The sequence below is a fragment of the Strongylocentrotus purpuratus genome, unplaced genomic scaffold, assembly GCF_000002235.5.
Source record: "Strongylocentrotus purpuratus isolate Spur 01 unplaced genomic scaffold, Spur_5.0 spur5_scaffold_16, whole genome shotgun sequence".
NCBI classification, from domain to species: domain Eukaryota; kingdom Metazoa; phylum Echinodermata; class Echinoidea; order Camarodonta; family Strongylocentrotidae; genus Strongylocentrotus; species Strongylocentrotus purpuratus.
Window position 1 is genome coordinate 27,547,730 of NW_022145601.1, and position 135,961 is coordinate 27,683,690.

Sequence of the window (135,961 nt, forward strand, 5' to 3'; positions counted from 1 at the left end):
TTAAGGGCTAAATTTTCTAGTGCTTATAATACATCCACAAGGGCATCCAAATAATTTAAAATTGTAGACAATCACTATCCACCCAATTTTCAAAATTTCCTAAAACTTTGTATTACCTTTAATCTATCTGGTTGAACCAATAGATTATTTGACAGGGTAAAAAACTCAGTCACGTCATCTAACTAGAGACTGACTCAAAACAGATAATAATAATATTTAATTTTTATATAGCACTTCATACAAATGTTTCTAAGCGCTTTACAAATATACTGTTACCCCGGTCAATGGATTCAGTGCTTGCCCACACACACTGTATGCACAATCTCCACTCCCTGGGGAGCATTCCAGCCAGGCGTTACTTGACGCTAAAAAACTGTTTGACTCTTGGCCTTTTTGGGTATTGTCAATTTTCAGTTGGTCAGTTTTTTTATTTTTGTGAAAAGTGTTGCAGGAATATGCTGCTTATTGTAAAATCACATTGGGATAATGAAGTATTCTTAGTCTAGCTTGTATCAAGCAAAGTGCTATGCTAAATGAATTTACCTCTTGTTTAAAACTTCTTGATATTTGCTATTTTAATCATTGCTGATATCAGTTTTACTTGAAGGTTATCCTCAATTTTTCCTGAATCCATGTATTGTAAATTCTTAGTTTTGCCAAGTGCCAACACATGATAGTAAAGGTACATGTATGGATATGGTTAAGTTTGAAATTGGCATTTTAGAAGCTGACTAAGCTTGTTTAGGGCAAGCTTTATATTTAGATCTGATATTATACAACTACAAAGAACTGGGTATTGTAAAATATATTGGATTAAAGTTAGGTGACTCCAACTCGAGTTGTGGCAAAATCTTTTAATATTTTGCGTGTTTATTACTGTGTAAAATATCATATTCTCAATGTTTACTCCTGGAAAAGAGAACCACAAAAGTGCAAATATGTAGCTAGGATTTATGTAAAAGAAGGAAGGATAGAGACAGTACATGTATGTGCAATTGAAGTACCGGTAGTTACTTTTTTGAAATATTAAGTGGTTGTGAAATATTTTTTTTGAAAGAGCAGGTTACCAATTTGTTTTATATTTTATATTTTATGAAAGTTGCTAAATATTAATGTGTAGAGCAGGTCTCATCATGTCACAATTTTTACAAATCTTAATTTATTTTTGAGTTGTTTTCATCTCTTTATTCATCTAATATGTTGTAATTGTATGGGGGAAAAATAATGGAAAATATTAAAAAAATCTATTATGAATGTTCTTTTATCTCCCAACCTCGCTTGAATGGATGTTGGTACTTTTGAACATGTAATATAGACATTTTATTTTATTTTATTTTATTTTATTATCTCATAGTTTTTTCAATTATACATGTACAAGGTAAAAACAGAAGTTTGTTTTGGGGCTGAACTAGTATTATTTGTGACATATTTTGTATTTTTGTTGGGGGGAGGGAGGGGTGGGGGTGTATAAAAAATATAAGTTATAATTTTTCTCTCATTTCAACATGTGTATTTTTTTTTAATAGTACCAGGTCAATTATGTAGGTAATTATATGATGCAGCAGCAATATCTTGTCAAGTCTGGAATTCTCGAGACATGAAATTACTCATAGAAAGCTATCAATTTATTTGTCTTTCTTTTTAACTTTTTAGCCTAGTCAGTGATTGTAAAACTGTTTTCCTTTAGGGCCCTTCTCACAAAACACATGTAGAATAATACATGCACGAAGAAATGATAAAATACACAAATCCAAGTATATTACAAATCTAGTAGCAATGTCCTGTCCAAATATGAGTTCGTTTAACACATTGGATATAATTTCATTTAAAGTGTACCAATCAGCTAAAAATACAATGTGTGTACCTGGCATTCCATAGGTAAATAGTCCAGGAGTTATGAAGAATACTAGATGCCTCCGTCATATAGCGATAACAGAAGCAATTTTTCAAATTCAAGTTTGATTGTAATCCATTAACAGGTTATCAGAACATTGTGATTATACAAACTATTTTTCATATACATGTATGACCCTTTGATCATTGACCTCATGACCCTAAAATGTAATCAGTTCATTGGCTTTGCAAGGTACATACATGTCCGAAGTTTGATGGTAATCCGTTTTAATGATAATGCGATCACAAGCTATGTTTGCATACATAATGAGCCCCATGAACAAAATCTAATCAGTTCATTGGCTCTGCAAGATACATACATGACTTAAGTATGGCAGGAATCCATCAATGAGATAAAGCGATCAAGAGAACGGGACGTACGGACGGATGCACAACCCGAAAACATTATCAAGAATAACATGAATGAAAACCCCAAACATACATGTAGGACCCAAGTCTGGCCTTGGTGCCATGCATACTCTATTGTATATATCGTGACTTATGCGTGTTTTGAATGGGCTGAATTGCGTGCAACGTGAATTTAAGAAGCCGCGAATATGTTATGGGGTCGCTCAGCTCGAAAAATTAATCACGCGAAAATAACACTGTTTACAGTAGTTGAAGCTCATATTTTGAATGCAGTATAGTGTCAATTTGAGCAAAATATGTCAAGAACACATTTTATTTGTATACAATGTAACTAAGGAGGAGCACTTTAAGTGCTAGTCAGGCCTGGTGATAACACTATATGCATGTTGTCCTCAACCGTTTTAATATTTACCAGTAGATGTTTTCCTACAAGTTTATTAGCTAAGTTTGCTTGTCCTTTGCCTCATTTTATGAGAGCAGGAAATAAAATATCTTCAAATGTTTTTTTTAAAAATCTTAGAGCATGTAGGTAGTTACGAAGGAACCTTGATCCAAATTAGTGCAATCTTTTTTTACTTATTATTTTCTACAGAGATGCCAGTTTTCAGGCCCTATCTATTTTCAGACCATAGTTTAGGCTTTTTTGTGTACAAAATAGCTCTTTCCAGGTGATTTTCAGGCCCTCTGATCAATTCTAACTGGCATCCGTTTCTGTTGACCTTGGGGCTTTTTTACGAGTTCCTTTGAGAACACACTCGTCCTAACTTTTGAATGTACATGAATCTGGTTGCAATTAAGATCTCACAAAAATAATATGGATAGACTGGCAGAGTACCAGGTATACAAAAATGTACATAATTTAAATTCAAGCAACTCTTTGTAAATTACCGGTACTGAAATGTTGAATAAGGAAATATTGTTTACCATTGGGATGTATTCAGGATTCTGTATGTATGCGAAAAAAATTGTTAACTGTGTGATTGTTGTGATCTTTTCATTGTTATATTTATAAATCATTTAATTAGTCTCTACATATTATACTCTATTTGATATAAATCTGCAGTCATTTGCTTTACATGTATGAAGCTTTTTTGTGACCCGCAGAACAATTTACATGAAAATCTGGCTAAGTATGAATATTGCTGAATATTAGTCTATTTTGTATATTTTACAATTCTTGCTGCAAGTTTTAAGTATTCTGGTGTTACAAAAAGCCACCTGAAATAACCAAAGTATATTTGTAAAGTACCTGTCTTTACAGGGTGCAAATAAAGACAACTTATCAAAGATGTCTATGGTGCATTTAGAATTTTATATCCATAATTGGCTTCCGTTTCATGTAGTCTTGGCAAGGGTTTTTTAATTAGAGAGAAATCTACATATTAGGATTTCCAGTGGTTTTCAAATACTTTGAACATCAGAAAGTTGTTATCAGATCTTCAGCCAACGGGGAATCTGTAGATGGATGTTCCCACATTTTACTCCTTCTGTCTGTAAGTTCATCTGGATAGATAATGTAGCAACTCATTGTAATAAAGGGCAGTTACGAATATCTAAATATTAGCTTGTCTGAGCTTCAACCTGACATGTACTGTTCTGATTAATGGATAGGTATATTGTGCCGGATAATATAATATATACAATGATTATGCTGACCTATTTGTGAAGGTTACCATATTTAAAATATGAAGAAATGTGGGCTTCAGAGTGTCATTTTCTATAATGTATCATATTTCATTTTATGAAATATTGAAACTTTCTTTTAAATGCAGTTTCAAGTTGTAAGATTGTTTCAAATCTTCATGATCATCTTTTTGTCTGTGCTTCCATGTTTATGCAATGGTGGCTATTATTTTAATTATCTTTTTTTTTTGGGGGGGGGGGGTGGTAATTTTCAAACAGATAACTCTGCAAAACTCAGTCAGTCGCACAAGTTTAATTTTCTTTAAGTGGAATAAATTTTGTGCCCCAAACTATGCAAAACACACGTTAAATTTCGCATAATTTTTGGGTGAAATAAATGGGAAAGGCTTTAGATTGGCCAATTGTTCTTTCCGGTTACACAACCATTGGTCATTGGTTATATCATGTGATTTTCATTTTTGGATGAAATAAATGGATAATGAATATGTAAGGCTGAAAAATATCAAAATATTTTGTTTTTTTCTGTCTTTATTGAATTGCGTCCATTTTCCTTTCATGGATTAAAGGGGAAGTCTACCCGATATTATGTTAGTTTTAATATAAGCAGAAAAATGAGAGGAACAGGTAAGTGAACGTTAAAGAAAATTATCGCAATCAAACACAAATTGAAAATACTATGCCGTTTCTTGCAAGCTCCTCTCCAAATTGCTTGGTACATTTCATTTTCTTCGTTATTGATGACAGATTTTTAAATCATATATACCGGTACAGTGGTTGAACTGAAACATGTTTGCCAATTGCTCAAACTTTCATTAACCTGTTTCTCTCATTTTTCTGTTACTATTAAAACATAATATCAGTCTCAAAAATAACAAGTCGACGCAAAGCGTAGCATCCCCTCGCAGGGTACAAATGGCCTATATACATCAGAACAAGTTACACATATATAATTAGGTGTTTTAGCATATTTAATGAGCTATGACCTTTCACCTTTGACCTACATACTCAGAAATCAAACTTAGGCTGTATATGTATTTTGATACCATGTACCTTCATATCAAATTTCATTAAAATTGGTCAAATATTACTCAAGTTATCGAATGGAAACCAGATTCGCATATTTAATGAGCTATGACCTTTGACCTACATACTCCAAAATCGAACTTAGGCTGTGTTTCGCATATTTAATGAGCTATGACCGTTGACCTTTGATCTACTTACTCCACAATCGAACTTAGCCTGTAATTTGATATCATGTACCTTCATATCAAATTTCATTAAAATCCGTCAATCATTACTGAAGTTATCAATCGGAAACCAAATTTGTTACGGACGCACGCACTGACAGAAAGACGGACTGCAGCGTTTCTATATCCCCTCAGACTTCGTCGGCGAGGGGATAATAAAATGGCAAATGCATGCAACAAATGTCTCACATGAATTCACTTGTTTTGTGTAATATAAGTGAAGTGAAGTGAAGTGAAAAGGGATCCGGTAACTTTGTCTCAGATTCTGAAACAAAATCCTGGATTTAGCTAATGCTGCAATGATAATTATAAACCTTTAGGTCAGTCAGGATCCCCATGGCTTTTACAAGCCAATCACCAGTCTGCTTATCAAGATATTTACGATTGGAAATCGAAACCAAAATTTGCGTTCCTATTCTATTGGGGAAAAGGAGTATGGTAAGACTGGTCACTCAAAGATTTTTACTTTTTGAAGCACGTCTTGATCTATTTGAAGCACAATTTTTAGGGCTTCGATATTTATATTATATTGACTGGGCTTGAGGGGTATATCAGAAATATTGACCAAGCTAAGATCATATTGCCCCCGAGTCAAGGACGAGGGCAATATGGTCTTAGTGCGGTCAATATTTCTAATGTACCCCGAAAGAAGCCCTGTCAATATAATTATTATTACCTAAACGAGGCATTTTTTAACAAACTATTAATATACAACTTTGGTAGCCTGATTTTTACTCCCGTCTGTTTGCCGGTCCATCTGATTATTCAGGCAGGTATGTAATTGTGACGTAACAATGATTGTTACTGTGTGTAATTGTGACGTAACAATGATTGTTACTGTGTGTAATTGTGACGTAACAATGATTGTTACTGTGTGTAATTGTGACGTAACAATGATTGTTACTGTGTGTAATTGTGACGTAACAATGATTGTTACTGTGTGTAATTGTGACGTAACAATGATTGTTACTGTGTGTAATTGTGACGTAACAATGATTGTTACTGTGTGTAATTGTGACGTAACAATGATTGTTACTGTGTGTAATTGTGACGTAACAATGATTGTTACTGTGTGTAATTGTAATGTAACAATGATTGTTACCGCGCGTACACTTTAATGCCTACACAATACTGCGCGTAAAGTGCACTGAAAGACAGAGTGGAATATGGCTCAATATTGCCCTCTGATTTAGTATAGTGGTCTACGGGGCAAACCCGGAAGAGGGCAATATAGCAAATATTCACCTCTCCGGTTTCATATTCGGAGCAGTGTGCAAAATACGACTTTTTATTTAGCAGCTAAAATGCCTTGTATAGGTAATAATACACCATATCATCACAGACACTGATAACAAGTAAGGCGGTGCATCTCAGATTTAACATTGTTAACGATGCCTTTACCTTACAGTTTCACATTAAACGTAGCACACAAATTTAGTAATCAACATTTGGATCATTGCAATTGAAATGGGATGTTTTATTGAGAGAAATAGAGGGAAACTGTTACCATCTCTCTCGATCTACTACAAGCAACAACATAAAAATAAAAATAAAAATGTATGAGCACTGATTTAATATACCATGCACTTACAAAGCTACATAACAAGTTTTCATCTTTATATTTGGGGATTGTAGTGATGCTTTGTGTTATAAATAAAGGGCAAGTACCCGTCTTGAAAAATCAGTTTGTGATCAATTAGAATATTTAGTACCACAATTTATCTAATATAGTTATTATAATCCATCTAGGGATGAATTTTTCTGAGCTTTAACAGAAAAAGAGAATTCCTAAAAAAAAAAAAACATTGTAATAATAAGAATAATATTAATATTTTATTTTTATATAGCGCTTAATACAAATGTCTCTAAGCGCTTTACAAATATCTTGCTAGAAGAAAAACAGAAATTGAATTAAAATTGGTCCCAATATAAATGTTTGAAGTATAAAGATTTTAGCTGATTCTGATTTGCAATGAAAATACATTTTCTTTGGTTCTTTAACCAACATTGTAATGCCATCAATAAGACGACAATATCTAAAAAGGATTATAACCCCCTGAAATTTCCTCTTTCTCTAAAGTTAAAATAAATTGATGAATTAAGCATGGTAGTTAAAGGGATAGACCAGTTCTGGTCATGCGATTGCATTGTGAAAGAAACGTTGTGGAATCGATCAGGAAAGGGATCATCTAGCATATAAGTATTGGTGTGTACTGCAAGGTTCTGGAATCATCATAACGATAACAAATTTGGCCCAGTCTTGGTAAAGTTACAAGCACTCTGTACACAGAAAGATGTATATGGGACTAGCGATATCTATCCAGGCCAGATTTTGATAATTTACCAAATATATCAATTAGTAGCCAGTTTCCACGTTTTCGTCAAAACATAATCTTTCACATGATTGGTAATAAAGAGCTTCTATTTCAATTTTTGAGAAGGGGGGCGTTTCCAAAACTGGTCTATACCTTTAAAGAAGAAAAATTATGATATGGAGCACACTTCATATCATAATTTTTATGTATGTACCGTTGAAGAGATTAATAAATAACAAGTAAAAGTTGTAAAGAAATGCTACTAAAGTAATAACTGGTAGGGGATATGAGGTTCTCGTTATGATCGCTCGTTAGTTTATAACCATTCTTATTCTTAGTCACTTTAAAATTAAAGTACATGTAATTGGGTGCACTTGCTAACAATGGCATTAGCATCACAGGTTTTACTGCACCAACTCACAAGCTTTTTTCAATGCAATGCTCAGACATGACTGATATGCCTTTGACCAGTCATAAATGTATTAAGCCTTTGAATACCATTATTTATTTTTCGTAGAACACACTCTTTCCATAGACCCCAGTCTGAGATATCTTAGGCAAGATATAGTAAATGGGTTGAGAAAGTTTGTGAGGTGGTACAGTTAAAAAAAAAACTTTGGTGCCATTCTTCGCAGGTACATCTTGTGAGCCTCAAACTTGGCATTTGTGTTAATCTGCTCAGTCTTGACTCCTTTTGTATCATGGGCTGCAAGATTGGAGTGAAAATGTATTGACGCTTAATACGAGTATGTATTTTCTTTCTGGAACAGAAAAAGGTACCCTCATGACTTTTGTGCATACCCACCTTAATGAAACAAGAATTAAAAGTCATTCATGATAACCGTTCAAAACCTCGGTAATGACTATAGCATACCTGCCAACATTTGAAAATAAGAATTAGGAATTTCTAGCAGGGTTCGCATGGCCTTACCATGGCCATGTATGCAGCGGCAGTGTAACTGGCAATAGGCGCTAAATCTGTACAAAAAAGCGAGAAACAAATTCGCTGCTCGATCCTGCAGCCCTTCAACGCACGCAATTAGCAAACTCTCATCAAATCGCGGCACATAAAAAAAAAAGCTAAATTTGGCTTTTTAAAAAAAAAATTGGTCTTCCAGAATTTTGAAAAATCAGAATATTCAGAATTTTTAGGTCCTAAAAATCCTGAAAATCTTAATATTTGGATGATTCGGAAGGGTTGGCAGGTATGCTCTAGTCATGCTGTTAGGAATGTGATGATACATGTAAGACGAATCTTGAATGAAACCTAGTTTTTGGATGCCATATTTTGATCTGAGCTAATGTGATGGTCATGAGAGCAAATATGGAAGTTCTTTTCCAACAAATTCAGGACACACATGCTTTCAGATATTATGACAATTGGTACTTTCTCAGTGAGAAACCTCAATATTCACACTAATGCATACTGCACACTGATTAAGTAGGCAGAGTGGCTAAGCCCTCCAAAACAATGTGACAATATTTGAAAAGCTTTATCAAGGAAACGGCCTACATAATGGCACGAATAAAGGCAAACATTAAGATAGAATGGTTGTTGTGGTTACATCAAGGTTACATCAAAATATATAGTTATTCCTCTTCTTCTTCATTCTGTGAACCTCCGCTTCCATCGCACACTTCAGAAATTTCCTCCTCATTGATCATTTCGAAATCATCGCCGTTGTCATCGTCGTCGTCGTCATCATCCTCCTCATCGTTGTCATCATCTTCATTTGCATCACCACTCTCTACACTTCTCTCTTCAGTAACGTCAGAGTTTTCAGGGGGAGTTACTGCTTGATCCGAACACCTTTCTTCTGTATCACCAATATTTTCTGGAATATTTTCAACAGGACCCAAATCTTGAGATATTTCTTGCTTAGGTTGGTCTTCCACTTCCGCTGCCTCGCTGCCTCGCTCATCATTTGAATCTTCCTTGGATTTTTCAGTCTTATCGTCTTCCTTTTTAGTCATATAATCAACTTCATAAAAGGGCATAAATGATTCTTTGATTCCAACATCCGCCAAGAGGTTCGGGAAAAGCCAGAAGTGAATTTTGCCAAAAGTTGAGCCCCACGTGAGGACGAATATGATGAGTCGTACTGCAAGAAGAAAAACAGACAGATAATAAATATGAGATTAAGAATTATTATATGTCTCACTTGCATGCTTTTACATGAAAAGAAATGACAAAAAGTGCATCCCAGAAAAAAAAAATAGAAATTAAAAAACCCACTAACGGCAATTGTGAGAAAACTATGAGCTTTATGATAATAATTTCTTGCTTTGCATAAAGTAGACGTCATACTCTTTCAAATGATACCATAATTGCATCAGTCCATACATGCTTCGCCGAACAACATTGTTTTAAAAATGGCATGTCAAAATCCACTTGGGCCAGATTTCGGTAACACAGTAAAAACTTTAGTATCAAATACGAACATGACTGTAACCTTTAAATTAACTGATAATTATGCAGGATTTTTATTGTCTGATGATGCACATTTACATAAGCGATTACTAAAAATAGGGGCAAATATCCATTTTCGGGACAACAACCTCAGATTTTCCCAAAATCAATGAATACCCCTGTAGCAATGAAAAAGTGCCCCTTCAATGATTTAAAATAGTGCTTATCCTAAGGGGAAACATAAAATAAAACTTTGTTTTATTATTTACTTTATACATCTATGTATCCACCCATCAGTTGTTAGTTTCCCTAAACTATGCAGCCATCGAGAACTAAAAACGTCACATTCACGCATGCCCAACCCCAGTATCTCGGCCGAGATGTGCAAACTTGGAGGGGCACACACACAAAATAATGAAATTACTTACTGATAGCCAGGGCAAAGATAGCACCTACAAATCCAGCTCCACAAAGACAGAGATAGTATGTGCCTGATCGCATCCATGGGGGCCACAGGGGAAACAGACAGACTGCGATAGCACCGATTACTGGCAAGATAGTTAAACCAAAGTCAAACATTACATTTTGGATTATCCTCACATATGGAGATAGATAACAGTTTAATAATAAAATATGATAATTTAATATAAAACCTAAGATTTATCAAGATGGTATCCACAAAGAAAAAAGGTCATGTACTGGGATATAGATATATAGTGACAAAATATGTGGGCTAAAAGACAAAATGTGTTTTAATTGGAAACCTGATGCAACAATTTTGTAACGTCTTGGAAAGATGACATAAAATTGGTGATTTAAAAATTGGAAATACTCTTTGTTTTGTGTGCATTAAAAAGAAGGTTCATTGATTATAAAAACTAACTTTATTGTCATTATTACAAAGGTGAAACTTTGATTGGACAAGGTTATCAAAATTTGATGCTTGGAAAAGTTCGAAGTAATGATTATTATCAACTACAAAACGCTCAAATACAGCTCCGGCATAGCACCTGAAGAGCTCTCCGAATGATGCTGAGATGTGTGACATCACATGTTGAACATGATTTGCACAAGCAGATGATGTCCCATGACACCTCACACATTTTCAGTGCCTGTTCTGTCATCTTCTCTTCAGTTATTTCTTTTACTTCACTACCGTCAGACTAAATGTTTAATCTATTGCCTCACTCTGAACCCTGCGCATGGTAATATTTTGATGAAAAATGCAGCAATAAAAATATTAAGGAATCTGTGCTTGGCGTTTTAAGAGGGAACAAGTGCCGTCCATGGTATCATTCCGAGGGTTTTTCAATTTTAAAGTGTGTTTTCTTTGGCTGTTGAATAATGTTTATTAACCCCTATCCTGTGTATTTACAAACAGAAGAATTTAGTTATCGGTATCGGTTTCATATCCCTTTGTGAATGGTGTAAAATGCCATCACATTTATATACACTAAACTCATTATAATCTGAGAGATTATAGCATTGCAATTATGTTCATTCTTGGGCAGGATTGGAGCATATTGTGACGTCATTAAAACATCGTTATTTTTCTGACGAATTTCTCGTATATCATAGATGTTGTGGGGGTGGTTTTATTTGTATTTTTTATAAATCACCCGATATGTAGTTGACCTAAAACTTGTCCGATGGCCATCTGCTAGCTTACTAATGTCTAGTGACAAGTTATTTGGCATATTTGTGATTTTCCTTGAACGGGCACTTTAAAATGAAAAGGCAATTCCCTAAAACTTTTCACAATTACTATGATTGCTCATTGCTCACCTAGTCCAAGTCCGTAAACATAGTTCATTGGGCGGATAGGGTCATATACCCAGACAAAGGCCTGAAACATCAACAACAAAATGAATAAATAATTATACATATAATATCACTGTTCTTGAACATGAAACAAAGAAATAGCTGAAAAAGTTGATAGATGTAGAAATCATTTTTCTGGTGCTGCAACATTTTTTCTGGCAACGAATCTCCCAGCTGTATTTGTGATAGGTTAGGGTGAGGTTTAGTTTTGGGCTAAGGTGAGGAATAGAGTACCAAAGCTGTGACGTCATAAAAATCTATTTTTAGAATTTCTCAATTTTTTCTTCATTTTCCGAAGGAGCATCAAAAATAATGTCCAAATGTCTAAAGTGAATTGAATATGTTAAGTATTGGCTGAGATATGACCATCCGAATGAATATATTTCCCATAGGAACTCAGTGTTATATGCTCTGGCTCCTAATGGTTAGGAGCCAGAACATATAACACTGAGTTCCCATAGGCAATCTTTTTATTCAGATCTATAGTGTCTGGTCCAAGGTTGCAGTCATGGATATGGTCAGATATGGTCAGATCTTGACCACAGAGCAATTATTACTGGAGCATGTGTCACACAACCATTTTTTCCAGCAAATACAGTATTGGTATTGCAGACATACGACTATGATAGAGAATGTATATTATACACATATGTGTATGTATGCAATCACATATAAACACATCAGAAAGCTTACATCATTTCCATCCACAAACTTCTGGTCATCGGTCAGTTCGAGTTTGATCTTCTTCTTTCCTTCCTTCTTCTTTGGAGGCGTTTCTTCCTTCCCGGCATCTTTTGTATCTTTAGCTCCATCTCCTTTGGTTTCTTCCTTCTCCTTGTCATCACCCTAGAAAGAAAGAAAAAATCTTTTATAGCATAGTGTAGTCATATTTACATAGCATACAAGTATTAAAGAGCAATGAATGGCACAATTTTGAACAGCGAAGCTATATAAATCCAGTAGGGGCTGTAAAAGTTTAAGCTCTTTCAATTTTCTGCTCTGCTTGACCTTGAGGTGAGTGCCAAACAAACCTTCTAACTGCCACAGGAAAGCAATGTCCCATTCAGTATCATTGAAGGTTCTTCAAATTCTAAATTACTGATAAGTGCTATGGATATTGTCTGCAAACACTCTACCTTGTTATGATTTAACAATATGGTCAATACTGAGTACAAGTAAGGACTACAAATCCTGCAACATTATGTATTCTATGTCATTCCACAATGAGAAGAAATCTTTTTTTTAAATCATTTATACAACCAAAGAGGACTTGTGAATTTCCTACAAATTTCGAAAGAAATATACATAACTAACTAACCTTAGTTTGTTAGGTGCATTGTATAACACACAATAATTCCTGATTATTTTTACCTTCTCTGTAGGTTCAGCCTCTGTTTTCTTCTTTTCCTTCTTGGACTTCTTCTCTTTCTTACTTTCTTCCTTCTCTTTCTTACTTTCTTCCTTTTCTTTCTTGCCTTTCTTCACGATCTTTAGGGCCCGGTAGAAAAGCCCCTTCCACAGCAAGCTAAAATCAATCAAAGTTCAATAACTTTCATACCTGTATCTTCAAATCGCCATCACTTTTGAGTGGTGAATCTTTTACAATTAAGGTACTATCACGCATTGCCTTTTTACATCTCCTTTTTCTAGTGTAAGTCAATACAGATAACTTTGCGTAAATCAATCTTGATGAGACTGAGAGAAATACTTCCGCTAAGGCAATCTTTGACTTGTGTGTAAGTCTTAGAAATTTGACTTACACATGTGTATTACATATGCAAAAGAAAGCCTAACTGCTTTTATTAAACCAACTTATTATCAGCATAGACTTCCCCTTTAATGAACAGGCAATTTTTAAGGAATTGGGGGTATCTGTATGTGTGTGTTGTGTGTACATCTCCAGAAATAGCGCATTTAGCAGTGATTATGCTAAAGCAAGAGTCCCAAGATATAAACGATGGAAATTTTGCAGCACGAGAACCAAGAAAAGGAGAGACGAGGGAGCTACAAGCTATATGTAAATAAAATGGGAAGGGTGCTTAATTGAACACGATCCTATGAAAGTTCTTTTTAATGAATAATAATAATAGGCATTTCTATAGCGACATCTATCTAGAAATTATATTCCGAGGGGCATTTATTATTACCCCGGCTTTAGCCTAGCTGCCATTACAGCGCTCCAGCATTTCAAGGAATTAATTCCTGCCAGGTACCCATTTACATCACCTGGGTCGTGTGAGGCAAATGTAGATCAATGTCTTGCCAAACAAAACCATGTCAACTCAAAACTGATGGACTTGCTTACCATAAGTAAATCTTTCAAAATAATCATGAAAAGGAAAGTTGAATAAGTCAATAGATAATAAATAACAAATCACCTAGAAAGAAGAATGAACCCAAAATAAAAAGGAACCCAAAATAAAAAGGAGCACAAAATAATTCCATTTTAAAGTCCATGATCGTCCAAAAAATAATCACTGTAAGATCGAGGAAATACTGAAAGAAATACGGTAGGTCAAACTGAACTACCGTATCTGCCGGCGATAAGGCCGCAGCGCCGCATAGGCCCCACCCCCGATTTTGACATTTAAAAAAAAAAAAAAAAAAAAACTTTTGTCGAGGACAGGATTTGAACTCTTGCGTACAATTGTTGATGTAACTAAAGTCACCACCTTAGACCGCTCGGCCATCCCGCACTGATGCTATCCCTTGCAGTTTTTTCTGATGTATACATTGCGCCTTTTTTTTTTTTTTACTCTTTCACTACAAAGGCCGCACCCTGACTTTTTGATATTTTCTCTTCCAAAAATACCGCGGCCTTTACGCTGGCAAATACGGTATGCCAATCCTGATCCACTTTTGATTGCAAAAGTTAACTTTGCAGCATTGACCAGAAGTCTGCATTGAAGAGAGATTATTGGGGGGGGGGGGGCAGAGCAAGAGGGAGAGAGACAGGGGCGGGTTAGAGAGAAAGAGAGAGGGAGACAGGCGAATCCAAGAGAAAACTAGAAATATCGTAATTTGTATTGCCGCGCAATGCGAATGTATCCCCCGGCAGTGGCAGTGATTTTGTGTCATCCTTATGTTCGAAGGAGGGACAAAGATCTCCTCTCCCCTCCCTGAAACAAAAGGATGACATAGAGATCGCCACTAGTGGCTCGGACTATTGTCAAGACTAGGATAGGAGCAGCATCACCAAACCAATATGTGTGTAGATTAGAGTATAATGCATCTCTGTAGAAAATTTGAAAGAAATCCGTCAAGAAATGCGGCAGTTAGAGCGCATAAAAGACATATGACCTTTGACCATATACAAGATGGAACAATGAGGGCAATATCGCCCAAAAGTGTAGATGTGTAGATTGTACCAACATACATCTCCTTTCAAAATTTGAAAGAAATCCGTCATGAAATATGACCTGCAGAGCGCACACTAGACACCCACCAAAATATGACTTTTGACCCTGTAAGACATGGGACACTCGTGGAAGCTTCCCCAAAAAGTACAGGTGCGTAGATGTTATCATCATACACTTCCATACTAAATTTGAAAGAAATCTGTTAAGAAATGTCATCCTATTTATCAAAATATGACCTTTGACCCTATAAAAGACGGAACACTGGAGGCAGTATCAGCAAAATCTATAGGCTTGTAGATCGTACCAAGATAAACCTTCGTTCAAAATTATAACAAAATCTCTTGAGAAATGTGGCCTATAGAGCGCACACAAACCATCCACAAAAATATGGGCTTTTACCTTATAGAAGACGTAACAATGGGGGCAGCATCACCAAAAGTTATAGGTGTGCAGATTATACCAAGATACACCTCCATACAAAATTTGAAAGAAATCCGTCAAGGAATGTGGCAGTTAGAGCGCACACAAGAATATGATGCGGCGGACGGGCCGGCGGCATAACGCTGCTAAATCCCAAGTACCCCATCGGCATACTTGCCGGGGGATACAATGAGAACGGAGGAGCGTGTGCCAGCAAGTCTAGAATACAGGGCCACAGAGAGCGTATTTATGGAAACAAAATCAGTGCGTGATGCATGCTTTGAAAGTGATTGATTTCGTTCGACTTTGGCGATGTAAATTTAGTGGTTTTCGATTGGAACGGTCCTGGAAATTTGATCAACTAGGGCACTTAACTGACTGACAAAATTAGAATAATACACTACAGAAATTTAACACAAGTTAATTTTCGTCGACTTAGGCAGTTATTCAACATATATACGAGGTTGACTGTATAATATTAATGGGCAAATTTGATGACAACTGATCTTACAACAGTTCTCCATGGGCAATTTATTAGACTATTTTTAATTCCCAAATTCAAGTCTGGACATATCAATATACCGGTACCTAAACCTTAAAGCGTATCTGCCATAGTTTACAGGAGGGATTAGACTGCCCTGCAAGGTCACTGGACAGGTGGTTATCTCATCAACTCAGCTCTCAGTTAACATAAGAAAAAGAGGATCATGGGGGACCAATGGTCACCGATTAGGCATGGTTTGTTATATAGAGGGCGCAAGTAGCTACAAGTAGTGTAGTGGGCCTTTAACCACTACTACCCAAAGCCCAATTTTAGATACACTTGCAATCCTGACCATATATTTTGAAAAAAATCAAGACTAAAGCAAATGTCACCCAAGCACATATCCCATCAATGCCTGACATAGCAATAAATAATGTATGCAATGTGCATTACAAATATTGACATATGAATTATTATAGCTGCTAGCATGGAGAAGAAGTGTTCATAAATTTAAGTAGAGTCAAAGCTGTCGATTCATTCAAGGGAAACAGAGAAAGTGGCCAGATACACATATTTCACTCTTGAGGGAGACAAAATGCATGGCCACTATAAAAAGGTGGCCACTAAGACAGGTGGCCACTATAGAAAGGTGGCCACTAAGACAGGTTCCACTCAATCTTTTGTACATTAATCAATTATCTACTGGTATTTTCTTACCCATCTAGGTAATTTGCAACAGATTCCCTGTCAGTGAAGATCACCTCTTTTTTCCCTTTTCCTGTCGCCCACTTAGAGTCCAGAAGGAAGTCTACAGCCTTGGATCCTATCAGACAGAAAAGAAAACACGTTTATCATTGTGAAAGCTGCTGAAACATCAAATCGTCTATTTGGAGCCAGAAGGGCATTAAATCACATCATTTGACACAGAGTTAATGCCCTTCTGACTTCAAACAGACAAACAGATGAGCAAATGTACTTTTAGTGTTCTAACTTAACGAAAACAAATTTATGTACCCATAGAAGACAAATCCCTGGATTAATTGTTTTATATTTGTGGTTGCAATCATTCTTTTACACTGCCTTGCCAATATGATACCTCCCTGAACCAGATGAAGAACAAACAAACAATATGTAGGCCTACCTGTGAAGTACTCTACTTTGTGCCCATCTATGGAGGTATTTTTGATTGGTAGATTGAAACGCAGATGTCTGGCTACAGCAGTCTCCTCCTTAGTAGGTTTCTCCAACTCAGCATTCTACATCAGGAGATGAAAAAAATTGAAATCTATTCTACCAATGAGTAATGACGCGTGCCTTAGCATATTGAACTCATTGCCATTATGATGAGTATTATCAGCAAGTATCGTTTCGTGTCAATTTTCTTATCTTTTTCAGAGTATTTTTCCTAAAAAGGAAGACTTATAATATGCACTTTCTCACGGGATTCACGGCAAACTGCAGCACAATTACGTACAGATGGTGGGGTGCGGGTGCACGCATGTGTTCAGTTATGGACGTAAACTAAGATTACATTTGCTAACCTTACACACTCGCCCGCCCGCACTCCGTTGTTATGGTATGAAATTGTATTGTGCTGCAGTTTGCCGTGAATCCCATGAGAAAGTGAATATTATAAGTCTTCCTTTTTAGGAAAAATACTCTGAAAAAGATTTTAAAAATAACACGAAACAGGTAACAACTAACAAACATATCGACTTTTAAATCATGACCTTTATTTGGACATTTGATGAATATTTACTTCATTTTGGGTATGTTTTAGTAGGATATTTACACGCCTGAGTTACAGGTCAAATTTTGGATACGTTTCTGAACAAGCGCCGACCCTACATTCATGTTGGAAGAAAGACTAGGGTAGCGCGCCCAGAATTCGGTCCATTCCTAGTATTCGGTCAGACAGCCGTGTCAACAGCTGTAACTATTTTTTTTTTAAATTATGAGCCACGAAACTTGCACAAATCAGGCAGCTGAACAACTTTTCTTAACTCTCAAAATTAAATCAGATATAGGGCCCCGGAAAGATCTCCAACTTAGCTCGAAATTGGTCAGTGTCGCACAACTTTCTGCACTTCCGCGTTCTGTTAACACATGCATAGCCATATGTAGAAGTTTATTGCGAAACAACTACGTGTGCTGTTGCAAGTATGTGTGTGAAGAGGAGCTCTTCCGTGTTCGCTCTATCGCAGCAAATTTGCAAATGACGCACTTGCAGATGTGCAAGAGGTATTTATACGATACCCTTGCCATGCGGTATCACTCGGCCAGTATTTGGTCAACGCATTGACATTCAGTGCTTTGTCGCGCGATTGTGTGAAAATCGTGCGCAAATACGCTCTGCTCCTTGGCAAGGGAGATACCACGCACAAATAGGCCTGTAACAGATGATCGGATCGGAGGCCGATCTTGAACCGATTAGGGGTGGTCGGATAATAATTTCTGATCGATCAATAGAAATGATCAGAAAAAAATCAGCAGATTTTTTTTCAAAAGTGTTTTTCAAGTGTTTGGCTATCAAATGCTTTAAAAAAATTCCTAGCTGGGATTATTTCGTCATGTGGAGTTGTTTTAGACCATGTTTGTTGATATTTAGTGCCTTTACATGACTTTGAAATTAATAATATTGGTCTAAGAGAAGAGGCAAAACATGCGGGCCGCCAAACATGGTCTACAACAACTTCAAATGACAAAATAATCACAGCCATGAATTTTTTTTTTAGCATTTGATAGCCAAAACTTGAAAATTTTCAGCATTAAAAAAATATTTAAAAAAAAAAATCAGCTGATTTTTTGGTCGATCTTCCGATCCGATACTGATCAAAGGTGCGAGGGTGTCGCTCCGATCTTCCGATCCGATCAGAGCCCCAACTTACATGGTTACGCACAAATCTTGTGACCAAATTCTGTTCGGAAAAATTTTGCTTATCATCATTCTTTATTTTAAGTGACTATAAAATCCTGTTAAGAGGAATAATTTTCTTTTCTTTTGATGGGTAGATTGCCAAATAAAAGAGGTAAGAATCCAAAATATTAGCAATCTTCCCTTAAAGTGACTTGGTAACATTGTTGAAGGTTGATGAAAAAAATTGCTTAATTTTTGTATATAATGTTACTTACTATATTCCTTCTACTGTACTAACCCTCTGACATGCAAATAATCCTGAAAAAATTCTCAAACCACAAAGATATCTATGGTTTTCTTTGAAGGCGTTGATGTACGACACCCTCTAACAGTGATTAACAGTAAATTCTCCCAACCATTTTTCCATGAAAAAAAGACATAAAACAGGCTATAAAAAATCTGTCAACACTTAAATGTCTGGAATGAAATGTAGAGCCATTTCATTGCTTTGTGACGATTTCCATTCACCTAAAATGTAATTAAATTGTAATAATATAGAGTAAGACCGCCAAACTTTGGACACTTAAGACAAAACGGGGGAAAACATTAAATTCTTTTTTAATTATTGAAAGACCAAATATACTATTATGGTGCAAATACTGTTTATACAGTATATGTCATGTAAAAGAAAATTAGTAAAGGAAATGGAGAACTAGAATTATTAACTTACCCGCCGAACCTTTTTTCATTCCAAGCTTCAGACGCACTTGCCAAGCTTCGGACGTTCATGTGTAGCGCACGTATAGCGCATAGTGCGCGTGCTAAAGTGAGGAAAATACGCATTCATAGGAGGTTTGGAAACCGGATCAAAAATCGTAAGACTGGGGTAAGTTTGACTGCATTGATTTCATGAAAAAAAAGGTTATGTTATATTTGTCCCACATTTTACAACATTTAAGTATGTCAATTTAATGTTAGTATAGAAAGAATTTTTTTAAACTCACTTATAAAGCACTTTTTTTTCCTTTTTTTACAGAGACGGCTGCATGATTCCATTCCTCGATTGCGATGACATCAAAACTGCGCATGTTGCACACACCATACAATTCTACATCCGACAACTCGCCACAAAGACAACTCGCCCCCGGACAACTCGACTTAACACCCTGGACAACTCGACCGTAGCAGGTTGTCCAGGGTATTGTGGCGAGACATCCAGGGCACTGCGTCGAGCTGTCCAGGGGCGAGCCCTCTTTATGGCGAGTTGTCTGGAATTTGGTGAAACCATACGTGACGCGATCTAAAGCTCTTGCGCAATATCTGACCGGTAGTTGTCTTATCTCGCAGACGTTTTTATTTATTGCTTTATTGCAGGTTTAAAGCACCTAGGCCTCTTATTACGTACAAATTTCTAATTAGACTATAGAAATGCCTATTATTAGTATCATTATTATTATTATTAAGACCCCACAATTGCTTAATTGAATATTATACTTTGGAATTATATAGTAATGCTCCGCCACCCCTGTCGGCTTAGTTGGGCTGAAATGTATATGTATTTAATACCAAACTTAAAAACCCTCGTACACAATAGCCTACTGCTGAGCTGTGTACACAACTGATCGCGTCCATATCAACAAATTTCAATTCTGGCGTAGAGGTCGAGACCGGTCTTTGAAAAAAATATCATTAAATTCGAAAATGGCTGCATTAGCTGAAGACGATTGGGCTGTAAGCAAACAAGTAGAGGTCTAGGCCAGATGTCTGGAAATCAAGGAAATTTCCACCAACGAAACTTGTAAGTTCCATTCTTTATGTATTTGTGATGGGTTATATCCCATGTAAATTATTAGTAGGTCTTTTAAAAGTTATTATCTTTCAGAAATTTAAAAACATCTTGGTCAAAACAGCCATTGAAATGTTGTTTGCATCCTAGCTCCAAAATTTGCCACTTTCCTGAGCCGCGCCCCCACGGCTTAAGTGGGGCTAGACCACACATAGCACGAAGGAGAATTACACACAAAACTCGCGCAATGCGCTCTTCTGTTCGCTCAAGCCCGACTGACGTCATTTTTCATTCATAAAAGTGCTAGCGTCACAATGCTTGCAGTTGATTGGGTGTTTACTCATTTCATTTGCATATTTTCCCACAATGTTAAACCTATCAGTGCGATGATTTCTGCCTGCGACTTCTCAATTACGTTGTTATCAAACTCGTCATATTTCCATCCTGACTTCGATTTTTGAACAATTTTTTTCGCCATCGGTGTCATCGATATTTCTAGGTACTTTCAGCAAAATCGTATGGTGGTTCTTTGTTCCGCAACATCGTTGAAACCATAAACACTGAAAGTGTCTTTGGTCGCCAATTTTTGCTTGGTGTTCAAGTTTAGTGCAGGGCCCCGCTCCCGCAACACGGCCGCTACAATACACGGTACAATACACCGCGCACAGTGTAGCGAATCGCCCATGCCTTGCAGCTAGCAGACAAGCGAGGGTCGCGCGATCAGCCAATCAGCGGGGCGTATTTCCGTTCACTGAGTTGGATAGAGGATTCTTCTACGTGCATAGGAGCATAGGAGCATCACTATCCTGGCTGTGTAGTAAAAGCTGTGCTTTTTTGATTCTCAACATTTAAAACACCACTGTACAAAACTAATTTCACTAAAAATCGGTACTTTAGTGACAATTGATGACACCTAAATAGCAGTAAAATACATTTTTTCAACTTAAATATGTTAAAAATGAATAATTTAAAAATTCAAATTCTATTTGTCTCCGCGATTTTGCCATCGACTATAACGTGTAATCACTTCCGGGTACTATTGTGCGAACGGCTAGCCATAGATCTACTAGTCAATGGCAAAATATATCGCTGAGACAACGTGGCTCAAGCTGCAAGTTGCGCATAACATGCGTTCGTTATGCATATGCATGCATATGCTTGCATATTGTGCGATACAGCTGTTTGGCTAAATTTAGCAAAACAACATAACTCTGCGTGTACGTCTTTTTGTCGATTCTGATCAACATGCTATCCTATGATAGAAACATCGGTGAGACTTGAAATTTGAAATGTATTATTCCGATTACATTTTTAATTCAAATATCAAACAAAAATGGTGAAAAACGATCCCAAATTGAAAATTGAAAAATCGTTCAGACACCCTAATACGGGCCTAGATCTAATAGGCCTAACAGTTAGACCTGATGCTCCTAAATATGTGTGCATGAAAGTTAATGTTGAACTTTGAACAACTGATGAAGATTTAGTTGATTTTTGGTTTTAGTAGGGTATCTCCACGTCAGAGTTACGGGTCACAGTATGGATATGATTCTGAATACATGTCAGTACAAAAACAATGAACAGCTGTCAGTCACTGTAGACTAAATGAACTTCTTTCAACTTGCCCCTCTGCCTCCCTTGCATATAATGAGAATTTTTATTAAAGAGTATGAGTACAAGAAGATAGACCAAGAAGATAGACCTGGAAGCTCGACTGCTGTCTCAGCATTCTTCCAGTATTTGCGGTAAAGGTAAAGGTAAAGGTAAACTTTCCAGTGCAGTGCATTTCGCAATGTACACATTTGTATTCATTGCCATTGCATTGCACTGCATCGGCATTGGATGCATCGTTATCTGAATGAAATAGTGGAACACACATAGGTCTAGGTCTACACTCCATAATTCCAGCATTACAATCTTTTCAATACAATACAAAAAACTGATTACACTTTAATTGTATTTCAGTAAGTTTGGCTATGTGATTACCTCTTTCTTCTTTCGACGTCGAGATGAACGTTCCGCCATCTTGACAAGTTTTATAAATTATGCTCCCGTACCGTGACGTCGTGCGTACGTACGTACGTCCACGTATGTAGTGCGCGCGCGATTAATCACACGTCTCCTCCAGTCGAGTCGTTATCTGAACTTTATAAACATGTAAACGTAAATACAGAAAAGGGGGAAAGTACGGAAGCCCATTAGTGCCACCTACGAAATAAATTTAAGAGAAATTATCTGGCGGCCGCCAGATAATTAACTGGCGGCCAATTATCTGGCGGCCGCCAGATAATTTCTCTTAAATTTATTTCGTAGGTGGCACTAATGGGCTTCCGTAACAAGCCCTACTTTAAGCAGAACGGTTATATTACACCCTCTGGAAAATAGTGCTGGAAAAATTGGGCAGCTCTTCAGAAGTAATACACTTGGCACAAGTTATATTTGCCACGTCTGATAAGAAATATGGAAGTGAGAGATTAGTGGACCAATGACAGCTAAAAACGTAACCATTTGAAGAGCTACGTCTATCCGACTCTTAGTCGATCGAGGTCCACTCTCCGCCGGAAGAAATAGAAATGGTAATAGACCTGGTTTATCAACATCTCACTATCTTATTAGACTATTGCATAACATTTTTGACTTGTGAGAGACCAAAATCTATATCAACTATTATTTGTATCGATTTTTGACAGATTGGATTACAATATTTTGATTAGGAATTATTGATTGATCTCAATGTCAGACCATTTATTATAAATTGGGTAATAAGTTTTTTAGAACAACGTTTTCAGTGTGTAAAATGTAAAAATGTTTGTTCTAAATATGTCCATGCCGGGGTTCAGGCGCGCCGGAAGCAGTTTGGGATTGGGGGGGGGGGGGGGGGGCCGGGGGAACATTCCAGGGGCCTCACCTTCCAAGGGCAGTGACATAATGAGAAAAAAACGTTCGGAAGGGGGGGGGGGGAGACGAAAAATCTGCATCATCACCACCAGTCTTACACGTTACATGCAGGTCCCGCGGAACGTTTTTCAAAGTGGAGTATTTACGATCAGGTAGAGCGTAAATTGGCGTGGGGTCCAGGGCATATGAGCCTCGGCAGGGGGTCAAGGGGCAGGGCCCCCGGAAGCTCAGGATTTTAGGTATTTAATTACGGTCAGATGAGCATCCAGGGGCCCGCCTTAGGGCCCTTGGTGGGGTCCAGGGGGCAGAGCCCCCGGAAGCTCAGGATTTTAGGTATTTAACTACGGTCAGATGAGCATCCGGGGCCCCCCTTAGAGCCCTTGGTGGGGTCCAGGGGGCAGAGCCCCTGAAAGCTCAGGGGTTTTAGGTATTTAATTATGGTCAGATGAGCATCCGGGGCCCCCCTTAGAGCCCTTGGTGGGGTCCAGGGGGCAGAGCCCCCGGAAGCTCAGGATTTTAGGTATTTAACTACGGTCAGATGAGCATCCGGGGGCCCCCCTTAGAGCCCTTGGTGGGGTCCAGGGGGCAGAGCCCCCGGAAGCTCAGGGGTTTTAGGTATTTAATTACGGTCAGATGAGCATTTTTTATACCTTATTTGTGACATTGGCAGGTCACTTATTTTTTCTCTCCACCTTTCTTTCTTTTTCTCTTTAAATTACTTTTTTCAAAAAGTGAGGGGGGGGGGGGGGCTCGAGCCCAGCCACTTTGCAGACCATGACATAAAGGCTTCTAAATAAGCGTATTTTTCGCCCGACTGTAATTTGGGAATTCCTTATTTTCCAACAAACGCATAAAAATGGTTTACAAAAAAATGGAGAAAAAATACCGGAAAATCATGTCATAACAGCAACATTTGTAAATCACTGGTATCGTATAGATATACCCCCCCCCCCCCCATCAGTACGCCAGCGTTCAGGGGCTCATGTCTTCTCACCCCTATAACAAAACAAAAAAACAGACACGCTTTCCCATTCTCGCACAATTATGTCCACGATATGCGCATGTCGCTATTATAAACCGTATATGTAGCATGCGTTTGAATGGAATGGTATATGTGATTTAATTCAGGTTTTTACTATTGTTATGCTCTTTTGGGTTAAAAATACAAACCATGTTTATTCCTTTACTGCTTTTTTTTTTTTTTTTTTTTGGAGGGGAGTGGGGCCCCCCTCGTGTTAAACAAAATGCAATACCATATTGTATTGATCTTCTTAATAATCGCTGATTGTTTTAAGTTTTTCTTTACAAACCCGATCATAAAAGCATTAACATATATTCAAATATCCCCTACCATCCCTAATGTAACTAAATGCGACCCCACCCTTATCACACATCCTGCTAACAATTGATTTAATTAGTTATAACATATGCTACATATTATCTAATTTAGTCTGTTATTACACTGATTATGTTTACGGCAAAAGCCAATGGGATTGCGAAATTTAAATATAAAAATGATAAAAATATTTTTGAACATGTTTGTTACACAAATTTAGCGTGCCTAACTGACGGTAATTCATTGTAAAACATGGATCCACGATACAAAAATGTAACGTTTCGGAAGCATTAAATTTTCATTATATCTTAGTATGACAATTTTCCTTAAATACAAATTTATCAGTCATATATTTAGGTGCTAGCTCATGAAACAGTAACAAATAAATATGTCTCCTACACCAAGATGTTAGGGTTTCCCCAACTCAAGGTATCGTGAATCTGATGTTCACAAGGTTTAACCTGAAGAATAATTCTTCCTGCCCGATTCTGAAGCTTTTGAAGTTGATCAAAACGATTATTATTTGCAATTTGCCGAACAGTATCCGCATAGTCAAAGTGAGGCATGATTACAGATGCTTAGTTCAAAGCAAAACAAATAACGTTATATTCCGGCTTTAACCACCCCCGTACAGCTCATTTTATGTATGTTATTACCAAAGAAAAACAGATATCAGCCAGTCACTCAATAGTGTCTGACAATGAAGTCTAGAAAGTTAAGGGGTTTCCTTGGATAAGTTGAATACTAAGTCACTGCTAAATCCAGAGGCCGCGCTCCCGTGGGGGGGGGGGGGGCAGGGGGCACAGTGCCCCTCCACTTTTTCAAGTACCCCATAATTGCCCATTTTTCCATAGGAATAGTGCCCCTTTTACTTTGACTAGTGCCCCCAGGGGCGTACGCAGGGGGGGGGTTTGGGGGTTAAAACCCCCCCCCTTTGGTATTTTTATGTGTGTAAACCCCCTAAAAAAAACTAAACCCCCCCCCCTTTTTTTTTTTTTTTTTTTTTTAATTAAAAAAAAAAAAAAATATGCCCACGACTAACGTAAAGTGACCTTACCCCTTTTTATCTGTGATAAGTGCCCCGTTTAGTTTATCATGTGCCTCTTTTTCATTTTAACAAGAGCCACTTCCCCCTTCTCATAAAAGCCCCCTTTTTTCACCTACGATAAATGCCCCTATTCAAATCTTATCGGTGCCTTTTTCTTTCAACAAATGCACATTTCCCTTTATCATTAGTGCCCCTTTTTCATTCTCATAAGTGTCTCTTTTCGTGTATGGTCAGTGCCCCTTTTCAGATACGATAAGTGCCCCTTTTCACATCTGATAATTACCCTTTTAGCAATGATATGTGCCCCATTTTCCTTTTTGATAAGGAACCTATCCCTCATTCATAAATGCCCCTTTTCACTTCTTATAAATGTCTAAAATCTAATGGGTGCCTCTTTTCCGTCGACAAATGCCCATTTCCCATTCTCAAAAAATCCCTTTTCATCCCTGTTGCGCGCCTCTTTTTTAGGTGTAAAAGGTGCCCCATTTTCACCTCTGATAATTAGCCGTTGCTCCTTTTCTTTTCTAATAAGTGTCTTAACCCTTTCGATAAGTGACACCTATTCCTCTCATCATTAAACGTGCCCCTAATTTCAAGCAACTAAGAGAAATTGCCCCCAAAGCTCGTTTGCTCGTAGTTACAGATGTTATAATTATGTAACTTATCAAAGATCTTTTTAGTCTTCCGTTATGAGAATGTGCTTATAACCCCATCAGGATTGGGGTTTTTCTCTTTAAAAGATGTAATTTTTCGCACTGCGACCTCACAGATCTTTAAAAATTTCCTCGCTCGCTTTGCTCTCTCACAAATATATATTTCAGACCATCACACCCAACTGCAAGGTATGATGCTTAAGCAATATATTATATGATGTATAAAGAGAAACAAAATATTGAAATCACCCGTGATAAAGTAATCACAATATAGGGGTATATACCAATGTCTAAAAAAAATAATTATATTTTCACTTTGAGATTTCCCTTTGAAGGTGTCCTTTTTTTCTCCATAAAGTGCCCTTTTTTGTTGGTGCCCTCCCACTTTGGAAGACGCTCCGCCGCCTCTGCTGCTAATGTTTAAATTTCACAGATAGGACATACGTGACATGTTCATAATTCCTACAAAGTTCTACAAAATTCGATGTTGGCTGCAAAAGTTACATAGTATCTTTGAAAGAAATATGTATTTGGGCTATCATCATGATAAGGAAACCTAACCCTTTTTTCGGTTTAATAAAATTTGGAGTGGACTATTATTATTATTATTATTATTTATTATACTATTTTGAAGCAGTTGTTTCTTCTGGTGTCTGTTTGGTAAAGGCGAGGCTGGAGGCGACATTTCACCTTTCACGGTGATATTCCGTGATCTGCTACCAGGATTACGATGGGTTCAAGCCCTTACAATGGATTAACGATGCATCACAAGTTAGCGTTAGTGAAATCCTACCCAGGAGTAAAGTGAAATCCAAAAGCAGCTCATCGCCAATGGACGATGGATGAAACTTAGCAATCGATCGATCCAGGCGCAGGGGGGGGGGGGGGGGGGTGTTTTGGGGGTTAAACCCCCTCCATTTTGTTTTGGGGGTGAGCCCCCCCCCTCCACCCCCACTAAGCTAAATATCGGTCAGCGCGATTTTCTAATTTCGGGGGGCAAAAAAGGGGCAACAAATATTGCCCCTGCCTTAAAAGGACGTCACATTGCCTTAGAAGGATGTCACACGTGGCAGTCCACGTTCTCGTCGTGCAAATCTAAAAGTTCCTATTGCCTACTACAAGACGTCAATGCCATTACCCGCAATCGCATTGGTAGTCATCTCATCGAAGTCTGGGGGTGTTTCACAAAGATCCTAAGTCAAACTTAACTCTAAGTTGGACTTAACAAATATGGAGAGCCATTTGTGGCCTTAAAATAAAATATATTCACAAGCAAAAAATCAAGTATTTTAGACTTTTTATAAATTCAACATCAAAAACATGAAATCTCCTTGATATTAGAAAATATAAATGATTTGAATCAACATTTTATGCAAAATATTTTTATAGATGCTAACGGCTTTCCATAATTGTTAAGTCCAACTTAGAGATAAGTTCAACTTAGGATCTTTGTGAAACACCCCCAGGTCTGGCAAAATATTAAAAAGTAAACCAAATGCATGATGAAACATAATTACTTATTCAAGATAGGAAACTGTAAGGATTCTAAGAAATGGAGAACAGTCACTGTTGAAATGTGTCTATTTAAAAAAAAATTGTACACAAAATGTGATTCATTCCATAATTAATGAAATCAGGCGTTTACTAGCTTTTGTTGTGCAACTGATACAAAATTAGGGCAGAACAAACAAACACTGCCTTTTTTATAACAAACTTTAGTAGGACATTTGTGTTTCTGGTGTGACTGGTATACTGTGATTTTATGTTAGTTTTAGATATGGATATATCTTTTCCCTTATAAATGGATGAAGTCTTGGTAAGTGCTTATAAAAAATTATTTCAGAATTTTCAACCAATTAGGAATTTACATTGGCTCTGTAAATGTAGTAAACACAGTCATGTTTAATGTTTAGTAAAATGCAATGAAACCAACATATTTATGATTTACTTGCAGACTTGAAAAAAAAAGTTGATTGAGCATGGACATTGCATCATTGGTAGCCTCGTGATGTTTTCTTTAAACATCCTACAAATATACAGTATAATTCTTTTTAGTCGTTTAACCTTGATTGCAATTCTGAACATATAACACCCCATTCACAGTGGCCTCAAACACCGCGACAGCAGCGGGACTGTCCCGCTGCTGTCGCGGTGTTGTCTTCAGTGTGAAGGCTCGGACCCGTTATAAACTATCGCGGGATAACACCGCCTCGCGATAACGCCGCGACAAACTATCGCTAGGCTCGCCTAGCTACAGCAGCGGGACAGTCCCGCTGCTGTCGCGGTGTTTACTCAGTGTGAAGGCTCTCCGCTATAACACCGCGACAAACACGTGTGATTTGTTTACTTACCTATCACTGACCTCTTTTCTCCAGCAATGGGGAACATAAAGTGAAATAGAAATAAAGTAACCAGTGGATTCAAATTGATTTTATTATTATGTAGATTTATAATTATCCAAATAAAAATATTTCACACTTCAAAAAATTAAAATATTCTGACTGGAAGCAATAAAAATGCTAGTTTTTTAAAAAGTAATATGATCGAGGATACAAAAAGCAACTTGACGGCCCGAATTCACAAAGCAAGGTTTGAGCTCAGACCAAGGTTTGAGCTCAAACCTCCTTTTGTATCGCCAAACCTCCCTTTGTTATTTACAAACCAGGTTTGTAAATAACAAAAGGAGGTTTGGCGAAACAAAAGGAGGTTTGAGGTCAAACCTTGGTCTGAGCTCAAACCTTGCTTTGTGAATTCGAGCCACTATGTTTACCCTAAAACCCCGCGCTGAAGTATTTCCGGTCATATCGGGGTCACTCGCGGGTCATGAGCCATGCATACACGTGTTTGTTACGGAGGTAATAAAAATCACCCGCTGCAGCGTGAATGGGTACATGATATTTATCCCGCTGCTGCAGCGGGATAACTTTTCTACTGTGAATGCATTTGTAGCGGTGTAATGGCGGTGTCGCCGCTCCGCTACAACGCCGCTACAAATTTCAAAACCACTGTGAATGGGGTATAAGACTTGTTGAATTAAAAAAAAAGATTGTTATTGATATTTATATTTGTCCTTGTCGTGAACACTGAGTGAAAATTCCGTTTGATGCCATGAAAATTCTTATTTCGTTATGATAAAAGATAGGAATTTCATTTACCTCTGAAATATGCACCTGACATGTAACAAAGACTGCAAACAACAATAATATTCTTCGTTATAAAAAAAAACAACTTTCTTATGGAATAGGAGTGTAGAGATCCACTCCGTTTGAAATGGAAATCTACTCTCGAAAGAGTTCTTTAACTACTACTTTGGAGTGGATTCCACTATAAATTGAATTTAATTCAACTTCGAAGGAAGTGATTCCTACTATGACTGAAAAAGGTGGATATTCACTCTTGTGCGCTGATATAGTATTCTTCTTTCTCCATTTTGATTACATACCTCTTTACAGAGTATTTGTCGTATCTAACTAAAAGGAATGACGATTTAATTCTAAGATTCACCGGTAAAAAACCGCACGTGACGACAGCTGACCGATTAAGAAATTCTCACCCCAACTCAGCCAATCACAGCTAAGTGTGCTTTCCAGATGCATACCAAAGAAATATCTTGAAGGTTTTCAGGATGAAGAACAGACATGAATGGTTACAGATATCTTGTAGCAACTTGGTGATTCTAATACCGCCGCCATTTTGTTTCAACTTAAAAGCACATATGATAGCATTCGAAACCAGGGAGTTCATCTCGGACCTACATAATGTAAGTTTTGCTTTCATATACTGATAATTAATATATCTATCATGTACACGAATGTGTTTTTGTATTGTAATTATGTTCAAGTTTGTGGTTATATTGACGGAGGCAAATTATTCAGGCGCATTTCCCCGGCTATGACAGTGATAACAGTATGCTTGTGGCCGGGTCCATCTGTAGTGACGCAATATTAGCAGATATCAACAGACCTTCTTTTTATTAGCGCTGAATTAACCATTTTCGGGCACTTTTTATGTGTTCGTATTATGCATTCAGTAAGTAATGATCTCTAAAGTGCGTCCCAGAAAAAACGAAACCGAGAATTATCGATGTTTTATCATAACTTAATCAGAATTTAAATTAATAAATGACACATATTTGTAAAGCTTAGAATGATCCTCCTCTTTCATTAAAATGCAACTCATTTGATGCATATTTCACGCATGAGTGATTAAAAACAATTTGAAGAGAGGAATCTAAAAAGTCATTTGGCGGGCGGTATCTGAATTTCAAAGAGGAAATCACATTTCTAGAAAATTCATTCTCTGCCCTTTCATATGACACCTCAATCAGGAAAATGAGCCAGGAATAACAAAGTTCTGTTTGTTTAAAGTAATGGTTTCATTTTCATAATTTGATTAAACGATTTCGATTTCACTTGCTGCCTGCCGTAGCAACAAAAAGAGTTGACAGAAGACTTAACTCCATTTCGTCTTCTTTGTGCATGGCTGATCTCAACGAAACAGAGTTTTTTGTCAACTCCGTTTGTTGCTACGGCAGGCAGCAAGTGAAAACGAATTCGTTTAATCAAATTATGGAAATGCAAGCATTACTTTAAACAAACAGAACTTTGTTATTCCTGGGTCATTTTTCCTGATGAGGTGTCATTATGAAAGGGCAGAAAATAAACTTTCTAGAAATGTGATTTTCTCTTTGAAATTCAGATACCGCCCTAAAAATTACCTTTTGGTACCCTCTCTTCAAATTGGTTTTAATCACCCATGCGTGAAATATGCATGATATGAGTTCCATCGACTCAAAGAAGAGGATCTTATTAGCTTTACAAATATGTGTCATTAATTAATTATAATTGTGATTAAGTTATGATAAAACATCGATAATTCTCGGCTTCGTTTTTTCTGGGACGCACTGTATAATCGCAAATGAGTTTTGATGCCCAAATATTTTCTCAAATTTTTTTTTTGCAAAGTCGATCTTTTAATCAAAATAGTTTCTTCCCTAAAATCGTATACCTAATTGGAACGATATCTTGTTATCCGATATTTAATACACGTTTGGAAAGTCTAGAGTGAAAGAAAAAAAAATCTTAATTTTGAATGTTGCATTTGAAAGTTTGTAAGCAATACTATTTGACAAGATGTGAGATCTCTCTTTCTCTCTCCCTCTCCAAAGCATATTTCATAAGGGATTTGTCAAGTTTAAGAGACGTCTTAGTCGAGTGGTTTAATCCCTTAAATGGTAATGCAAAGGTCGCGGGTTCGATCTCTGGCACGGCACTTATGTCAATAGGCAAGGCATTACATCTACATTGCTCCTCTCCACCCAGGTTTATATTGGTACCCGGTTAGATGTGAACGTCAGTGTGATTGGATCAGCTTGTCCGCACCCGTCAAAGGGGCGACTGGCTGGAATGCTCCCAAGGGAGTGGAGAGTGTGCGCTGCAGGATCATAACTGAATATAATGACCGGGGAAATTATACTGTATAAGCGCTTTGATCAGTTACGCTGTAACTGGTAAATCGCTTTATAGGAAACCATTATCAATATTGTTTTTAAAGCAGCGCTTCATTTTCTCATTTTTTAAAGCATATCTGCACTAGTTTGGCCAGCAGGGAGTTGACCTCCCTGCAAGTCACCGACAGGTGGTTCTCTCATCGAACCAGCTCTCAATTAACGTAAGAAAAAGAGGACCATGACTTACAACGGCTACCGCTTAGGCATTGTTTGCTATATAGAGGGCGCAAGTATAGCTACAAGTGCAGTCCCGCTTTAATACTTGGCAGTATTGTTCGGTGCATATTTTGGGTAATTAAATACCTGTTCAAAAACATTTAGTCAATTTTGACTTCTAATCTAATTGTAATATAGCGAAAGACTGTGATTCTCCCTTCATTATTTTGCGTTCATTATTGAACCTACGTAGTGTTAAGAAAGCAGTGCCTATTCGGGTATATCCATTTGAGTTTCATTGGTATCTCAAATTATTGTAAATCTTGTCGAGGCAAGTTATTCAAAACATTCAAAAACACATTCAGTAGAAGTTGCTCAACTAGAATACGTGTATCACATTTTGACAAAACAGTCATTATGTTTTATAACGTTTATGAATGTTGTAATAATCATCCAAAGATTTCAAATTTGGCCAGTGTTCATACCTAAAGCACATTTTACCGTATGCCTTCCACTTGGATCGACTAAGAACACACCCCAGTATAGTACGATATTACTCTGTAAAGAGGTCTGTACTCAAAAGGAAGAAGAAGAAGAAGAAAATAAATATTACATAATTATTAAAAACTGTATACAGAAGAATATTTCAGCATCATAGAAAAATTGTTTATCATGTTTATTGAAAGTAGAGTTCTCTTTTTTTCGTTGCTATAACAACCGTCGTCAAATATAATGTTGTAAGGGTTCAGCGCAGGCTTGCTTTTCAGATGACGTAGAATTAGAAAGAGTGGATGAAGTAGAAAACTGTTTAATCAAACGAGATTAAAAGAAGCCATGTAGTGTAGATGTATTCCTAAATTTCCACAGGCAGATATGTGTAAATATTATGTGGAACGTGTTGGTGCTTTGCGCTGGCTGTGACAAGGGGTTAATTTTAGGCGATGACCGGTACACATTTTGATTAATGCTAATAGGGACTTTTAGATTTACACTACATGAACATGGACTGCTATGTGTGACATCATTTTAAGGCACTTTTAAGGCAATGTGACGTCCTTTTAAGGCACTTTAGGGCACTTTAAGTGCCTTAAAAGGACGTCACGTTGCCTTAAAAAGATGTCACACGTAGTAGTCCACGTTCTCGTCGTTCAAATCTAAAAGTCCCTAATAAGCTTCTTTTAACGTCATGAGCATAATGAAAGTAATATAGATACAAGGGGCCTGGAATGCAAATAATGCGTGAAGCACAGAAAAAAAATAGGTATATATCAAAGTGAAAATTATTCAAATAATTAGAAGCGATGAAAATAACAAAAATATCATTTCTTTATAATTCTGTAAAATAAAAAAAGTCAACATTTCTATGCTACAATTACTTTGGATGTAAATAAATCATCAACTTAAGGATATACATGTTCCTCATAAATGTCTTAAAATGTAATACAAAATTTTGGTATGGGGTCATGAATTTGACTTAAATGAACATATTGGAATCATATGCGACCCTACAATATTCAATGATCTTTGTCGTGGTTAAAATCGTATCTAAAGTGATGAAATTGTGACTAATAAACTCTTAATGTTGTATAGCTCCCTCTCAAGATTGATATTACTTTAGTTTCAAAACAATGTTTGACTAAAATCGACCGATTTTCTTTTCCCGTTTGGAAATTATACATCAGAACTGCATTTTCCGAGATTTTCACGGTCATAGCTAACATTGTATGACCGTAGGCGCTACTTGAAATTTGTCGGGAGCACCGATAAATCTGATATTTTAAATTCTCGAAATCCCTAGCGTTAAGAGCCCATTTTTTCAAAGTTGCTTATTCTAACACTAGGTTTAACAATGGTAATGCAAATTTTAAATTTCATATTCCAATCCTGTTGAAATATTTATCAAAGCTTTGTATTACCTTTAAGTAGAAACGTATAATCATGCAGTCTCCACCCCATAATTTCTTATCGTTATCCTCCCCCCCCCCTTTGTTTTAAATAAATTTTGTTGCAGCTCTCGTTGAGACGGTGAAGGTGCTCTTGTCTGGTTTCTGCTGAAGCTAATTGGTTAGTGCTTTTGGAGAATGGAGGATTCAGAAGCCAGGAGGCTGGCAGGAGAGAGGGTGGCGAGCATCGCTTCCAGTCTCGGATCCATGAGTCAGGTTCGTCCAACAGTCTTACGACACTTTTAGAATTCGAAATATATGGCTGAATTTCATTCAGTCGTATTATGTATGACCGACATAATATACTATTTTAATGGTTAAATAAACTGTAAACATGCAGTAATTTTTCAACATTTTTCTCTTTTTTTTCTCGATAGAAAGTTGAACAGTTACAGCCCTTGGGCTGCATGTTTTTATGACAGTAAACAAATTCAATCAACCGATAATGGTATCGGTGACAGAGGCGTATTAATGAGCAAAAGCTTTTGGGGTGTCAGAACGAAATCCGCATCACCACCAAGTAGCATAATACAGGGGCGGCGGAGCGTCTTCCAAAATAGAGGGGGGGGGGGGGGGCAACAACAAAAAGGACACTTTCTGGGGGAAAAGGGGCACCTACAGAGGGAAACATTAAAAAAAAAAACATACACCATTTTTAGACATCGGTATGTACCCCTACACCGTCATGATTGTGATAACAATACCAGGGATGATATCAATATTTGTTTGTTTCTTTCTTGACGTGTTACAAGATACTGTTTAATTAAGCAACATACTCTGCAAGTAGGTGTGAGGGTCTGAATATTAATTTTCGAGCGAGCGAAGCGAGCGAGCAACAAATTTAAGATCTGTGAGGTCCCAGTGCAAAAATTACTTATTATAAAACTCGGAAGACAAAAACCAAACCCTGATGAGTATAAAGCACAATCTAATGAAAACAGACTGAAATTTTCTTTTATAAATAACATAATTAAAACATCTATAAAATAATGCGAGCGATCGAGCTATAGGGAAAATTAAAGAAATAAGGGCTCTAAGTTGCCTTGAATTAGGGGTGCATGATATGGAGATAGGAAAAGTAAGCACTTATCAAAAAAGGAAAAGGACAGTTATTAGAAAAGAAAAGGGGCACTTGTCCTATGTAAAAGGGGCTTTTTTGGGGGTACCTGAAAAGTGGGGGCACAGTGCCCCCCCCCCCCACCGCCTCTGGCATAATGGGCAAAAGTGAGAGAAAAAACCCGGAAAATCATGTAATTTCAGCAACATTTGTAAATCACTGGTATCGAATTAGAAATAAACCACGTTTGAATTATATTTGGGGTTCATTACCCTGTTTCAGTTGCCAAATCACATAATACGGACTGTTTATATGTTCGTCTTATATTGAAAATGGAAAAAACAAATACGTCAAGTCAAATTTATTTGTGCATTATTCACATGTCAATAATATAAAACGTTTCTATCTCGATATATTCGATATAATCGGCACCTCCATCGTTTTTCATTAACTTTTGAAATAAACTTCGATTTTCGACTAACGCAGGTTGAGACATCGGTACGGGAGGTGATTCAAGACTCGAACAAGATGCTTTGCTCGGCCACACCCTTGACACCAAACGGTAAGAGACGTCAGATGATAAAGATGTTAACCCTGACGCTGATGCCTATCATTGTCCTGACAGCCCTCGCCATCTCCGATCTCATCGCTACCCTCAATAAGAGTGTAGATGCCAGCGAGATCCGGAGGAACGTTCGCTTCAGTCGACAGGTAAGTGGAGATGTTATGTATTTTTATAAAGACCATCGTGTATCCAGCATAGTATGAAGCTGGCGTGCGTTACCCCCACCCATCCCGGTGGCACAGAAATATATCATTCTTGTTTATACTGTAGATACAAATTTGTAGTGGGTCTCCGGCTACGGTTATATACCATTACCATACCCATCGCTGTCTGCTTACGATTGTGCCTCCTGTCAATCTTTTGCTTATCCAGAAGAAATAATTTCTTCTGGATATAAAGCCATTTACTGTGTATACAGGACAATTGTCTGAATCCCCGGGTTTGTGATTACGCTAGCAGGAAAACCCATTACATTTTCTTCCTTTTAGTTCATTATAGTTATCACACTAAGGTATTATAAGAATTACACAATGCACCAAGACATTGTTTTTCACACTTAATTCCTCCATCGTGCCCTTGCTTTAGAATGTTAATGCAATGACAGCTCCGGGCGTCCAGCAGCCAATGAAATAATTATATCAAGACCTTATATGGGCTAAACCAATATCGAGGGTTTCATTGTGGATAAGATGCCTTGTCTAAGAACACACGAACCGTAAAAAGGTTCGAACCATCATGCCACTTTCTAAGTCACGTCAAATTGTGTTGTCCAATTACAGGTTGGTACCCTGGTTCACAGTCTACAGATGGAGAGGGACATGACTGCGCTCTACATCAGCTCTTTGATGCAACAGAAGACCGCAGCCACCGGACCAGAAAGGAAGATCTTCCTGATCAATACCTACCCGCTTACCGACGAAGTAAGATATCTAACAGTCAACATGCGAGTGGGTATGTGTGGGGTGTGTATGTGTGTGTGTGTGTGAGTGGACGTGGGTAGAATGAATCCTTCTGATCAAAAGGGTGTCCCTAAAATGTCTTGGGTCGGGAGAGGATGACATTTTATCAGGGTAACATTTAAAACATGGTCTGGTATCCCATTAATCATTAATTTTTTTGCTGGCAAGATAATTATTAAAAAAAAGTACCACATCCGGACAACAACCGCTCGAATGATTCCCCTGGGACAAGTATCTGGACAACTACATCGAAAACAATTACTGGAGGACAAATATTTACAAACGTCTAGGATGAAGATATTGGTAATAATAACAACATAATGAGTTGGTGTGCCGACGACAACTGAAGTGGACACGGTGGAGTTAATGGTTTGGGCTATGACTAAGGTGGTATGACTAGGTCAAAGGATGGGGGAATGAAAAAAGATTATTTTAGTAGTGTCGATTCTTCCCCCACAGGTCTTGGAGAGTTTGGACGATTGGCCCGTCAAGGGAACCATGGCTTACCAACAGTTCCAAAACAAAGAGGCCCTGTTGTCGTACCTCTTCCAGTACCGTCTAACCCTCGACATCCACAACACAACCATCTACGAAGTCATCCATTTCTACACCGACGCCATCCAGCTCTTTATCGACTGGCTCTACGAGAGTGTAGGCAAGTCCGGCGGTCAGGGTCTCTGGGAGACACTGGTAGCTTACCAGCTATTGATCGTGGGAATGGAACAGACTGGTATTGAGCGCACGTTGGGGGCGGTGTTCTATACGCAGGGTGGCTTCAATCGGTTGACGGATTACCGCTGGTATATGGAGAAGATGCAGGTAGGGACTGTTATCCGGGCAACTACCCCGCGAATAATGTCTGTAGACCATTTATTAGACAGTGTAGGAAGATAACCCCAGAAAATTGCTATCAGGAATTACGTCATATTCATACATGAACACACACAATGTAATGTTTGGCAGCAGATATTAAAGGCACACTGTCCTACTTGTAGCTACTTGCTCCCTCTATATAGAAAACTTTCCCAATCGGTGCCTGTTAGTCCCCCATGATCCTCTTTTTCTTATGTTAAATGAGAGCTGAGTTAATGAGATAGCCACCTGTCACAGTGACCTCGCTGGCTCGCTGGGCGGTCTAATCCCTTCTTGCTGAAGAAGTAAAGCCTACATTTTAGACAGAAATATCATCGATATGATAAAAAAGGACTTTGAAGAAGAAGTTAAACTTGAGTTATCTTAGTCTGCAGTTACTTGTTCAATTTCGAATTTCAGTTCATTCTTGTTTTCACTAAGATAAGTGCAAACAAAACAATCAGTATGGCTCTATTCAAAGCTGTTCTTCAAGTCTGCCTTAAGAATTATCTATTTAGACTGGAGTGGCACACCTTCTGTTATAACAAGAACAAAATGTATCTCTAATTTGTAGGTCGGTCAGTCGAACATCTGGGCGTCGCAGAAGTACTCTCAGCTCGTCCGCATGATCCTCGAGGACTCGATCGAGAACTCCGACCACGACTTCCACTTCCAGAATACGATCACAGAGATGCGCTCCATCATTTCGTACAACAACGCCACCAGGGAACCGTCTTGGCAGGAGGGACAGTGGTGGTTCGACAACATGACCATCTATATTGATATCCTCAGGGATATCCAGAAGAACATGGCAGAGGTATGGAAAATGTCATACCTTGGATATCATACCTTGGAAGTAGGCATAAAGTTATACAAAACGTATTTACCCCTCGGTGTCCGTTAGTAGGTTATTGTTGAATTTGGCGTTGTGCAGTTACGGAAGAACATGGACAGTTGAATAGTTCATCGGTTTTTTGTTGTTTTTTGTTGTTGAAATAAATCTTTATTCAGATAAAATCACGGATAGCATCGTAATACATAAATATTCATAGCAAAGCACTTAATCACATGTTTAAATGAGATCAAATCAAATTATACATCTCTATTTACTTGATAGCTCATCATAGTTCATCAGGGTTAAACTTGTCCTTCTTCTGTGACCAGTACTTGTCAAGATTTGATTTGAAAAAATTGAGTGATGGACTTTCTGCTACATGATGGGAGACCATTCCATTCGCTTACTACTCTCTGTGAAAATTTAGATTTTATATGTTTCTTTTTGTAGTTTGAACTGGTGACCTCTTGTTACTGTGACAGTGGTACGATGAAAGAAATTAGTTGACTGGAGGTCGTCGATTCCATGCATTATCTTATAGACCTGTAGCATGTCGCTTCTATGACTTCTGCATGATAATGAAGGCAAATTTAGTTGCTCTAGCCGTATCTTGTACTGAAGACTTCTGAGAGGTTGAAGGAGTTTAGTTGCACGACGTTGAACTTTTTCCACTTTGAGAATATGTTTCTTCTTATAAGGGTGCCATACGAGAGAGCAGTTGCTCTATCCCTTATTGTTGAACGCCAAACAGTCTTTCCGTCGTCGATGTTAGCAATTGAAGAGTACAGCTTGGTATCATCTGCAAACAGCTTAACTTTACATTCATTAGACTGAATAAGGTCAGGCAGGTCGTTCACGTAGATTAGGAAGAGGGTGATGGGCCCTAACACACTCCCCTGCGGTACGCCACTCATAACGTTGGATTCCGTAGATGTCATTTTGGGAGTGGGTAGTCAGTTTCCATGTGCAGGAGGCCGTAATTCACTGACACCAGACTTGGTGGAAATACAGTGAAATAAAGTGGAGGTTCCATGAAATTCGCGTAGATCTAACTGCAATCTGCACAAACTAATTGCTGAATGGGAAACTTCCCAGGATGAAGTTCACGTATGTAGCTATATGTCTATATGTCTACACACAAAGTGACTGTTGAACGGGATCGGGAACCACTTCACATAGAACTGACAAGAAGCTAAGGCCCTATAACCTATAGGATATGCGAAGGCGAAGTCAGATCTTGGTTGAAATCGTTATGACGAAAAGTTGCGTTGAACAGGCGCGGATCCAGGATTTCTTAGGGGAGGGGGCCCAACTTTTTTTTTTTTTTTGCTCCCGAAAATTTGAAAATCGCGCCGGCCGAAAAGTCGCTCAGTGGGGGGGGGGGGGGGGGGGGGGGGGGGGGGGGGGGGGGGGGGGGGGGGGGGTACAGAGCAATTTTTTTTTTTTTTTTTTGCTCCCGAAAATTTGAAAAACGCGCCGGCCAAAAATTCGCTCAGTGGGGGGGGGGGGGGGGGGGGGGGTAGTGAGCATATATTTTTTTTGTGATCCTCAAAAAAATTTCAATTTGCACCCCCCCCCCCCTTGAGCGCCAGGGGGGGGGGGGGCCCAACCCCCAAAAAAGGTAAAAATTACGTGATTTTACATGATTTTTTTCTCAAGGGGGGGGGGGGGGGGGCCCGGGCCCCCCCCCCCCCCTGGATCCGCCACTGGCGTTGAAAACATGAAGATCAAATGTCCAACTGAATAAATCTCGTATCAGGCCCAAGCAAGAGTTGCTATGCACCTCACTGAAGTAGTAAACTGAAATTTGGGCACTGATAAGTTGAAAAAGTCATAAAAAGTAGTCAATTATGACCAAGAGCACAAAACATTAGGGCTCTCAACTATAGCTATAGGCGAGAGATGGACGGTGTCAAAAACATGCACAAAAACGCATTGAATCTAAAAACGTGGTTATTGTTTACATTCTATACGCACTATCAATACTAATTAGAAAATAAACAAGAACATTAATCAAATACTCAATAATACCTTAACATAGTATATTCTAATAAATGATGATTCAGAGTATAATTTTGGTGATAATACTCTGTATCAAAAATGTGTACTTGTAAACAGAAATATTATACTTAAACAAATATTAACACCTCTTAATCGAAACATGAATATTCATTAAAAATGACGTCAGTTAACGGCAGTGCTACACACTATTAAGCTCCTTGTACCAAGCTTCAGATACATCGAGTAGTTGTGTGACGCAAGATCTGCCTTTCCTAAAACCATATTGATTGTCTGTGTACAGTTCATGCCTATCCATATGGTCAACTATCACATCTCTGATGAAAGATTCCATCATCTTGCACAAAGTACTGGTTAAGCTCACAGGACGGTAATGACATGGTTTCCTCTTATCACCCTTTTTGTATATAGGTGTAACATAGGCTTCCTTCCAACGTGCTGGGACTTGACCTTTCGACATCGACAAATTGAACAATTCAGAGAGAGGTTTAGCAATATAATCCCCAAGTTCCATCAGAATACGGTTGTGTACATTGTCAGGTACTGGGGATTTGGTCTGGTTGCTTCTTGATTGCTACTCTGACAGCAGATTATGTAAATTCAACGTTGTCCAGGGTTGTAACATTTCTTCTCGTATCACATCTAGGAATATTGGCTAAATCTTCTCTCGTAAATACAGAGACAAAAAATTATTCAAGGTATTTTTCAGTGTCTGTTTCTGCATAGCCACCATCGGGTTTCTCCAGTGACCCGATTAAAGATTTTGTCTTTGTTTTACTTTTCACATAATTCCAAAAACATTTTGGATTCGTTTTCAGATCTGAAGTTAGTTTCTTTTCAAAAAAATTCTTTGCATCAGTAACTATTCTGGTGATCTCGTTCCTAATCTTCTTGAACTTATCTCTGTCTAGTTGGCTTCTTGTTTTCTGGAAACAATTCCAGGCTTTACGTTTGTCACAAATTACTTTTCTAACAGCAGCATTCATCCATAAGGGTCTATCCTTTGCTCTCGATTTGAATTTAGGCACAAAAGTATTTGTAACTTCATTGATCCGTTCAACAATAGCATTGTAAGTACCGTTTAGCACCTCATCTGTATGGGTCACATATATATCAAACACCTCATTTTCATAGACGAATTTCCTCATTCCTTCAAAATCTCCCTTGAAGAATGCGTAGTGTTCCAGGTTGGTGGTTTTACAAGACACGTTCGACACCACTACTTTGAATTCAAGTACTAGGTGGTCGCTCTTGCGGTAACCAATGATTCAATCATGTCTTCAGTAATAATAAGATCCAAAACATTTGATGTTTGTCCTTCTCTCATTCTAGTTGGTTCAGTTACTAGTTGTGACATGTATAAATCTCGCAGCTTATCTACAAACTCATAAGAAAAACATGTATCTGGCCCTGTTGCTGAAGGGATGTCGTGAGGGTGTTAGATTACATTGATGCCGAACAAATGGGCAACCAAAAATGTAATCATCAACACAAACTTTTTATGAATAGCAGATAAAAGACAGAAATGGAAGGCCATGACCGCCGATGTCTGTAACAGATCTGGTACTTGATGATGACCTAAAAGTTATAATAAACCAAGTCCTGGATTTAACTTCGGTCAATGGACTTTAACATGACTTAAAAGTGGCGTCTATGTTAACCTCCTGCTTACACTCTAAAAATATTGGGCAAAAAATTACCCAATTTTTACCCAAGATGAGGGCAATTATTTACCCAGTGTTGGATTTTAAAAAAATACCCAACTTTAAACCAACAACTAAAATTCCCAATCAGAAATTCACCCAATTCTCACCATAATGTGTAGCATAAACTAGTTGGGCAAATAAGTTGGATAAAATAGTATATATATTATATATAAAAGGACATTGGTGCCGCGGCGGGACACGAACCGCGGACCTTGTGACCCACAACCCTGTGACGTATCCACTCGACCACGACACCTCTCATACAATAGAGAATCCTATTGTTGCATATTTGTTGCCCGACTTACGTGTGCCCAGTAACATCTGCCCAACTAATTTTGAACATTTAATTGGGTAATTACATGTAGTAAATGGTTGGGAGAAAATAACCCCAATGTTGGACAAAAATGGCCCAACTTTAATTTGCCCAACATTACCCAATTATTTCATCGGTAAAACTACATGGCTGGTAGAAAATAACCCTATTATTGGACAACATCTGCCCAAATTCGATTTACCAAGTAACATCCGCCCAACCTTTTTTACATTTCATTTTATATGAATGAAGTCAAGTTGAGCTTTTTCCTAAAAATATTACGTTTCATCAACTACCTACCAGGTGATTCTCAACGAACTGAATTCCGCTGTGACCACCGACAACGCCGATCTCGCCGTCAGCATCAGCATCATGGTGTTAGTCGTTTTTCTTTGTGTCATCATAATCAAGGCCGTTGAATCACTCACTTCTAACATGCAGAACTACGTTCTTACGCTGGCTGACCAAACCAAGGCGCTTCATAAAGAGCGAAAGCGGACGGATACGCTGCTCTATCAGATGTTGCCTATTTCGGTTGCCGAGAACCTGAAACGCAACCAGGTCGTTCACGCCGAAAACTTTACAGCAGCCACGATTCTGTTTTCGGATATTGTCGGATTCACTCGGATCTGCTCCGAAAGTTCCCCACTGCAGGTACTTTTTTCGATAGCATAATAAACTATGAATCCCTAAGCATGTTCATCGTGTATTTAGATGAAAGATTTAAAAGCATTCATTCAGTTTTATTTGTTTATAGCTAGTGGAAATAAGCTCTCATTTTCGAGAGTGACCAAAACCTTTCACCACTAATGATAAACATTGCATGGTAGGCTCGCAGACGAGAACATATTGTTTTCTTGATTCATTTAGAACTTTCCCTTCGTGTTTATGGAGTTTACAAAAACATGAGTAATAAAAACGTTTTAATTTTTCTTCATTTCTTAACAGGTGGTCGACATGTTGAACAATGTGTACACAAACTTCGATAGCAGGATCGATACCTACAATGTGTACAAAGTAGAGACGATCGGAGACGCGTACATGGTTGTATCAGGTAAAAAATTGCTTAAATCTATGCGATGAGATGCTTAGTATCCACATGGACATAAGTAAAGGGGAGGGTGCCCCCCCCCCCCCCCCCCCCAAAAAAAAAAAAAAAAAAAAAATCCCATCGAATGGCAAACAAGTGCATCGTCTGTCCTATAACTTCATATCATTTTGTCTGTCATCCCTCTTGACTCCCGAAACAAATAAATAACACAATAATACAGTGGCGGATCCAGGGGGGCCGAAACGGCCGCGCCCCCCCCCCCCTATTGGCGGCGCAAAAAAAGAAGAAAAAAGGGAAAAAAAGAAGAGAAAAAAAGAATAGATTTATTTCCAATAACTTCAGTATTATTGACAATAATTTTTTGAACAAGTTTGATATTCATTTTTTGAGGACATAAAAATTTTAACAACTTCCACATTTCACCGGAATTTCCTCTATTCTTTAGAATATTTACAGTGATATATTTCTTTTTTTCCTTCCTTATAAGAGAAGTTACAAGATTTCGCAAATTTCTAAAGTCTTGCCAGTCCCTATCAGACTTCGACCTTTTAGCAATTCTTTTAAAGCGATCGCGTCTATGCATACTGTCAAGAATCAATCTATTCATCCACGGCGACCTTTTTTGACGCACTCTTTTCTTTTTTACAGGTGCGTGGCGATCTAGAATAGCACTAAATTTGGTTTCCCATGTATTGTAAGCCTTTTGCACAGCGTCATTACCTAAAACATCATCCCATGCGATATTTTGTAATTCTTGATTTAACTGGTCAAAATCAATTTTCTTCGTGTTACGAGAACGAGTATAACAATGATTATCATTAGAGGGGGGTTTAGTATTACCCCATGAAAGACCAACCATGTAATGGTCACTTAAAATAACACAAAAAATTTCACATTGCTTGATTTTAGATATATTTGAGGAAAATGCACAATCAATTAAAGTACTCGTAGACTGGGTAACACGCGTTGGTTTTTCAACGTGTTGGTGCAAATTATACTCACGAGCAATTTGTAACAATCGTTTAGTATGACAAGTGGGATTATTCTATAACAAGTCACAGTTTATGTCACTAATCAACAGATAGTCTAAGGATGTGGCTTCCAGAAATATAGCGGAAAGAACGTACATATTCGTCTAGAATGCATAATTTCAGCATTCAACATTGCAAAATCTCGCTTGGTCGCTACGCCCCGGCCCTCGCCCGATAACACAAAACTTGATATGACGCTCCCGGCCGTGATTTATCCATGGTTGGTGTAATAGATCTTTTTTTCCCTTTCATTTCTACTAACCTAATTGTGTGCTATCACAATCATGATTGTTTCATTTTCCCTTTAAAGCAGGCGCGTAGCCAGGAGCGGTAGGGGCAGTAAGAGGACATAAGACGAAAAAGGAGCAGACAAAAAGAGTCGAGAACGGTACAACGAATCGTCTTCTTTCTCTAATAATTTAATGAAATATCAAAGCTTCCGCGCTTCGCTCAGGAGGGGGGCAACTGAATTCAGACAAGGATTAAGAGACGAAAATGGTACAACGAATCGTCTTCTTCATCTAATAATTTATTGAAGCGTCACAGCTTATACGCGCTACGCGCGGGCGGGGAAAACTGAATTCAGACAAGGATTAAGAGTCGAGAATGGTACAAAGAATGGTCTTCTTTCCCTTATAATTTAATGAAACGTCAAAGCTTCCACGCTTCGCGTGGGAGGGGGGGGGGGAAGTCAATTCAGACAAGGATTAAGAGTCGAGAATGGAACAACGAATTATCTTCTTTCTCTAATAATTTAATGAAATATCAAAGCTTCTGCGCTTCGCTCGGGAGGGGGCAACTGAATTCAGACAAGGATTAAGAGACGAAAATGTTACAACGAATCGTCTTCTTCATCTAATAATTTAATGAAGCGTCATAGCTTATACGCGCTACGCGCGGGCGGGGAAAACTGAATTCAGACAAGGATTAAGAGTCGAGAATGGTACAAAGAATCGTCTTCTTTCCCCTATAATTTAATGAAACTTCAAAGCTTCCACGCTTCGCGTGGGAGGGGGGGGGGGGGGAATCAATTCTGACAAGGATTAAGAGTCGAGAATGGAACAACGAATCATCTTCTTTCTCTAATAATTTAATGAAATATCAAAGCTTCCGCGCTTCGCTCGGGAGGGGGGCAACTGAATTCAGACAAGGATTAAGAGACGAAAATGGTACAACGAATCGTCTTCTTCATCTAATAATTTAATGAAGCGTCATAGCTTATACGCGCTACGCGCGGGCGGGGAAAACTGAATTCAGACAAGGATTAAGAGTCGAGAATGGTGAAAAGAATCGTCTTCTTTCCCTTATAATTTAATGAAACGTCAAAGCTTCCACGCTTCGCGTGGGAGGGGGAGGGGAATCAATTCAGACAAGGATTAAGAGTCGAGAATGGAACAACGAATCATCTTCTTTCTCTAATAATTTAATGAAATATCAAAGCTTCCGCGCTTCGCTCGGGAGGGGGGCAACTGAATTCAGACAAGGATTAAAAGTCGAGAACGGTACAATGAATCGCATTCTTTCTCTAATAAGTTAATGAAACGTCAAAGCTTCCGCGCTTTGCGCGGGAAGAGGGGGGGGGGGAGGGAACTCAATTCAGACAAGGATACAGAGTCGAGAACGGTACAACGAATCATCTTCTTTCTCTAATAATTTATTAAATGTTAAGCTTCCGCGCAAAGCGCTTGAGGGAGAAAACTGAATTGAGAGAAGGATTAAAAGAAAATGGAACAACGAATCATCTTTCTCTAATAATTTCATTATACTATGAAAAGTTCAAAGCTTCCGCGCTTTGCGCGGGAGGGGGAAAAACTGAATTCAGACAACGAATACGAGTCGAGAATGGTACCACAAATTGTCTGCTTTCTCTAACAATTAAAGTAAGCTCAAAGCTTCCGCGCTTCGCGGGTAATGGGGGGGGAGAGAGATAGCGAGCTGCCCAAATATGAGTTTTTTTAATATCTTTTCTCGTTTATTTTGGTGATAAATAATTCTTTCACAAAATACATATTATGCTCAAATTTTTGCTCGCTCGCTTCGCTCACTAGCCGAATTGTGAAATCAGAAAATTACTTTATCGGACAAGAGGCTATAGCCCCCCCCCCCCGATGAAAATGTCAAAAATTGAACAGGTATGGTGCTTCTAATAAGACCTTGTCAGTATTGGTATGTTGAGTTGAAAATGGTCTGCGCAATTTTCAAATTTCCGGCCCACCCTATTGGAAAATCCTGGATCCGCGCCTGTAATACACTTCAATTTAATATAATATAATATTGTGGGATAACTTGACAACGACTACTGGGAGCCGGCGGTTTATTCAGTACGGATGTTTAACAAACATTTCTTCTCAGGTCCTTCAGGAACTGGACCGACCATGGTCCAGGATTAAAAAGCAGAGGTAAAACTCAACCAGAATAAAGACTCTGGAAAACCTTATGACCCATGTCGTAACAAAACATAGCACATCGCACTTTCATTGTAAATAAAAGTTGTCTCGTTGAAAGTTCATGCTAGAATATAATGAATATATTACACATGAATTGATGCCACGCCCTGGTATCCGTGGCGGAAGCTCGCGCACCTGTACGAGCTGCCTATGCAAATTACTTCCACCGGGCGACGGCCCCGAACCCAACATAAGTATGCATTCATTAACGAAACAAACAACATTTGCCTGCTATATACAATCGTACCGCAGACATATAATATTCATGACAGGGATATAAAATCCATTGTGATTATTTTTCAAAGAATAGTAGGAATTAAAGGACATGTGATCATGTTTTAACGGAACAAAATAATGAACAGTACATGAGCATTGGAAAATGAAAATACAACTGGTGTTATTAAATATATATAGTTAATAAATATGACAAAATGCCCCCTTAAAAGCCAATGAGACAAGGCAATCAAACGTCATGTTGATATACCGCTATGCTCACTTGCACTTTGACCATGTTCAGAACACAAAGTTTCAGAAGATCAAGAGTATTATCAATATTTGTTTGTCCACCAGGCGTTCCACAGCGTAATGGGAACAAACACGCCAGTGAGATCGCCTTGATGGCTCTGGACCTTCTCAACTGTATCAAAGGTTTGGTCATCCCCCATCGACCTGGTACTAAGATGACACTCAGGATTGGAATACATACTGGTGAGTAACGTTGAATTAACGCCCCCTTTTTAATCTACTCCCTTTAACAAAGTATACTGCATTGAGATGGTGACAACTGTCAGCTGTTAAGGACAATGAAGCCTTGTTTACTTAACAAAAAAATATTCATTAACATTCCCTGTAAACAAACAAAACAACACAACACAAACAAATCGTAGTTCTAAGGGAAAATGTGTATACAAATTACTAAATAACAGAAGGATACAGAGTTAATTCTAATCAAATTAAGGAATAACTCCATTATATACCCAGGATCAATAGTGTGATCCTAAACGTGTCATACGGGCTAGTACTATCGTAAACAAGTCTTCAGAGTATAATTATGGCACGGGTTCGAATCCCGACCGTGGGACTATCGTTCATTGCCAAGACATTGTAAAATTCTTTAAAAAAGGATTGGACTCCACTCACCACTGGTTTGAAGCTTTCTGAAGAATACTTGCAAAGATCATTGAAAATAAATATCAAAACTAGTGGAGAAGCGTAGGTCGTCACTATAAGAGTAAGAACATTCCAATGTCGACACTTCTACTGTCACGGTGTTACAGCGGAATTTTTCGAGAAGATGAAGTCCCCGATTAAATTTATACAGCTAGAAAATAATCAGTCTGAAAATATCGCAATCACCGAAATCCTTCCCTATCATTACGCAAGAAGCCTGGTTACTCATTCGCTAATAAATTGGGAGGTAAAAGACCCCGAGAGTTCCGGACGAAAAGGGTGCTAAAATCACTAAAAGACTGTCCCATTAATGCGTACCGCTCGAAGAGAGGACGAACATGAAAGTGAAGTTCTCCGAGAGAAATGTGGTTATAGAAGGCCGTGATTGATCAATCCAGAAAAACGAACCATGGTTACGAAATATATCAAGTCCAGGTGCGAAAGAATACAATATGCGTAATTAACACTGGAAGGATGTGCAAGGATTCTCGCATGTAAATTACCAGATGTGAAGTTAATTATGGCATAAAATGTTGTTGACATAAAAAGTACTGTGACTATTCAGTGATTAGATGAAAAAACTACAACACCAATCTACATAATTATGCCACTTCCGACTCCGGAGAAATAAATATGCATGTGTATGAGGCTACATAAAAGTGATAAAGGCTAAACAACGAACATTTGTAATTTCTCTATTTTTGACAATAATTATATGTTTTACATGAAGGTATCATATGCATTTTCTACCTGTAGGACCGGTGGTAGCTGGTATTGTTGGTTCCAAAATGCCAAGGTACTGTCTCTTTGGCGAGACTGTCAATATTGCATCTAAGATGGAGTCGAATGGATTACGTAAGTAACATCCCTCTATAGCTAAAATCTAAAACATCCCTTTGCGGTTAAATACGATGCGATTCATTTGAAAGGGCGCCATTTGATATTGGATGAGGAAGAACATGAGGGAGAGATGCAGGCGTATTATATCCAGCGTTAGTTAAGCAGGTAGGCCTACCATCCCCTCTGTGAATGCCCATATATCTGCCAAAGCACAGTTCGCACACCGGTACGTCTGGAGAGGACCTGTAAATTAAAGGACGGACTCTTCTCATTCTAAGAGAGTTTCTGTTCTTTACCGGTCTATACGCTGCAAATTTAATCTCTTAGCATAAGAAATGTCTTCTTTTTTTTGCTTCTTTTTTGTGTGCAGCAAATCGGATTCAGATCAGTGATGATTGCCATCGCATTCTTAAGATCACGGGTGGATACACTATGGTTCGCAGAGGCGAGGTGCTACTTACGGTAAGTTATGCGTTTCATCTTTTTCTTCGGGGTCATCCCAGCCCGCCCCCCCCCCCCCACTCAGTGCTTTTTAGGGTACGCATAGTGTTCCCAGCACCCCCCCCCCCCTCCATTCAGCATAAGTCCGGTGTGTAAAGTCAATACGGGTAGACCTTTTTCTTTTGCTATACGAGCCTTTTCAGCCCCCCTCCCTTTCAGCATAAGTCCGGTGTAGACCTTTTTCTTTTGTTACAAGCCGGAGATTAACACGCATGCGGTCCCTCCGTTCCCGGAGTGGGGGGGGGGGGGGGGGGGCATCCCAGTAGACCGACAAACCACGGCCGATAGTCCGCGAAAAAAAACACAGAAATATATTAGGAAATGTATAATAAAAGAAAGTCTTTAAAAAAAACAGAGCTTGTCTTGCAGGAGTCCTATTGTTTTTATCCTTTTCACCCATTTTCAGGACAAAGGTACGATGACGACCTATTGGTTGACTGGTAGGACCGCCGGGACTATTGGATCGGCTTACTCCAGCGAGCAGAACGATCAGAGCGACAGCGACTGTGATTTAACGCTGAACGTCCCCGATGATTCTCCACCATCCATGGACATAGGCATTCACGACTTCTAGTTGGTCGTCTTCCATGGAATGCGAACACAAAGACCATGTTAGGGAGCGATAGTGGCGAGGGGTAGATTATGGTCCAGAACGGTGATGGAGGAACATCAGCCTTTTCACACACAGCTAAAATTCTATAAACATGACTAGTATAAACGTGTTTCGAACGTGTTTAAACTAATCACGAGCCTTTCACACACAGAAATTTCAGTGCGATCGTTAATCGTTTCGTGATTAACTACTGCTCGTAAAATGCGCAGTAGTGCCATTGCGCATTGAAGGTCATGTCACATCAATCAAAGCGCACGCTCCATCCAGTTTAAACACGTTTAAACACGAATAACCTTTCACACACAAAATGTCAAGCTCACTAGATACGAACTTCGTATCTGCAGCCTGCTTTTAGGGGCGTATGGATCGCGACTTCGTATCTATCCCAACATCGTATAAACGATGTTCACACTGGGAAATTTTGTCTATAAACATGTTTAAAACTTTACGATGATTCTAATCATCTCTAGATACGATGAATTTTAGCTGTGTGTGAAAAGGCTGAATGACAGAGTTATTATGTATTTAGGAGGGAGGGGAGGAAAACGGGTGTAAAAACTAAATTGCGTATGACATTAAAATGGCGTCGCACCCTATTAGAAAACAGTTGGTAGAAATTATTGAACTTTTGGCATTTTTGTGTCCCATTAACATTCTCATACCCACCAAAGATTTTTTTTTTGGCCAATTGCTGTTCATATCAGGCAGATAATAGCGCGATACCGGACAATATATTTTCCGGTTGGACATACGATAGCCAATATGTTTGTTTGACATATTAGTGAACCAATGTTTGGCATTTTTCACCCAGTATTTGGGTTTTAAAAAGTTTAGATAGAAAGGATCGGCCACTCAGAGAGAGGTAGGGAGCGAAATTGAGATACACTGTAGATATAAATATAGAAAGAGAAGAGAAGGAGAGAGATAGAGAGAGAGAGAGAGAGAGAGAGAGCGAGAGAGACCGTGGACATGGTGGAGAGGTGGGATGATATAGAACCAAATCGAATTACATTTTATCAAAATTCATAGTTTAAATCCTTATCGACAACTTCGCTATTCAGATCAAACTTCATACCTCAGAGATACCAATCTATTTTATTAAACGTTTCGTCAATGATATTATCTGTGATGTTTTGAATGTACATTTATGTAGCTATGTTTTGTATTTCTTGCCATTGTATTCATAATGTAATTTTTTTCTATTCGGTTCCGCAACTGTAGTTATGATTTTGTACAGAGGAGTTCAAAATGGCGAAATGGTTCCCCCTTTGCCTTTTGTTCCCCATAAGGAAAAACAGGCATTGAACATAGTCCCTCAAATTTATAAATAGTTGACGCATTGTTTAAACTTTAATGGATGCACTTTGAGTACGATGCCAATTTATATAAGCATTCCAGGGAGAGATATGGGATGATTAACGAAATAGTATGTCTATACTGTACAGCAATATATCACTACAAGGTGACATTAGAATAAACAATTACATCATTCTGTACTTCACGACACAATATTAAAAAAACAAAATTTATGCATAACAAAATAATAATTTTACCTGTGCAGAGGGTCATATAGGTTTTTAATCAAAAATAAGATTTTTCCCCCCTCAAAAGTCTTCTGCTCATGCGCAAACTAACAACATGAATGTGCATGAGGTTCGTAACAAATAGCTTACTCATGCATTTAAATATGAACTCGTCACCCAAATGGTCAGATGAGATCACGTGACATATAATCATAATATATTGCACAGCACAGAGATAAAACACATGAACAGCTGAATTTAATTTTCATTTTATCATTTCAATTCATTTATTCATAGTCAAATTCAATCATTTCTTAGCATAATTACACAAGTCAACATATGTTCATTGCAAAATACAAACAATACTGTATTAAATACACCAATCCATAATATATAATTTATGCAAGTTATACACAACCGACTCTGCTCCTCTAAAAATACGTTTCCACATTAGGCAACAGATTTTGACTTCTACACCATTGCAAGATTTGTTCATTACGAACTCAAACTAAGGCGCGCGTTTTGAATTTTACAGTGCTGCACTGGGTGGAAATTCGCGCCATATGTGAATAGTATTACTGATTAGTTTGTGTCCACACAAAGGATCACGATTTCAAAAAATAATTCTAAAGAAAAGAATATCTCACGAGGAGAATGATAAATAATAATAATAATAATAATAATAATAATAATAGCCTAATAGTCTACTCCAAATTTTATTAAACCGAAACGGAAATTCTTTTTGCCCAATTTATCGTGAGCCCGGCAGCCACTGAGCAGCGCCAGATCGACGTTGCTCTATCCCTTACTGTTGAACGCCTAACAAGGTAGCAACAACTCCCATCTTTTAACGTCTTTTGGTATGACGCGGCCGGGGTTCGAACCCACGACCTCCCGGTTGTGAGGCGGATGCTCTACTGACTGAGCCAACACTCCGATAAATTCACTTAAACAAAAATACTGTATGTTCGTTCATATTTATTAACACACGTTAACACGTCGCACTAGTAAAAAAAAAAAAAAAAAATATCTATAGTGTGTAAATAATTGTAATCAATTTGAGATATATCATTTCGTACAAAAATAAAAAGGAACTCATCCTATGCTAACACGCTTAGGACTTTTAAATATCATATTTTTGCTCTAATATTTTGTACAGATATATCATTGAACGTAAATGCACTGTAAAACATTTAATTCTTAACCGCAGAGAACAAAATATTCTAGATTTCTCTAAATGTACTTTGTATTCATTTTTTTAGTTGTGTATCACGATGTTAATCTTACACTTTACTTTCTACACATAAAGCACAAGTATGATTAAAAATAGAAATCAAAGTTATAAATGTTGTCTATTTTATGTTTGCGAAATATTCACGAATACATCTTTTACTTTGGCATTTGTACAGAATAAATAAGACATCTATAAATCTCAACCAAGTCTTGTACCCATCGAAGAGGAATCAATAGAACTTGAATACAACCAAAAAATCATGATTGCGAATGCATTTTGTGACTCAATGTAAGGAAAACATGTTAGACAAAAATAAATAAAAAGAAAATCGCAACATTAAGGAACACGTATTGCCTTGATGCACTATTAAATACTGAAGTATTCGGTCTATAGGTATTGATTAATGTGTATCATAATACTACTAAGATTGTTTTTACATCGTTGATTATCAGTTAAACTCTTGAACACCTTCAAACAAACGCATATAGTATATAGTTGATTGTCAAGCATTTTCAGTCTGTATATTGTCTTCATGTTGTCAAGATGTGTATAAATGATGAGCAACGCACGTTTTCAAATAAGTTATATATATTTTCTCATCGTTCGAAATTATTTATATTTAGCACAATCTATTAAATATTAAAGGAGAAAAAGAAGGTAAGAATGTTGTTACGATTTTATTCGTATGAGTAAATAAAACGTGTTTAAGATACGAATAATTTTATCAGATAATATATAAAGTTATTGCTTTTTAATACAAAATATTACATAGGGAATGTGAGGATTATCTTTTTAATCATATGGCTATTGGTAATACTTTAGACTACTGTTTTATTGTCAAACTACATTCCAAATCTGTCATGTAGAGTATGTCATCTACTCATCTTATTATTTATTAATGTTTCTCGATCAGTTTTCTCAATTAGTTTACGACCTATCACACACGTTTAAGTTCAACATAGACAGAAACAAACCATAATAATATTTTTTTCTCCTAGATACATGACAGTTAGTGTTATATTATTAATATCATGTTCCATTCATTATGTTACGTTTACCTTGTGAACTTTTCAACATTAAAAGATAATTTAGTTTTAATCTGAATAAAATTTACTTCACCTCAAGACGATTTTGTATCAGCAATTTATTTCGGCTTCTACTCTATTTTTGCATTTTACAATATTAAAATACTTAGTTGACAAATGAGGGTGGTGGATCTTACAATAATGTAAAAATGAAATGAACACTGTGTCCTTAAAATCTTCATTCCCAATTTAACAAATTAAAAATTGTGAATATATTTGGCAAAAGTTTAACCTTGATCTAATTAACTAGTTTAATTATCCTGTTCAAGATATCCTTTACTTATTAATGAGATGAAGCAATGTTCGTCAAAAATGTTATTGAAATAATATCTGATGAAACATATACATTTTGTTGATTCCAATATTAGAGGTCAGAGTTGTATTTAATACTTTAGCAAAGATATTATTTTTAGATAAAAATCATATCTCACTTCATTCATTCCTATTAAGGTCCTCATAAGTAAACATGTCACTCTATCACGATGATCTGATTTTCATGAAAGCCTGCGACATGATGAGCTACCAATCAAAATCAACTGGATGCTTCCGTTCGTTGTGCGCACGTGTCGTTTTAACGTTCTTTTGGAAGCATCGTAAAGGTATTGATGTCATACAGTGATGCTTTGATTTTTTTTCTTTCATTTTTTCTGCATCAATTTGAAAGTTCAGTACCCAATCTCTGTCCCATGAGGCAAACACTATCATAAGTGTAGTTTTTTTTGTCAGTCGTCTCCACCTTTTCAATATCACGTGATCATTCAACTGCTGCATCCGGGTTACATTTGTCCGTTAAACTTGCAACAGCTGACCCCTTCCATTCCTCTGACATTGAGGATGTCGGCATCATCTTCACACCATCTTTGGTGATCTCACAATCAGGCGGTTAGGGACTCCAATCAATAGTCATCATCTTTTGAATGTCCCTTTCTGTTCTTCAACCCCTGCATCTCGGAAAGGTGTGGCACATCCACAACAAAATGATCTCAAAATGTCTCTTTTTGAAGGTGGATATGGGGCTATCTAAGGGTTCGTGGGTGAAAATGGGCGCTTCCCTATGACAGTTTTTCTTTCCTCCGTGATTTCTTCTCCGCAGAAATCTCTAATATTGTTGGTAATGTTGTGGGCACTGTTAACATGTCTTCTGCAAAGAAATAACGGTAAAAGATAAAATGTTAGCAACATTTAGCAAAATGTATACATTTTTTACGAGAAATAATGTATTCATGCTTATGAATGCTTTACCTTCCGAGCAGTGCATTTGTGTATTTTTCTATTTCTATTAACAAAAATGTATTTATTATTCAAATACGAATGGATTTTGTTTATCCATTTCATTTTATTTGCTTTTTCTTTCTTTCTTTTTTCCTTCCTTTTTTTTCTTTCTTTTTATAGAGTAATCCACACAAATCAAATCTCTGCCTTTTAGAGCATTTCTCGTTTTCTTTGAAATTCGACTTTATGATATGCTTATACATTCTGTATTCTAAATGTTTTGATTAATTGTCGACATTTAAATCGATTAATATCAAACAAGCTTCATTTTCTATGTTATATTTCAAATGTCATTTGATTTTCACTTTATGTAAGGATTTCTTTGCATGTTTTGTTTTAGTTATGAAATAGAATTATTTGAATTGAATTGAATTATTAATATCTATCAGAAGTAGCTGACAAAATATAAAGTGTACGAGCTTTGAAGATTCTCAATCTGAATACCACAGATAAAGAATGATTTCCATTACATTGCTCTTCATCTACTCATAAGCACGCCATAAGTCAAGTACATACAGTTCGTTATATAGCCCCCTCTCTCTCTCTTTTCCCCCTCTCTGTCTCTCTGTGTCTGCCTCTTTCTTTCTCTCTCTCCTTCTCTCTATCTCTATATTCCTGTTTTTTTTTTACCTTTTACTTCGCTTTACAAAACTTCTCTCTCTCTCTCTCTGTTTTCCTCTCTTTTACTTTGCTTCACACCACCTTGTTCGGTTCCACGCTATTTTCTTCATTAGGGACTTTTAGATTTGCGTGGACAGATACATGTGACGTCCATTCAAGGCAGTGCATTAAAAGGACGTCGATCGTAGCAATCCACATTGTCTTCGTGCAAATCTAAAAGTCCCTATTGATACGAGGATCACTGAACATAACACAGGCTGATCCCTCTTTTCTCTCTTTATCTCTTTATCTATCAAAATATCTGTATCTCTCCAATCTTTCAAACACACACACACACTTACCAGGTACATTGTCTCTTGTTCTCTCTATCTCTATCTTACTGTTCGTCTCTGTTTATTTCAGAGAGTTTTATTTCTTTATTTCTTTTACTCGTCACACTACAGTATGCCATTCTATTCCATGCAGATCTTTGCATTGGTACAAGGCTCAACCAAACAGTAGGACGCCAGTTCGTTATTATTTGGTCATGGCTGATTTAAACTCACTGCAATATCTTACCTTTACATCTTGGGCAGCATTCGCCTTTAGTTCTGATTGATTCTTTACAACTAAGCTGAGGACAGGTTCTTCCCTTGCATTTCGCCTGACCATTCTGTAAAAATAAGATATCAGTGTGATGAATAAATGTGATGATATCGTGTTTTTAAGTGTACAGTCCGGACAGGAAACGTGAGGAAATCAAATCAGGAAATACATTCAAGAGAACTCTAGGGCAATTTCAAAAATTGTTCCACAGACTTTTAACGGTTATCGTATTTACCCATTAAAAGTATTTAAACGGATATTGTCAAGTCTTACATAATTTGTTTGGATTAAGTTATCCTGTCATAACTTTGATATCTATGTGTAAAAAATAACATACTGTGGTCTTACAAACACCAAGAACATTCAACAAAAACAATCACTTCATATTATGTGACCACTAGGATACATATTACAATAACGCTGGAGTTGATAACTTCAATATTTCATGCAAATACTTAACATGACGTCACAGTTATTATATTGACACTTAAACTTTTTCTGGGTGAGACAAACATTTCCAGTAGAGCTTTGAGGAATGGTGGACATTTTCCATTAAGGTCAAAGGTTAAGCTTACCCGACATCTACATCTGACGCAGCTCATTGTACCAAATGGTGACACAAGAGGGTGCCATTCAGCGCCATTTCTATAAAATTCACCGAGGAAGGAACATCCTACAAAGAGAGGAGGAAAACGAGAAACATGCGACATGTAAGCACTGGGGGTACTGGGGAAACAAGTGAGCATCACACAAGGGACTTGGAGAATGTAATCGAAAGAATGGACAATAGTAAATAAAGACACGAAGAATCAGACCAAAGAAAGTATTGAGAAGAAAGAGTTTAAATTAGCGGTTAACAAAAATAGAGAAAGGGTGTTCAGATTTAGAAAGACAAAAGAACGAAGAACAAAGAATCGTGTGTTAAATTTATCAGTGTATATGAGGTAGATAGAGGAAGGAAAGGGATAAAGAGAAGAGGGGGTGACAGACATATACGAATCATGCCTTTTACACGTCATGAATGCACATATAGGATGTTTGGATTTAAAAATCACCTTTTCATATTCTTTCATGCAAATACGTAACATTGTAACAATGTAACTAATATACAACATCTTCGGGTTCACAATGTACGATAAACAACATTCAGCACTTGTCGATGAAATCCATTCCTTACATATAGTATACAACACGAAAATTGATAAGAGTGTAGGGAAACAAAGGGGGAGAGGGTGATCAAGAAGGAGTATGAGTATAAGAAGAAGAAACAGAAGAAGAAAAAGGAAAAGAAATGAGAAAAGAATACCAAAGAAGAAGTAGAAAAAGGAGGAAAAAACAAGAAGAAGTTGATCAAAGAAGGAATAAACAGGATGAAGAAGAAGAAAAAGAAGACGAAAAGCAGACTACATGACTTTATGAGTATGAATTGCGCAAAGAGACAAATAAGTACCAGAAAGTTATACAATCACATACTTTTATACACTTTCATTCGTAACATCTGCTTTATCTCGAATTACATATGTGTAAACATTCAAAGTCCTGGCAGGGTCCTGTTTAACATATTTAGTTCGATTTTAACATGCAGTTTGAAACAACTTACCTTTTTCTACTTCATCTGCCTGCAGTAATGTATCGTCCATTGGTGGTTGTGGGGTAGTTGGTTCTGGTTCTATAGCAAGTTTAAACAAAAAACAATGAGCTTAAAGAATACAGTACTGCCCCCTGTTTTCATGCTTGGTTTAGTTTGTATTTAAATGATATTTCAAACACTTCCAAAGATTCATCCATATCTTGCTTTTGCTATGTTATTTTTTGAAATACGCGACACTGTGATACAAGGTGCGTAATTGACGAATATATGACATCTGTAGATTAGTTTAAGCGAAAGCAAAACATTATTTCTCTACTGAACATAAAACATAAAAAATTATTACAACCTTTGTTAACGGTTAAACTTACACATACTCCACTACCATCAAACTATAATGACCACTACTATACATTGCACCGGGGAATGATTCTAGATAAAATCAGATTTACCAAATTGAATAATAATCATTACCTGGACAAACTTGACAGCAATCATTAGCGTTTAGTCGAATTGGTTTAGGACAATCCAATGACGGACAGGCGAGTCTTGAACAGTTTAGGTTGCCACCCGGCTGTAAGGCAAATGAGAAAATGAAGACAGGCACAGTAAGATTTTTGACCAATGGTAACATGTCAATAATCAATAGTGATAGTATTGGTTTTCGCGAATATGGTGAAATATATTCTTCTGTGACGATAGGAAGATGGATATATGCAAAAACATTCATTGCTTTATGAGAATTTGAATACCTTCATTTTAACATCTTGGAATCAAATTAGGCTGTAGTGTGATGAAATTCCACTGCAAGTCAAAATTACACGAGATACGGAGCATCATATTGAATTAAATTTGCGAGCGAAGGTATATATATATACATGATCGTATAAAATTGTCCCCCAAACAGTACATCAGAATCACGGCTCCTAATTTATGACTTAAATCAACCGACCAGGTTTGAAGCCGTAACATGAGAAGTATTGCTCTAATTCGTTTGTGCAACATTGCCCACATTTACATTTCTTGTCAGAAGCAAAATAAGCATGAACAGTCGACAATGGAACACATGTATTATAAAATCAAATATAATAACCAACATCACGTCATATTCCAGCAAATGAAACAAAAATAATAATGAAAAGATAATAATTTCAAGATGTAAATGAAATGCAGTGAAAAGACATGATACTGTCAGTGAAAAAAGGCAGTTTTTGTTTAATGTTTTCTTCTTTTTCTCTCTTTTTAAAAGAGATGATAATTATGATCACATGTCCATAACAATGTAAAATGGTCGTCATAATCATGACAACAACAACAACAACAACAACAATAAAGTATAAATAAATCAAACAGACCTTTATCACAAAAGATAACTAAAAATCTTTTCACAAATATCACGCTAGATTTCCATTTTTATTTTCGTGTTTGCAGCAATGAAACGAAAGCATAGACCATGTAACTCATGACGTTTGTCGTGAATGTTTATAAAATGTTATTGAAGCTGATGGAAGACACATTCTTTTCCCAACACTTCATAAATAATTGAATAAACAGGAAGTGTATCTCTTAAAGCTAGTTGAAAAGCACATTGTTTTTTCCTCAAGTATTTGTTGTAGGCATGGAAGGACTAAATCATGTGTACACTGCCCACATTCTCTCCAAAATATTCATCATAACAATTTTAAGGCATAGGCTTGAAATTTGTCTTTTCCGTTAATGTGAAAGGAGTAAGTTCAGTTTAAAAGAATTCTGCTTCTCCAAATATCGTCACAATAAATCATCACCAAAAAAGTATTTTCGCAAGAATTCCTTTGAATATGTCTTTCATCGCTCCCTGCTGATCTGAAATGCATCACACACGCAAACAATTGAAAATTGAGAACTCATAGAAAATGGAAGAAAAGAATATCAAGTCGTTTGAAATGAAAGGCTTAATCCAAACTAACCATGCAAGTACATAGCACGCATCTAGTGTATCCGAATGGGGGAATGTACGGGTGCCATTGGGTCCCGACGCGATGTACCTTTTTGTCACCCTTAAAATGGCAGCCTGGCTCTTCCGGCTCTTCCGCTGTTTCAAGTAGAAGGGGGAAAGAAATATTGAAATAAAAAAAATCTAATAAACATGCGATATCAATTAAACAAGATAAGTTTTGTTTACCGGACAAAAATATCCATACTATGAAAATGCGCAATGATAAACAAATATTGTAATAAAATGATGACGTGGATCCTAATCAAAATTGGTTGAGAGGGTACACGTGACCAGGCATTTATTTTGCCTAACACGTAATTTTGATAATGACCGGTCATTGGTATTTGTCATTAGTATAAAATCATGTTAGAAAAAACAAATTTATAAAACAAATAAAACATCATCTTATAAAACAAATAATACACATCATTTTGTTCGGAAATTTAGTAAAATTACCCACACTCGGTACCTTCGAAACATCCCAAACACCCCCGGCTATCGCATCGGGCGTGTTAGACTGTTCCAAAGGTACCTCGTGTGGGCAATTCTTACTAATGCCCTCACTGCTGTGTATTATTTGTATAATAAACGACAAGTCCGGCTGATTCTTTACTTCTTTAACATGTTTAATGCAGCAGTTATCATATTGTCGAAACCAAAGTTAAGCTTAAACCATGATATTTGCCGGTCTTGGCCATAATACCGTACCGTATCTTTTTAAATCATCGTATAGTAATCGGAATGATTCTCTGAATTATTGCCATACACATAATATTTACAAAAAATAGCATTAGAAAATATTTTTCTTTCTTTATACAGTTATCTTCTGCCGACAGAGACTTCAAATATCGATTCTTTCCGCCGACAAATTGCTGAATGGTCATACAATTATAGCAAATAAAAAAATATTTGTAAAATCACTGCTTTTCTGCAATTGGATACCTGCATCCAATTTAACACTCATTTTGCAATCTCCGTTCATTACATTTGAATAGTTTCGATAGCCTGAGGGCAAAGAATTGCAGTATACAATTTTTATCATCGTCCATTTTGGCACCTTTCCTGCCTCTCGAGAATTTCTCGTGAGAATTATGCGAAAGTATGACATTGACCTTATCTCTCTTTCTCTCTCCCTCTCCATCCCTTTTCCCGTGTATTCCCCCTCCTTTCTCCTCTCTCTCTCTCTCTCTCTCTCTCTCTGTCTCTCTCTCTGTCTGTCTCTGTGTCTTCTATCACTACTCTATCCTCTCTCTTTCTCTTTCTGTCTCTCTTACTTCTACTGAATCCCTGTCTGTCTGTCGCTCTGTCTCATTCTCTCCCTCCCTCTATCTTTTTCTTCACCAAATGCCTTTATCTCGTCATCCACATCGCCTCGCAACCCATCTCCTTCTTCCTTTGTCTCTCCCACTCTCCTTGATAGCCATCGTACCCAGGGTCCTCTAATCATTACCCCGCAGATCAAACATGACATTCTTTTATTGATTGCTAGTGAAAACATTGAAGATGCGATTGCACTCTTCAGCGTCGTTCCCATTGCCCTCTAATAAACATCGAAGTAGCGGTTGTGCACCGCTACACTGATTGTGATTAGCACTGAGCCATCAGATAGCACATAATTTAAACAGAGTGGGGGTGGGCAGTGCTGGCGACGATAGGGGTACGTGAATTACCCCTGACAAGGATTACACCAATAACGGAGCTCTTTCCCTCCCCGAACTGGCACTTCAACACCCTTTGGGAAGACAGTGAGGAAGCGGGCGTAGATGTCGGAAATTAAGTTAATTCAGTCATTGCCTAATACCCCTTGCTTTAACAAGGCTTAATCCTTGGGTTTCGATTGTCTACGAAGCTGACACAAACTTCAATTAAAATGAAAGTTTACACTTTCATCGGGGGTCATACGAGTATCCCATACCCCATTCCATTCAAGATCAATGAGCGTGACTTTGATGTACTAATTACAACACGTTCATGCAAAGTACGATTACATTGGAATGGACCTTAAAATCCAAAGGAAATTCTAAAGATATAATGTCCAACAATTGAAGATATCGTAAACATAAACTGAAGGATTGGTTTTATAGATCGACAATATGAATTGTGAAGACAATTCAAGATGAAAGGTTGAACTTACGTTTCGGGCACGATGGACAGCACTCACCAGGAGCTGTGACGGGGTTGTCACATGACAGCTCTGGACAAATCACAGGGTCGCAGATAGTCACAGTTTTCTGTTGAGAGGAACATGGCAAATAACGATGAAAATTAAGATCAAATGCTGATATTAGAGGAACTCTAACGAAAAAGTAAAGAAAAGGCTAATGAATACATTGATTACCGATAAAAATCATCAAAGACAAGTCCATGAAAACAAGAATAAGGATTCAAATATTACTTCTTGTATTACATTTCACTTTATTATGATGTAACGTTTTCAAATTGATTTGAAAAGTATTACTCTGCTTCAGCTCCAGCAGCCGTTATCAGTGCACAGTGCGTTAAGAACAACATTCTACCAGGTTCCTATTTACTACACTTGGGTTGAGAGTGGCAAATGCAGATTAATGTGTTGCTATCAGTCTTTGTAACCCTACCTTGCAAGTGCATGTAGTGCAGTTCCTGTCATAGTCCGGTGACCAGGTCGACATCGGAGCATGATATCGACCTTCGAAGAAGCACGAGTTTGGGTCGTCATCGACGTTAATGGCGGGCATGGGATCGTTGACGGGGACAAGGTTGTTACCATTGGATGCACCATGACAAGTGTTAGGCAGGATGATCTGATAATCAAAGAAAAATAACATCATTATTATTATCTTTATCATCACCGTCATCACCATCATCATTACCATGAAAATCAAATTCATTCGTATTATGCGTCTGGGATCAAAAATTCAGTCATGAGTCTCACCTTAAGTCGCATCCACATTTATTTCAGCTGACACATTAAAAATAATGCCGGTTTCTTCGTTTCTTCTAATGAGTTCACACCAACTAAAGGGATTGTAGTCAATAATCATATGCTTCAACATCATCAGCCTTTAAGCATTTGTACGCACTGTCTAGATCAACTGTGCACACTCATAATATCCTAACCCAATCATAAAGGTTTTCCGCAGCACTCAAGCGTTGCCAATTCAAAGAAGTATTTTAAAACTCACCTGGCCTCTGATTTCGCCTTCTCGATGGTTCTTGGTACTGATCTGAATAAAAGCTTGTCCCCTGTCCATACTCTCCAATAATCCAGGATTCACGTCTGTTAACGTACCTCGGGCCTAAATGGGATAGATATAATGAGAACATTACTACCAGGCAAATACTTAATAACTTGCTGAAAATGTTGAAATGTTCACAATTTGCCACCACTGCATCAACTCAGATATACATTTAACGGTGCAAACATTTTCATATGGGTGTTTTTTTATCTGTACATATGAAATTTATCTCTTGTTTCAGCTGAACAAATTAATAATCATAGTTATCCCAAAAAGGGGATCGTAACGTCAATTGTAAAGAGTCTAAAGATGAGTATAGACTCAACAGAATGGAGGAAACACAGTTTATGGTGAAATTCCTGTAAGTTATGTCTTTTGCACCGTAACTATAGTTTATGAGAATGAGAATGAAAATAAAAGCAAAAAGTTTTGAAATATCTTTCGACCTCTAATTATGAGGCTACTTACGCTGTTTCCTCTAAAGGCATTTAGAACTAAGCGAACTCGGCTCTCCCCAGATTCGATCTCGCCGATCTCAGCGTAGAAGTGAGGCGTGGTCGGTGGGCTGTCAGTCCCGATGTCGTCTTCAGTGAGGCTGTTTAGTCCTACCACGGCGATCTCGTAATTGAGGGAGCATTCTTCATCGAGTAAGAGCCAAGCATGACCGGCTGCTCCAGTCTCCTGAGCGGGATCCATGAGGGACCCCGACATCTGGATTGGCATTTCTTTGGGAGTGAAAGGAAAGATGGGTAAAAACACGAATAGTAGATTTTTACTTGGAAGATAAATTTGGACCATTGCACTCGGAGCAGATGAAATAATAATAGACAATTAAACGTGGACTACAGTAGATGGGCGGCAGCAGTAGGATTTGGATACTTATTTGCGTTTTATTTATCTTCTAGCTCTAAGCAGATGAAATAGTAATGACTATTCTACGCATCCTTAAGGAGCGGCAGCGGTGGGATAGGTATACTTACTTGCATGTCTTCTGATGTGACCCTGGTATGGAAGTTGGACGATGCGTCCACGCAGCTCCGAGGTGGTGAAGGCACCTGTAGCTACATTCACATATAGCTCACCGTGGAGAAACATCTGGACATCACGGAGCTTGGGTCGTAGCCACTTGCCCTGAGCCTGCATCACAAATGAGAAAGAGATTCATAAGTTCATATTTCAACACTTCATTGTATTAGTAATGGCCTTTGGATTCAGTGAACATGGTGACGTTTAGTAGTTGGCATTCTTGTCAGGAGAGTTCGGGGACACCATTTAAAGGGTACCGCTTTTCGAATGTTGGACGAAATATTCTCCTGTAAAAGTATATGAGTAAATCTCCCATGATAACCATTCGTCTCATAAATTAATCTTAAGCGAAAATGCCTGGCTTTGCTTACCAGTCCATCCCTATAGTTTCCAAAGATATCAGCCACGATCTTCCGTCTGTTCTTGCTCGGCATCTCGATGGTGATGGCACTGACCTCTGTTTGTAGACCAGTCAATCGAACCTTGACGAGTAAAAAAATACAAAGAGTTATAAATGTGTTATTTTCGAATCAGTAGTGGAAGTAAACAATTGCAAATTTTAGCAGAGCGGTTACAATAATAGACAAAGCAAAGATGGATGAATAAAGGTATTTACCATGTAATTGATTGTCCCATCATCATCCAGGGTGAATACCGCAGATCCACTAGCTCCAGTGGTCTTTGATCTCTCTAGAGCTTGACTACCAGATAGTACAGCGTGAATGCCTGCCAATGATTATACAGACAATAACACATCAGGATTGATTTTTTTATTCATTATAAAAAAGAGCACATGCTATCACTAAATTGATTTTGGGGAGATAATATTCTGAGTGCCAATTAGCTAGGCTTAATGTAGACTCTCTTGCAAATTACAGGTTAGATAATTCGTCAGACATTTTTATTTTACATAATAATATAAAGTGAAAAAAAAAGTCAAAGTCTAGTTTCAGAAGTGTAATTGTTATTGTTACTATTCTCCCTTTTAAGATTTACAGTTGAGTTTATAGTATATTATATATATATATATATATATATATATATATATTTTATATATATATATATATAAATGTAATGAAATGAGATAAAACGAGTTCTTATACTCTATGTCAAATATGAATTGAAAAGCTTAAAGACAAGTCATGAAAATTGATAAAATGACTCACTGTTGCATGTTCGAAGTGGTGTGATGCTGCCGACCAGCATTCCTAAGTCACCCTGCTCTTGAACCGTCACCCTCATCTTCAGTTGTCCCTTCGTGATCGCTTTCTTTATTGTGCTGGGAATGGATTCGAGCACATCCACCACGTCGATGGCCTATTTAAGTTTGGAAAGAGAGATTGTATTACAATATTGAAAAAATGAAAAAACAGATGATTATTCTGTTTGCTAGCAATGCATCGATGTCTTTCAAAATAATCATCTCTTAAACGACAATGCATATGAAATGTTATTCTAAAGTTGACGTGAGATAATTAGAACGTCATACTTAGATCATTTACATTTTCAATAGCAATTGCAATTATATTTTAGTTATCTACAATCTTGCTTTTTGTTTTTTTCTTCTTCATGTTACAAATGACGTCTACTAGTCCTCCTTTAAAGATTCGAAATCGTTAACCAGAAAGAGCAAACTGACCTCGACTGCGACAGTGACTTCGATTCTCTTCAAGACATCGTTTCTCCTCGTGATCTCGATGACGAGGTTGACATCCTCTGTCCGTTCTACAATAAATAGATGGAATAAGATGACAAATTTAACAACTATTTTAGAATGTTTAAGTAAATGTAGACCACCTCTCAAAAAGGATGAAGAAAAATATTGAGGCAAAGAAGAACAGAAATAATCAATGAAACCAGAATAAGAATAAAATGAAGTAAGGCACAATTCAAAAGAAGAAGCAGAAAGAGATATTTACGTGTGCAAATGAGAAGGGAGAATAGCTTTGAATGAAGATATATTATATTGACTCTTTTTGAGTAGCACCGATAAAGTAAGGGAATGTCCTCTTAGTAGACAATATGAAAAAGGTGAAAGGATAAAGGGAACAAAAAGATAATAATGCTGGGTATATGAAAGAATGAATGAGTAACTGAAATGCTAAATGAACATGAAAGACAGAATAAAAAGTTCATGGGTTTACTTTTGAAGAGGTTGTTATTTACCTGACTCGACCAGTCCATCGAGCAGAGCGGCAAAGTTGAGGGTGTTACCATTTTTGGAGGAAGACAGCATGACCAATCCTCCCTTTCCTAAGGACCCATTGATGGGACCATTGCGACGCTTCGGCGTCAAGAGAACACTGAAAGATTCTATGAATAATAACAGAAATAAAACATAATTTCCTTATTGTTGTTATTGATTTACCATAAAACAATACTTTAACCACAAAAGAAATGTTGCTTTTTAGAAAATACATAGCTCTGACGTCAAAAGCATTATGTGCAATCTATACAAGTGTAAATGACTTTATTTAGTAACTACAAATCATCAACAATTACGTTTTCTTTGAGGACCACACAAGTAAATTAATTCGTGATATAAAATGTAAACCGTTTATGACATGACAGAGACTGCTGGTACAGATTACCAATACACTCAATGAAAACGTCTTTCAAATCATCATTAATGATGTGCTTTTTCACCCATGACACTTCCATATTATTTTGTATAATCTTTAATGATAAGATCATCTAAACTCATGAAATATGGCAAATGGTGTAAACAGGATGAAAGCATTAAAGCACATCAAATTGGCAGCAGGTCACATCGGATTAAAAGCATGAGGCTCCCCCTCTCCATTCTAAATTGAATAATAGATAACTTAATCAAAGGGATAATCTATTAATATTCCATCTTTTTGACAGGTAAAGAACCCCCCCCCCCCCGTACCAAAAATTAAACATGGCTCCTTTTGCTTTCTTATTTTTGCTCTGTCAATCGACATTACAGGATGTTATTTTAAAAATCAGTTCTGTTCATAAACAAAGCCGTGCCTTGTTTTGTAAGAAGGCCTCACTTCACCTACTCTAGAAATGATCTCGTAAGTTTCGGTATTTTAAGCCACTCAATTTTATCGTCAATGAAAAACAGAAAAATCACCAAGTCATGTCCAAAATTATACCGCCTCGCGATGTATCATTAGGTAAGTGGCGGGTTCTCTGACGGAAATGAATAAATGGTTAATAAGCTAGTCTCCTCCGCAGTGGATATAGTTTGGCCACTGTCTCACCTTTTCATTAAACGAGTACAGGATACTTTTGCATACAAACTGAGTATAAAGTCAACTCCAAAAATTAAATGCAAGTTTCAAATACTCGATCCTTACGCAGCTTTTTGTGTAAGAGCCCCCCGGGCCAGTTGCAATAAAACGTAAGTCAAATTATTAAGCAGCTTCATGAAGCTTCATGAAGTAAGGATCGGCATTTTTGGTGGTGAAAACCTTTCACATAACACTTCTTATAATAATGCCTAGGAGGAAATGTTTTCCATTGACCCTCAGAAAATAAAAGACCAAGTCCAGGATCGAATTTTAAGACCAACCGATGTGTATCTACTGGAAATTGTCATTACCAGTTCAGAAGTATTAATGAAAGAGATTGTGATCAGTGCTGCGTTTCACGAGACCGTCAAAGTTCAAGTTCGCCAACATCGATTTGATACACGTGTATTTAAATTAACACATGCTTCAATGGGATGTCTGAAACTTGCACATAGGACAGTTTCGTGAACCGGTCACCACGTTATTTACCTGTAGACAGTGCACGATGCGGGATAAGGCGACCTCTGACCTCCCCATGCTCATGTGACCTGGTGGTCAGTGTGACGAAAATGTTTCTATTGCGCAGATCACGTGAGACAATCTGTGGAACGTTCCTCCACTCTCCACAAATCTATTTGAAAGTAATACCAAAATGTTTCCTCTCATAAATTGGCCACAAGAATACGAAAATTAAACAGAAAAAGAGAAGTGAATGTGACGAGAATATAAGGGTAAACTGAAATAGGATTTATATTTTCAGAAGTGTTTTTATTAAAATAATAAAATGTTTACAATCTTCAAAACTCACCGTATCTGAATCGACATCGCGAACGGTATGGACGTGAAGCGTCGTATTGAGTACGCCTGTGAAGACAACTTCAAGAGGTGTACTAAGTCTGCAAAAGTGAGGATAAAAACACTTTTGTCAACATTTTATGAAAGATTCTAAGGTTTCCCGACGTGTAAGATTTGAATAGAAAACACGTTTTTGGTTAATATGCTTGTACAAAATGTAAAAGATTCCCCATGTATATGATTGGCACTTGGCAGAGAAGGACTACTATAGTGAACATTTTGGTACAAATCCACACGTATGAGATTTAAAGAGTCATTTTAGATTGTGGTACCAAGGATCTTACCAGATTACAATTGCAACAGGTTTACTCAATGATATAAACAATGTGTTCCTATCACATAAACATTATTGAGTTCTTTTACCAGCGTTGAAAATAAGCAGCTGTACTATTGGGAGAGAGGGGATGATCATCTATCCATATTAAATACTCGATTAATCTTACCTTGATACATGCATTGTGAAGTGGAGATTGTTGTTCATGAGAAGAAACGATCCTCGAGAAACTGCTCTGGTGTTCGCCGATGTCAAACGACCAGACAAAATGGATACGAAAGCTGCAAATCACAACACAATGCAGAACAAAACACGCTGATTAGAGATCAAATAGGACACTCACTCTAGCTCCAGTTGTCTTGATCTGAACACCTTAATATTATTACTTATAATTTCGCCCATCAACATACCAGTCCTCAAAGTTATAATGAACGTTCATGTTTATATATAAAGACATCAAACAAATAAGCCAAAAATCTGTTAAACCAATCTTTGAACCATTACACTAAAGCTATTTGTTTGTAAACCTAAGAAGGACTTGGAGGTTATTCACAATATTGATGAATATATAGGACTGACTTAAGAGTACATCAATAATCAATTTCATACACTTATAGTGCCATCTTTATCTGGAAATGTATTTAACTATTAGGATTTTACCTTCGCCTTGTAAAGTATCATCTGTACCCTCTGTAGATGCCGTATCGTCGGGGTATGTCCGGTGAGACTCGCTCGATCCGTTGGTTTGAATGGGCTTTTCTTTATCAATATCTTGAATAGACAAAACAGATAAAATCAAACATTGAAATAAAGCGTCAAGTGTATAGTGATAATAGATTGCTTGAAACATGTTTTCGATCGAATGCAAATAATTCAATCACCCTGTACAAAGTCTGAATCACAAAGAACATTCCAACTGGTTTATCTTCTTTTCATTGTCACATAAGTGCTATGTTAGATTCCTTTATAAATCAAATAAAAACAAATGTCATTTGCAAACACTTTTTATTATTCTTAACATTTTTCTGGTAATGTTATTTATTTCAAGAAGGCTAACAAAATAAAATAATTAAAAACATATACAAAATATATACATAGATGCAAAGTAAACACTCACGATAAAAAGGTGGGGAAAATTATGTTCAAAAATGTATCCTACCTTCTGACGGACAGGTCTTACAACAGAAGCCATCTTTGATGACTGGGTCCTCGTCATTGGGACATGTGATGTCAGGACATTTGATGTTACGACATGAGATTTTCCCCGAGAGTATTCCGTCCGTCACCTCCTACAACAGGTGGAGAAGAAAGACAGAAAACAGTATGTATTAACTCTATATTCGCAATGGATCAAATTCCTTAATGTACATAATTATATGTACATTGTACGCGAGACAAAAGACAACTGCGGCAGTCAAAGAAGAAGAAGAAAACTCCTCTGCTGAGCGCTCAAACTGTTGAATTCCAATGTTTCCATTAAAACGATTGCAAAGACCTTTCAAAAGATCACCTATATAGCAATTTCAATAGCATTGTGCATCACCTGTTGAAAATGTTCGAACCTGACAATGACGTATTACGTATTCCGAAGATGATTACTTTAGGCACTGGTACTCAAATAGGCCTGCCTTGAGTTCAATATGGTACTCAAAAAGGCCTTGAGTTCAATATTGTACACAAATAGGCCTTGAGTTCAATATGGTACTCAAATAGGCCTTGAGTTCAATATGGTACTCAAAAAGGCATTGAGTTCAATATGGTACACAAATAGGCTTTGAGTTCAATATGGTACTCAAATAGGCCTTGAGTTCAATATGTTACTCAAATAGGCCTTGAGTTCAATATGGTACTCAAATAGGCCTTGAGTTCAATATGGTACTCAAATAGGCCTTGAGTTCAATATGGTACTCAAATAGGCCTTGAGTTCAATATGGTACTCAAATAGGCCTTGAGTTCAATATGGTACTCAAATAGGCCTTGAGTTCAATATGGTACTCAAATAGGCCTTGAGTTCAATTTGTGAAAGTCTTTGTGATCGTATTCGATATAGCGCATGACATAACAAATATAATGTGCTATTACACTTCTTAGTCTTGAACTAAAACAGAGTCCGTCTATTTGGGAATTACATTCTTATTAAGGAATGCATGATTGATCAACCAAAAAATGCTATTGAATCTAGAATACTAAAACCCATCTCTATTTTCCAGTTTCCTAAATGCTTCTTCTTCTTCTTGTGGTGGTAGTCATTTTTTTTTAAATAATCCCCTTCCTTTTAAACATATCGATCTTGACACTGAAATGGATATGTTCAGAGTTATTTCCACAAAGGTCTAACGACTGCTTTTTCCGCTCTGCTCTCTGAAAATTGATAATTGTTAATGATCGTTAATGATCTATATCCTTTCTTTCTATTCCTATATTTGACCTATTGCCATTCATTTTTGTATTTTCAAGGCTATTCCATACATCCATTCTCCCGTTTTCTCTCTCTCTCTCTCTTATTATCTCTACCACAATCCCCGGGGGCATGTATTATTCAGTCTTGTTTACATTTGTCGTATTGACAAATCATCGCAAATGACTTTCGGAAAATGCCATCACACAATAATCTTCCACCAATGAATAATACCCCTAAAGTTCAAGAGAGCGGGCCTCTTCGTTATCACCTCCTTAAAGGCCCACTGCACTACGTGTAGCTACTTGCGCCCTCTATATAACAAACAATGCCTAATCGGTGACCATTGGTCCCCCATGATCCTCTTTTTCTTATGTTAACTGATGGCAAAGTTGATGAGATAACCACCTGTCCAGTGACCTTGCAAGGCGATCTAATCCCTCCTGTAAACTATGGCAGATAAGCTTAAAGCATCCCATATATTTACAAAAATCGACTCACAAAACACTGGCCCGATTTCTATCTTTACAAAGGAACTTCATGAAAAAGCTGAAAATGATATTGATGACTGCTTAACTCGTTTGGATATTAATGGCAATAAATCAACTGATAATGTCATTACAGGTTGCAGTTTTCGTAATGAAGGGATTAATGCAGTTTAGGTCCGTGGGCTAAAAGGGTGGGTTACGGACTAATAATTGTGCCATTATGTTCCTAGCAATTTATCCGGCTCCGATCCCGCTAATAGCCCCATTCAGCATATTCGCAGTTATCGTGTTTGTATCTTAGAACATGTAAATGATTTAATCCCGCCGACTGTCTCAATTTTTCTATTTCTAAAGGAGCTAGACGATTCATCTCTCTTTTTCGCTCTGATTCTCACCCATACAGCCAGATTGTAATTAGATTGACATGCTTTCCAGGTTTTTTTTCTGTCGGTGTGGGGACAATGAACGCATTTCGTCTCATTTTCTGGGTCAGAATTGCGACGGAGATAACATCAACAGTCCCTGACATAGAATTAGAGTGTGCGGCCTACTACATATCACGAGTCCTCTGAACAGCTTCATGGGGTGCGGCTTAAAACAGTTGACTTGTGGTGGAATGAGGGTGAGAGGTGGTTAACAAATCTTGTCTTTCTCGACGACAAACATTCCACCACAAATAAAACAGTCAGGTATTCCAAGTTCCAGCTGCGAAAAAGACTATGCTCCCTTTTTATATTTTTTAATTCTTATTTCTAGGATGAAACTTTAGACAAGTACAAGAAATAAGAATACACCTAAGATAAACATATTTATCCATATGGATACAAATTATCCCGAGTCTGCTCCAAAATGGGGTTTGGGGTATCACTGAATATGAATGAACTCATATCAGGGAGAGAGAGAGAGAGAGAGAGTGGGGATTAAAGGCACCGATGTTGTTGCGCATACCTGTCATAAGCCATAATCAGAGCTCTGTGGAAGACCAGGTTTTTATTTTTTGTATACTGAACAGACTACCCTGAATAAAAAAGTGAAATAAATAAAAAATAAAAAAAAGAACAACCTTCGAGGGATAAAATCTTGAACCGCGTTCTGATTTCTGAAAAAAATCTTTAATAGTCGCACCAATATTTTCCAACCCAAACACGCCGTAAAATCTACTTGCCCACTAAAAACAACAGCTGTCTAAAATGCGTCTTCAAATTGATCGAAAACGTCAAAATCTGTAGGACATTTACGGGTTATGGTGTCATAAAATGTCATCATATTTCGGCGAATGAAAACATCATCGGAGAACGTTATATAATATAGCTGTCATCAACACTGTTTTCAATCGTCCTGTTTTGCAAACTGAAAGCCAATGCCAGTACTTGTGCAATATGAGTACAAAATTTATGATTGTAATGTGTATTAGATCTGAGTTTCATATAAAAAAATTGTAATAATTATGCTACATAATAATCATTAAGACCTCGTGAAGGGTTATATACATGATATATTAAGCAACAATTCTATTTTGGGCCAATTCAGCAAAATGGTAAAGATGATAGAATGATATTGCTAATGGGTGAAATCCCGATGTTAGTATAGTATAATAGAATCTTTTATTTTCAGTAACTACATTAAATTTTGTTTTATATCTATCAAAAGATTTTCAGTTATTATTATCAGTTCCTTCCTCTCATTCTTCTTCATCTCTCATCTGTTGCCATCGTCTCGGTCTTTCCTTCTCCCGACGTGACACCACACATAGCACTGCAACCAACTCATTACATTACACTTGAACACACAAGCTGGAGAGCTAAAAGGAAAAGTGAACGGAATAGTGATGGCACCTGGACCCCGAGGCTCGAGGAGACTTTCACCACACCTCCCTGACCCCGTGGGTTAACAGACTTCGCTGTGAAAATTATTATTATATGACATGGAAGATTATAATGACAGAGGGCAAGAGCGAAAACGTAATGTTTTGCCAGCCGGTGTATTCTTTCCGTTTCTGGAATTTCATCGAAATTGGGGTAATTTAGTAATTCTATTCTGAATTAGAACAGATTTGATGTGTCTTGATGGATTCTCATGTTATTCAAAGAAACTGTTGTTTAATACATATTGTAAAGTTTATTACATGCAAAATTTCCTCCTCAACAAGTAAACGTGTTCAACAAAGAAAATTGGGTTCTCCCACTTCTGATTTGTTCTATTTATCGATGGAAAATGGCATTTTCATTCTCCAAAAGAATATTGGTCTAGCAATTTTCGCCAACTAGAAAATGCCTTGTAAATATTTTCATACCCATTTTGTGCTCCATAATACAAAACAAATACTTTTTACATTTCCGAAGTTCAATAAACAACGAACAAGATTATCCCGAACTTGTAAAAGATGGTGTGCAGGGCAAATAGAAATATGGTGTTTTCCATCATTGGTCCCTTAGAATTGGGGTAAAAATACAAAGACATCGCCTCCCTCGCGTATCATGAAAGAGTGGACACAACAGAAAAGGGCATAAATCCCACTCCTCGGAACGTTCTCTCCGATTTCATATTTTGAGATGAAACAGCTGTCATTGCCTCACACGTTTTCAGAGCACAATTTCATCTCAGTTCTTTTGTTTTCTACAACCGTGACTATACCCCTCCTGGAAAAGAGTCCGATCGTGTCTATCTGTTTGCAGTTTGCATTTTGTATGTCTGTCTGTGTGCAAGTCCCCCCCCCCCTCTCTCTCTCTCTCTTTCTCTCTCTCTCTCTCTCTCTTTCTCTTTCCGCATTTCTCTGTCCCCCACCTCTTTTGACATGTCTCTCTGCTTGTCCGTTATATTCCTCTCATTCATTTGTATCTCTTTTTCTCTTTCCCTCCATCTTGATGAATTCATCATCACATTCTCACCTTAATTATGCATATTCAACCTCACTCCAGGCCTCTCTCTTTCTCTCTCTCTCTCTCTCTCCCTTTATCCACCCCCTCTCCTAGAAATCTCCTACCTAACCATGTAACACTCCATCTCCCCTCCAATCACCCATCCCATCTTCTCAGGTTACCCGTCCCCAAGTCCAAGTTTGGCAGGAATTTTAAGACCAGGCTGTCGACATCAACTCTAACTCCTCGCAGACCCATCGAAAATTCACCACCCTTCGTTGGAGTAGGTGATATGCTCAATTTAGAGGGGGATGATTGGTGGGTTATCCCACCGCTGCCACCCTTTGCCGGTAGCTTATAACAAGAGGGCAGGCGGGTTGCATAAATACTTCATATGGGGGTCCGTTTCCATAACCTAGAACTCAACGATTGTTCTGCATTCCGCCATACAATGCGCACGTTCAAGATGTATTTCACTGGTAAGGCTTTATGCTCACTTCTACTGATATTCAAAGAAAAAGGTGTACTCCTCGACAATTGTTAATATCTTAGTTTTTACCCCCTATGTGAACCCCCTCTAGGACCAGTAACCCCAGTATAACACTCCTCCACCACCTGCCTGAGCGTGTCAGCTTACCCGGACTTGAACTCGAATCAATGTCAAAACTCAATTCGTCTTACCCTAAATCATTCCGCTATGTTTCTATTGCAAAGAAAGTGTTTGTTTACCAACTCTGTATATTCAACAAGATGTAAGCAGAATGAAATCAGACAGCAAGGAATTCAGTATTAAAATATTAATGGAAACAAAATGATGAAACAGTCATTGTGAAACTATATCAGTCTATTACTACAGTCATTGTGAAACTATATCAGTATACAGTGTATTGCTAAATATGGAATGGTCTTAACGAGCAACGAACAAAAAGGACTAAAGGGAGATGATGCAAAAAGAGGGCAAACTATTACTAGACTGAGGAAATAAAATTGACAATGGAGGAGACAATGACATTGGCGATGATGACGAGTTTGATGATGATAATGACCATGATGATACTGCTGAATTCGTTGCAAGAATATTAGAGATTATTCAGACTCACAGGATGAATGAATACGAATATGACTGACTGACTGATGAAAGCGTAAATAGGACATGAAATGGGAAACACAGAAAGATGCACTTTTGCAAATATTGAACAATAATAATTATATTTTTGTTCATAAACGAATGGCTATTAGCGCTAATACGGCCAAGCTGGTCGTCGGTGCCATAGAACGTGTAAATCCGGGCAAGTGGCGTGCCTCAGTCCCTATGGTATGAAGGGGGTGTTATGGATCACTCACTCCCCCAGGACTCCGGGGAGTGTTTCCTTCCCACCACCCATTACGGCAATCTCCCACATCTCTTCAGAGATCCACATTTATATGATGATACTTTGTTTAAACTTGGGGTGACTCATTCTTTTCGTTTGGGGGAGAGACAAATTAATCACAGATGGAGAAATTGTTTGAGATCTTTGGACGACTTAAAGTATTAAGATTACGCTGCAGATAGCTGTCGAAATCCATTCTCATTTTCCCCTCTTTGCTTCTTCCTCTTGCTTTCTCATATATTTTGTTTGTTTATTTTACCACAAAGATAACAAGTTTATTGCATTTTGTTTGAAATGTGCGTGTATCTAAACCTTAATGTGTAGGAAAAGCTAATGAGTACGATCAGAGAGCTCAAGTTCATAATGATTAACATCCCTGTTCATTATCATTAACATCCCTGTTCATTATCTTGATGGAATTGACTTCATTCTGAATTTTCTTTCTTTCCTTTAATAATTATTGAGGAACTTCTAATTCTGAAACATTTCAGTGGCAGATTAACGTGAATAGGTTCTAAAGTTTCACTTATGGTGCTCATAGTTTCGTGCTCATTATCTTCTCGACATTTTCACCATCATCAAAATTGAATGTTTTAATTTATTAATACATTATTACTAATCTCCATTTATTAATAGAGACAATGTGATGAAGTACATCGTAGTATAATTCTATGAAACTCACCTGATAAGCGATTGGTTACATTAAACCCACTTTTCCCAAGTCACGTGACCCAAATGCAATCGGACGCCATGCACAGACAATGGCTTGCGTTGTATAATGCTGCACCGTGGCGCCACATTTTCTGTTGATTCCAGCGCTTTTTATTCACCTCCTCTACAACTCTCTCCTCTTGGAAGTGCAATCAGATATATATCCTTTCTAGAATGACCTTATTTTAAACCAAATGTCCTCTCATATTTTACTCGCTATCTAGGTTACGAAGACGCATAAAACCAGCATTTCTCATTATCGGCCACACATTTCCGCCGGCCAAATTGATAAAAATCGGAGACAGAGAAGCAGAAAAGAAAGATAAAAGCAAAGAGGAAGTAAAATTGCAGACGTACTGGAGACTTTTCTAGCCTGATTTAGTCGGGAATTAACCTCGATATCTTTTGTTGGACTCGCCATTACCGTGCCACCCCGAGGATCGTCTGAGAGATGAGTTTCACAGAGTAATCTACCGGTGAGCTAAGGGGGAGATGAGGGCTAGAAATTCAGTGGCATCCTAGATCCTACATAGCTTCTGGTCATACCTGTATGCTTTGTAGAATGGAAAAGAAGGGAGTTTGTGATTAGGTGAAAATCTACTGGGAATTCACTGGCTCCGGTTTCCGACTCTTGCTCTATTTACGCGCTAATGCTACATCGCGACTTTATTTGAGATGTATGCGTCTTTCCGTTAGAATCACAGTTTTCATGAAGTGGGCTCGCTAGATGAATACGTAATTAATTATCATTGTGCAACAACTGACTTTAAAGTCTTTTCTCAATTTCCATCGGTATTTCTTCATTTCAAACATCGTATTAATCGGACTCACTCATCCGTGCTAGTTGAGAGTTTAATTTACATTAATCCCTTAACATATGCCTCCTGCCTAGAAATATATTCCTATCTGACTTTATGTATTATGTATGTCTGTCTGCCATTATTTATTTCCTTTTAGTTAATGTCTTTTTTTTTATCCCTCTCTCCTCTATATTACTATTTTTCAAGCAATCTGAAATCATTCACTAAATCACGTCTCCTTAATTCCCAAAATCCCTAGACGAATAAAGACGGCGTCCGAATATATTTACTTCTCCAAACCGAATGCCTACATCGAAAACATCTTGTAAGAAAGACCTTCATAAAATTCATCCTGAAAAGTCGAGTCATGTGACACCGTTTACATCACAAAACATCACCCTGAAACATTCCTTCCTAGTGATCATCAAATAATATCAAATTTTCCGAAAAGTTCCAGTCGGAGAGGCTTGAGAGGAGAAAAGAAACTTGGCAATTACGAATACCAACTTGGTGACGTTTGCCTAAGGCGAATGAGGTAACTGAATGCGAGTATTTACAGTTCAAGTTCGAGGTGGGATAGGAAACACTGGCCGAGGTTTCGAGAGTAGTGGAAGGAAAGTAAAGGGCGAAAGAGATTCCTCATTTCTTACTCAAATGAGATGCCAACTGTATTATATACAAGGGAGAAAGATACATTCATGTGAAATGTTGGGAGAAGCAGCGTGCCAGAGAATGTATATCTTCAGAGGACATGAATACTTTGATTCATAATTAGAAATGCTATTAGGAAACCTTTCATAGCAACCTTACGTGAGAAGGACGTGAATTAAAAGAAAAAAATATGTGTGTGCTTTCAAAGTGGAACAATTACACATTCTCTGAATTTCATTCCTCGAATCACAGCCAAATTTCCGTAGCCCGGGGGATGTGCAAGAATGACAAGCTTATTCCTCCCCGCCACTCCTCGAGGAATACCACCCTGGGCTCCAATCAGGCCATCTCCTATTCAGTAATGAGTATACATGGATAACCATTGATAACTCAACGAGTATGTGAGCGACGCTCGGTATCGCTATTTCGATCTCTAGCTTGTCGACATCGCAATTAAAACAAAAAGATCGGTATACAAGGGCTTGAAGAAATTGTTTGGGAATGTTAACTGATCTGGAACAGATGTCAATTAAAACTAGCCGTCTTGTTAAATTTGATTGTACAGGTTATAGGGCTGAAAGGCATGACATATAATAATCATACATGTAATAATAATAGTGGCTTCTAGCATTCTCTGAATTGGGCGCTTGGACATCGAGGGACTAATGTGCGGTAGAAATACATTATTGAAATGATGATTTAACTATCAGATCTACATGTATATATTATCCCCTAAGTAAGAGTCAAATGGCAAGTGGAACTTTCTGTCCGCTTTGAAAACATTTTTGATTCAACATAAGAGGGGAATTTAGAGTTGCATTACATACCTACTCGCCAGTTGGAATGCAACTGATTTAATGTGTGGGTTCTACATAAATGTACTAAAATATGGTTCTAAGCTCACACAATAAAGAGCTCTCTAAATATATAGGCTTTTCTGTTTGTTAATGTGTAACCGACGGTCGTAAGGGCATACATCATTGATAAGTTCATCAAAACACATTTTAATAAGTTGGTGTGAAGTCGAGTGTCATACCAATCTTCTTGGTCATACCAAAAGCTTGACCAAGAAGATTCTTGGATCCTGCATGCAAGAAGGGAGGGACTGAGCCATTGTCCTGTGGCATTTAACACGATGGAGCCGAAACATGCCGTTACGTAGCAACGGGTCGCTGTGCACACTTGACTCGCAGTAGGCACAACATGGGCACCGTGGTGATCCAAAGACTACAAAAGGCGCAGCAAAATAGGTGTGAGAAAAACTTTCACTTGGTGGAACATGGGGAATATGTACTTAGCGGAGACAGAGAAATATACGAAGATATAGATAGACTGGGAAAGAAAAGGAGTGATGGGGAGAGAGATGAAATACATAGATAGAACACGAGATAAATAGCAAATTTACATGAGAAACTAGAAACAGCATTTTCTACTAAATCACTTAATGTAATACGTCGAATACGGGATTGGAGGAGACAAAGACAGAGCCAGAGACGCATAGACAGAAAGACAGAGAGGGGTTAAAAAAGAGAGGGGGGATACCAAAATAAGATAATAAAAACGCGAGGAATAGAAATATCAAGCAAAACAAAAGAAACGACACTTTATGTTAATGTAAATGAAATATACGGACATGAAGGAAAAGGGGAACATTGAGGCAAAGGCGGAGGGGTGGTGTGGAGACAGAAAGAGAGAGACAGAGAGACAGAGACAGAGAAAGCGAGAGAGAGAGAGAGAGACAAAAAGAGGGGAGCAGACACGATAGTCACTATTCATGTTTCATCCTTTCTTGGCCAATTGAGGTCACGTAATCGACTGGGGTATTTTTCTCTCTCCCACCCTATGTCTTCTTCCTTTTGAAATTTGTGTTTTGGAATTGTGGCCACCCACGGTATTCATTCTTCGAAGCAAAAATGCACCAAAAGAAATCCGAAATTCTATCTTTCAAGATCGCCAGGCAGGGCATCACCTTGAAGTAAATTTAGCATGTTTGCTCGATGTCAGGCAACTCCCTTTGGCATCATTGTGTCTTCAAACCATGCAAACTGACACAAGATGCATACAGGTAGTGGTATGCTTCTTGAATTCACAAGAATGTAATTGTGTTATGTATGGTTGAGTCAGTTAGTTTTTATATAATCATACTACTCAATTGAATGGTGCACACTAAGTCTAGAACAAAACGTATACCAGTAAGGGCCCAATTTATTTAACAAAGGAACAACTCCTTTAAATCACTATACCCATCGTTGTTATATATATATATATATATATATATATATATATATATATAACATAAATTCTAAACAGTGTATTATTCTTCAACAACAGTTCTTCATGCGGTTGACGCAGGTCTAATTATGACAAATTCAATCAAATGATATTTCCGCAAATATGTTGATGTTCAGGAAATATCAGGGTAAGTTAATCGGAATGCCCTCAGTCTTACACAGGATTGGTTGCTAATAATTATACTCACAGGAGACACTTCAAAAGAATTGTTTAAAGAAGGGTAACAAAAATATGACGATGTGTGACAAGGGTTGCGTGTTATTGTCCAGTCACTCAACGGAAGGATGATATGGACTTCATATACACCCTTTTATTCCTTACCCCATCATTGCCCCTCTCCTCCCTAGACGACAACGGATAGATTCAGCATGGGTTATTAAAGAGGGCATCTTTGGGCAAAACATTATGTTTTCTATTAGAATCTTCACCACAAAGGAGGGTGCAGAAAGTACATTGTTATTTGAAAATCATCTTTGACGTATCCTTCGAGGAGATGTCCGCCATTATGCAGGGCAAGCTAAGAAAGCCCTCAAGATATGGAGTCATTGCATCTCCAGGACTTGAAGTCAATCGTAAACGGTTCCATATTATGACCAATCTGTGTGACAAACTTGACTCTATAGCATGCCCGCACGTTTAGCTTATCAACCATAGCTTTAATATTTCCTCTACTTCTTTCTTTCTCTCTCTCTCTCTCTCTCTCTCTCTTTAGAGCACAGAATCCTTCTTCGAGACGTCCTGATATATCACTATTGACACCTCTTAAAAGATGTTTATACTAGGCATTACACGATCTGAAAACAGTTAAACGTTGGTTTATACAAGGCTGTCAGCATGACCGCCAACCCTCAAAGTAGGGTCAGGTTGACAAAAAAAATGGGACCCACCCTAACTCGAGAATTACTCTTCTAATAAGTGTCGTCAAAGGAACATGACATGAAAGAGCGACAGAGGAAATGTTTGAATGAGATCATGTGACCATACAATGAACCCTAGCGAGACCCCTACTCACTCACCCCCCCCCCCCTTTAATCAATTAACAGGTGTATAGAACCTTTCTAAAGTGTCCTCAGGTTTGGCGTGATGGAAATAAAGCAAGACCTAAAAGAAAGGGAAAAAGGGGTAGCGAAGGAAAGGAGAGGAACAAGGTGGAGAATAACTGCAGGAACAAGTAGAAGGAGAAAAAGTAGGTCTATCAGGGAAAAAGAATGGGTTACAGTTAAAAGGAAAAGAACGTGAAAAGTTGTGATATAGTAATAATAATAATAATAGGCATTTCTATAGCGCCGTCTATCCAGAAATTCTATACCGAGGCTTTACTCTCGATCCCAGGGTTAAGGGTTCGAATTTCAGCCCAGCCCTAGGGTCCTTCGGCAAAACATTAATCAACATTTGCCATTCTTCACCCAGGTGTAAGAGGGTACCTGGACATTTGTGGGGTAGTTACTGAACAGCATTGATGCTGATGAGGCTTCAGTCGTGTCGATGGTTATACAAAAATATTATTAATCTGATATTAAAAGACTTTAAAACCTAATCAACTTTAATAGTAAGCATTAGAATCCAGGTTTTTATGTTGGTTGTGAGGCGTCCTAGTGACGGTTTTCAACACCTCTGAAAGACTTCCTCCAGTCTAATGAAGTGATTCCTTGCAGAGCTAGAGGAGGGAGGATGCCTGCGCCAACATTAGGCATGAAAACAAAATAGCAGTTTGAGCAAGACTTCCTCTTGAGCTTTCACATAAGTCAAGGTATGATTACGACTGAGCATGCCTAGATTTAAAGGGGAGCTAACCTTTACCATTTTCTTTGCTTTATGTTAAGACAAGTACAGAATAAGGCTGGTCTGAAGAGATGTGAGCGCTTTTCTATCCCTTACATGCTACTTCATGTAGCTTCACCATTTTAGCTCATCGGTTATGTTAGTATGTATAACTTTACGTTTATGATACAATCTGAATATCAATATATACTAGGTCATTTTTTTTCTTCTTAAATGGTTCTCTAGCGGCCTTTTTTGATAAGATGGGGATGCTCTGAAATAGATTTTTTTTTTTTTTTTTTGAAAAAAGAGAATATTATGTCATCTTCAGACCACTATTCTGTTTTCAATTTGTGTTAAAATGGAAAAATGAATGACAGATTTTCAAATAATTATTGCCGAATGCAGGATGATATTCCGACTGACATAGAAGATTGGAATCGTGCTAAATTCCGGTACATATTTCGCTCTCCCTGCCACAATTAAAACGATCATTTAAACTGACAATCGGATATTAGTTTTTCGTATCGAAGGAGGAATTTGAAATCACGTGACGCTATGAATTACGCGTTCTGAGTCATGTGATGTGATTCAAATCACACGAAGTTGATGTGAGAATGATCCATTTTCCGACAGGTGATGACGGCTCGTCGGGCTGAAGGGATCCACGGACTATCATAAGTCATGACAACAATGGTATTTCTCTGACTTATGATTTTTTTTTTAAAGAGAGTTGATTAAATTTGATAAATAGATCTAATCCCCTCTGATAAAATATTTGAAATCTTGGTAGGAAAATGGATAACAAAAACAAATATCATTCACATTTTTCGTACAGTTAATCGGACAGATCCATGAGTAAATTCTCGACTGGAATTTCATTAGCCGTTTATTTCGTAATTTGTAAATGGTAGGCAATCGAGATAGCGCCCAGTAGAATATGTTGAAATTGCAGACGAGAAGTGACAGACGAATAAAGAAAGAACAGATTTGATGTGACAAAAAATATGTTTTTCAGTTCTACTTGAAGTTTGATAGTCCTATCAAAGACGATAATCAGAAAGAGAAAAAAACGTAGGTAGACAATACAATACGAAAAATAGTGCGAAGAAAAAGACTAAGTTTTGTTAGCGACGACTTAGGCCTGAAGAAAGTGGCAAAGAAAGTGTTAATTTATTGAAGAAGCTGATGACGAAATCGACGAGTTTAAATGAATTTCAGACACTTGATAAAGATACATTGAGATGATTATCATCTATAGACGTGTTTTCAATCAAATGGAAAGACCAGTAAGCCCTTATACCCTTACTCGTAATATGTTCTTCATTGGCTGCTGAGCACCGAGTTTGTATAAGCTTATCGATAATGCTAATTGTTTCTGACACTCCTACTGCGCGCATTTCCGTAATACCACGACAAAAATTCTTGTGTCTCGAATACTGTTACTCCTCTTTATAAGCTGTACTGGATGTTTTGACTCTTTCTTTCTTGCACTCTCTCTTCTCTTCCTCCTTCTTTTTCTCTCATTTTCTGCCAAAATTTGGCAAGAGTTTTCCTAGATGACCTTTCGGCACACTGCCACAAACATTTTGAAAAAGTTCATCCACAGCGAAGGGTGCACGGTCAACAGTACCAAACTGTATAGCGCAAAGTATAACAGAATTTCCAACTTACTTTTACTGGAATGCTATACTTTTATTGTTATTTGTTACGAGACGAAGTAATTTTTACCCCCCCCCCCCCCCCAAAAAAAAAAAGGGTGAGTAAAGCATGAATTGTTATAAAATATTTTAAAAACCGTTTGACGATGAAGTTAACATGATACATGTATATATATTATCGAATTTTCCAAGAAAATATCATTTCAATTTGTAGTTTGGGTTAACAGTCAGTTATAATCAGGACAATATCTATGAACTAATAAAGGGCAGCAAATACTTCAAGTAGCTATTTCGAGAATAGTGTGTGTTTTTTTTGTTAATAGATATATATACATTTTTTTTTTTAATTTAAAGAAAAGGGTTTTAGTACACAGAAACAACAGATTTTTGTAAAAACAAGTTTTGACCATGGCGAGATCCGTTTTTAAGAAAGGTAATTGAACACACAATCGTCAGAACAATGCGAAAAGCTTGTAGAATACATTTATTCTTCTAAAATTGCACAAGTAAATCTTTTCACCAGTGAACTAATAAGGAAAGATAACCCAAACAATTACGAGAACGCGAAAGAACGGTATTCTGAGTGACAAATATACGCTTATTAAAGGGGATGTTTTGGACTAACTTCGGGGTCGCGAATTCCTTTCTTTCTCCGTAATCCATGATTAATTTAGATGGGGAGGGATAAATTCTGTTTTCGAACTAGAAGATGGGGTAAGAGAAAAAGGGGCAAAGTTCGCTTGAGTGTTCTTCCATCAAGAAAATAAGTAAAGAAGCCCTGGCTGGATGGGGTAGACAGTCTACACATTGGTGTTATAATACGATGGCTGTTTGTTGAGTACACAAAGCCGGCCATTGAAATGGAGCTAACGAGTTTTTTCTGGCCCTTCTGCATCTCAGTCTTACGGGGTGTCTTTCACACCTCTTGTTTGCCTACCAGGCAGCGTGCAGGTGGGCCGAGAAGGAGGACTTGGCGAAGACGTCGTGGGCTTAAGGAGACAAAAGATGGAGACATCTTCAAAACAATAAGAGCAGTGGAAAATTCACTAGATTGGAATTCCACACTGCTTTGACCGGAGAAACCCTCCACCTATTTTTTCTCTTTGAATGAACGAAAGAGTTGACGGAAATCACTGCTGGACTAAATAAACAAAACGCTTCTCTTAAAGGAACAGAAATGTAAAGCCAACAGAACAGGTAATGTACATGATGTTCGGCAAAACAATCTTCACATCGTACTATTTTTTACATAAGACAAAATGTCCGGAAATTCTTTTGTAGAAAAAACAGCAACTACACATTTTCCAAAAAAGGAAAATTCATATGCTACAAAGCGAATTTTAGAAAGCTAAACAAAATCACCAAAAGTCACGAAAATAAAGAGCAATGGACTTATTGACCCATATGACTTAATCCAAAATTTCAAATAAAATTTGCAAATATTGATATAAGAAAAACTCAATCTTTATTTCAGTCAATGTCTTAACTTAGCATCTTGTGGGGGAATGAGTAAAGCTTTAATTTCAGCCTATTTCACCCGGGGACAACAATGCTATTATATTTATTTGATTCTCTAATCTAGTAAAGATGTGTACAATGAATGAATCACATCTTATCGACATGTTTCTTTCCTTTTCAGACTGTCTAGATAATTTAAAGCAACATGACTCTCAAGCTATAACATTAATTTCACCGAGAGGTAAAAATGACAAACATGTGAATATCCCCTGTCAGATAGTGCTATGGGTTGTTGTTTCTTTGCAGTTCTACAAAAATGTCCTATTCGGTGTTTAGGGTATAAGAAACCATAGACACATAATAACAAACAAACAAACAATAGAACGAGATTGTATGCTTGCTACCTGAATCTTAAACTCCGATCTAAGTTTAGATTGGATAATTTTGGAAAAACACTTGAAAATACACTCGTGATAATATCATTAAGATCCTAAAGAATTCAAGATTTGTGAGAAAAGGAGGGAAAGGGGGCGGGGAAAGAGATATCGACAAATAATGTTTGAAAATTTGTTTCGGATTGTATCCGAGTCAACAGGAATAAGACTCGTTCTTCTTTGGTTTTTACAATGGGGGACGAAACCAAAGCAATATCTTTTCATCAGCGTATCGATTTAACTCATAATCTCTTTTCGGGCTCGATGAGTTAAAGGCGAAGAAAAGAGATTATTTGACTTGAATGGGGAAATAAGTACTCGATAAGAAACTTTACAGCTTCCGAGTTTTTACCTGTGGTTTGTGTCCAGTTCTATTCTCTCGGAGCAGTATATTCTTTGTGTTCTCACAAGCTTATTATTATGACACCTTTTCTTCTTCTTCCCTTTTACTCTTTCTTCTCCCATTCTGTTGGTAATTTCTTTTTTTGATGGAGTGGTGGTACCTGGCAGTGTCTCGGGTCACGCCACACTAAAAATAGTCGTGTGCAACATTCTTTCGAATTAATAACGGGACAATCGGATATGATTGAACATTAGTCCTGAAAATTGTGATGTCCTATTCATCAAAATTATAATACAATCGTGATTTTAGCAGTAAAGAACTTAAGACAAACCAGTAACCGAATACGGGCATTTTTATGAAATTTGCAAAGGGGGAGTTAAAATGAACGGGGTTCTATTATCATATTGATCTGCACACGTAATAAATGATAAAACCAGCCGCCTTACACGAATGACTTCAATTGAGGATTATGTGAAAGTCTTTACAAGGTGATAACTTTAAAGTGATCATCTGCGCTGCCTTCTTAATTCAATTATTGCATGGCCCGGTGAAGTGAAGCACACGAAACGAGGTTTGGTAAATTATGCAAGTGTTTATGTGTTGATCAATGATGCGGTAACCCCTAGCAACGCCTGGTAAATAGTTGGAATATCGAAAGTCTTATCTTTCCCGTGCTATTATTTAAGAATCATTAGAAATATCATCTTGTTTGTGTGTTAATCAAAGAGATGTCATAACCAAGCAATCGGGGATGACATTCCGATCAGGATAACGTGGTCTTACGGAGAAGAGGTACACGGGCCCTTAAGCATGTGCTTAGTAATCTGCTGCCATAACAACACTTCTCATACTTTGACAAATGTATTGTTTATTTTTGTTTACCTGTTTTCGAATTTTAGCGATGTTACCACTCTAATAAACAAGGCAGATTATTTTGGATGTAAAGCCTTTACATCATCTATTAGAATCCAATTAAAACTGTTACAAAAAAGGTTCATCCGTTCGTTCATGTCTCCTTAGATCAAGATTAATATAAAGTTCCTAAATTAAATTAAATTAAGTTCTTCCATCGCCCGATGGCTGCGATGGCCGTCTCATTTACAAGGGCTAGGACTTCGTCTGTGCTGATATATCCATAGAGACGTTATTTGTTATACATGTACCATAATGTGATATCAAATGGGAATACTGTTATTACTACTACTACTACTACTACTACTACTACTACTACTACTACTACTACTACTACTACTACTATACTTCTACTGCCACTGGCGTACTGATAGGGGGAGGGGCTTGGGGGGGGGGGGGGGGCTTGTTCTCACCTTATTATGCCACCTGGTGGTGATGCATATTTTTTTCTGCCCCGCCCCCAAAAAATAGCTTTGGCTCATTACGCTACTGACTACTACTACTATAATATCTCTTCTAAACATCTTTTCATTATATTAAGGGCCTACTAAACAAAACATCTTGACAGATTCGGTGGTTATTTCAATGAGGGGAGAGACTGCAAGGGAGTTAATGAGAAAGTGAGGGGGAATGAGAAATGTGAAGAAGGGATAGAGAGGGGTGAGGGTGAGAGAGAAAACGGGGAGGAGAGAGGAAGAAAGGGGAGGAAAGGGGGGAGAAAGGGAAGGAAGGGACAGAGAAAGGGTGTGAGAAGGGAGAAAGGGGAGAGAGAAAGGGAAAGAGATGGAAAGAGAAGGAGGAAAGAGGGCAAGAGAAAGGGGATAGAGGGCAAGAGAAAGGGGATAGATAGAGAGAGAAAGTGAAGTGGAGAATGAGAGTGTAAGCGAATCAGAGAGAATCGTTGCATGAGAGAGGGGGTATGTTGTTTCACCGAAAGTTGGTTTCCTCTCGATTAGATTATGTCAAGGGAAATACATATTTATAGAATCAAATCATTAAAGAGTTGAGGTAAGACAGAAAGTTCTTAACCGAATGACTTTCAATATTCGCTGTTCAGAGGAATCAGCGGTGGAAATAAACAAAATTGAATTGGGAAATACAGCTAAATGACTTGATGTTAAACCTTCGATTTAACACGACAAGTCTAATATCTGTTAGAAGTTCATTTCGCAGATAATTGTAACACTTTCTGGCAGTAGCAAGGGTTGTCATGGGAATCTGATGGCAAAAAAAAGTGGTGTAAAAATGTGAGTGGGTACAAGGATAGTTGATCTACTTATACAGCCTAGTTTAAGCTCGGGTTAGGGTCAGGTAAATGATTGGGAATATAATTATTTATGGAAAATTCGGATGCGCCTGGTCATAAAGCGATGAGGTGATAGTACTTTCTAAAGACAGCTTTGAAGAAGTAGCCGTTCTGAATTAAAAGGTGCAAACAATTATTAAAACAGTGAAATCAAAACGATATATATTTCACATTGTATAAAAAGTTTTATATATCTCTTTGATGTTGAAAAAATGAGTATATACAATTATCAGATAAACGAGCAATTATATTTCATGTTTGCAATTATTCGCAATTATTTAGCAGGCGTTAAGACTGACAATGTTGGTTTCTCTCTGCCTCTCTCTCTCTCTCTCTCTCTGCCTCTCTCTCTCTCTCTATCATTCTCTCTCATTTTCTCTTTCTCTCTCTCTCTCTCTCTCTTTCTCTCTCTCTCTCTCTCTCTCTCCCTATCTCTCTCTATTATTCTCTCTCATTTTCTCTATCTCTCTATATCTGTGTGTGTATCTCTCTCCACTTGACGAGACGTTAGGTGACGTCACACATTCTTGGTTCACCTGCTTGCCGACCTGAGTGACACTTCCGTAAATTGGTCTCCATGTCTAGGGTGCGATCAGATTGCTGAGCGGGAAACACGAGATATGCTTAATCTATTACCATCGCGACCCAGGGAAACCTCGGAGGTACGTTATCAATACCGATGTGGTTCATTCAATCTAAGAGATGAGGGTTCGATTCCCAACGCGGTACTAATGTCCTTTGGCAAGACGTTAATCCATATTTGTCACTCTCCATCCAGGTGTAAATGGGCACCTGGCATTGCTGGGGAAGCAAAGGTAACTTATTGCTTCCTGTGCTTGCATTATTACATAATCACTAATACTGATATTGGTATTCTTAGAAAAAGTTTTCAAAAGTGTCCCCAAAAGTTATATAAAGGGGACTTACTGAGCCTTTTCTCCTACACTATATCACATTGTACATGAATAATTAGAAGTATAAACAAAACAAAATTTTCGGATATGTGTTGCAACTGATGGCACGAGGTAACAATAAAAAGCGTCAGGAAAATAAACACAACATCATAAAAAACATCTAGAAACCTCAAATGACGCCATGATTTCGTGAGATCACATCAGACCCTGAAACTTATGAAATCAAATGCGTGTCGCGTCTTGTGTTTTTATTCAAGTTATTTGTCTGTCCTAGTAAAATGCCAAAGGTCGCCCTTGTATGGGGGCTAAGCGAACCCCACATCGGTTATTTCGTCCCTACCAATAAAGGGACAATAACGTGATATCACTGACCGTAATTGGCGATTGCAGAGGTGCGAGTGATTCGATCAACATTGATCAAATTGAGATGAATTACTTGGAACAGGTGATAAAGAAAAGGGGGACAATTTTTGTTTTGGTCAAAAACAACAGCCAAGAAGCCACACATTGCTGGATGCGAGAAGAAAAAGCCAAGAAGAAAAAATAAAATAATTGGAGGTTATAGATAAAGCTGTCTTCCATTTTGGGGTCGAGATTTTGATTCAAAGCGGCATCTTGGCTGGGAAGAAATTAGAGAATGGGGGCAGTGATGATATTGGTGCCCTTCTTTGGAATCATAATTAAGTGGAGGGAAAGAAAGGTTCGGGTGGGAAGGAAGACAAGGATGATATAAATGACCTCGTTCTCAGATGATTTTTTTTTTCTTCAGATCTTCTTTTGTTTTCGTTTCATCGCCATCAATTTTCATCTCTTTCCTCACAGGAAGCGATTCTCGGATTACTTTCGTTATTCCCTTTTTTAAAAATCTTTTTATAAATGTCATATCCGCGGGTAATACAGCATGATCTCGTTGTGCCATGGCAATCCTCCTATTTCTATATTATTTTTTATTCATCTTTATCTCCTTCTTTTCTCTACTTCTCTATTACTATCAGATAAAACTAAGAAACGAAAGATCAAATTTGCACCTTAATTATCGGTACAATCATGGACCTATCCATGGTACAATAGAGGCAACCCCTACACTAAGATGCAGAGGGTGTCGAAGGGTGCACAACTCAACCTCAAGAGGTGCAAAATGATCATTATCATTGAATGATGCAAATTTGATAAATTATTGTTTATTAGCGTTCGTGTCTTCTTCTACTCCTAACATTGCTAATTTAGCAATACTATCGAATGCCTTACCCCGGAGGCACATTCTGCATGATGCTTATTATATCAGTTTCATCTAGGAAACGATAATAATGTTTTCCTTCATAGTGTAATACTCAAATTGACCAGTTAGGACTAATTTGAAATTTGAATTTGAAAATCTCGTTCATATATTTTACTGTCGGTTTTAGATATTAAGAATAAGCTGGGATGCTAAGAAGAGCTACACTTGAACTAGGTTGGAAGAGGCGGTTGAGGTTTCAGGCCAGATGCAATCTATGGAATGTTCCTCCTGCTTGTAGTGGAACGCCACGGAACAGGTGGGAATGTGGAATGTCGGAACAATTTTCAAAATCTATGAATCATTCGGATATTCTTACATTCGTGTCATAAATCTGCAATATGTTTCGTGGTTTTTTCCTTATTGGTCTGTATGGTTGGGATAAAATTGTCAGTTTTTGTCTGTGTTATGCTCGCTCCCCGTCTATACATAAAACACAAATTAAATTCCTTTCTTAACAAAATATATTGCCTCTTTCGTAATTGTAGGTGTATTTCAGGTTCGATTGAGTTGCTTATCGTTGGATGTTAATGAATATTACACGTTAATTTTGAAGAAACTGGTAAAATATCATGATTATTATTAAATTCAAGATAGAAATGTATAAAGGGATGGTATTGTTACGGGTGCCAGGAACCCAAGTGACAGTCAGGTCGTTTCATAATGCGTATAGAGAGAAATGGCATTTTGAATGATTCAGAAGAAAGTACCATGGCAAACGAACCAATCAATAAGCACTGCGAGGGCGTCAGAACATTTGCGTCAATACATCAGAGGGGTATATTATTTTGAACGAAAGTTTAGACAAATATCGCGGCTACAATAACTTTTTCGACAAGTGGTATGCGAAGGAATGCGACGAATGAGGAAAAAGGATTGCTATTTTGAGTTAATCTTTAGCGACGAGTCGAAGTGCAACATCGTTTTTCCACGAGGAGTGCTTGCTTTTGTCAATTCTGTTTTGATGCAAGTATAACCTGGATGAAAATAATTTTCTCTTCGACCTTCCTCTATATTACCCGTTCTTTGTCTCCCTTTCATCATCATCACAACCATCCTCATCACTATCATCTTCATCATCATCATCACTATCATCTTCATCACCATCATCACTATCATCCTCACCACTATCATCTTCATCGTCAACGGCACCGTCATCAGAAGATGCCACAACCGCTTCACTTATTCGAACATGCAAAATTCAATAATTATTGTGGACATGGTGTCGGTCTCGTAGATATAACTGTGTGTAACTCCACTGATACCTCAGTCACGCAGCCTTATGTGGATATAATGTGGATATTTATAAGAAAGATGGAATGACTTACGGGTCGGCATTCGCAGACGACGCACACCATTTCTCCAAATGGTTCACCAAGGTTCGGATGCCACTCATCTTCAAGATTGTAGAAGTCCGCTCCGAAGGTACAACCTGAACAGATAATCACACAATAGTTACAGTTATTGCACATAATTTCACACTCAATAGATTCAATAGGAACAAATATTACACGGTAACGTGAATAAAACAATAGTAATATATTAGTCGAATGATTGATTAACTACTAACCAACTGGTTATTTGACTGATTGATTTATGAATGAATTTATTGATCAATGGTTTGACTGATTTATTGCTGATTGGATGAATTATTGTTCGATTAATGATTTATCAATTCATTGTTTGATTACAAACGGATGGTTTAATGAGTGCAAGGATTTATCGATAGATAAATCAAAATATCTTAAAGCTCTATTGGTGCGTTCACATAAACTATAGTGCACAAAAGTATTGACCAGTACATTGTCAGTTTAGACCAACTTGAATTGATGACGTTGATGCAACCAACAAACCACAGGAATACGAAGGAAGTTATAAATCAGTCTGCCGGATAATTACAGTCTAAATGAAATATGTACTCGGCCTACATGTTCATACATCATGTAATCTACAAGCAAGCGTCTGAGACATTAACAAATTTGCTTTCCCGCTATTTACAAGTAATAAAAAATTCCAAAAGTGCATGCTTAGGCGTGTTGTTGCAATGTATATTGCTCAGCCTTGTATCGGATGATGCCAGCGATTTCATCTTTATCGCGATCTCAGCTTCCTCCATCTTCTTGACGCCACACAAAGTCCATTCACTCCTCTCTCCCCCTCCTTCTCTCTCTCTCTCTATCTCTCTCTCTCTCTCTATCTCTCTCTCTCTCTATCTCTCTATCTATATCTCTCTCTCTCCTCCTCCTCCTCCTCCTCCCTCACAACAATACTTCCCAATGAAAAATTACAAAGCGCGCAAAACAATTGAAATGAATTATAGTTAAAGATTAGACAAGGGACGGATGGGTGATGGGGAAAAAGGTACCGTCTGCTCAAGATTTTTGTCATACGTTTTTTGCGCGCTTTGGCTCCAGCGTGCTCAGTTGTCGTCTGTCTTCCAGAAAAAAAGTGGATTCACACTGAAGATATAATTATGACGGGCATGACAAGGGTGACATTTATGACGATGTGGACAACCCTACTCCAATGCAGCATATACATGCATATTCTTCTACAAGTGTATTGTGTTCACCTTCTGCGCTAAGGGCAAGGAGAAGATGGGGGCGCACATAACTAATCAAGTTCAAGCGACAGAATTTGCGCTGTGGGAACGAAGTAGTAAGCCCTCTCGAGAAAGACATGAGTCGTATATATTGTGATTGCTGCTATGAAGGAACGTCAATTAATACTCATATTTCCGCCGTCTTTTAGACTAGCTGCTTCTGATCTTGTTGTCATTAAGTCTCTAAAAATTGATTTTTTTTTTTTTTTTGTCAACTCATGTGATTAAAATAACTTCCACACATGATTCAATGTAGCTTAAAATAACAGCATAATATAATATCAATCTATTAAGCACAATCATAACGCGACTAATCCAATGACTTACAGGGTAAATTGAGTATTGTATACTGGCACGCAGAGGAAAACAATTCATATTGTGTCATTGTGGTTTATGTAGATAATTGTGTTTATTTGACAAATGTGATAAATTACACTGGATTCAATTTATCAATATACAGCACTTTAAACAGCTGTTTTTGAATGACATGTAGGCCTACACACAGAAATTGTTGTGGTTATATACATTAATGCTTAAATTTAGCTCAGGTCATAGACGAGTTAGGTGAGACAGGGAACCCAGACAGGGCTGCTCAGTCCCACTCGTGACAAAGCATGTTATGTTATGTTGAGAGAGGCTGAAATATGGTCCCTATTAGAGCGGGTTCTAAGCCAGGAGAGCTAGACGTCGGGGTTAATGTACTTTCAGCAGCGACGCGCGTCTTCCCAAGATAGTCTAGCATCCAGCGTCGACAATATTTTTTCTTTTTCCATCTTGTCTCCATTAATTACGCGGTGGCCGTGACCCGTTAGGAACATGTACATGTACTTTATTCTTTCCAAACCCATTTCTTGAAGTAATAAATTGGCAAACATGGATGGATATCTAGTTTGTCTGGAAGAAAGTATAGTGTGCGCGTGAAGAACGGTATCTTGGAGAGGGGCTCTAAAAAAGTTTGACTGAACGATAGAGAGAAGGGGAGAGTTTCCCAACTCTGATACTATCCTTAAACTTATCATTACATTCCCTAATACCGCAGTATCAACCTCGCAGTTACACCACCACCACCACCACCACCACCACCACCACCAACACCATCATCATCATCATCATCATCATCATCATCATCATCATCGTATCAGCTGCTGTTCTTTCTTTCCCCGTGGACAATGATGGAGTAAGAAATTAGCTGAATCATTGTCTCACTCACCATGCCCCGACGATAACCTGCGACAAACGAAACTCTCATTTTTGTATCTTCACAAGTTCAACGAATTAAGCACCAGCCTATCGATTAACAGAACTCCTTCCTCCTCTCAAACCCTCTCTCAGTCTTCAAAAGATAACATCGATCTTCATCAGCAAACTATGGCTGGGGCAATTACACTGCGACGAAACGAGGTAAAGAGAGACAGTAATTACCCAATAAATTGGGCCATTTGAGGACATTTTCTTCGTTGTTCGTCTCGGGAAGAAAGAAATCATATTTTTAAGCAATGACTTTTCGAGACCTTCTGACGAGTCAGCTTGGAACATTTCGGTATTGCTATGAATTATGGGTAACGAACGACGCACACGCGCGTAAGAGGGTTGGTGAGAAATTGTGGCATGGGTGACTGTCGCCTGTGATATGAATGGTTGGGAGACGGATAGCCAGGCAGACTTGGTATGTCCATGGGCTTATTGGGGTTTGGTTATGGATGATGGGGAGATGGAGTGGGGTGGATGCAGAGAGGGATGTAGACCTAAAGATTAGAAAGGAGACATTCTAGGGATAGAGAGAGATATGAATATACCGGATAGACTGAGAGAGAAAAAATACAAATTATGTTGGTAGTAGAAAAGAGCGAGGGAGAGAAGAGCAAGAAAGAAGAGAACGTGGAAGTATTATCATGATTATGATGGTGAAGGGTGAGAGAGGAATAAGTAAGTGTAAAAAATGGAGAACAATGAGATAGGGAAAATAGAATATTACAAGCGCCGTGTGGTCTATCAAAAAATGTCAGTAACAGAGACAGGAAAACAATCTATGATAAAAACATACTCAACGATAGCAAAATAGAGAAAGGGAGAAAAATGATTTGTTTCTCCATCTGACAGCTGTTTATTATGCTTCCCAACGTAAGTCAGAATCGCTACCGACAAAAGGGTTGAGTCATTCAGAGGGTAAGCCGATGTCTAGGCGACAATACAATTAAGAACCCTAACCATCCCAAAGCCTCCGAAAAATTGTAATTTTAGTCTGAATTTGACTTTAATAGGTCCCTCCAAAGACACGAAAGCGCTCGGCGATAATCGCCAATTAGCCCATTTACCCTATCCGTTATTGGTGGTAGCTTCTCCTCGGAGCCAGATTGCGGGAGGGGTAATAGAAGGGTGGGGAGTAGCACTGCTAAGGAATCTCGTTGGAGACATTTGTTTCTATACTGTTTATGACAATGATTAGGAGGAGGCGGAGGAGGAGGAAAATGGTGGTGGTGATGATGATGATGATGGTCAAGATGATGATGATGATTATAATGATGATGGGTAGTGGTGATTATTAAAGGGGGACGAGCAAAAGATGAGGTGATGTTGATAATGATAATAATAATAGCTTCTTCACAGTAACAAATTACCATGAAATCCTGTACAATCTCAAAAATAAAACATTAGCTGATATTATTATTCTGATCCCCAAGCACATTAAACGCCTCCAGATCTACGTCTCCCTCCGATGGGGAGTCGAAGAGACGGCTAGAGACATCTATCTGACCTAATTTTGGCGAACATTTTCGTCTCGCATTTCATTCAGTATTGGGATAAGTGGGATGCCACAACGATTAGAGTAAGACCGTTGGCGTGGCGTCCTTATGAGAGACAAACAAAGGGGGAGGGTAAGGGGCACTTTACCCCTTCTAAATCCACAAAAAACTAATACCATTGTAACTCTCAGAATCTCCTCACATTCTGCAGATTATAGATTATGTTTATATATGTAAATTAATTAGTTTTGTTAATTAAACATATCCATACTGTAGATCCCCTTTTTATCTCCCCCATACCTCTCTCTCTCTCCCTCTTACTTACCCCTCTTTTATTCATAATGTCATGAATACTGTACCCTTGTTTGAGTCGTTTCAGTATCTCTCATTTTTAGACATAAAGTCTGAAAGTATTGATTAACTTTTAGGTAAAATAACATGAGTGCGATGTCTATAAATACATTGCTCTGAGCATATTGTCGTTGAAATATATCTGATATGACGAGTTCATGGCGCGTGCCTTCCTGTCTAACCTCTCTAAATATCTAACTCCTGACATCATTACTAAGGACACGAACTTTTGGAGGAATCCTTTTCTCCTAACATCGGACCCCACTCCCCATCCTCCTCCTCCTCCTCGCATCCTCTCTTAACCCCGTCAATATGCTTACATCAAAAGCCCAAGCGCTCTTCCCGAGGTCAACGTGTTAATATAAGGTCAACGTTAACGCAGCCTCCTTTCCTCTTGAACTAATAGATTATCGTCGCGACTAAAATCAATACCTAGTCCCTATTCCTCCCAATCCTCTCCCCCTCCCTCTCTCTCTCTCTCTCTCTCTCTCTCTCTCTCTTTTCCTCTTTCTCTCTCTCCCAAACACCACCACAAATCAGATGTTGCCTTCGGATGCTGATCAGTCAACATTTTGTCGCATCCAAGCCCAGTCGCATTTTGTCTCCCCATCTCATATTTTCATCCACATTCTCCAATTTCCCAACATAGAGACAGCGATGAGGAGAGGATTAAAACGACTCCTTCAGTTGGTGCGTCTGTGTAATTAACAAACTAACTTTGGAGTCGTCCTCCGCTAGCCCGCATCACAGTTGGCTGCTAGCTACAAAAAGCCCGCCGAAAATCATTGTAAGAAACATTCCACGTCTTTTGCTCGAATACTCAGTGGCTACATACATGGGTCTCGTATGTCATTTCTCCATATTATTTCAAGACAAGGGGCATAAAGATGTAGTCCGATACACAGTAGTCAAACATTAAGTGCTTTGTAAGGATAATGAATTAGTTTCCCTAATGATGGCAATGGCGTTTTTCATAGCGGCATGTGGCGACATTTACCATCGATCAAAATGACGATCTCTCTAATTCCTCGAGAAAAATGATTGGACAAAAGAGTTGAGAACCTACATGTACGATACATGTAAAAAAAAAATTAAACTCGAAATGTTATGAGATACTGATAAACCAAATACGAGTGGTTAAACATGAAGACTTAAATATATCATAAACACACATTGATAAAACAGGGAGATATTTTGATGATTAGGCTAGAATGCAGGGAAATTTGTTATACATAAAGAACTTTGTATATTACGGAAATAAGTATTGCAAGGTCATATTATTACAAGGGATCAAAATGACACGACTACATTATACCGCTAGAAAGTTATATTTAGACACCTCGAATTGGAACTTTATCACACGATATACCCCTATGCCACCCCATAGCTCTACAGAAATAATGCATCCATTTACAGACGTTTTATACAGGAGGTAATGGAGTCAGGGGTACTCGGCCAAAAGTTCAATATCGCTCATTCAGCAGAGAGACAGAGCACAGTTACCTCCCATAATAAGTATTAGGATTCGATTGTAAAGCAATCATAGTCACGCTGAGAGAACAAGCAGTGTGTTTCTACTTAGCCTGCATGCATGGTAGCAAGAGTTATCACTGCTTCTTTTTTGTCATGCTGGAAGGACACTCTGCATTATTTACTTGGCATCTTTGCAGCAGTTGCAATATATACACTGTATTATATATATTTTGATAAGATCAGGAAGCGATTTTGGTGATGTGAAAATGATGATGACAAAGAAGTTAATGATGCTGCATGTAATAATGATGGTGTGGATGCTGCTGCTGATGAAAACAGGTACGGTGGTAATATTTATAATCATAATAATGATGATGCTTATACAACTGCTGATGATAAAGAATGATGATGATAATGAGGTAACAATGAAAACAAATGAAATTATTGTAAAATAAAACGACTCGGAAGCGGAGAAACATGTCGGGAAATGCGACTTGGGTAAAGATATCCAGATAATCTGATATCTGAGATAAACTCAACAAAAAATGATGTCCACCTTATACCTTAATACGAAGATAGTAATGATTGTTTTCAATATTTTAGGCATGTTTTCATTTTCATTCCTTTATTTTTCGCCCAGTGCATCGATGTGAAAAGGCGCTAGTAGCCACTCCCCCCCCCCCCCCCCCCCCACGGCCCACCCTGTCTCAGTGTGATACACGACCGATAGGTCATGGGGAAAATTACAGGGTTATCAACATGGGAGAGGAATTTGGTGTGTGGGAAAGTGTGCGTGAGTGCGTGTTCGTGCGTGCGTGTATGTGCGTGCGTGAGCTTTGCTGTCTTGACCCAGAAACGTGTGGTTCAGGAACTACATTTTGTGATAATAAATCTAATAAAGATTTTGATTTCTATTGTTAGGCTATTGGGGTGGGGTCGAAATTACCCCCTCCCCCTCATTACCACTGTCTCAGTGTGATACACGACCGATAGGTCACGGGGAAAGATATAAGCGTTACTGTCTTGTGCTATACCAACATGAAGTCTTTGAGATTGTAATTGAAAAACGCTTCACAATATTACATACAGGTATATATGACTTATTTCCTTTCATATGTGATGTTGAGATGTTTCTGAAAGAAGGAGTGACAGTTAGGTCTATGTGTATGGAATAAAATAACTATTGTGATAAACATCTAACTCTTCGAAACCAAAGCAAAATGTGATATCATGACACAGGGGCTCATATTTGGGAATTAGCTTGGATGAAAAGGTAGTAATCATATGATTTTGTTGATGAATTAGGCCTACTTGTTGTTGCTTAATTACATTCTGGAATTGTATTCATTGTATGAAATCGATTTGAAGGTAAATAAAGATAGGCTAGCTATAATGCTTAAGCAAAAAGTTATAAGATGTCGAATCACTATTATGCAAGCTTTCATTTCAGTCACATTCTTTTCATTTCCTTTACAGTATTAAACTTGTCCGTTTTCTTATATTTTTGAAAGAACAAGACGTTATGAAATTCTTCCACATCTTATAGGAATATTCTTGCGATTAGGAAAGAGTTTCACATCTTCCCCTGATAACACGCGTCACTCAATAAGAAGCTTGAACCTCGAGATTTTATTTGCGATGCTTAGTTTGCATACCGCTTCCCTTTCCCAATGTGGTATTCCCCAAATTTACCTTACGGAAGTTTGGAGGTTTGGAATCCCATATCTTCAGACGAAGACGAGAAAATTCAGCAAGGTATAAGACCCAGACTAGTCATCCACATCAATTAAAAGTAAAAGCGATGTCTCCATTTGGACGATTTTGACATCCGCCCATAACCCCACTGCAAGTTTTGTGTAGTATGATTGTCATACGGATAAATGGATGCGTTTCAGTTCAGGGGCGCAGGTGGTGGCCGAGGCGTATCGAAGGCGCCAAGTGGAAACAGAGCATTTCGATAGCGGGAAGCTGACGTTAACGAAATGGATCCGTTTACATTAATGCTAAGCCGTCTGTAGATACGTAGACCCGCATCCAACGCTGTTAACGCAAGTCCACCGATACACATGCACTTTTAAGCTCCCTTGGAGCCTGTTATATCAGTCACGTGATCGATCGGAGCCCCTGTTCGCGCGCTTGAGACAAATTATAGACTGGAGGTTCAGACTCAGTTCATAAACGTCTCAGAGAGGACACACCCCTCTCGAAACTTCCGACAGAAGGGTAACCATGGAGTTTTAGAAGTAATACCATAGATCATTGCTAGGGAGTCAGGACGATACCGAATCTGGTATTCGAATGATATTGAATCGATTCCTAAATGTTATTGCTACAAATGTTTGACTTATTAGACTACGGAAGCGCGGAATCACAGACAATCATTCTCGCAGACAACAATTCAAAGCATAAACGGAGGTAAACCCGACGTAACGAGCCACGTCAGTTTCATCCAAGACGAAGAGAAGTCAATGATAAATGACTTTGAGATGAGCATAAATGCAGCATTGATCTCGCGTGGGATAACAATGACATAATAACTTGTCCCGGGACGAAAAAAAATGGCAGTTTGGCGCGTTCATTTTTTTCATTAAATCCAGGGACATTGAGCCTCATTTAGCAAAACCAATGTTGTCTTTGGCTCTGCCATATTTCTATTTTATCCTCCTTCTCCTCTAAATGCGGAGGGGTGGAGGGAGAAGACATAAATATCACGTTTGTAGCTGGAAAGATTTAGAAAAGGAGAAGGGAAAGAAGAGGGAGTCTGGATCACCTAGCAGACTTACAGACGAGACACGTTAACTGGTGGGCGCCAGTGAAATATAACTAAACGACGCATGTCCATTTAACAAAATTTTTATATTCTCCTCCCTTTCTCTCAAAACATATCAGCATATGTATCTCATTTTATTGTCAAACTCCCCGCAAATATATAGATATATTCTTCCTCCACTCAATTGCAATTGGCTGGCGCTTGTAATCTCCGAGCATAGTGCATTTATCGCTGACAAAGTTGTAATACCCCTTTGTAAGCGACGTGAATATAATATAAAAACTATATTTCATATTGACATATTGGTAAATTATATTGAAAGAGACGGATGTTTGAATGTTTTGTTTAGCTGAAGGAACTTTTAATAATTTAGAAGCTCCGGGAAAAAGGATAATTCAAATTCGATTTGAAAGTGTTTTTTTTTTTCGTGTGTGATATTAACTTTATTTTAGTTTAATCGACGGAACGAAAGCTAAACAAACTTTTCAAGCTCTTTGTCTGCACATACAAAAACAATGAATTATATCGTGGAGTATTAAGTATGCTTTGATCAAGACTTTTCAGTTGAATGTTGGTAGTTAAGACTATAGAAAAGGGATCGAGTTTGTTTCTGCCCTTAACATGTCAAAGCACTTTGTGGTTACTGTTTGTTAAAACTAAAAAGCACTTTCCCCCAAACGTTTGTCCGTTCTCATTAATTTTTTTTCGACAAAAATGAAATGAATGGTTTTCACTCTTATTTCTCTCTTTTCACATGCATGGAGAGTGTGAAAGATTGCAGAATACGATGATAGACGTTTTAAACTTTTTAGAACATGAAGACATGTTTAGTATGAAGTCGTTAGACATTAAGTAATGCCCCTTATTGATCATACATCTGGTAATAAGTTCTTTAAACAGCGTCATATTCATGTTGATTCAAAGTAAGTGAGCTTAATATTCAATGAGGCATTCATGTCAGGTAATGAAGTTTCATAATACCCTTGGGACAGAAACAGAAGGAGAAGGACTTTATAGTCTAAACTATAGATGGAAGTTCATTAACAAACAAAAATATAAAGTTGTTCTGATTCACAATATTTACTCATCAGAAAACCAACATAAGCCTATACCTCTAAAATGTTGACTGATTCTTTTCAAGATTATCTGTCACATACAATATGTAAACCCCAAATTCTGACTCACTTTTCCTTCAATTTTCATTTCCGGTTTGATTATTTTGTTATCCATCTTTGCGTTTTTAACGTTAAGTCTGGGATCTTTGTGAATATTTTTCCAGGATCTGCTTACAAAAATAGTGTTTTCAACTATCCCTGTATTTCACATCTGATTACCCTTATGCTTATGTTGTTCCCTACAAATCACCGTTCCGCAAAAAAAAAAAAAATGTAGAAGAAATTTACAGAAAGAGCTCTTAAATACCCCAGCTGACAATTAATCAAAACAAACAAAACATTTTTTCATGGCATGACATTAAAGACGTATTATCTCCTATGTAAAATTGTTTGGTACTCATTCATGCCTCTTTTGGAACTGAGAAATATCTTTTGTTGCGGAATCCATTCAGGCCGAGTTTGATGCCCATTCATTCTCAGTTGTGTATCGCGCGCAAATAATCACCATAATGCGGCTATTATCTCTACGTTGTAAGCTCGAAGAAAAGGGATATTCTAACTCTGAGGCGACAGGAAAAAAAAGAGAAGTATCTATTTCACCCCTTCAAAGTATTATCTATCAATAATGACAGAGATAACTGTTACTAAATAACAGCTTTGCTATGCCACAAATGATTACGGTGTTATTCTGAGATTATTCCACTTTAAATGTGTTTTTGGTTTTATTCACATTCCGTCTGTTATTCTTTCAATGATTACTAGTTTAAGTGTCTGTATTCCAAAATCCTCTCTTCTTTATCATTATTTTAAACATCTGATATGTTTTCTATAGTTTAATAGTGATTATGAAGTGTCTTTCTTTTCAAATCTCTTTTGACTCGGGGTGAAATCGGATATTTTTCTTGCTATACTCGAATTTTGTCCAAATCTGGAGTCGGTTCAAATGAAATTCTTTTTAGACCGTTGCGTCTTGGATTTGATCACACGGGGGAGCGAGCAAGAGGAAAACATAATCTTGAAAGGTGACAAAGTGTACGACTACGTCACAGAAAGATTTAGTTACCCTCAAAATAATTCGAAGTCTAAAAAGGGTGCGTAACCCGCGATTTAGAGGAAAAATGATATAGATAAACAGTTAGACACATAGAATATCCAAAGGTGAGAGACTCAACAACACAAATGCAATTCAAATTAAAGCTCCAAGTGGACAAATAAGAGTGAATCATCGTTAGGAATACCAACAAGATTAAGCCTCTGACATGCATCCACGGTGTGTCGAGCAGTTCGTCACCGCCATGGACTGGGCAAAACCACGGCGTCGCTTGGGGAAGACGCGTCGACGCGCTGACCGTAAATAGCGATGAAGGCGGCAACGAGTTCCGCCGACAAAGGCTCGATGGCGGACGAGGCAGAGGGGAACTGCGTAGCCCATCGACCGGGCCATGACTCAGACAGAGAGAGCCAGATATTTCCTCCCAGTCGCTCCCCGGTGTGGATTCGCTGAGCAGACGGCCAAACAGACCATTTGGGTGTGTGATTTACTTAGCCGGGAAAAGGGTAAGAAGGAAGAGAGGCGGGAAATTTTAGGATTTGTTTGGAAGGAGGTCGGAAATTTAACACTTCTTGAATGTCAGCCAATCTTTCTATTTTTTCAAGCTCTTACTTCGCACACGCCGATGTTGAGATGTTATTCATAATAATTTTATTAAAATAAAAATGATCTCTCTACTTCGGCCTAGTCATGATTATGACATGGGAATAAATATACAATAATAATATTGTACATTGACATTCTGGGTGAAGTTTGCTTTTTGATCCTTAATCCATTCAAATGATTTAAATCCCCGTCTCAGCGTCATCACATAAAAATATCCTCATATTTGGCACGTAGTGACGATCTAATTATAATGAATGCCATAACAGTGAAGGTTTCGTATAGGCTGGGTCTATTTTTCAGCGTTCGGTCATACATGGTGGTATTGCAAATTCAAAATGTAATTTGTACGAAGTATTTTCTCTGAGCACACTCCTCATGTCAAACAAATGTAGCTGTAGTTTAACACAATAATTTACCCTTCTCTTCAGTTTCGTTCTCGTACTTCTGAACATCATCTCCTAAAGTGCATTCTTTCACACATTTTATCTGCTAGTTTGATTTCCTCATCTCTTCTTCTTACTCTTCCCCTTCTTCCGATGCTCTTATTATCCATGATGAAATATTGTTTTTACCACTGAGGTCACCAATTTTCAACTTCATATCTTGTCTTTCCGCTATGCTCTGGTTATTTTGTCAGCGTTGACGGTGTCCATAACTCCATTTTGTAATAAATCAGGAAAATTCATACCATTCTCCCTTCCTAGAACAAAACCCCTCCACTTTTAAGCATCTCTTCTTCTTTCTCTCTTCATATTCTCCTCTTTGAAGATTAAAGATCATCTGAATGTACAATGACAAAACATCAAAATCAAGCTTTAATTCTCTCAAACGCAATCTGATAAAACTGTGTTGAAATTTCAATTATATTTCTGTGAAAACAGATCCTATAGGATCTGTTTGAGATTATCATATTGAAATAGATGAGAAGTTAATGTTCATCGAGAAAAGCGAATTTCTCTATGTTAATTTTGAGAAATATAGGTCTATAGATTAATACTTTGCATGGTACTACACATATACCACATACTTTTTAAATTTACTACTGAACACGATTTTATTGGCAAACCTCGTTTACACGTCGTAACCAATGTCCGGTATATGGTCAGCTTATAGTTTCTCCCCCACCGTGTATCTCCGATAAAATAGACACTCCGATCGTCCAAACATGCCAAAAATGATATCCTCCGCGAGCGCATAAATCACAGACTGACCTCTGAAATTCCACACTTCACCGTAAAACAAAAATATGACACTTATAAAAACGGATGAGGGGGTCCTAGAATGTGCCCATTGAGCTGAAAGTGTAACCCTTTATAAAAGCGGTTAAACGACACCGTCTTTCCCTGTGACAAGTGCAGTAACCGAATCCTCAACTTCAATCCTGTACCAAATACTGCCCCTACCCTGCTAACCCTATACTTACCTAATAACCTGATTGCAAACCTAACCCTATCCCTTTACTTTTGACGAAATAAAGCCCGGTGCGATTGTTGAAACAGCAAATGTAGGAGCAGAAGCAATATGGGTAGTAACGATTTTAGATTCGATATGTCGGTCATTGGATTAGCAAGGCAATGAGAACTGCCCCAAAGCGTCATAGCGAGATGAAATTTGGGAACATGATCGGCAGTCGAATTATGTGACCCTCCTAGAGCTAAATACATTCAATTTGACAAACAGACGACATTACCATTGTCTCGTCCATATCATTAGGTCTCATAGTTTTGTGTATGTTTATGCTATCAAACAGTTTTATTCCTTTCGGATGTGTTTCTGAATGTTCAACTTTTGCTAATTGTCTAATGTATTCATCATTTTGTCCTTTCCTTTCCTTATTTGTTTCGTTGTTTATACCATACATCCTGATCTGTAATAACCTATTGAACGTTGCTTGGACTGCTGATTTTCTCTTGAAAGCAACTTAATATAGACTAAGTTGCACTAATCTCAAAGATATTCGGATGAATAGTCTGTGACCTGCGTAAGACCCGTGCTTAAAATAGGATTGACAAAACAACAAGGGTCTTTTAAAAGAGGTTCCAGCAACATAAATCACTGGTTTGGCATTACATCTAAGACATCTGCCTATTATTTGGTCTTCTTATTCGATTGGCTTCTTTCTTAACGTTAATGACTATTAAGTAGTTTATGTAGATCTATTATTTATCACAATGGATCCACCTCGTCCCCATGAGAATTGGGTATCATCCCTTGAGAGTATAATGTGTATAGAATGGGTGAATACGTCTTTCAAAGAGAGGTATCGGTTGTGTAAGAATCGCTGGTTGGGATGTTGGCTATTTTGTCAGTAATTATATAGCCCTTCTTCAAGTGATTGGCTTCTTTCTTCATTTGGTTTTTACCTACATGTTGTACATTCCAGCAAAATATTCACCCATTTAGAATGAATACAATAAAAAATGTGGATAGGTAACTGAAAATTGTAACGGTGCCCAGTTGTAATTTTAATGTTGCCAAATTGTTGAGAATGAAGTAAATTTCATTACGTCAGCAGCTATGGGAAGGTAATGCTTTAAGGAAAGTGTGTATGTTAACCTACATGCAATTTTTGACCTACAGGTATGAAAACGGTCAAAGAACAACATATTTTATGCCGATTAAAGATGTAGCAACGGAGTTCCAAACTATTAAAGATAGAAACCAATGGAAATAGGAAAAATGTATAGGATAAGATAAGAAGAGATAAAGTCATGATTTCCCAAATTTAATCACGAAGCCAGCCCGGAAATTACAACTGACATAAATGACAATAATTCCGAAACCTATTTAAAAAAAAAAGATGCATCTAACCTCTCCGCATATATCCCTTCTATATCTTTTTGTAGTTTTTTTGCAGTCTCTTCTTTTCTTCCTTCTTTGTTATTTGAATAGCATTTGCCTGTCTTCCGCTTGTAAAGTTTCTCTATTTGTGCTATAAAGTGCTATTGTGCTGCCTCTTTTCAACGTCTAATGTTGTTCAGTTGGTCCATTCTGTATTAAGATTTTTAAGCCTTACTAAAGAGGTCGGACCAGCTTCATTTCTTTCTATTCTTCTCCGGGTTTGCTCCTTTTAATTCGTCATTTCGATGACGACACTGATGCCATGGCACCGTCATAATGATTGCCACACTTTACAGCAATAACCATTTGGTTAAAAACTTGTTCATTTTCGTTTCAGCTCCCTTTCTAACCATCTTAATGCGCTATCTCTCTCTCTCTCTCTCTCTCTCTCTCTCTCTCTCTCTCAATTCACATGTTTAAACTACTTTTTTTTACTCTTGCTCCTACTTCCGATGTGAATTGTATTTAGGGTGCTAATGATAGAAAATAGCTCTTTAAGACGGTGCCACATCGAGGTGTCACGTTTTTAATCAGAATGATATCCACTCGTTGAATATTCGAACGTTCTATAATATAAGAACATCCTAGCAAATCGCACCAATACTTACTGGATATAAGAACGCAATTTAAGCGACTCTTTTGCTAAGAGCATAGCATCCAAAATTAAGGTTAATCATTAAATCCGCAATTCATGAAGGTCAATGATTTCTAATGAAAGTAAGCTGATGAAAAAAGCTCCTATAATCTTTAATTTTAGAAGCACCATTTATATATATTTCTAATGATATCGATCAGTAATTTATGAGAAACAAACTTTATTTAGACATGTAATCTCAGCTGACACATTTAACTATTGATTTCTGGTTGTTGTTGTTTTTCCAAATCGTATAACTGCATTTTCCTTTTCATCAATTTGAGAGAAAAATATAGTTGAGTCAAGCTCAAGCCAAGGTTCTTCCTTAACTGTGAAATTCGATTTGTCCGTTTGTCGATTTGTACTCCTTCCCTATCCGACTCCTTTCCTCTTCGTTAGAAACTCAAGTCTTCCGCTCGAGCGCAACGTTCACAAATTCAGTGAAAGAGTCGTGTTGTTAAGATTAAAAACTAGATCTTGCAGAGGTGCACTGTTCAACCTGGAAGAGTGCGTGTATTATGAGGAATCGTACGAAACTGTGGAGCCTAGAGGGCGTTATGGGGAAACATCCCCCCCCCCCCCCCCTCCGTGGAAAAAAAAATCCTCTCCATCCAACCGTCATGGCAATCACTACCACAACTGTCACTCACATTAGCCGTTACCGATTCTATAAAGCATTAAGCGATTTATATAGTACCTAAAATTACTCATTCTTCCCCATGAACATCAATGTCGACCATTTTCATTATGAAACTCCTGGTCTTCTCACCCCATATCCGATGTTCTTTAAACTGGAGCCCCCTTTCTGAGGCGCTGCGCTTGACCCATATTATGACGGTCGACTGGAGTCGGGAAGGTCGCTCAAGGAGAAATGATGTAGGAGGGTGGAAGATGTGGGAAATGTAAGAGAAGGAAAGAGAGATGAGGAGAAGAAAACATACCAAAATATAGGTCAAGCTAGAAGTGGGGATCCTGCAAGTAGGGATTAGTCAGAGAAATAAGCTACGGTGAATTTGAGGGATGCTGATAACTTGAAAAATTCGACTATGAACTTCACACATATTCAGGAATAAAATATGGTACCTTTTAGTATGCAGTGACACAGACGTTTGTTATGGTTCTCAAAAAAAAAAATTATGTAAACAGGTGGAGCAGCGTTTAAAATTCCTGTCAAAAGATTAGCAACATTATTGGAAATGTTTGTTGTATATCAGCTCCCAACGGTTGAAATTACTTTTGGATAATGATGTGCTCTTCAGATCAAAGAAGATTTATTTCGGATGAGGTACAGCATCTTGGAGTTTGGTACCCATGGTTACGGTTGTTCTCATGGTTTCTTCATCACGCCAGGGGTCAACTTTCAGGAAATATGGAATAATTTCACGTATATCCCCTATTCACATACTCATATGCAAAGTTGTGTTACGGGAAAACATATCATTCTTGTTCTTAACTCCAAAAAAATGCTTGGACGGCAGGGTGATGCTTTGCATATTTACAGTAAGATAACGTGGGGCTTTTACTGAAAAGGTAGCATTTATCTTAAGGATTGAGGTCAATTTCATGCCAGTGGAACGGGGAGCATGGATATGGATTATTTTATGTGCAAACTCAATACCCCCCCCCCCCTATTCTGTCTTGGCTATAATCATGTTTGCCATTCTTTGTTACTAAATTATGAAATATCACAAATTAGAACCATACATGTAGCTCCACGATGTTACAATATCGTTATATGCTTCACAATGGTCACGATACATTAACATCAGACGATACATTTCCCAGCCCTTTAAGATCCTACATAGCTTTCTCATTCTTCTAAAGCACATGGAACCTTATGAATTCTCTGATCTTTTGTATCACTCGTCAGTGCTATTGTGTGACCTAACAGATAAATGCATGTCACGGAATTGTGGTAAACCATACACAAAACTCTACGCGTGGGTCTACGGGGACTTGCTGCAAAGCCCTATGAACAATAATCAAGGGTTTCACTAGCTCATGCTCCATATAATCATAAGCATTAACTCTACCCCCCCCCCCCCCCTCCCTGTAGCCCCCTCCCACCCCTCCCTCCTTACCACGTGTCATATATATATCTGTATTTACATACCGAGGATGTTTTCTTTTCACGGCAACCGGCGACCAAACCGTTTCAAAAGATGGAATGAAAATCACCTATTCAATTGTTTCCCAACAAAAAAACACGCCATGGCCATATAAAAGCAAGAAGACCCACATATATCTGTCTTTCATTCATCGCAAATATTTGCGACTTTTCATCGCCGGGCATTCACATTGCTATCATTGTGTGGCAACATAATAGCCCGTGTATATGACCAGTATTGTAACTACACCGCGACATGGGCTTTTACAACCAATGTTAATTTGAGTGATAATATCTTAAATATCGCCGCCGCGGTTTGCCCAAACAGGGGTAGGAGCACAGGAGCAGAAAACCCGAGAAAATCTATATCTTTTAAAGACTTTACAAAAGCAAAGTTTTGTTGTATGTCCCGCTCTTTGCGGTAGTCTTTTGACGGGAGATCTATCCATACAGATAGCTATCATGACATGACAAGATAGTCATCTTATCTGATTTAAAAACTGAAAAAATAGTTTTAGAATTCATGCATGACAGACGTTTATAAAAAAAAGTAGTGTAAATTGTGGTCGATTTAGAGTCAAAGACCAATTTCGAACGATAATTATTCATTTATTTTCGGGCTTTATTGGTAATTGTGGAGAGGATATACATAAGGGGTCTCTAAACGATGATCTAGACGATTATTACTTCATAACAAAATAAACAAAATAATAAATATTCTTTGACATTAAGAACATGATATCGTAAACAGTCAAACTGTACTACAACTTTTGTCCTTACACACTGGCGCTGTGCGATGTGAATGGGTAATTTCTAACACAAAATATAGCGCCAGGAGAGCTTTCTTTTCTTTCTTAATCCCCACGAAACTGGCATAACTAAAACAAGATTTGCAAACTTGTGAAAGATTCTAAAGGAAGCGTCCTTCCAGAACGTTGTTCTTTTATGCATTTGTCTGTACCTTAAATAACTGAGATTTGTTTCTGGTTTAGACGTTTAAAGATTTGTCTCTGGGGATTCAACGAACCCATGTTTTCTAATGAAGGTCTTCTTTTGAAAAAGCATATGTGCGCCTTAAAGGACCTGGAATATTGTCGAATTATGCTTTCGATTTTTTTAAAATGAAATTAGTGGTTTATCGCATTCTTGTTCTTCCAGTTCTTTAAGTCAATGATCAATTCATGTGCTTTATTTTATTTAAAAAAAAATCAACTATCATTCCGTTTGTATGTAATAGCCTTCGTTTGGTCGTTTTATCTCAAACCTTTAGTACCCTCTGACTTCTTCTGTCCAATATTTGCCTCCTCTCTTTATCTTCTAGCGTTTCCAGCATTCTCGAGACCTCAATTTGAACAATAAATTACTTTATGAAATTTTCAAAATCCTTTCAAATATATGCTTTATCTTATCTACTCGAAAAAATAAAGGGAATGAAATGAACATATTCATATACAATTATTTGTATTACACATCTTTAATTTTTCTTTCGACCGTCTCTTTATTCTGAATTCCATCAAATAAATATCCGTTTCGATATCTTTCAAAGACATTCCATATCATGCAAGCATTGAAAGGGAAAATCCATTATTGTAGAGCGCTTAGAGACTTCTGACAATGTAAGTGTTAGGCGCTGTATAAGCACTGTAATTATTATTATTATTATTAAATCCAAAATAAATTCCAGTCTATTCCCTCAAGAGTCAATCAAATATTAAGATATAGAACTGAATGACCAATTTTAGTCTCAGATCTATCATTATTCCACTATACTTCAATTTAAAAGAGTTACAGAAAGGCCAAGTCCACTACCTACACTTTGGAAGTTTGGAACAATGGCGGATGCAAGGCGTGACTTGTTGGCTTATCCACGCCTTCATGGCCGCGATAAATCAACCAAAAAGCCGCAGTCCTACCTTTTTACAAAGGCCAACACCAAAAATTAGAAAAATCATTCGGCCAAGACTAAGCAATAACTTCCACCACATCACAAGAACTGTTCCATGTCTGGGCAAAAGAAAATGAAATCATATTTCAACCCATCCGTGGACGTGGGAAAATGTCGTAAAACATCTAACGAACCTCGGGATGACGAGGTTCTAATATAGATTGCTTTCTTTTTCCATGATAAATATGCACACTCAGCTTAACTTGGCCTTAACTTGCTACGTTAACACGGTATCGTCGTAGTTTTCAACTTGAGGTTAGTGAAGCCTCAAAGTTGTAATCAACGATCCACTAACAACGACAACTACATGATAACTTCGAAAGTTTAAAACCAAGACATAAACTTAATTTACCGGATTGTCGTGTGAACCTCATTCCTGAGAATGTTCACCCTATAATGGTATGTGCAGTAGTAAGACTGGTTGCAGTAAGAATAGGGTAGGTGAATAATTGATAAATTGCAAGAACAAATTGGCCGTGTCACTAGGAAGTGCGTCGCCCGAAATAAAGGCACGTTCGATTTTGGCACCCTTTTGACCCCTGCTTCACTCATGCCCTGTCTAAATTTTGTTTAAATGTGTATAGCTAGGGCCCAGGCGATCCCATGTACCTCATTAATGGGGATATGATATATCATCTGTGTGTGGATTTCAGTACGAAGTTTTCATTATTAATCTTAATGCACAAAAAGGAGAAGAGCAGCATATATTACTCCCATGATCCGTTCTTAACTCCTCTCATTTTGGCCCACTAGTTTGTATTGCGTTTTGCGTTGTACATTTTCGTCATAACCCTACGGTACTTCTCAAACAGTAAGACCAATGTTATTGTAACCTCTTTTCTCTTTACACTTCAAACGACTTATTGAACTCTTGCTATGAAAAAGGATTGGATTTGTCTTAGAATGAGACAGCTAGTGTGATAACACCGTCAGGTACTCTTTCACAGGTTTGATAATTGCGGCTGATACCAATAATTAATTAACAATGATACGACCTAGTCTGTTACTTTTTTCATTGTTACACGCTCCCCGACAGTCAAATCTCAGCTGAATACAAGTAAGAAATCACTTCCTTTTGTCACGCCAAATCTAATTTCCCCCTTTCAGATTTATTGAGTCGTACAAATTGATCGACTTTTCCCGCCTATTGTTAGCGGCCCGCTCGGCATTGTTCGTCACACCGCTCGGCATTGTTCGACCGCATTCGGTCATCAAATCGTATAGACTCGATGATTAGTCGTGAAAGGACAATAAAGTAGATTATCTATGGGATGATAATAGAGTCGTGTGCAGCTGCCAAGACGGAATTGAATCATTCATCAATGGCAGCTATCAAACACCTTCTTTCAAAAGAAAAGCGATAAATTTATCGAGCAAGAAATACGGACTGCGAGGAAGCTTTTGTCTGAGATTTGAATGCCTGTAATAAGGTTGTCTGCTACTTGTCTCTGAACACTTCGTTGACTTTGCATGCACTTTACCAGCGACTAATATTCCACTACATTTAACATGAATCATATCTAATGAAAATGTGATAAAAATCTGTGTTTTATGTTGTTGCTTTAAAAAATGTATGGTTTTTCGGCAAAACTTCTAAAGACCATCCAACATTGTCAAATATAAATAGAGTTCCGATTCAATTTACCCGATTCTTTGGATCTATTTTTTAAAAAATCTAGATTTTCCAAAGAAAGTTTTTAACAATTCCGACTATTTCCTTTGCAAATTCCCCATTCTTTTATGACATGATATCATAATCATAACGACCGTTGCGGATTGTAATAATTCAGATAAACATGAAATTATCTAGAAAAATCTAAAAAGTACGATTTATATGTATTTATAGCATACAGTACCTCGATCGGTTCATTATCAGATAAAAAAAAACGGTGTATTCAAATTTTTAGATGGTCCAACATGAAGGTCAAAAAATAGAAACGTCAAATAGAAACGTGCTAGTTGGGCTAAATCCAATCACCACTAGCTCCTACACCCCGTCAAGTTAGTTAGGTGTCATTCTGACGCTTACGGTGTGCAGTAGCACGGGGATATTAATGAAGGAGTACAAAATGAGTGAGAAATGCAGAGGGGTGAATTTTTCGGATTTAAAATAAAAAGTTGTGGCTGATAAGAGAACAGGAAGGGGGTTATATTGGGGTTTGAGCCCTGTCGGCGTCTTAGTGCAATCCAGATTCGGTCGAGGCGCAAATTGGTCACTTTCTACACCTGTCAGAACTGATTTTCAATCTGAACCGTCACATTAAGGCAAAGGCCAGCTAGTCCGCCCCCATTTTCTCCGATGGAAATATCATGTTCTGCCACACAACATATATTATAGTGTTCACATTGTATGCGCTGTCAAGAAAGAGAGCGATATATAAAATCTACGTAAAGATTTAATAAGTACTGGAAATTATACAAGATATGATTAAATAACAATAAGTGAAACTTGTCTTATCTATGAGAATTACTTATTCCAATTTCCCGGTTGAGTTGCCTTGCACTCTTGTTTAACGTGTCAATTTCTCAATTTAATAAACATGAAAATGCCCTCTTTTTCTGTCCCCATTAATAATTTGTCAATCTCAAGATTAGGGCTATATTTTTCAATTCATCAACGCCGCTAAAGTCAAGTCATATTATTTACGGTGTAATACATCACTTGACCACAAGTTCAACTTTGATAGTATACATTTATATACCATCATTATGAGACAAATATATCCGTGATGAAGCTGTACCGTGATGACTTTCTTTTGTGTGGGTTTCTGTGTGCGAGCCGACAGGCGGAAATTGGATTGCATAAAATAATGTACATGATGATGATGAACGTTTATCAAACAGATGAAATTATTGGTCGAGATGACGAATCGGTGAGAATGGTGATATAAAGGATTTGTTGCATAGTTTTATTGAAAAGGTGAACGTTAGTTGGATTTTGTACATGACTCGTGTATTTCCAATTGATGCTTTTTGACAAAACGGTTAGTAATAATATTTTTAATTTCAATCTGTTTTGTGCTCGCAGTATTGCATAGGTATTTGATAAATCATGTAGTATACATAGTTACAAATTCTGAGTTATTTCAAAGAAATTACACCGCTGAACTATCCATTCGTACAAGATTAAGGAAAACACTTTTGATTGAAGCAAAAATTGTTTACACAGTTTCATAAGTAGGCCTATTCTTATTCATGCCTTTTATAAAATGAGACATCGTACCTACTTTAGCTGGTATCTGAACGCATTTCTACGTTGACCTCAAAATGTTTTGCTCAACAACTCAGTCGTGTACTTTTTCAAGTATGACCCTTTGGTTTATACTCATGCTCTTGATTCTTTTGAAGATAATTAGCACAGAATATCAATTGGTCATATTTATATATATATTCTTTTTGTTTAATTTAAAATATTACAACAAATTCGATATATCTAAGAAGAGTATACGTGACTTTGATTATATATACAAAATACTCAAAATATATCAGCAAATCATGAGCTTTACACAGGCGATAAAAACAACGGTATATTATGAAAGTGTACACAAGTCATAATTGAACTATACCACTAAGTGGTTATCCCCTTGCTCGGTACCATAAGTTTTCCTTATCAAATTTATTTCGACAAAGTGATATTTTTGACGCGACAAATTGCTCGAATTACGCATAGCCTCGGCGTCAACTTGTAATTGCACTACCAGTCGTTGACATTGAGCCCAATTTTGCACCCCTACAAAACAAATTACCCCCTTTAGGAAGATGCAACTCATATACATTCACTATACCTCAATAGTTAGACGTGTTTCTATTTATATATCTTTGTTACCAACAAAATTATGACAGTTCTGAACTCCAACTTTACCAACTTCTAAATAGCGATTTTTAGGAATATTAGAAGAAGAAAACAAAATATTCGGTAAGCTAGATCTTTCAATTTTGATCAGATGATTAGTTTTTATGAACATCTTTCGTTGAGTTTGCGGTGGAGAACACAAGAGCGAGTGGTTGTAAAGTCACCTCTAAATTTAATATTGCTGCATTTCTCTTTTTGGTAGCGATTACGATCAACTAACTAGTTATTGGTGTATCTAAGCGGACCATTATCTGTCCCAAGTAATATCTTTGCTCATCCTTTTTCTTTGATTTTTTCCTAGATTCTTTAGGGAATCATCGGGCGCATCTTGCGGTTGATATGGATGGCAACTTTTGTATTCTTATCCCGAATCTAATCATTCATTTTAACCTTATTTTCGGGTCACATTGACAGTCGGTGAACAGTTATTAATAACTATATTTCCCATCGCTGCGGTCACAGTTCGTGTTAGTATTTCATTTCTACTCCCTCTCTCTCTCTCTCTCTCTCTCTCTCTCTCTCTCTCTCTCTCTCTCTCTCACACATACTCTCTCTCTCTCTTCTTTCCTCTGTGTTATATGTTATTTACTGATAGTTCATGATCTACAACTGACTAATTTATGAATGCTATAAACCCACTTATTTCGCATTGCGCCTCGCTGACACAACCATTACTCATTTAGCAGGCTTCCCTGCATTCTCACACGTCAATAGATACATTAGTCGCTTCTTTAAACAGGAATTCCACCATACACACATGACTATGGGAATCATTTCTCTCGAATCCTTTATCATAGCTTGATTATGACTTTTTATCAGACCCCCAGAAAAGGAGGAAATTCTGTGATGAATATTTGTGAGTGCCGCATTCTTTGTTCGTCTCTTTCCAAACCAATTGTTTGTCTGTGGCCCTTCATTGACTGAAAAAGGGAAAGAAGCTACCTGACCCAAAACGATTTCGGGTTCCTATTATCAGTAATCAGAACTGTTCTAAATGACGCTACTGATAACCATCTGTAACAGGGATACTTTTTCATAATTTTATAGCACTCGAGCAAATATTCAAGGCATGCTTGCGTAAATGGTAAAAAATTGTATACAAATATTTTTGTGAGGATGATTTGGATTTAACTTGTAAATATGCGAGATGATTTGATTTTTATCATGGTCTAAAATCTGAAAGGAACTTCTGGCCAAAGCACCGTGACTAAATTAGTTTAATCAACTTGGAATTGGTTTGAGGAAAATTAGATCCTGGCGATACAAATTGCTTATTCTTGTCTCAGGTTGCATAATAATAATATTCATAAAAAGAAGGCATATTCCTTAAGCTCTGGCAATAGGTGGAAAGACATATTTCAGGATGTGGAACGATTAAGACTGATGGTGTTTCTTTAAGTAAGTTAATGGTAGAGGGCTATAACTGACTATAACTATGCCAAAGGTGCAATAAAACACAACAGTGCTGGGTTGGCAACTTGTTAGGCCCACTATGTTGTAAGAAGGTAGACAGGCTTAGGGTTAGGTTTAGGATACTAGACTGTGGGACTTACCTGGAACACCTCTTGAATGTGGGGGCTGTACCTCGGCTTTGAGTGGAATCTGAGGCCTTCTTGGTGTCGGTCTCACCTTGACAACATCACCACCGGATGCAGATAAAACATCCCCTGCTCCAGGATTCCTGTTCCTCTTTCTTCCATTCCTGCGAGCTTCGACTCCGTACTCAACCAGGCTGTCCAGGCACACCAGGCCCACGAAGATGGTGTAAATTACGGCACGGTACATGGTCCTTCAGAAAAGAATTTCCAAGTAGACAAACACACAAATTACAAGTGAAATGCCTTGATGGTCTGTCCAATCCTGCGGATAAGCAATCTAACAAACACTTGAAGCAGTTAAACACGTATACATGTCACTGAAGTCTGTTCAAAGAAAGTAGCGAGTAAGATGTGTAAGACATGGGTATTTAGTGAGAGAGAGAGAGAGAGGAGCGAAATATTTGAAGCTTCTGCTCCCTGCGGCGTCCCGTACTGATATGCCTCACTACGCTTTGCACGCACGGCTTTTTATCCTTCGGTGCGATTGAGAGCGACGGATTGAAGCGGGATGGAAGAGCTAGGTGGAAGAGAGAAAAGGCAAAACCAGTCAACTGTCCCAACTCCAGAATTCAATTGATCGGATGAAGTAGCTTGCTTTTGACCCTGGGAAAGTTTGTCTCTTGAATGAAGATGATAGCAGGTACTACCTGCTCACCTTAAGAAGTGCGACCGTACACGCAGACGAAACAATAGCCGATACGAGTTACAAACAAGTTAACAAATTTTAAGAACTTTCCTTTCCTGCCGCTCCACTGAAAACAAATTTGAGAAAAAGTCAATCGCGTTCATATATCCATGGGTATAGCTGATAATCTAAACTCACGACCCTTATATGCAGAGTAGATAACATAACATAGCATAATTCTTTATCATGAAATAATGTCAAAATATTAGGTCTTCCGAATGGTGATCACACGAGATGCACACGGGAGCGAAAAGTAATGATAAAAAGGCGACAGATCAACTACATGTACACAAATAGATTTCAGCTTCAAAGTACATTTATTGCGAAGTTAAGAAAGTATCAATCCTTGTAAGTTTTTCAGTGTAATGGTTGAATCCTCTGCGAATGCGAATTTTGAGTAAATGAAGGAGAGAATGAGTTATTCGTGCTTTGATAATGAACTTGACTTCCACCTCACACGTGCGACCGTTTCTACAGAGCGAAACGTCAAATTATGATGTTCGGGTGCGAAATATTATGACGAATGACAGAATGGCTCCTTCGAGTGTATACAATCTCCGTGTGTGTGTGTGTGTACGATCTATCCGACAGCGCGGTTGATGATGAAAAAAAAGTTGGTGAAAGTGAATTCAGTAATGTCGAAATATGCTATTGCTACGCATACAACTTTCACTTAGGATCGGAGTTGGGGAATGCGTCGGTGATTGGTCGGTATTCGCATGACGTCATTTTAAAGTTAGTAAAGAGTAAAAATGCATGGAAATAAAGTCATAAAGGATGATGTGTTTTATCGAAGGGAATGTACTGACGGTCTTTCTGTCATACAATAGTGATGATTATAATTATTTGGAAGTAGATTGTGTTGTATTCTGGCAACTGTCATGTTTATGATGGGGGTTCCTCGCTTTTTTTCTATCTCGTGGTAATCGAATGTTTTATCATGCATTATATGAAATATGTGGCGATGGTTAGGTTTAATAGGAGAAGAATTATTTATGATCAGCAGCGAATGAGACAAGATAATTTAATGGTAGTTCTCAGGAATAACAGATAAGAGGTCAACTAAACAAGTTTACGAGTATATAAGGAAAGATCTTTCTATAATTATGTCTAAGGTATCAGGCCATTCGAATATATTATGAATAGTGATTATTCAACACTGCCAACACTTTTACAAATACATTTCCTCAATATTCACAATAAAATATAATTGCTTTTAAGTGAAATTGAATGTGAAACGAAAACGAAGACAGAGGTCATTTAATGTACATCTATCAACATAGATTATGCATATAGATTATGATAAATGTGACAGCTTCAGGTCATCTTAAGAACTTATTAGGAGGATAATTTACTACGATTACAAAGACTTTTGGGAAATGAGCTTTAAGCAATAATACCCAGTCCTTCGCCGTTTAAGACGTGTGAACATAACAATGATATGTTATATTATACGAGCATGATTATATGTAGGCAATAACATACAGTTTCGAAACTTCCCATAATGAGTTAATTACTAGAACGCCTTTGCGACCGTGTAATCTATATATTTTATCAGAAAGAAGCAACCGAATGAATATTACATTTCTAGCATCATCAAGTATATCAATCAGTATGACTCTCAATAAAGATAATGAATACAATTTCAAGATATTGAATATAATTTTACCAGCTTTTGGAATAGAGCCAGGGTCATAAAAAACTCCATTAGGACGATGGGCCTAAGCACATACATAAAACGTGACAGAGAAGAAAAAACACATTAGAAACACGTGAGGGCATTCTGTGAAAAAACAACTATTAATACTCATCATTCATGATCAATAAAAAATAATAATCGTTTGCCTGAAATACATTACCAATATTATGCATTCCTCTAACATTTCTATCATATAGTTTGTAACTGGTTTGGCCGCAATTTTTATATATATAATTTACATGAAATCAAGAAAATTAATAACCTAAGTTTAGTTTTTTTGGTGATATAGTTTGGTGATAAATCTATTCAATAATTGTCTGGTTTATGTTCTTCGAAATGTTTATTTTAAAGACCAGATTATATTCCCTGTTTGCGATATCGGGTAAAATATTAAAAATATATTTCCAAAAATCCTTAACATATACAGTATGCGTATGAGGCGGAGGGCTAAGGGTGCATACAAGGGCTGCAACCCCTCCCCCGAAAATGTTAAAATACCATTGTTTGAGTAACCGTCTCCTCATAATGATGTGATCAGTGAGGTGGTTTCTTGTAATTTTCATGTCATCTGACATTTGAATTGCTGACATAAAATGCTATTAGGCCTACACAATACTCAAACAGTGATTAATCCTATAATCAAGTCTCTATTATTTTGCTCTTACAAAACTCATGATAATGGCCCTGATATGTTATTGACATGAATGAGGCTGGTTGAATAATTAGAGTTCCGTAATTAAAATGAATTGTTTATTTGAGGAGTATTCATGTAAAGTCGAAGCTGGAATGAAAATTGAAGTATAAATGCACATTTTTCGAAATTATATGAAGAAGAAGTGCAGGTATTGGGGGGGGGGCAATGTTAGTTGAGCCCCCCCCCCCCCCAACAACAAAAATGAATGGCAGAAGTGTGTAAGAACTAAAGGAAGACGAACGGGGAGAGGGGAATGGAACGTGAAAAGGAGATGTTATGACCATCTACAACACCCTTTCTTCATTTGATGACCTTATTCTAATTCATGTCATTCACCTGGTAAAACTGGAGGCACCCCATGTATACACCAGTACTACCCCATTAATAATGGCTGGGCCAAGATATGACACAGATACAAAGTATCACAACAAAAGTGCAACCGATGATGATCAACGCCCTCATTTATTTTGAACCACGGTTATAAAAACGTGATCGAGACCAACCGCATGGTTAACATGTGAGGGTACTATTGGAAATAGCAATCATTTGGCATTGCATATCATAAGAAAACTACACGAGTTCTGAATACTATAATAATGAGTCGTTTAATTGCCAAGTACAATATTAACAAGCGTTTAAATATATTATATACAATTCAAATTGGATGCTCTTTTGAAACCACGAAGTAGATCTTTGAAAGGAAACTAAAAATAACTTTATTAGTATTAAGTATTTTTGCATCATGCTGGTCGTGAAAGTAGTTGAACTGTAAATGTTTAAATGTTCATCATTATTTGTTCACATTTTTTATTTTGCTTCTCTTGTACTCCATGTTCGATTTCCATTAAGTATCCCTACATTAATAATGAAATGTTTGGAATTTGAACATAGTTATGTCACAACGGCGATGCAGTCTCGCGTCCATATCAATTGTCTTTGCAAGGCTCACATTCTTTTTTTTACCATAATTATTATACCATGTAAACTATGGATGTAGTCAAGTGATTATCTGATTATGATTGTTCCAAATAGATAACTTTTTGCGTAAGTAGAAATCGTTTCTTACCTGTTAGCATTAAATGATTGTGACAATATGATATATTCTTGATAGATTTAGTTTTGATTTTCTCAGAATTGTATTGATCAATCTGAAGGGTCATAGAGATTGATCATTAAAGTTATGAGAAGATATCAGTTTTATCTATTAATAATTAAGTAGTGTCACAATATTTCAAATTAAAAAAAACGGTTAAGAATAATTATTCTAACTTTATGTGCATCAGATTATTCGGCTTCGTACATTATTTCTTACTAGTTATACTAATGATGTGACACGTATTTTTTCACGTGTAGTTTTTGTAAGACGCGTGTTCTGTTTTAATGGTTGTGTTCATATATAGAATACCCTCACATGTTTTTGGTTTTTCTCTTTCACGTTTTATGATTGTGTTTCGTTGGGGTAAATTTCTTGACTTGTGTAGTGAACTCATCTCCTTTGAATCTCCTCCCCAATGCAAACTGCAGCAATATAAATAGGCCTACAATTATCTATACAATAATATTATACGCTAGGTTTACCAACAGAGAACGAAGAAGGGAAAAGGTAATGTGAGAAACAATTAAGACCAGTTTAAAGCAAAAGAAGCCGTGTTGAAATGGGAATTAATTGAAAAACTAGATGACTAGCCAGTTACAAATCCCTTTTGTGAATGACTTCTCTTCGTTATTATTTGTTAAGGGAGTAAAGTGTGTAAAACATCTTATTTATCTCCCGGAAGTAAACATGACGTCATATGCACTTGCGCACTCCATGCTCTGTCTCTCATTTTGTGTCTTAAAACATAAGTGTAAGTGACGAGAAAGTCTTTCTACATTGTGTCATTCGGGATGTTTGCGCTAAGAAATAAGTCACGGACTTTATATCAGATAATTTCCAACAATTATTGAATGAACAAATTCTCTGAATAGTCATCTTCATTCTTCATTGAGATTACGTAATTACACTCTTTATCAAAAGTGGTGCTCTATCATTGTCAATAAGGACTTTTAGATTTGCGTGGACTGATACGTGTGACTTCCATTCAAGGCAGTGCATTAAAAGGACGTCGATCGTAGCAATCCCCATTGTCTTCGTGTGAATATAAAAGTCCCTATTGACATTTGTCATGAGTCTTGGGGCAATGTTTCCAAACAAATCGAAGATAATATAGCTAGATAATGAATCACCCTCATCATTATTGATCAGATTTGCAAGGTTTATCAAAGAGGTTTTATTCTTTAAAGATATGTCACAATTTTGTAATGTTTTAACAAGACTACCTACTATTTACTGTCAGGCGATGTATCACAATAATATACCCTAAATCAATGAACAAGTTAATATGTGCCCGTGATTGTAAGAACTTTTCCTTTAGAAATATTTATATGTACTAAATGTTTATCGTTAGATCGTCGACGATCCATGATTCGTGTTCTTGCTTCATCAGAAAATGATAGAAAGAAATACGAGGAAATCCAGGTCTCGAGTCGACCTTGAACTTGGGTCGTTCAATAAACACACAAGACAGGATCAATTCGTGTTTTACGGTCGAACTCAAGATGAAATAAAGACGCTCTCTTCGTTCTTTAGATGGAGGAATTAACCTAACAGAGCAGAAAGCATTGGCTTCCTTTCAAATTGGGAATAAGGCATTTATTTGGGGCTTGGAGGAGGTACAGATAGGGGCGAGATCGACTATTCACATTAGATTGTTGGTTTGTATCTCAGCGCCTAAAACGGCAACATTATTGTTGTTTTGAAGAAAGACGTATTAAATACTTCTGCCTCATTTAACTCTTTCCTTTAAAGGATTTAATATTTAGCCATCCTTTCTTCACCATCTTCTAATTTGTGTCAATTATTCTTTTGATTTTTTAGTTTTCGTCTAATTTAACCACTTACTCCCATCATACTTCGATGAACCAATAATCATGATAATGTGAAATTCATTGCTAATTGGTCTGCCTGTCTCTCCCGTTTTTAATTTGACGTCTTTTAACCACGTTAATCTTGCCCCTGTATTCTTCCTCTATCTTTCATTCCTAACTTAATTTGTCCATATCAGACGTTCACATTGCCCCGTCACCTCCTCCTCCTCCTTCTCTTTATCCTTCTGCTCCTCTTCCTCCTTTCTCTTCCATTTCCATCTGTTCGTCTTATATTTTTCCTGTTGTTATTCTCTTATTTCAAAATTCCTTTCCTCTTCCATCTACTTTGCTTCCTTTTTGTTCTCCCTTAGTTATGTCACTGCCTTTCTCCTCCTATTCTCCCCCTCGTCACTCCAGCCCTTCTTATCAGTTCTTAGCTTATGCAAAAAAAAAGCTTAAATATCACATAAATATTAGAGTTTACATGGTAGTTATTTTATGAATATATGTATCTCAGACAGAAGATATATAGAAGAGAACATTATTTTCCTCCCAGGTCCCTTTGTCAATGCGGCTATCGATTCGATTACAACGTTCCCCGGTTGAAAAGAGCCTATGCAAAGATTGAAGGTGACTTGCATCAATCATGGATCAGCGAAACGGGGAGTAATTATTATCGATCTGTTCCGGATATCGATATCAGTGTAATGATTAATCACTATTATGGTAGTGGCACATAGTTATCATGTTTCAAATTGATGATCATGCATGCGAATAATGTGAAATAGGACATAATGTGTAAAACAGTATATAAAATATAAAGGATTAAATGGAGAATGAATTTAGGAAAATTAGTTCAAATAAATAGGTTTGTTGTGTTGTAGTGACGTTGATACTTCCGTGTTAATAAAATCAATCAATTAAACTACATACTTTGAATATGGCCACAATGGTGAACTGGATATAAGTTCATAGACAGGCCAAAGAGGAGGTCATGGTCACCCACCCTCACCCCCACCCCTTAACTCTATATCGTGCATTTTCTACAGGCAAACCAGTAGATCTACTAATTTGGGTTGATGATTCATGTTGTTACCTTTTTTAATGGAACTAGATGCTTTATGAATGCTGCATTCTTTTTCTACGAATTTTGTCCTGCTCTTGTACCTGCATTTAAAAAAAAGTTTTGTTTAATGTGTATGTTGTTGCTTGCTGCCATATATACATCGACATTGAAACTATTCTATATTCAGGTTATTTACCGATGTATTAAGTTAATGTCATAAAGTCATACAAATGTATTTAATTGTTAATGTAATACAAACTTTGAACTTTCAACATGTATCTAATTTATTTAATATTATATTTTGCTGTTTCAGCAAATTTAAATTCATATTTCATAGGTCTTGAATATTGCTCGTGATGATCATTAAACATTAGAACCATATAACGTAATTTCAATTTTCAAGGTACCTGGTATAAGCTGCATATCGATCTCAAATTGCGAGGCTCCCCGGCCTAAAAGATGGGGCAATGTTAATCATGAAGGTTATTCTTATTAGTCAAGGACCAGCGAATAAGCAGGACTGCTTACTATCGATCTGTTCCGGTATCAATATTTCATGAAACCAAGCAGATAAGTAATGAAGAAGATACATTAGGCAACTATATTGTGTGTAAAGGTCTCGTCGAAATGAGCAGAATGAACATAAATATATATACAGGGGAGAAGGTGCCCCTCCAAACGCCCACAAGAAAATAATTTTATTTCTTAGATAATCGCCAAATAGTGGTTAAAGAAAACCTCACCCCAAGAAATAACTTTAGTTATTCTGAGAGATTTATAGTAGTCTTGACCATTAATCTACAAGATTCTCCACCAAAGTGTACTGAGAAAGGCATAAAGCAAGAATAATGTACAGTTTTTCAGCACGACATGGGCACCGCCATTTCCTTGATAAGGTGACGTTCTGTACGAAGTCGTTATCAAGTAAAATTATTCAAATTTATGAATGCTTCCTTGCCAGGTGTGTGTGTGGTGATGAAGCATTTCATTCACCTGCTATTATCCTTTGTACTACAATTGCCTAAACGCAATTTACATGAATAAATTGGTGCTCTGGTTTTGCATGAATGAAGTAGATTTGCAACTCCTATATTTTAGTATTTTTAAATAAATGAGTTACACGTTATTGTCATCCTGGTTATACATTTTCACCAAATAATTTGTTTACCTTCTCAGCTGTTATATGATGTTTCCTCTTTGAAAATTACAGGATTTGTTATTGAATCAAAAAGCCTTTCCAACTAAAGCTTGGTACATGATACATGTACAACTTCGCCTGGCGCGTCACATTTTCACCCATGCCTGCTAAAAGGCATTGCATCATGCCATTTATATATCTCTTGTACACTTTCGTAAGGATTTCGATTACATCAAAGGGCAATAATATATATGATTTTTCAGAATACCTCCACTTATTCTGTCGGGTAAGGTTTCCTTTAATTTCGGTACAAACTTTTAATTTGCAAATGTGTATATATATAAACACTGTAGCCCATAATGTTAGAGTAAAATTTTCTGACCCTTTTCATGAAATGATTGTGATAATGTGAGGTATTCTTGATATATGAAATGTAGATCTTCTCCCTACTAATAATTGACCAATAAAGACTGATTTTGATCAATAACAATATGAGAAGATATAAACTTTATTTACCAAAATGAAATCATTTTGTCACAATCATTTCATTTAAAAGAGGTCTGAAAAATTCAATATGTACTTGGAGTCAACAATTAACCGACGAATCGAGTGCGAGCGATGAGTGTTATAGAAAAAGGAATTCATACTTATGAACTTGGCAAGACTTTTGATTTCTGACATATCGGAGGAAATGTTTAACAACAAACTATGGAAGTATTTAATATCCTCATACCTCACACAGAAGGGTGTACGGACAAGCTCAAACGTGGGTGATGTTTGGAGTGCTTACACACACCAAGCAGGAAGATGGAGTTCAAGTTAACCTCCCATCTCTGTCTCCCTGCAGTGGATGCACCAAATTAATAACTCTGCTCCTTAAAGGTAATGCAAATTTTGGGGAAATTTTGAAAATTCGGTGGATAGCCATTCTTTACAGTTTTGATATATTTGGATGCCCCTGTGGATGTTTTATAAGCACTAGTAAATTCAGTCCCTAAGACACTTCTGCTTTTGAGAACAATTGAATATAAAAATTTACCGGTGCTCCCGGTAAATTTGGATAAATTTGAAATAGCGCCTACGCCCATACAATGGTAGCTGCGATCCTGAAAATCTCACAATATGTAGTTGTAGTATATAATTTCCAAACGGGAATAGCTAATCGGTTGATTTTAATCAAGAAACGTTGTTTTATAGCTTTATCAATATCTTGACCTTGAGAGGGAGCTATACAACATAAAGAGGTCATATTTACAATAACTTTAGACTCGATTTCAACCACGACAACGATCACTGAATATTGTAGGATCGCATATGCTTCCAATATGTTCATTTGAACCATACCCCATATCAAAACTTTGTATTACCTTTAATAGCAGCCAAATAACTTCAAATATATTCTCTGGTCAAACTTGGGAATGTGGCTTAACTCGAAGTGCTTTTGTAGATTTCTTTCACAAACAAACGATTCAAGAATGCTAGACGCATCTATGTTTTGCTATCTACTTGGATATAACCCATGCATGTTCCTATTTACATTAACAGTAGGCATTAGCTATCAAAAAGTGATTGTTATTACATGTATAAATTACTTTACACAAAGCTATTTTATTTATTCGAAACCTTCACCTAGGAAATGCAACAACTTATATGCGTTCTTGCATATAATGGCAGGTGAAGAAAATACTTCATTGCCACACACACGTCGGACGGAAACATCCATGAATTTGAATACCTTTACTTGATAAACGATTCGTATAGTATACGTCACGTAATCAAGAAAATGTCTTGCTTTATACCTCTCTCATACACTTAGGTGGGGAATTCTGTAGATTAACGGGCAAGCATACAATAAATCCCTCAGAATAACTAAAGTTATTTGTTGGGGTGAGGTTTCCTTTAAGTTCGTTGTAAGGCTCTCCAAACCAGATCTTAATACATTGTGCAACCTCCTCCTCCTCCTCCCCCTCCCTCAACATTCATTTTCACCAAGTTCATGGAAGGTCTAGGGGACTTTCTCTCCATCACTTTGTCTTCCGAAATGGCTTACCTCCCAAAGCTCCCAAAACAACTCGAAAATCCTTTCAGACCAGTGCTGTTCTCTATATTGCCGGGCTTGAAACTGATTTTTGGCGGCAAAATCCCCGTCAGATTTTCTCATCCGTCAGTATGCTGTCGTCTGACTGTATTTACGGTACACAGGACGCGCTTTAGTGCATGTTTAAGCTTGCCAAAACGTGGTAATGTGTTTTCCAAGTTATTCTTTAGGCGCGGCTGGCTTGTTAAAACAACATTGCCTTTGTTCTGGGGTTTATTATCGGTATTTCTTGGGATGGTATGGTATTGGTTTGGTACAATTTTATAAAGGAAACGTCCAGTTCCACAAGCTCATCGAATGTTCAATGAAGGATGTACACAAAAGATGTACAGCTGCCCCCCCCCCCTCCCCCTCCTGAAAAAAGACGATTGAAAGTGCTGGTATGAATCAGCCCAAGAGCAACCGAAAGTGATTTGAAGGAAATGATTTTTCTGGATAGTGACCTCACAATAATTTTTCTCACACCTTTTTAAAATTCTTGTACCTAGCAAAATGATTTGCTGAGAACACTGGCAACTCCCCCCTTCCACCCTACCGTAGCCTTGCTGAAATATGCACTCTGATAGATCATGATGGTTCAATTTGCATGACTTGTATCTCTTTCGTTGAAAAGTCACTTTGATTGAAAAGTCATGACGAGAACAGAAGAATGTAGGCCTACCATCTCTATCATGTGTCTGTCTACACATCATTTGTGAAACATACAGAATCAATATTTCTCGTTTTAAACTTTTCCAAAGAGAAGGGCACTGTTGTCCAGAAATAGTCCATCGCTCTCAGTTTCTTAATTTATAGTATTTGTTAGATTTTTTTCCATAAAATCGTTAATAGTTCGTACAAAATTAATGACTGATCCAGGGGAAAAGGGGGTACCCCCTCCGTTGGCAGGTTCGAAAAACATTTTTTTATTATTTATTCAGAGGTTTTGAAATCATTTTGTGGGTTCTATCTAATGCAGCTTTTCTGGACTGTAAGGGAAACAAAATAGTTCAACATTTTCAAAATGAAACTTTTATCAACCTGCATATCACCACAGGTGTACGGCTTTTTCTCTTCCACTGTGAAAAATAAATAGCATCTGACGTCACTTAAAACTTTCGCCGTGTCATAATCCAAATGACAAAAGAGGCCACTTCTGTGAAGGTGTATAGTGGGGTGCAAAGTGGACATCATCCATGTCTCAAATCGGCAATCCTTTCAAACAAAAGATGTCTACCACAATCGATTAGACGAACAAATTGGTGTTTAATTCACACCTCTTCGTCGAGATTTCGCAACGCTTGCGCATACCCCTCTTTTGTTTCCACTTTCGTTTCTTAAATCCCTATTCAGTCTGGTTAAGAAAAAGAAGATCGGATTGAATTGTTGCTAGCATCTTTGTATTGTGATGTTAACACTTTAGTCTTCGAATTGTCACCATCAGCTCACTTGAGCTCGTTACCACCACACCCCCGTCTCCTCTCCCATCTCGATCATTATGAATTACTCAACATTATATGTCTGGTAATCAAATTTGCATTGCGTTATAAACTCTCTCTTCCAAAACCAAAATATTTTATCCCCATTATCTCGGGGTTTTTTTTGTGTGTGTGTGTGTGTGTGTCATAAACATACCAATATCGTAAACAGTTTTCACAGATATGAGGTGTTTTTTTAACATTGACTTTGCCTCATCAGTACTTTTGTGTGTGTGTGTGTGTGTGTGGGTGGGTGTGTGTGTGTGTGCGTGCGTGTGTGTGTCAAAAAATACCAATATAGTCAACAGTTTTCACAGATATGAGTTTTTAAAAAAAATATTTACTTTGCCTCACCAGTACTTTTTTCCGCAGACTGTAGTTTACAAAGCGCGCGTCTGAAAATAGAAGGGATTAAGGGCATTTAAAAAGTGTTCAGGTAAGAAATAGAATGAAAGAACTGGCTTCTGTTTAAAATCACACTACTTCAGGTGTCTAGTATAAAAATTTCTTTTAAAGAAGGTGAGTGTCTGGTCTACTGTCCTTAGAACTGAATGTCTTCCCTTAGGTATTGTCTTTTTTTCTTATTTCAATCAATCGTATTGTCCAGTACTTAGGCTGGATGCAATCATTATCGGCGCGTGTCTAGAACAGTAATTAAGAACAATATCAACCGTCTGAATTAAGTTCAATGGAGTTAAACGTCTCGAAGCTGTACCTCTTTGAACAACACACAACAAAGACGTTGCTTTTGATGTGTTCGATTAAAGGAGACTCATTTGATCAAACACTGATGTTGGCATTGATATAAACAGAATAGGCCTCGTCATTAGCCATGTAACTGACTAACTGAAAAGTGGAATAAAAGCCAATTGAATCCATCCCTTTCGAGGTGGCGTTGATTTTCATGTCTCAACTTGAAAAGAGTATAGAGCGGATGGTAATTCATATCCTAGACTAGTAGGCAAATTTCAGTATATGTAATTAAGTTGTTTCTGAACATCTACTGATAAAACGATGAGGAATTAATCTTTTGAAGCCATCGTACCGTAGCAACCAAACTCTTCTCAATTTTCAGAATGCTCCGGAATCAATTTGATTTAGGAATTCAAAAGAATGTTTGAATATGATTAGGACCATGACTTAAATGAGGAGTTACTTAAAGATAGCCATATTTTAGAACCTGAAATAATGAAGTAAAATTATTGGACAAATTGCATGTCATCATATAGAACATCGGAAGTAAATAACTATCTTCTTCTTTTTTCTACTCCTTATTCGTTTCTCCTCATCTTCACCTTCGTACATATTTCTCTCTCTCTCTCTCTCTCTCTCTCTCTCTCTTCTCTCTCTCTCTCTCTCACTATCTCTCTGTTTATAACCTCTACCTATCTCTCGTTTTATGTAATCAGGTAATTATTATGTTTTAATGAATACAAATGGAGTGATGCAAATAGCCACTTTTGTTGAAAGCCTGTTAATTTGGAAGGACGTGTAATAGACAATCTTTGTGTCGATAGCGGCAAAACACTCCTTATTCTCAACTCAGAAAATCAGCCCAGTATTGTGACGATTCTAAGAACCTTGTTTAACAAAGAATCGTTTACAAGCCAATGACACGAAATTGGTATTAAGTTGTTTGCGGTACATCTAGAGACGTAACAAGTAAACTCAGACATTTTGACACTGCTTTATTATATGAATAGTAACAGAGTATGTTTGCAGATTAAATCTATTAATTGCCATTTTGGATCGATACCTTTTACTGTTTACTATTGTATAAGTTTGCTGTTTTCAGACATGAACGGCTTTTTTATGAACGAACTTATTCACAATCGATTCTGAAGTTAATCACAAAGATGGAACTATTTTGCGCATATTTTGACTACAGCACTGTAGCATAAGAAAGAACAAAAAGAACTGACTAGAAATCTAAAATATTATGCAATAAGCACGATGTTAGATGCATTTTAAAATGTTTTAAGTTTTGACGTCATCATAATGAGATCATTAGCCAAGAGAAAGAGCTTTCTTATATATCTTGGTTTGTGTTTTCATCACTGTCTTGTTTCCATGTTTTGATGCAGCAATGATTGAGTGCATCTCTTTCACTCATTCACTAATCCCTCACTTCGATCCGATATTGGTTGACACCAGTTATAAAGAGTTTAAAGCTTGTGGTTTAAAGTTTCCCCCAAATCCTACTTTTCAACAAAGAGGATATTGAGAGCTTCTCGTAAAGGTGAAACAAATTGTCAGCCTTGTCACCCTTTAAAGTCCCATATTACTGAAAAATATAAAAGCAGTATCAAATGATAATGATTGCTTTTACAATGGACCAAAATATTGGTGGCAAATGTCGGTAAAGTTCATAAACATCGCCACTACACAATTATTATTTTACCTAACCAACCTTTCCCAATAATTTCTAGATAGTTTATTTATGATCAATCGTATGATCATAATTCAACTTTTTGTTTTAGCTTGTGTTTGAATAATAACGACTCGATCCAATTCTGATTTTCATTTCTAGGATTAGGGTGTTGTGGATGATATTGGAAAATGTGACGGAGGGGAATGAAAATCACTCATGCTCTTGTAGAGAACGGCAATATGAATAAATACCATGATCGGAACGATGCTGAAGACTTGTCCTATTGACTGATTGAGATGAGGATGAGGATGATGAGGAAGAAGAAAGGGAGGAGAAGAAAAAGTCGCAAAAGAAATAGGTAAAATAGGTTCAGGAGAGAGGTGAGGGAATAAGATTCACGTGTTAGTAATTAATACGAACCACAGACATCACTACCCAGATGCCATCACGTTACCATGGTTGCAAACTAAATTATATCTCACTGGAAGTGATGCATCGTGCTCTTCTTATCCTGGTTATCTCCAAGATGAAGCGAGTCACTTGACTCAAAGATAACCCTCATAAATCGATCTGAATTAAAATAAGGATGATAATGGTCAGGTGATATTCATGTAGGTTACGTCACCACACTGAGAGCGTAAAGATGTTTAACTAGAAACGTTTGTGTTTTTATAAAAGACGACCATTTTTCGCGGCATGAAACTTTTTCCGACAGTAGTGAACTGGAAGAAAGTGTTCTGACTAAAAGTACTTCCGACACCGAATGAATAACTTAGTAGCAGCTATGAGGGCCCCCACCCCACCCCCGCGAGTTTGCCAAGGCACATATACTGTTGCTCATAAAGTTTGAATATTTTTTTTTACCCCGATTTATGGAATTATTTTGACAATGATTTATTCCTTATAGATCTAGATAATAGTATACATTCTCAGATTTTATTGAATAATAATTTGCCAGTGTTTGTTTTTGAGTGACTGCTAAAGCATGTGTATGCTACTGTGCTTATCAACTAGAGGACCTACGCCCTTAAGTCATAAATGACAGTAATGAGGATTAATGCCCCACAAAAGGGCACTAATATAGCACATCGACACGGTTTTGATCCTGTGGCCTCACAGTTACGATGCCATTGCTTTGCCACTGAACCATGACTGTACGCAGCGGGGGCTAGGGTAGGGGGCAGTTCCCACAAATAAAAAAACACGAAGAAAATGCAATAAATTATCAATAATTCATTGAATTCCCCCCGGTCCCCAACAGAAAAAATATTCTGTGTGCCCTTGACTTGAGCCATAATGCATGGCCGTACAGAGGATTTTTTTATGTTGGGGACCGGGGTAAAATTCAAAGAATTATTGATAATTTATTGCATTTTCTTGTTTTTTTAATTATTTGTGGGAACTGCCTCCTACCCTAGCCCCCGCTGCGTACAGTCATGATTCAGTGACAAAGCAATGGCCTCGTAACTGTGAGGCCCCGGGATCAAAACCGTGTCGATGTGCTATATTAGTGCCCTTTTGTGGGGGCATTAATCCTCATTACTGTCATTTATGACTTAAGGGCGTAGGTCCCCTAGTTGATAAGCATAGTAGCACACATATGCTTTAGCAGTCACGCAAAACAAACATTGGCAAATTATTATTCAATAACATCTGAGAATGCCCCCCCCCAAAAAAAAAACTCTTTTCTTCTAGAATATTTCTGAATAGGGGAAGGCCTAATTAATTGCTCTATAGTGATTACATATTTTTGTTTATATACAGAGGCGGGAGAGTCGAAACCATTTTTAAAATTTGCATAATTGAATGGATGTAAAAGTTTGAAATAGGATTGTTCTTTTAGATAAGACATTGTTATATATGCGGGGGTAGAGTTGGAGAGTGAAGAAGGGAGGGGATGAGCTGGAAGACCGAATAGCCTTTTTTATACAGCAAATTACCTACCGGATTGTTTCATTCACATGAGAGTGTGAAATGTTTCTCAGATTATCGCCCTTTCAAACCGATCGCCCCCGAAACGACCCATCCGCGCAAGAAAGCACTTAGTCAAATATTGAAAGTTGACAGTTTGTCTTGTTAACTATTTTCATAAAGATTTGTTGTTGTTGCAATGTTACAATAATCTATTCTAGTTAACGACATTGTTCTGTGAGGTCTGGGCAGGGAAAATGGGAAAGTGTCAACAATGATGAAAAACCTATGGATTTCAAATTCAAGAGCAATCTCTCTCTCTCTCTCTCTCTCTCTCTCTCCCTCTCTCTCTCTCTCTCTCTCTTTCTCTCTTTCTCTCTCTCTCTTCCCTCTTTCTCTCTTCCAATCTCTCTCTCTTTCTCTCTCTCTGTGCCTCTCTCTCTCTCTCTTAATCAATCAATCAATATAATTTCTAAGCAACTGAAATGTCGATTCTGATTTTTTTTTTAATTGCCCTCTTGTCATCCCCTTCAAGTATGGTGATATTTCTTCTATCTCTTTCCTGTCGATGTTTCTGGTCTTCAAAAAAATTACCTTTGGGTTATCAACACGTAACATGTTATTCCTCGTAATCAATCTCAATTCTTCTTATGCTAATGTATTTCTAAAATCCGCTTTGTTATGGAGCAAAGTTGATGACCCCAAAACCTGCGGGGAAGAATCCGATTCTCACCTTAATGACAAATCATTATTGGATGATTGGGACGTAGTGACAAAGCTTGAGGATGTTTCCACCCTCTTACCCCAAGAATCAAAGGACCTCATTCATGGTCTCACCTGGCATGAAATTAGGGGTAAAAATCGATTATGGGGAGAAAGAAAAGAAGAATGATGACTTCGCTTTCTTTTATTCGGAAGACTGACAAGAATGTGTTTGGGTGATAAAAACGTATGGTTTAAGTGGAACGTAAGCACGCATGACTCATTATGAACGCAGAATAAAGGGGTTAATAGAATACAACAAAGGTGGAAGAAGTAAAGACGGGAGCATAATGGCGGCAAAAGAAGCACCCAATTATTGGTTTCTTTATCTTGGGGTGGTGGAGGTGAATAGAAGGGGTATCAAAGCCAATCGTTTCAATTACATTCCGCTACTCCAAACAGAGACCACCCAACACAAGGAGTCAACTTGTTGATGAGGGGGGGGGGGGGGGGGGGGGGGGGTCATTTTTTCCTATCCTTTTCTTCTTTTTATTTGTCAACATGACATCTCTTTATTTCATCCTCCCCTCCTCTTCTTTCTCTTCATTTTTTTGTTCACCTTCATATCTTTTTATTTTCTTCTTCTGCTCCTCTTGGTTATATTTTGCACTCGGTGTCGTATAATATATAATTTGCGCCTTTTTTTCTCTCTCTCTCTGTCCTCCTCTCCCTCTTCTCCTCCTCTCCTTCTTCACTGTCCTCATCTTCGCATTTTCAACACCATTAACATCTTCGTTAGAATTATCATGACCATCATCCTCATCAGCAGAAGTAGCAGCACCAACAACATTACAACCATTGTCATCTTCTCCTCTTTCTGTTTCTTTTTCTTTAGTTTTGTCATCTTTCCTTCCTTTTTTTTGTTCTTCTCCTTCTCCTTGTTCTTCTGCTTGTTGTTGTTGTTGTTCTCCTCCTCCTCATCCCTTTACCGCTCCTTCTCTTCCCCTTTTCCTCCACCTCCTCTTCTCCTCCTCCTCCTCCTCATTCTTCTAGCTTCTTCCCCTTTCCCTATTCTTCTTCCTATACCCATCCTCCTCCCCTTATTCTTCAAAGTAACCCGTCTAGTTCTCCTTTAGTATATTTCTCATCATTCCTTATGTACATGTAACCATGATCCGTTTCCCAAGGATTCCCGAAGTAAGGTTGAGGAAAATATGTGTCAGAAAAGAAGTGGTATAAACGCTTGACAAAACTGATCAGCTTAAACTCCACACCTTTTATTCAGTATTATTTATTATTCAAACCGCCCTTGGACAGCATGGTGTGACATGGGTTCGTTTGCTAAAAACAAAAGCTAACATAATACGGTTTCAGTCTCTCTGATATAATTATCTTTAATCACTGAAGACCTTTTAAACATCATACTATTTAGCCCTCATAGCCTACCATAGCCTTCTCTTTTCAATCTTTGGGTGATTTCCATATCAATCTTAAAAATTGTGCGAAACATTTGTAGTTTCCAAAGTTCATAAACAAAAGAACAGCATTTCTGTTATATAAAAATACTTATTACTTTAGGCTGCATATATTTTGTATTCTATGTGTAGTTTGACTAGTTTTACACGTATTTCAAAGTTCATAGTGCGAAATTTGTTTTCTTATCTCTTTTTTTGTTGTCACCGAGCATTCAACAAAGGGTGTGTTTGCAACATAGTGCATGAGGGCGCTCTTTCGAAATCTTATTCGTGTCGTATTCAGCAACTCTTTCATTCTTTATGTCCCCAACTTGCCACGCAATCTTTCCTTCTCAGGCTCAGGATTTTCGTAATTCAGGAAATTCTAACGGTCCCCAGATCACGATTATTTGAACTATCAACAACAGAAGAAAAAGAAGAAGAAAACAAATCAGTTGTTGCTCTGAGAGGTATTAAAGCAATCCTTTAAGGAATAATGCACTGCACAGTTTGATGGGCAAAGTAAGCAAAATCTAATGACCGTTAGAGATAAAGCTGATCAAAATGAAGCAACGAAATCTCGCGAATTATTGCTTACCCTCTCAACAAGAAGAAAAAGAAAAAGAAATCAAAATCGAGTGACCACCAACGTGACTCCTTGGGTAGTGAAAGTATAGGGAAAATAGCGTTAAATTCACTTTCTTTTTAGAGAGGACTTTTAAATTAATCGATATTCGCTCCTAAACAAGTCATCAGCTTTTTTTTTTTTTTTTTTTTGGGGGGGGGGGGGGGGGTTAGGGTTTTTATTATTATTATTATTTTTAAATTTTTTTTTAGGCTTCGTCATTATTGTTTGTTTTAATTTTCGGAAGGGGGTTATTACGATAAGATTTATTCATTCAATATAATGGAGTTGTGTATACTGTGTACTCTATAATGTAACGCAATTTAAAATTTGAAATAATTTGTATTTGTATGATGTACATGTATTGAATGAATACAATAAAAATACTACAAAACAAAATCACTGGCGTGCCCCCCCCCCCTCCCTTTCTTTTGGAGAGTGAAGAGCTTTATAAACTGTTTTTATTCACGCTTTCATGAGCGTGTTCTGATTGCTCTGTAGGGTATAACTCCACTCTGATGCCAAGTTAATTTTTGACGAAAGCAGAAATGATGAAATAAATTATTAACTAATGTTTTTGGAAAATGTGAGAAAGGATGAGAAAGTTATGAAGTTTTTTTTCCTCGTTGCGAGTTTAACACTCGCAGAGACAGAGGGTTGTGGAAGATGATGACCGCTATAAAGTGTATCGATAATGTAGAGGGGAGGGGGAGAGAGAGAGAGAGAGAGAGAGAGAGAGAGAGAGAGAGAGAGAGAGAGAGAGAAGAAGAAAAAAAGGGGAAAAAAGAGAGAGAATGCTTACAGTTAACATGGTTAAGTTTGAGTGGAATAGAGACTCCAAATTGAAACTGCCTATAGATGCCCCTGTGGGCCCCGTCTGTAAAAGAACGTTCTAGCAATACTTTGAAAACATAGTATGAGTTTAAGCGAAAAATGAGGGACGCCAAATTTAAAACTGACCAATGCCACTTTACCGAATGCACCTATCTGTAGGTGTATATAACAGGACGTCCATAAAAACTTAATTAGCATATTGTCGGGTAATGATAATAAGTGTTAACGAGATACGATTAGGGTATAACGGGACGTAATTATGAGTTCCTTGAACTCTTTAACGGTTTGGGCGGGAAATTTAGAACACACAAAGGAGAACCACTAGAAGTTGGAGTTCATCAACACTATTACCCGTGTGCCGAGCTTTGCGA

At 37.6% G+C, this 135,961-nt stretch overlaps 3 protein-coding genes across 4 annotated transcripts; 1 reads left to right on the forward strand and 2 right to left on the reverse strand.

Annotated features, from left to right (window-relative positions):
* Positions 1-8,945: 8,945 nt before the first annotated feature.
* Positions 8,946-22,680, reverse strand: LOC580046 (translocation protein SEC62). Its single transcript, XM_030987204.1, has 8 exons — positions 22,592-22,680; positions 17,104-17,218; positions 16,680-16,785; positions 13,071-13,224; positions 12,393-12,545; positions 11,664-11,724; positions 10,307-10,426; positions 8,946-9,570 (listed from the first exon to the last, which is right to left on the reverse strand). Exons 1-8 carry the CDS (start codon positions 22,628-22,630, stop codon positions 9,059-9,061), a joined length of 1,260 nt encoding a protein of 419 aa, XP_030843064.1. The 5' UTR covers positions 22,631-22,680; the 3' UTR covers positions 8,946-9,058.
* A 7,530-nt stretch (positions 22,681-30,210) lies between these two features.
* Positions 30,211-50,153, forward strand: LOC580109. Its single transcript, XM_011667078.2, has 12 exons — positions 30,211-30,300; positions 34,217-34,364; positions 35,692-35,916; positions 36,550-36,690; positions 37,189-37,548; positions 38,156-38,398; positions 42,758-43,108; positions 43,403-43,508; positions 47,554-47,691; positions 48,910-49,008; positions 49,364-49,455; positions 49,901-50,153. The coding sequence occupies exons 2-12, from the start codon at positions 34,287-34,289 to the stop codon at positions 50,066-50,068; spliced, it is 2,001 nt and encodes a 666-aa protein (XP_011665380.2). The 5' UTR covers positions 30,211-30,300; positions 34,217-34,286; the 3' UTR covers positions 50,069-50,153.
* A 2,810-nt stretch (positions 50,154-52,963) lies between these two features.
* On the reverse strand, positions 52,964-117,197 carry LOC115917876 (chordin-like). 2 transcript variants are annotated; one of them, XM_030987205.1, is made up of 23 exons: positions 115,905-117,194; positions 91,588-91,691; positions 69,783-69,912; positions 69,284-69,394; positions 68,793-68,904; positions 68,303-68,390; positions 67,984-68,125; positions 66,398-66,544; positions 65,871-65,956; positions 65,398-65,548; positions 64,848-64,957; positions 64,603-64,713; positions 64,186-64,342; positions 63,674-63,930; positions 63,152-63,265; positions 62,585-62,770; positions 62,125-62,221; positions 59,962-60,086; positions 58,490-58,589; positions 58,028-58,096; positions 57,003-57,100; positions 56,401-56,494; positions 52,964-55,090 (listed from the first exon to the last, which is right to left on the reverse strand). In XM_030987205.1, exons 1-23 carry the CDS (start codon positions 116,134-116,136, stop codon positions 55,002-55,004), a joined length of 2,910 nt encoding a protein of 969 aa, XP_030843065.1. In that variant the 5' UTR covers positions 116,137-117,194; the 3' UTR covers positions 52,964-55,001. The 2 variants fall into 2 exon arrangements, with proteins under 2 accessions (XP_030843065.1, XP_030843066.1); XM_030987206.1 differs by lacking the exons at positions 52,964-55,090; positions 56,401-56,494; positions 57,003-57,100; positions 59,962-60,086 and having other exon boundaries at positions 58,022-58,096; positions 115,905-117,197.
* Between the last annotated feature and the right edge of the window lie 18,764 nt (positions 117,198-135,961).

What these genes read in the sequence shown, in the direction of transcription:
- LOC580046 (XM_030987204.1), bottom strand. Translation starts at nt 22,630, where the DNA reads ATGGCGGAACGTTCATCTCGACGTCGAAAGAAGAAAGAG. An exon ending in GACGTCGAAAGAAGAAAGAG is followed by an intron (nt 17,219 to 22,591) that starts GTAATCACATAG and finishes CTCCTGATGTAG; the next exon opens with AATGCTGAGTTGGAGAAACC. An exon ending in AGTTTGTGGATGGAAATGAT is followed by an intron (nt 11,725 to 12,392) that starts GTAAGCTTTCTG and finishes TTGATGTTTCAG; the next exon opens with GCCTTTGTCTGGGTATATGA.
- LOC580109 (XM_011667078.2), top strand. Translation starts at nt 34,287, where the DNA reads ATGGAGGATTCAGAAGCCAGGAGGCTGGCAGGAGAGAGGGTGGCGAGC. An exon ending in CCGAAAGTTCCCCACTGCAG is followed by an intron (nt 43,109 to 43,402) that starts GTACTTTTTTCG and finishes ATTTCTTAACAG; the next exon opens with GTGGTCGACATGTTGAACAA. An exon ending in GAGGCGAGGTGCTACTTACG is followed by an intron (nt 49,456 to 49,900) that starts GTAAGTTATGCG and finishes ACCCATTTTCAG; the next exon opens with GACAAAGGTACGATGACGAC.
- LOC115917876 (XM_030987205.1), bottom strand. Translation starts at nt 116,136, where the DNA reads ATGTACCGTGCCGTAATTTACACCATCTTCGTGGGCCTGGTGTGCCTG. An exon ending in ACCACTTCGAACATGCAACA is followed by an intron (nt 64,958 to 65,397) that starts GTGAGTCATTTT and finishes AATCATTGGCAG; the next exon opens with GCATTCACGCTGTACTATCT. An exon ending in ATGCCTTTAGAGGAAACAGC is followed by an intron (nt 63,266 to 63,673) that starts GTAAGTAGCCTC and finishes TATCCCATTTAG; the next exon opens with GCCCGAGGTACGTTAACAGA.